This window comes from Diadema antillarum, unplaced genomic scaffold (assembly GCF_040938485.1).
Source record: "Diadema antillarum isolate AM-2024a unplaced genomic scaffold, OU_Dant_1.0 seq00001687_RagTag, whole genome shotgun sequence".
NCBI lineage: Eukaryota > Metazoa > Echinodermata > Echinoidea > Diadematoida > Diadematidae > Diadema > Diadema antillarum.
Genome location: NW_027272382.1, coordinates 82157 through 204224, shown reverse-complemented (window position 1 = coordinate 204224; position 122068 = coordinate 82157). Strand labels below are relative to the sequence as shown.

Here is a 122068-nt window from a genome sequence, read left to right as displayed (position 1 = left end):
AAAATAGGAGATGTAACCATTATAATATGAAATTTTGTATCAATAAATCGATGGAAGTGCAGTGCCCTGTTGTCATATTTCTCATTGGGTACACCTCGGTTATTTTTGAAGGCATGACTCGTATGCTTATTTGTTTCATATTTGTTGTCTCAAATTGTTCGACACAAGAATTAGATGAGATCAATTTAATCTGACAATGTTACTTCTCTATACATCTACCTATAGTTTCCCTATATGATATATAATTAAACTCTATTACGCTCTTTTGCTAGTTGTTCAAAGCATTGACTTTGCTCCTTTTTTTACAGCAAAACGCTGTCTGATGATTTTTTTTTTTCATTTTTCCATATCATTAGGACCTATAGGGCTCTGATGGTTCTATCGTAACAAAGCTTATGTTGCCACCCTTCTTGCAATCTTGATCTTGTGATGTTCGTTCTTTCTCTTCCTAGAGTTAAATAGGAAGAGTAGCTGGGTGAAATGGACCATCTGATTTTGGCTTGTTGTTCCTCTGTATAATGATAACATTGCTTCGGGAGGATTTTCTCTGTTAACAAGGATAGAATTAAGCTTAAACTACAGGGACCCTCATTATTTGTTGTTCATGCTACAAGTACTTCATTTTTCTTGACAATGGTAACCAATAATGAATTTTAAAACAGAGTTCCCTTTAACCCGTATAGGTTGGGTAAAATTATATGGACATAGAGGAACAACCATTGTCATAAGATGTATTTAACTGATTCTCTGAATAGATTACCTGTCGGCAATTTGCTCAATTTTCTGTGGGGTCATGATTATGTTCGGGTGAGTATGAAAGAGAGAGCAGGACGAGTTTGGTAAAGCAAAAAACAAAACAAAACAAAACAAGACTTAAATCCCCTTTACTTATGATATGTTTAACGACCTACGGAAACTACCGCGGGGTTATCCCACGAGACCAACACCCACGAGTCATACGGTCCAAGAGACCGACATCAATAATAGGTTCATGAGTCATACAGCCCACGAGTTATACGGCTCAGGAGTCATAAAGCACACGAGTTCGACACTACGCACAAAAGGCTCATTAGACCGACACTAAGCAAACACGGCCCACGAGACCGACACAAAGCAATAAAGGCTAACAGGATCGACACTAAGCAAAGAAAGCCAACGAGACCGACAGTAGGCAAAGAAGGCCCACGAGACCGACAGGATAAACAGCGCCATCTACATGTCAATTGCCTGTACAGGGTGTTCCATAAACGGAAAAATAACATACTGGCGGGTGCAATTTCGTCACGCTATCAAGTGAAAGATGGTAATCATCTACATATGAGCGACATCAAATTAGAAAAATAGAATTGTATTCTTCATCCCCCCTTCAAAAAAAAAAGACGAAAAAAAAAAAAACAAGCACAAATGAATTGGTAAAAGAGGACAAGAACGATGTATGGATTAATTTTAGAGCTTTGATAATGCAATCGTGCTATCTTTGATATGCTTTCTTGGTTTTTAGCTAGAAGATAGACAGGATGTACTTTTTAACGCTTCTCTTTCTCGATTCACTAGTTACTTAGGCTATATAAAATATCCTACCCTCCTGCTTAGACGTTTTGGAGTAAGATCTATTTGTAATTTTCTCTGTAACTTTAATGCAATTCAAACGATTAAAACGTTTTGCATCGCAGGGATTCACCTCGATTTGTGGCTTTTATTATTCTCCTCCAAACAGTACATTTTTTCGTGAAATACAATAGCCGTTCTCATGGATGAATCTTGTTTTTTGTTCCGAATCCATAATGCTACCTTAATAGGCGATTACGTTATTTCTTTTAATTAATACTAAATCAACACTCTCGCAGGTTTACTATGGAAAGATGTGTTGCACACATTTATTGAATTTGTTCATTTTTTCACAAACACACACTCACGCAAACACAAATAAAGATCCTGATCATTTCAGGGGATGGGGGCAACTAGTGGGGTTACAGCCTGGCAACTCTTCTTTTCCATCTCTCATATCTTCTTATGCCATTATCAGGACACCCTATACAATTTATTGGTCTATAGGTGGCGCTGTTGATCCTGTCGGTCTCGTGGCCTTTGTTGGTTAGTTTTAGTGTCGGTCTCATGAGCCTTATGTGCGTATAAGTGTCGGTCTCGTGAGCCGTATAACTCCTGGGCTTATTTTACTTGATGTCGAACTCGTGGGTTTTATTTTACTCAGTGTCGAACTCGTGGGCTGTATAACTGGTGGGCTGTATGACTACAAGTGCTGTATAGGCCTAACTTGTGGGCTGTATGACTCGTGGGTGTCGGTCTCTTGACGTGCCCTCAACTACCGCAACCCAGGTCGGGCGTGACCCCTATGCCAAACAGATGCGAATTCATTATTACTCAACAAATTCTTAACCTTGTTTACACAATCACTCAATACAGCTATAAAAAGAACGATTTCTCCTTCACAAAAATAAGTCTTTTAGGTGTAGAGGTCATGGAATTACATCAGATACTAGAACTCTTCATTTTGTGTTTCCCACTGCAGGACCGCAATAACTTTCTCAGCAGCAAATCTAGAGATGAACATCTCTAAGACTTGCTCTCACACTTTCTTTTTATACGCAGAGACTCCAACTCTCCCGTTTTCGACGAGAGATCTCCCGCCGAAAAGCCATTTTTTGCAAAATCTCTCGTTCTCCCACTTTAGATGTAATTTCTCCCTCCCTGGCTCTTTGTCTCCCGTTGGAAAGGATTTCTTGCCTATTTCTATCGTATGTTGAGAAATAAGCCTCAGATAGCACCAGAGAGCAGCTACAACCTTATAGGAACTTCGCACACATCAAGTTTGAGTCCCCCGTTTGCTAGGGGTTTCAGGCGGGAGAATCTATAGATCAGAAGGTGCTTTGAGCTAGAGTCTCTGTATACGAATTGAGCATTTTGTGTAATTCAGGCAGAATGGAGGCGGTTCACGAACATAAAGGGCCGAAATTATTTCTTTGTATGATTCTTTTTGTATCATATCATATTACAATACTATGACAGTAATATGGGAAAATGTAATCACTACACGCTGCTGCAACACGTCGGGTCGGCCGGCAATAATCTCGAAGAACTACCAGCAAATAAAGTCAGATCAGCGCCACCTGGCGTTAGCCACATGCAAATTATGGAAGATGCAGGGTATACGGATCATTGCCCCTAAAATTCTTGATAAAATTCTGGACGCTTGATAGTTATGAGATGCTTTGAAACGTGGCGGTGGTGGTAACAATGATTATGGCAATAAAGTATCGGGGGGTAGAGATGTAATATCAATCATGACTTGGAATAAATGCAGAGAAAGAACAAGCAGCTGTTATTAATGAGTTTAAGGTCAGGTTAAAAAGTCATAAAGTCATCTTTTGAACAATGCATTTTGTTTGAATTATGTATGATGTGATTGTTACTTTGTTGTGCGCAGTAGAGTATCTAATCACAGTACCTGCTCGATATAAATGCCCACTATTATTATTAGTATTACTACTACTATGTTGGCAGCTTATATGCATACATAGGAAACCGTCCATCACTCTTTAGAAATTGAACTATAAGTTAAATGACGTGGCAAGGTCTCCTCAGGTGTTGGCTCTCATGAGAACATAAACATAAAACCACGTAGGCCTACACACATATCCAACCTTCGCAAGTAAATACACAGACACATATCAATTCCTTTGGCTAAACAGTGAATATTCGTATCCTTCTGTTCACCGCATAATATGGCGAATGCTTTAAAACCTACCTGCCACAACAAAGCACTCTGCGTAGCGGTTTGAGCAGACAGGCGGAAAATTATAAGCCACCGAACTTTTACGTTTACGTTTTATAAAGATGTTTCGGTTCAAAGCAATGTGAATTGGTCTCCCATATTAATAATTTTAAAAGCAGCGTGGTTCTTTGTCTACATTTCAAAAAAGATATATATATATATATATATATATATATATATATATATATATATATATATATATATATATATATATACTGGGACTTCATACACCAGTAATACCTGTCTTTAAATCTTACTGACTCTCTACGTCATCATGCTAGGATAATAATATGCAGTTCTTTTTTTTTGTATATTTCTCCCTTCGGTTAAAGTATCCTCCAAATGTTTTATCATTGTAATAATTTATTGTTGTCATCATCATCATCGTCATCATCATTATTATAGGGGAGAACCCTTCACAGGTGAGGGGTTTCTTCCCTCATACCTTGCATGTATGTCATGATTTCTATCTACACAACTTCATGTAATGCATGATTTTATACTCTAAATACATCTAGTGCATTCAATGGTTCTAATGCTGATTTGTTTATCCTCTTACCTGAGTTGCAGAAATTTATAACATGAAAGAAAAATACATAATATAGAATCTGGCCTCACAGTAACATACATAATTACTTGCTCTGCACAACAAATGTCAAGATTCACTGAAACGAACACAACAAGGCACACACAACAGCAAATAACGTATTTCGTTTTTGAATTTCAACATTTATTATCAGAATCTTCATAGAGTAGATTACACGCATCGCTCTCCCCTCAAAATATCTAGATATCTCTCTATGATATAGCAGCTTGCTGATGACATAATAGGATCAATGAAGATAATGTAAACACACAGAGGCTGCCAGTAGGTGAGAGTACTTTGTCAAGAATCTGTCAAGAATAGATTGGAAAAAGGTTTGAATATGCAGGATAACAATTAAGCCTATGAGAAATATAAACAGAAATACAGACAAAAATAAAACACTGCCCTCTAGAGTCAATGTCTTCTACAATAAGCTGTATAGTTCCAAGTGCTTAGATAGCATATTGCCTACAGGATCCACTATATCATGTATAACCTCTATAGGAAATTTAAATATTTCATATATTGTGAGCTAATCATGCTTCAACAACCCAGATAAATCTGAACTTGAATGATCAGGACAAAATCATTTCATTTTAACAGTCTCCAACTACAGATGATTTAACCCTATTCTATCTGGGGGGGGGGGGGGGGTCAAATTGACCCCCCCCCCCCTCGACGTTTCGCGCCACGATTTTGCAACGCGCAAAGCTTTTGCCGCGTCGTTTCACGACTTTTTTCATTGAAGTCTCCCTCATATTTTGAGACCAAATTTGCGACGTCCGGGTACACCGTTTTGAAGTTACATAATGTTAAGCATATGCATGTCAACCAAAAAACAGCTCAAATTCATGATATCGTGTGCAAATCCAATGCAAATTGTGTTTTTTGGTTAAATTGATATAAATTAGATTATTTCAACTCTTAACCGTTGAAATTAATCAATTCTAGTGTAGATAAGCCTGAAAGAAGGCCTGCAACAAATTTTGGCAAAAACAATAGAAAACAAAAGGTTGAAAAAACAATAAAATACATAAGAAATTAACAAAACAATAAAAAAACAAAAGAAATTAATTTCAGTTGAGCTATTTTTTTACACGAAAATTGTTTGATGTGTCTTGAGGAATTCTGACACAAAAATTTAGCAATCCTCTAGTCTTTTTAATGGAGTTATAGGTGAAAATATGATTTCATGCACAAATTTGCATAATCAATTTATTAAAAATAGAAAGGCAATATTTTTCTATTGTATGACGAAGTAATCTTGTAGTTGACATCCAGCTCTATCTTCAGGCAAAATTTTGCTGTGATCGCGCGATCGGCGGCCGAGATCTGAAGGGGGGTTCAAATTGACCCCCCCTCAGTAAAAACTTGGTCTCAAATAGCCCAGTTAGAATAGGGTTAAGTGGAAGCGGGTGGAGTCAGTACAATTAAAAAACCTCACTAGAAAGCACATTCATCCCAACAAAACTGCTGATTTTATGCTTTGGTTGCACCATGACCTGATGTACCTCAGAATGTCAACATAATACTTTTTGTCCATGGGGGCATGTAACTAGATTCTCCGTATTAAGTATGCCTCTGTTCCAACTAATGGTAGGGCCTATATCACAAAATGTCACACAGTAATATCTGCACTGAATCTATGAGCCATTTTATCCAAACATATGGGTTGATATACACAGTTCTGTGATATGGAAATGGTATTTCCCTATAGACAAACCCTGTTGTAACGGAAACGAATAGGACATTTCGTTACTTTCAACAAGGTTTCATTACAACAAGTACATTCTCACAGTCCCGACTATGTTGTTATTATAATGGGGCTCGTCTGCATATACAAAATGGGTGACTTCATGATATGATAGTGAATTGCTTCTTTCCGCTTGATCTTACATACTGATAGCTTGAATATTATATGACCGGCATTGGGTACTAAGGCATTCTTCACATTTTGACAAATACATGCACCATCCAGGCATAGCTTGCCATAAAAAAACAGAATACTGTATGCCATGCGAACCTACAGCACCCATAACAGGCAATACATGTATAGTGTTGGGTAAACCTTGACATGTAGGAAGAGTAAAGACTTTTAAATGGAATCATGAGCCACATGGAGTCAAACTATATTGAGGATAACAGCAACATAAGTAAGGACAACATCATGAAAACATATCATGGAATGCTAAAATGGTCGACTAGCTTCAGGCAGCCTGTTGCGTACCAGAAAAAAAGTGTAGTACCTTAACCGAATTTTTCTCCTTTTCTGTCCAAGTAACTTTGACTACACTGCTGTCAGCTCTCTCCTATACACCTCCTTGTATACAAGATGTGTGTTTACACAGGACATAGTGTTGGTTATCAATCAATATGATGCAATGGAGAAAAAAAAAGAGAAGAGTCAAAATGGAGATGAAGAGATATCAATATTGATAGTATATCTGTTAAACTGTTGAAGTATATACACCTGTGTATGTACAGCTGAAAGAAAAGCAATATAAAATGTTCTCAAGCATTATTTTGCTTTCGTAGATCATAACAGAGATATTTTGCCATGAATAATCCCATATCAAATACGAATTGCAACTTTTTCTTTGCAGTTTTCATTGCGGCCCATCAATATCCAAGCACAGTCAGATTACACACACAATCACCAGTTGTAGAAGACTTCACATAATTACCCTGTGTCATATTGTGTGTAGTGATTCTAGAAAGAATTTTGATCCAACTAAAGGACGTGTGATCAAACTAACTGACATATGGACAGATATAGGTATAAGCTTTGGTATGTACTTTTACAGCAGCATGTATCGGTTATGGATGTGTATGTGAGCATAGAGGGGGAGAGGTGGAGTGGTGGACATGTGTGTGTCTGTTTTTTGGTTTGTTTGTTTTGTGTGTGTGTGTGTGTGTGTGTGTGTTTGTGTGTGTATGTACAAAAGACAGCACTATGCAACTAGCATACTAACACTACACACTCGTATTTGTAAAAATCACCTACCTTTTTATTATGAGAGTGCAAAATGGCTTACCAACATTTCGTACTACATGCAAATTCTGTAGTGACATCCCTTCCATTCAATGGCATTGCCACATGCCTGGAGAAACATACACGTGTATTATGTTTCTGTAATGAGTGTAGTCGGTGATGGGATTTATCGCACATCATCATGCCTGAATTGTTTTGATATACGTATTAGAAAATCTATTTATCTTATCACAAAACAAAATCTGCAACAGTGAAAATTTTCAAAGAAATCTGCCTGCTAACCCAGTGGTAGATGCCTGGTTGTATTAAAACAGAATTGTCATGGAGTTGACGGCTTCTGTGTATGTCTGCTTTGTGTTTGTTTCATTGATGGTGCTCGTGCTGCAGCTTCTAGGAAAGAGAATAAAAGAACCATACTGTAAACGTCAATATTTTCGTGTGACCAAGTTTTCACGTAGAGTGGATCAAAAAACATATTTGAGGTTCTTGAATTTGCGGTGCGCAATTGTCAACCCATTACAAATGTGCAGAGAAAATTATTGAGATATTTTTCACGTCTTAGAATTCGCGCTAGCAAGTAGTAGTACGAAATACAAGGAAATTAATGTACCGGCAAAATGTCTGCGTTTACAATACATAGCTTCTATCACTACCTTCACAAAGTGATGTATTATATCTCAAGTTAACACACATGAAGTATCGACATGGAGAAATATGTCAATACAGAAATTGAATAAAGACAAATATGAGAGCTCTCAAGAAGACTGACCTATACATGTTTAGAATTTGGAATAAATACATATTGGCATCATTGGTAAAAAAAGGACAACAAAAGTATTTACAATTATGTCTTGACTAGAGATTACTGTTACTCATAGCGGCATTCAATAGATGCAGCTGAACACACACAAACATACTTTGGATGACAACTAACGGTACCTAGAAACTTACAAATTTCCAGTCAAAGCCGAAAAGAATTCCAGTTTCCTTACAGTATCAATTCTCACATACAGAGAATTAACATTCCAACACTCCATCCACATCGTACACGAGGGAGATGTGAAATGTACTGTATAATTATGCCATATATTTCGCGAGGCTAAATTTTTTGCGAATTGGGAATTTCCAAAGATTTTGAGAGAGGATAAATTCACAATCATGGAGTCTTGTACTGAATGGAGAAATGTACAACCGTACGTCACATTCACATCGGAATCAGAGCAATATTTTTGCGTGTCTTTAATTTCGCGAATAACACCTGACTTGTGAAATACATGAAAATAAAACCTCGCGAAATATTTTGCATATACAGTAATCCTTTTTCAAACCTGTACGGTCAATCCATTGACAAAGAATTTGGTAGGCAATCTTAATCTGTTATGATGACAATAGATCGCATACAAGGATGTAATTACACGAAAAGTAAATGGCTTTGTGCCATCTAGAAAAGAAAAAGAAATATATAGAAATAAAAGTGATTACTACCATTCTGGCTTACACATTGCAGGCTGCTGTATTTACATAGAGCACTGGTTTATTCCTCCGACAAACACATTAAAGGCTGAATGTGTACAAATTGACCCTAAAATTCACAGACATTTTTCTGCCCTGAAATCAAAGAGATCTTGTTCCTCAAGTACTGCACACTACTGAACAAAGCTATAATATTTTCTTCTTCCTCACTCTTTTTCTTTACTGTGATTATATTGCACCCATGAAAGAAGCAGATTCAAAATATTTTATGTACATCTAAAAACACTCCTTAACAATATCACAACTTTCAATGACATACACTTTGTATTATCAATAATTAGTATCTTCAAAATGGTTTACAATGAAACCTTCGGTGCATCTTGCGCTTCACCAAAAAGGACGGACCATTCACTGATATTAATATTTATCTTCCTCAAGCCTAAGCCCAAGCCCTACACCTACCCCCTCCACCTATCTCATCATAATAACTGTAGATTCCCGTATTGAAGATGACATACCTGCATGGACAGATTTAAAAACACTAATCAGTAGTAGTGTAAAATGAAGCCACAAAAGTGTACTGTTATTTTCTTTCTACCTGTACTTCTGTAATTTATCATCAGACTTTCAGAAAGGACCTCTGAATATGTATCATTTCTTTCTTTCACTACTGTTGGTCACAAAGATAATTGGCAATGTCTGTAAGATACACCACCGCTAATTCATCACCATACATACTGCGTTTCGTTCGGATCGGATCAATCTGCATCGTCTATCACATACATTTTCTCTAAATCGTTAAAATAGTGTGTTCTGTTCAGTTTGATGTTCAGCGATATTTTTTTTTATGTGTGTTTTCTGTTGAGTTCGATGTTCAGTATTTTTTTTTTGTCTTTTTTGACACATTTTTGGGATATACATTAATTCATGGCAGCTGTACTACATCAAAGGCACGCAAAATTATGGGAGCGTAAAATCGCACTCCAGTTTGGCACAAAATAACAGCGAGCAAATGAGTGAAAGGAAACCACGGTGCAAAAGTATGTTGGAACACAATCGAGGGCTTGGGAATGAGTTATGCCGGAAAAAAAAAATAAATGGAATAGCAGGCAAAGGGGTTTGCGCTATTAAATGGCACATGTACACAGAACTTATTGAGGATTACATACACATGGTTTAACAGCAGACCTTTCATCCTCATTTACGTCACCATACAAAACTTCCAACTAACTATGGGTACAAGATGGAATTCATATAGGTCAATATGGAAAAGGATATCATACCAATGCTAAACTTGATTGTGGACTTGGGACAAGACATGGGGTGCCACAGTCAATAGAGGAGTTTATAACAAATTTTGAAGACTTTGGCGACAGGAAAAAGGAACTCTTGTCAAGAGGTGTAGGCACCACTTATCTCTCAAGTCCCAACACCAACATTATTGTGACTCTGTGCTGAATCTTTTTTAGTTCAGTTTTAACCACCCACTGATGGCATATCATACTGCAAGCGATTTTGAGTTACAGACACATTCCACATCAACAAGAAGCTTCTTACAAGGACAATACAGTCATGGTGGAATGTTTAAAACTATCAACAAAATTTCACATCTCTTAGTTAAAATTCGTCTGCCAAAACTAACACTCCTGTATTCCTGCACCTTACAACACCTTCTGACAAGTATGAAGGGGGAGTTCAACATTCCCCTGCAATACGTGGTCACTTCTCAATGATCACACACTCATCAAACATTTCTCATGGCACTCTCAATCAACAACACCTCAAGCAGAACTTTGCAGTCAGGAAAATGTTGGTAACTTTGCACAAATGTCTGCACATCACAAAACTCTCTTAGTGGAAATTTCCCTTCACGCAATCTTTGTTCCCACCCTTGTTCATTATTTGTTTTGTTTAACCTGTTGTACGAGATTCAAATTCAATCATTTTTGGAAGAAAGTCATATTCCCTTGTCTTGAATTGGGTTATTCATGGTTAGATTTTCTTCAAAATTGGCAGGTATCATTTTGTAGAAAATCTGACCTCAACTCTAAACCAGACATGATTTAACTTTAACTAGAGTGAAAAATCTATACTCCGAGCACTAACAAAGCTTGTAAAGATTCCTTAATTTGCCTCCCACCCAATCCATTTGCATGAAGGGGTATTGTGCGCCTAAAGCCTAAAGATGGGCATCCCTTTGTAGGGATCGATACTGTATCACCCTGGTGACAATACCTGCTGAGTTTGGTGAACCTTTGACCATGCCTTGTTCAAGAAGAAAATGAATATGTGAAAACTGGGCTCAAAGGCCCCACATCGGGAATGATGCCAAATTCTACAAACATACAATTTATCATTTTATTATAATTCTTCTATGACTGTAACTATAACAACTGCCAAGTTTGGTACAAATGTGGCAATGGAATATTTCAAGGATATGGAAATGTCAAATTTGGGTCCTACTTTGGTTGATACATTGGACTTGGAGCATACGTATGAGGAGAAATAACAAAAAAGTCCTTCTACTCAATCACAGGATAACATGTGGTAAGAGGGAGGCAGCAAGGGGATCAGGGGGGTGTTTCATCAACGTTTGTCAGCACTGACCAATTTCAGCAAAATCCTTGGTTTTGATTGGCTGAGATCCTCTGGTCACTGACTGTTACTATGGTGATTCAAGTTGTCAGCGCTGACAAACGCTGATGAAACACCCCCCAGGTGTCAAGCTGCATTTATAGTGGGGCAGATATGTGAAAAAAAATGCTCACATCCAGCGGAAAGTATGAAATTTTGCATATAGGGGTATTTTGAGGCGCTGATTTCAAAAATTGCCGGATCCAAGAGATCTGATCACGGGGTCGGCCGCCATTTTGAATTCCAAAATGGCCGCCGTCAAAGATCCCTATCTTCAGTTCTGAATGACATTAGCCATTGGAATTTGATATATAAAAGCATGAAGACATGATGACTTCAATAACAGACTTATTTGATATGTCTGACAAGCTGCACGGCAGCCAATTTGAATTTAATACACATTTGCCATGTTGGAGTGTTGAAAATCTCTATCTCGGGTTTGTAAATTAGGTTACCTGATTGAGCGCGCGTTTGTAACTGATTGAGTGCGCGCTGATGTATTTACATTGTGACGTCAGTGAAAGGTGCATTATGCTTCCTTTTTGCTGCACTTTTTGACATGCCCGTGAATGTTAGTCGTGATGTTTGTCTTCGTAGCCACATTGGAATTCAAAATAGCAGGCATTGCGTTTGTCAGACACATCACATCAGTTAATAGTTTAACTCAGTATGTTAAAATACTTGTTTACACCTAGTTTCAGGGTCACTCACCACTTAGAAATCGAGATAGAGATTTTGAATATTTCGTCGAGGCGGCCATATTGGAATTCAAAATGGCGGCCATTCGATGTTGGTCAGACACTCCGAATCAATCTGTCATCAAATTCAATGTGTCAAAACGCTCATGTGTACCAAATTTTGGTGCCACAGGTCATTCAGAACTGAAGATAGGGATCTTTGAATTTGTTTTGTGATGGCGGCCATATTGGAATTCAAAATGGCGGCCGACCCCGTGGTCAAATCTCTTGGATCCGGCAATATTTGAAATCAGCGCCCCAAAATACCCCTATATGCAAAATTTCATACTTTCCGCCGGATGTGAGCATTTCGACCACTTTTTGTTACATATCTGCCCTACTATTAGATCTTCTTGCCATGATGAGGAGGTTGCCGTAGAAACCACCGCAACTAAGGTAAAGCAGCCACATCGAGACTCGACAAACCCACTGATATCGATAGCAGAGCGCAGTATCCCACGGTGATGACGCAGTGCCCAACATGGCCTCTTCCACACACTTTGGTATTCAATAAAGAGCTGGCTGTCTGCATTAACAGCAAGAGTGACTGACATCCTATCGACGTGGACTCAGAAATTAAAGTTCAGGAGCTCCCGCCACCATCATGTCACAGCAGCAAATCACTTTAGCAAAATCCATGTCGTCCTGGTGACCAATTATCTGGCAATATATCAATATTTACACAGCACATCGTTTTCTCCACTTGGCAATCCTTGGAGACTTCTGTCCAATCAATAATTAGTTCTCCATTAAAATTCGTATCAGATTTCTTTTCATCTTTATCAAAACATTACACTATGTTTGCACTTTGTCCACGATCGTTTCCGCACCCCTCTCGTGAAAGAGGAGGGGGGCAGGGATTATACGATGGTGCCGGGCCACGAGACGACGGTCAGCTGGGCTCGGTCCTGAATGTTCTTTAGTAGCCCTACGGCCAACTTGTGGGAGGAGTCCACCACAGACTGACCGTTGACTGACTCAATGATGTCTCCGCACCTGTTTTTGAAGAGAGAAATGTGTCAGTGTGTCAGTCAGGAAATAAGTTTATTGAAATCAATCATGTGTCAAAGCGCTGGCTGCGTTAACATGGTGACAACAAGTGGGATGTTTCAGTCATATCTTTTACAGGGGATTAATCTGCAAAACATTGAAAGTGGTGGAGAGTTTTCCACACACCCAATTATGACAGGGAGCATCTTACAGCTGTACTTGGTTCACTTCAGCTACAGAGAGAACATGACGCACAGAAGCCAAAGTATTTCTGCAATTTTTTGCTGCGAAATTTTTAACTTTCAGCTAGTAATAATTGTTTCTCTGTCATCATAACCTGCATGGATAAAAGACACAGAAATATAGATGCATTACAGCTTTGAAAAAAAAAATATTGAAAGAAGCATCACAAAGAAAGAACACTCCTTGACACAGGACGTTAATGCAAGCCCCATTTTATTATTTTTTATTTTTGGATATGCAGCAAACTGGTTTTACAACGCATACATTCTATTTTAACAAACACTCTAGTCTGGAAGCAGAAACTATCCAATCTTCATTTTATCGCATCAGTACTTACTTCAGCACTTCTTCCTCTATATCTCAAAAGTAACTCAAGGTATTATCATGAAACTTGCATATTTATGCATGTTCTACCTAACAGTGATTCTCTTTGGAACTGTGAGGTCAAAGGTCAAAGGCCAGGTTAAGATAATACTATTAATTTTTACCATTTGATACTAAAATTGTACTTTTTCTCAATACCTTGAAAATTACTCAATGCATAAACTTATAAAAGGGTCAAAAGTCAAGTAAAAATCATCAGTTCCCCCAAATACCTGCACTCTGACGTTTTAAGCATTCATCCATTTGAACCTAGTTCTAGGAAAGTGAACATTCAGCCCATTTGTGGCAAACCTGTCATTTTAATATTTTGCCAATTGTGTGAAACTTTCATCACACATTGTCAAGACATTGTACTATAAACCTATTAGGAGAACCATGCATTATGGCGGAGGCATTCACGAGTCGCCGTAGCGACATTTATAGTTCTTTTGTGCCATACATTTGTTTACTTTGCTAATCCTACCTCGCTTCATATAAAGAGTTATAAACTGATTCACCAGCTACCGTTAAACCAAATTTCCATCTTGTTATAAAGCAAAAAGTCCCAGAAATCACATTTGTATGGTCTCTTGCTCTATCCCAATTCAAGGGAAGAAGTCATAATTTCTGCAAGTATTAAAGCTCCATGATTTTATTAATTACCACAATGCTGCCCTCTATGACGGTTTCCGTTCTGAGAGAACTGAAGAGGAGCTGCGAAACAGAGAACATCTATGCCCACTTCCCGGTAGAGGTGCGCTTCACCCGAAGCGATGACATCATGATTAGTCCAGCCAATGGCAGGGACACGTGCTTCATCAACATCATTCAATTCACGTGAGTCACATTTTTTTCCTCTCGCTCTCTCTCTCTCCTCATTACCTCCATTCTGTGATGGCCCTTATTCCTACAAACTTGTCTTTTATGTAGGCCTGGGTTTTCCAATAAGTAAATTATTTTTAGCAAAAAAGTTCTTATTATGTGTATGTTCGTATTATTTCTTTTGTGATTGTATCGGGAAATATTTGTTGGAAATGATGTGAATTATTATGTGCTCTGTGTAATCCAACAATTACTTATGTGAACCTAGAGTGAAGTCTGAGGGTTGAAAACTGCCTGTCCTTGCAAGCCTTGGACAAGTTGTAGAGTTCTAAGGCAACATCCATTCCTCCATCAATTTCAGTTTGATTTATGATCATGATTTTTGAATTATGATCAATCTTTGATGTGACTGAAATGTCATGAAGGTCTAATATCTTTTTTTTTTTTTTAATAAATATTTGTCTGACTTTGTCTGATGTTATGTCGTACTATTGCTTGTGTGATATAATGTTGTACCAAGTGATGCACTCATATAATTCCATGTCTTTTCGTATAATTACATACAATATTTTTCTCACTTGTCCCCTGTGCTTTTTCTGTGCAGACCATACGGGAAGAAAACATCCAATCCAAAATACTGGGCCCTGTATGAGGACATTGTCCACAAAGCTGGAGGGCGCCCTCACTGGGCCAAGGTGAGCACACCATCAGCTGCTTGCATTGTACAAGCCTTGGCACATTGAAATTCATACAGAAATACACATTGTAATTTCTTAAATGTCCAATCTGACTTCAGTGCCTTCTTGCATAATCATCTTTGGTATTTTGAAGTGGGAATATACAGCCCAAAGATAAGAAGACTGATTTAAAACTTTATAACAACTAAAATGGCAGAAATTCACAAAGTCTATTAAATTTACAATACCAGGTAGTCTGTGATGTATAAACAGCATGTAATTCCAGTTGCTGACAATACCTGAAACAAGTTGGGGATGCCACTACACATCCCATAATGAATGCCTGAAGACCTGGGGATGTGTAACTTATGGTTCTTTTTAATCTTGTGAAATAGATTTGAATCATGAATTTCCTTAACACTTTGATACGCTTTTGTCCATTGGCATGCATGCTAGGGCACTCTCTTTTTAATTGGAACAGAAAGCTGTAAACTACAGTGGTTGACTGTAAATACAGCTGTACGTTATAGTTAATTATCATATCCCATCCTTTGAGATATCTTTAGGGCCTCCTTGTTCGACTGATGCCCACTGCTACATGTACATTTAGCTGGGCTAAAAACCTTGCTATTGAAATCTACAACTGGCCAGGTCACGTTTAAATGGTTCACTCAATGCCCAAAACATATTGTAACGTAGGAAGTTACACGTGTATGCCAAGTGCCAGTGTATACTAGTATCCCATCGAGGGAAAGCTGATTGATCTATAACACACATTTTCCATAGACACCTGCTGGGGTATACACAGGACTAGTCTTTAACAGGTTAAAGGATTACCTCATTCTTGTGATATAGCCCCACCCCTCATAAATGTACTATTGTAATTATGTATGCTTTCCAGTCACAGTGTTTGAACAAAAATGTATTACCATGGTTACCACCATACAGGAGCATCCGTTGGGTCCCAAGGAGCTGAGTGAGCTGTATCCTCGCTGGGGTGAGTTCTGTGATACTCGAAAGCAGCTGGATCCCCATGGAATGTTTCTCAATGAGTACCTGGAGAGAATATTTGGCCTCTGACTCTAGAGGGAGCACTACTCAGATTGCTACTGTAATGTACAGAGAGTAAGGAACTTTGGAGGAGAGTTGTAGACTTTTTGAAATCTGTGCTGAACATGAAATAATATAGTGAAACATTATGTAATAATCATGTTATTGTGTGAGTACATATAGTACTGTTTATGTGTTGCTGAGTTGCCTGCTAGGTAGGGACATGCTCTGCACATTAGCTGTACTGTGGTAGAACCCTTACAGTGAAGCTTTGAATAAATGTCTGTGTGTTTGAGTGTGTGTGTGCGTTTTGTAACATTTTACTCCTGAACCTTTGGATGGGATGTACAAGGTGCATCACTAGTATAGTCTAGTGGGATTTGGGGAAAATATGACTGTTAGAGGCATTTTTTAGTAAAAGTTGGGAACCGGTCTACTTTGTATAATTCAAGTACGCTGAATCCAAAAATTTCGGTTCCCAAGCATAATTTTGAGTCTAAGAGCATCTAATTTGCATAAACAAAATGGCCGCCAATTCATTGCTTTTTAAGGTGTTTTGATGATCTAATTTTCATAAAATCTCCCTAGACATGCAGAAATAGTAATAATTTCAGAAATTAAGGTGCAAAGACAATACCTAGGTCATCAATTGTTCATAACTTTCACTTACATATGCAAATTAAGAAGTGAAATATGCAAATTAGGAGTTGTCGCTGATACAGCAATGCACTACCGCATGTATATGCACATGTATAGTACCTACGTGTTCACTTCTGTTTTTAATCATTTCAACAAGTTATCGGGCAAACAAAAAGTACTTGGTGTCGCCAGAGTCGAATCAAAATTAATCAATTCAAAACAATTCAATCAATTCAAAAGAATTGAATTACACTTATGCAAATATCTATGTAAATTGGTATACAAGAGGATACATAACTGGCAGGATTCTAGATTCCACAACGCATTGTTGCAATATATGGATCTGAATCATAATTCTGATGATAGTTATCATTGTATCAAGACCGGTTCACGATTCCTAGTGTGATAAAGAGATACAAGAACCAATTTTAAGTATTGAAATAAAACATGAATCTCATTTGCATAACAAATTATGTAAATATTTTTCCATTTTCTCAAGATATTTTCCCCTAAAACAAAGTTTTGCTATTAAAATGTACCTTGGCGTAGTGAAAAATAGATATGCTATCGGTCAAACAAAGTGTGCATGGTGTCATCTGAGTCCGAGGAAAATCAAGTACTGGAATCAACCAATTCAGAATAAAAAAGTGAGTAACAATATTTGTAATAACGTATGGAAATTGGTATGCAAGAGGCTATACTACGACAGGCTTCGAGATTCTACAACACATTGCCGCGATATATGAATCCGAATCATATAGATATAATATCAAGACATAAGTTGATGATTCTTTTGTGATAAAGAGATACAAGAAAAAAAAAACAGCTATTAGAAATACCCTCATAATCTCATTTTTATAATAAGTTATACAAATAGTTGGCCATTTCTATGGATACATTCCATAAAACAAAGTCTTGCTATTAAAATGTACCTTGGCGTACTGAAATACAGCTAAGTTATCGGGCAAACAAGTTGCACATTATGATGTCGTCAGAGTCCGAAGTAAATCAAGTACTGGAATCAATCAATAAAGAAGAACTGAATGACACTAAAAGGAAATATGTTTGCAAATTGATATTCAAGAGGCCGTAAACCAGGCAGGTTTCGTGATTCTACAACGCACTGCCGCAATGTATGAATATGTTTCATAACAGTTATAACATGATGACCTGTTAATGATTCCTGGTGTGGTTAAGGTAGAGATGCAAAGATTAACTGCAACTACTAAACAACACACATCTATGATCTCATTGGCATAATAAATTATGCAAATATTCACCCATTTTCAATGCATATTTAACACCAAAACAAGGTCTTGCCATCAAAGTTACCGGGAAATCACATCACTATATATTACTCTATGGATTAGTGCAAGGTTACTTTATCCTTCCCTGCACTTTGTCGTTTTCATTGGATAGATTGGTTTATAATTATTTTCAATCTGTTGAATTTAAAATCAAGTGGCAACTTTCATAAATCTCGTCTGCGAACATAATTTATGTTTTTTTTTAATCTATCTCTTCACCCACTCTGCAGGCTCAAGCAAATAAATAAAAAAAAAAATTGTAAGAAAAGTCCTTGTATCTCGGACAGTGCCGGAAACAGAAACGAAGGATGAATTCTAGTCATCAACACCTTTATATTTTGGTTGAAAAGAAACATAATCTGAGTCGAAAAGTCTATTTCTCAATCGAGCTAAATTAATCTACATTCATGCAAGGTTTGCATCATCACATTGTTGCTAACATGCACACACTGCTGTACATCGTAGGCCTGATTATTTGTGACATTTGCATAGAAATGTTCTGCATTGCTTTCGCATGCACATTAAATCATCTCAAGGCAACTTTGCAGGATTGGAGCTACACATATCAGTTGTACAGGCTGTAGACCAGATCAAAGCATTCCCACCCATTGTCTACTGGTGAAGAAAGATCAGGTCTGGCACAGTGAGCAGGATTTTCTTCTTTCTTTGTCTTTTTTTAATACAGGAGTATTGTCGTTGAACTGCTTCCGCGAGCGTTCAGTATACTTTTGTCGGTAAACTGCCGGAACATATTTTGTGCCAAACGAGCTTGTGTGATGCATCTTTTGAATCGAATATAAGTTTATTCTTATGAAGACGACTGATAACAACCATGTTCTTGGAACCCTTTAGTTTTCTTCTCGTACAAGCAGCATCCTTGATGATTGTGAGTCATTGATCACTTGCTTTAATAAGAGTGCTACTGTCAGTATCAGTCTGGCAGAAAAAGCACAACTCCAGTATCTACAGAAGAAGGCCTCTTGAAGGTAGCTATCGGATCAATGTTATCTCTCAAGGGAACAAAAGTAACTTCATGTTCGCAATATAGTGGAAAACTCAGGTCCTCCATTAAAAGATCCATATCCTAATTCTTGGGCAGAAATTCAAGTGACAACATGGATATTCAAAAACTATACTTGATAAAGCAAATAATGAGAGGCAAAATGGCGGCCATTTACGTCTGATATGAAGAGGAATCTTCTGTATGTAACAGGGTTTCTAATGAGTATTCATCATTCCTTAGTTTTTACAATCCACTGGCCCTTAAAGCTAGAGGCCTGTTTGCTAAAAATGTCATTTCTATGATCTGAATCACACCTGGTGAGATATATCATAAGTCAGACAGACGAGTGAGCGTGGCGTCGTCCAGTTAAGAATAAATTGAAATGCATCATACCTGGTGGTTATCAGAGTTCGAACTGTCTTGGAAGTTGACTAAGTTACATACTTATAACAGATGTAGAAGGATCAAATATAGGTAAATGCGTGCCACACGTCTTTTATTTCCATTTCTTCTCCCTCACTGCTATTCTAACATCGTTATTTATGTTTATCATGATAAGGCGCGGTCAGAGTGGCAAAAGATCGCTAAGTTTGAGATCGCGAAGTCTTCACAATCTTTTGTTGTCCGGTCACACTGGCAAGAGATAGAGAAGTTTGGCGGGGACTGCATTATAAAATGAAATATCCCTAGCTGATGTAGAGGGAAGTTTCGCGGAAAGTTTCCAGTCACACGCACTTGAAAAACTTCAAGATCTTAAAGATTGCGACATTAAACTTTTCGATAATTTGCCAAATTGGCCGCACCTTTTGAGATCTTGGAGATCGCGATCTTAAACTTCTTGATCTTTTGCCAGTGTGTGATCGCGGCTATTCTACAAGCTTAACTTTCCAATGGATCCTTCTCCAGTCTTGAATATAAACATATGTGTTATATATATATTTATTCATCTGACAGACTAACAACATAACTTTGCTTATTCATTGGGGCATCAGTAACGTTTGTTGTGACATTAAAGGTATTTTTCGTCGACTTCCAAGAAAAAAATGCTTCAAGAGAAAATAGAATAAAACCACCTATCCTATTTTAACCTATAGACGAATGTTTGCTATACATAATCATATGTAATCATTTATATATATATATATATATATATATATATATATATATATATATATGTATATATATATATATATATATATATATATGATTACCATGCTCTCGTTAACTGGGAAATAGAGTTTCCGTGCTGATGCTACAGATTTGCACATTGGAACAATACAATAATGGATGGTGCATATGAACAAAATGTCATTGATCGATAACATTCCCCCCCCCCATAAAAAGTTGAGTCATGATCAGCGTAGAGAGAGTTTTCATCGATTCGTTTTGCGATTATCGATGGACTAAAAATATTTTTCATGGAATTAACAATATTATGCCAACATTGCAGCTATTTTGTAAGTATTATGCAAAATAGAATGTTAAAGTTCATTCGCTTGAAAAAGACCCGTTTTTTTAGTTTTGTTTTGTTGTTGTTTTTGTTTTTGTTTTGTTCTATTTTTCCCCCGAGCGCAATCATTGTTGGTTAAGAATCGGGTTCCCTAACGTGAATTCTTTAAAAAAAATCCAAAGGGACCTTTTTAGAGGATTTGAAAAAATGAAATTTTACCAGGGTATATAAGTTATTGAATGAACTGCATGCACATAAAACTCATGAAGCCTACATATAATTTGCATACCAATTACAATATTTGCATTTATTTTGATACCACTGAGAAGGGATTCCGGTTTTTATCTAACCCTCAAAACCTTAAAGTCTATATTATATCTTGTGTTTTTAACTTCCCCTTAAGAAAAAAAAATATAAAAAATCTCCCAGTGTTAATATATATTTATCTGCATATTTCAGTACTAATTTGCATAATTATGAAAGAAATATACTATTTACCGCCTGAGAAACGTTTATCCCTCAAGTTGCTAATTCCATTCTATGTACATAGATTTCAAATCACTTTTTTCCAGGTCGTTAAAAAAAAGATAATATTCTAGAAAATGCGTGTCTGAAACTCACAATTTCTCTGCCTAGGCAGCCATTTAGTTTATGCAAATTAGATGGTCAAGATCGGTGAATTTGCTTTGGAAACCAGAGTTTTCCTAAACCTCAAAACCTTTAAGTCTACATATTTAGTGTTCAAATTGCCTCTCAAGAAAAAAATTGTAGCAATTACTCTTCCAGTGTTAATATATATTTATCTCCATATTTCAGTACTAATGTGCATAATCATGAATAGAATATACTATTTACCATCTGAGAAACGTTTATCCCTCAAATTGCTACTTATATTTTATGCAAAAAATATTTCATAACACTTTTTTTCCAGCTCGTTTGCAAAGAATTTCTAGAAAATGTGTGTCTGAAACTGATAATTTCTGTGGCTTGGCAGCCATTTTGTTTATGCAAATTAGTTGGTCAAGATTGGTGAATTTCGCTTTGGAACCGGAGTTTTCCCAACCCTCAAGACCTTAAAGTCTACATATTTAGTATTTAATTTGCCTCTCAAGAAAAAAAATGTCAAAATTACTTTTCTAGTGTTAATGTATATATATATCTATCTGCATATTTCAGTCCTAATTTGCATAATTATGAATAAGATATACTATTTACCACTTGAGAAACGTTTATCCCTTAAATTGGTAATTCTATTCTCTGTACAAACATTTCAAATCACTTTTTTCCAGCTCGTTTGCAAAGAATTTCTAGAAAATGCGTGTCTCAAACTGATAATTTCTGTGGCTTGGCAGCCATTTTGTTTATGCAAATTAGATGGTCAAGATCGGTGAATTTTGCTTGGGAACCGGATTTTTCGGATTCAGCATACTCAAATTAGGTAAAAGAGACCGGTTCCCAACTTTTACTCAAAAATGCCTCTAACACCATTTTAGAGAGCCCTTTTTCAGAAATCCCACTAGACTAGTATGCGTCTAAGCTATAGTTGTGTTTTTATTCTGAAGTCTTTCTTTTGTGCACATCTTGAAAAAGAGATTATAGAGCTCATTCCTTAGTTTCCCTGAAGGTCCAGTATGACAGATAAGTGGCTTTATTGTATGCTAAATGTGACCGTACATCACAAAACCAACAAAAAGTCGCATCCCTTGATTTTACATGAGGACCCAAGGTGAAATGGGTCAACCAGATCAAGTTTTTCATATTTTCTGAAGAACTATCTTTTTCTTCAGCTTGGGATCATAAAATGAATGGGGGAAGTGTGTTTTCAGCAGTTTTTTTCGACAACCGAAGTGTTTATCTGGACTAAACTTGACACATCCCCGCCTTGAAAAGATATTTAAAGAATGCTGAACTTTTTTTTTCATTGTCATGATAATGTAAACTTTCATATGTGTATCTGTATTCTCAATATGTGTGTTTGTGTGTGTGTCTGTGTATATTGTAGTGTGGTCATTAACTGTCTTGTTATTGTCTGCTCTGATATTTGAATATCAAATTGTGATGTTGAGGTATTTAATATTCCCTGCTGAAAGTATGAGGCTTAAAAAGGTACAATGGTGGATATTTTGCTGAGAAGTACAGTACTATGTGGAGCTGGGTAATTCCTGATTATCTTTTGCTTCTTGCATGTTGTAACCTGTAAATATTGGGGCTGAATAGTGTGTACAAACACCACTTTACTCAGCATTGCATAATCATGTCAAATAATGAGCTGAGTAGGTGGAGAATGAAATGTCCGAATTTGGTTCATATCCTTTCGTGTATTTTATTTCTCTGTACAGGCAAATATTAAATATTGACTATAAGATTGATGTATATTTCTTGATCACATCAAGATCAGCTTATGCGAACATTACTTTATTTTATCAGCTCTTCATTAGTTTTGTTTTGTTTTTTTAATTCCTGTATTAAATGCATGTTTAAGTGCCCACTTTGGTTCTGAGGATGGATTTGATTATGGCAAAATAGTATGAGACAGACAAACTCTGTCTTTTAAGAACACTGGTGGATAGATTATTGCCTTGCTGTACAAACAATACATGTATAAAGGTATTACCTGCCATTCATACGACTCCAAAAGTAAGGGATTTCTCCTTGTTAATATGCCTGTGAGCCACACAGTTGTACTGTTTTATGTGGGAAGACATAATATTTCTGTTGCTGTCTTTTGCATATCATATATGTTCTGAAATAAAAAAAATACTATCCTAGCATTATTTTATATCTATACACAGTAGCTGTTGTAAACAAGGAATATCCGCATCTCTGGATTTTGTGTGCTTATCACATTGAATTATAAGAAGTGCATAGGTTGTCTAGTGTAGATCTTTTTTTTTCTTTGCTGGTATAACCATTCACATTTAAAGGGACTGTACACTACTGGTTGAGGTAGGGATTCATGTTTTGAACATTCCAAAGTGACATAATGAAAAGCCTCTTATGAAATATGAAAGAGCATGTAATTCTAAGAAGGATTCAACGTTTATTTGATGAAAATTGGTTTTCAAATGGCTGAGATATCCAAAAAAGTGCTAATAATAAAAGGCGACATGCCCCAACTTTATTAGTATCTCTTTGTTTCACCTTGTTTTTGGATATCTTAGCCATTTCAAAAACCGATTTTCATCGAATAAACTTTTGATACCCCTTAGAACTGCATGCTCTTTGACATCTCATAGAGTGGTTTCTGAATATCTCACAAAACGTTAAAAGCTAAATCTTCACCTTGACCAGAACTGTACACACCCTTTAACTATCTGCTGCAGAATGGAAAACATCTATGGACAGAGAGGATTGCCGACCATAATGTTACCGCGTGCATCACAAAACCAACAAAAAGTCGCACCTCTGGATTTTACTTGAGGACTAAAATACGTGAAACGGATCAACGAAATCAATATCGACTTTTTCGTATTTTCTGAAAGAGCTATTCCTCTTCTACGTTGTTTCTGCGATAAGTTTGGGATCATAAAATAAATGGTAGAGTGTGCTTTCTGCAGTTTTCAGTCTGCACCTTTTTTTTTAGATATTAGGTATGTCTTAGGGGCAACATTACATTTTTTCAAAATCCCTTACACATTCTTCCCCACTCTGATAAATTTTGAAATGATGAAGCTACTGCTTAGAAAGTTGATATTAGCCATAGAAAAAATGTGCTAATAAAGTATTGTGACGGTTTTTGAAATAAGAATAATGCTGCATACGATTATGTTGTACGTGTACCACTATTCACCTATATTCGCCACGTGTATTCACGAACCCTGTTTGACCCCTTCGATGTGATTGTTAAATGCTGACACCATCATGTTTCGAACTGCTATGCTGACACCATCATGTTTCGAACTGTTACAGTTTCATCTAATAATGCATCCCTGATCTGATTCTCCATCCATAGAACTAGTTCGGCCCGATACCAAATAGCTGGTCCAGTTGCATACTCACTAGATCGGTCCGCCTTGATTCTAAAATTGCCCTCCTTTGACCAAGCTTGAATGTAGACCAGACCGACTTGATCTCAGAAAGATATAGGTCATGACCCAGTTATACATCCACGCGCCTCTGCCCTTTTTTGAGAAATTGGATGACCCAGTTACACATTGTTCGCATGGTAACTGGATCGCCCAGCTTTATGGCACGCGACATCCCAGATCGTATATAAACGTCTGTTTTGGTAATTACAAAGGGAGAAGAGAAGAGAAGAGAGGAGAAAAGAATTCCCTTTACGCCCTGCTTTTACGAGACTGGACTAGGAGTTAGTAGTTCGAGACCGCATGATGTGTTAGCCCTTTTAATGTCTCGCTGTTACATGTGTGATGTTGTTTTGACGCTCGTCTTTTCAGTACGTGATGTCTTCTTTTAATAAAATACGAATAAAGTGAACTCGATACTTCTCTTGTAATTAATTGAACTCTACTCTACGACAAATTGTATGGGATATATGCGTGTGCGTGAAAACATAATTTGAACTCTCGCCATCCATGACATGCATCCACAACTCTCACCACGAACGCACCCAGAAAATACGTCTCAATGGTGTCAGGAGTGGGATTAGCGATCTTTAACACGTGCCTCAATTGTGCTATTTGCTGGATTGAATGACGAGCAATAATATAGCTATTAATTGAATGGACTGCTCCACCTCTAGATTGATTTAGCGAATATTTGTTGACATTGATTTCCGCGAACTCATACCATTTCTGAAGAAGCAGATTGCGACCATAACAATCTGAATTTCGATTTCATTTATTTCTTCTACGGAGAACTATTTGGTCGATTAATCTACAATGTCTACCAGACCTAAGAAGAAAGCAGAGCTCCAGCGTGAGCTCAGACATTTGCAAGACGAATTGGATGCCGCAAGACGGGAGCTGCACGAACTAAAAGACACTATTCGCCATGACTGCGATGACGAGGAGGTGGTGGTCGCACCACAACACGACTACGCAGGAAAGATGGACGTACAGCTGCCACAACAAGATTCATTCGACGGATCGAGGCCGTGGAGCAGTTTTGTGGCCTCGTTTACTAATTTAGCTGCCGCCTGTGGTTGGGATGACCACGAAAAACGATTTAGACTGTTGGCGTGTCTGCGAGGCGACGCAGCAGACTACGCCTACCAGCAGCTACCCGACGACGTTGTCAATGACTATGGGAGGTTGACAAACTCATTGGCAGACCGATTTGCGGCGAGAAGGACCCCGGCAACGTTCATCGCGCAGCTCGAGTCGCGACGGTTGGCACCACGGGAGTCGCTCGTCGATTTCGCAGCCGACATAAAGAAACTGACCACGTTTGGATACCCAACCGCCGACGTCGCGACAATAGAGAGCATCGCGACCAGGCACTTCTTACGCGGCCTGGGGGATAACCAAATGACTTTGACAATTGGTATGCAGGAGCCGCAAACGCTACAAGAGGCACGAGACATTACCGAGAGGTACCTCAGCCTCAGGGAGGAAACGGCCAGGAGGCCTATTCGTTCGATCTCCACTTCGAATTCGGCATCAGATGTGGTCACCGAAGATCGCTTTCTTTCGTTTGAAAAGCGGGTGATGGAAACGATTGAGAGGAGGTTGAATGCACTCACGGAAAAGGGAGGCTCAGGCCGTGATCGCAATGGTGGCCAAAGGAGCAATCGGGATCGTAGTAGCGGTGGACGTTGCTATGAATGTAACAAAGAGGGACACTTCGCGAGGCAATGCCCGATTAGATACCAGCGGTTTCAAAGACAGGCGCAACAATCGCGGTCGGAATATCAACAGTGGCTGCCTCCTAATAGGCCTACCTCATTTCAACAGTGGCAGCAACCCCAGCAACAACAATCTTGGCAACAGCACTGGCAACCACCTCAACAACAACAACAGTGGCACCCACAGCCGCCACCACTACCTCAGCCGTCAGAACAACGGGACATGCCACCATCGAACGCTCAGGATCAACCGACATTGAATCGTGCTTCTCAATCGGGAAACTAAGCGGGGCCGAAACCGTCGACCAGGGACCGGCCCTCCCGTATCCACCAATTGAAATTATTAGGATAAGCGAACGCTCAGGAGTGTCTGCTAGCATTAATTCAATTTTAAATGGTGCAAATACACGATTACTGGTCGATTCAGGAGCCGCCGCCACTGTAATTTCCCCAAAATTACTTGCTGCCATGCCTGAAGAAACTCGCCCGAAGTTGCGACAATTGACAGAAAATGTACAACTCCAGGCAGCAGACAGCGGACTGCTCACTGTGTATGGGGAAGTTGACATTGATATTAGTTTAGAATCTGATGTTTTTCCATGGTATGCATATGTCGCCGATATCCCTGACGATGGATTGATAGGCTTTGATTTTCTCCATCACTATGACTGTGTTCTCGAAGCTCGGCGAGGACTTCGCATTGGCCAACGACTGTATGAAACTGCTGTAAATAGAGAATTTAACATGTGTACTGTGTATGTTAAGTCTGATACCATAATACCTGCGAACTGCGAATACATCGTTTGTGGAACTGCGGAAAACTTCGAGTTTGATTGTGACAACTCGTTTGGAGTGATTGAGCCTATTCAAGTTGATGCGCTGCCACTCCATGTTGCCCATTCCGTGGTCGATGTCGCCCGTATGCGCGCTGGTAGTGGTATTCCAGTAAGAGTTGCGAATATAAACGATGATGATGTACAACTTTTCGCCGGAACGAGGATAGCATTCATTCAGCCCGTCGTTTCTATTGTGGATGTCGCTGAAGACTTTGAAAACAGTGAATCATTACCCACGACTTCGACCCCGATCCGCAGTTTAAGGTCTGGTGACCAAACGAACTTTGACAGCTGGTCGGATGAGCTCAAGGATCTGTACACTCGTAGTTGTAAAGGACTTGACATCGGCGGGCGTCAACGACTTGCTGCACTGTTGGACAAACATAGGAAATCATTTGCGATGTCGGCCGACGATCACGGTCGCACTTCGATCGTTCGACATGCAATAGATACTGGTGATGCAGCACCCATCAAACAACGACCGCGACGACCACCACGGGCCTTCGAAGGGGAGGAAGAGCAGATTATCGCGGACCAGTTGAAATCAGGAGTTATTCGTGAGTCATCGAGCCCGTGGTCGAGTCCACTGGTGTATGTGAAAAAGAAAGACGGGACTACGAGGCAGTGCGTAGATTACCGGAAACTAAACGAAGTCACAAAGAAAGACGCATACCCGTTACCTCGAATGGAAGACTGTTTAGATTGTCTTGGTGGTTCTCATGTTTTCTCGACACTCGATCTCCAGTCTGGTTTTTGGCAGATCGAGATCGAGGAAGAGGATCGCCAGAAAACAGCATTCAGCACCCGAAACGGACACTACGAATATGTGACAATGCCATTTGGCTTGTGTAACGCGCCAAGTACATTTGAACGAGCAATGGAATTACTCATGAAAGGCCTCCAGTGGAAGACGCTGATATTGTATCTCGATGACATCATTGTCATGGCCCCATCCTTCGACGACCACCTGATTCGACTAGATGAGGTTTTGTCGCGATTATCTGCAGCAGGCCTTAAACTGAAGCCCAGCAAGTGCAGTTTATTTCGCCAAGAGGTTGCTTACCTGGGACATATAGTGAGCAAAAATGGAATCAGACCCGACCCTGACAAAATTCGTCGAATCAAAAGCTGGGCGACGCCGACGTCGATCACGGACGTCAGGTCGTTTCTCGGACTGTGCTCCTATTATCGGCGATTTATTCGCGGATTTTCATCAATAGCGGCCCCTTTGAACAAATTGCTTGAGAAATCGAACAGATTTGAATGGGACGACGATTGTGATCGGGCCTTCAACGATCTCAAGACGACACTCGTCAGTGATAGCGTGATGGCCTACCCCCGGGATAGCGGATTATTCATTCTGGACACAGATGCTTCCGCGACCGGCATTGGTGCTGTTTTGTCCCAAATGCAGTGGGATGAAACGAGCCAAAAGGAAGTCGAGCGGCCTATTGCCTACGCTAGTCGAACTCTTACCCGATCCCAACGACGATATTGTACTACACGGAGAGAATTGCTTGCAGTGGTTTCATTTGTTCGTCATTTTCGCCACTATCTGCTCGGACGCAAATTTCTTATTCGAACAGACCACTCATCATTGCGGTGGATAATGTCGTTTAGAGAGCCCACAGATCAGATGGCGCGCTGGTTAGAGATCCTGTCACAGTTCGACTTCGACATCGAACACCGAGCGGGCAAGAAACACGGAAATGCGGACTCATTATCTCGTATGCCGTGTGACCCTGATTCATGCGACTGTTACGACGGGTCTACTATCTTGTCAGATTTGCCATGTGGAGGCTGCACAACATGTCATCGACGACATCGAGAATGGTCCGACTTCTTTAGTGTTGATGACGTCATCCCGTTGTCATCAAAGAGTGTGAAGACCATTCACACGAATAAACCCGGAAGGGATAATGTAAATCGAACCTACTCTGCCAAAGTTAACTGTTGTGCCGACATGATCTTTTATGCCGGCTCCGTCATCGTTTTTCTTCTTGGACTGTTATCATATAATTTGAATAACTTGCGCATTGGATTGTGTAGTGCTATTGTGTGCCTAATTTTGAGCCTCGCATTTGTGATTAGGGGAACGAGTGATGCATTTTCGTTTTTGAGCAGGGGACATTGGCCTACCCCGGGATTTCTGAGTTTACGTGTGAAGAAATGTGCATCGATATCGCGAGTGAAGGCACGAATAAAGCGCAAGAACGCTGTCGACATCGCAAAGAATGACTCTCTGTCCTGCGTCTCCGAAACAGGCGCCGTCGCTGGAGATTTCTCCGGGCCGCAGGGACAATTTCTATGCAATATCGAACGCAATGAAATGATAACCAAGCAGAAGAACGATCCCGACATCGGAATTATCTACGAGTGGCTGGTCGAGTCAGCAGACAGACCTGATCGAAGCCGGGTTCACGACAAAAGTCCAGCAGTGCGTAATTTGTGGTTACTGTGGAAACAACTACAGATAATTGATGGAGTGCTGTACAAGAGGAATTATACAAACAACAGGCTGACAACGAGTTTACAGCTCGTCGTCCCGGCGAGTCTTCGTGATGAAGTCATGAAGGCCAACCATTCCTCAAAAATGTCTGGCCACTTGGGAATTAAGAAAACTTTGAGCAAAACATCACGAGGTTTCTATTGGTTTAACATGAAGCAGTCAGTGAGATTATATTTGGCTAACTGCGTATCGTGTGGAGCGAGGAAGAAGCCGACGACCAAACCACGAGCTCCACTCGGAGAATACACGCCTGGGTCGCCGATGGATCGCGTCGCAATGGACATATTAGGCCCATTCCCGACCAGTGCGAAAGGGAACCGATACGTACTCGTCATTGGTGATATGTTTACCAAGTGGACAGAGGCCTACGCCATCGCGGACCAGACAGCCCCGACAATCGCGAACGTGATCGTACATGAGTTTATAGCTAGATTTGGAACGCCCTTAGAGATCCACACGGACCAAGGGAGAAACTTCGAATCCGACCTCATGCACGAGCTTTGCCGACTTCTCGAGATTACCAAAACACGCACTAGCCCTTACAGACCTAATTCGAACGGGATGATCGAACGGTTTAACAAGACGCTTGTCGACATGATTACGGCGTTCGTCGACAAGAAACAGACGAATTGGGACGAAAATCTATCCCTCCTTACGTCAGCGTATCGCAGCACCGAGCACGAATCAACCCGATTTTCTCCGAATTTTCTTATGCTCGGTCGCGAGGTCCGAACGCCAATCGAGGTCGCCATGGGGATAGGACAGCCAGATGACGGCAACGGTGGTCATCTCCCTAACGAACACGCAGCTCGATTAGTCTCCGCGATGACCGACGCATCGAAATTGGCTAGGGACCACCTCGGTAAAGCACGGGAACGACAGAAAAACGACTATGATGCCAGGATTTCTATCAATAACTTCAAAGTTGGTGATTTTGTTTATTATGTGGATTCTACACGAAAGAAAGGACTGTCGCCTAAACTTAATCCACATAAATTTGTTGGTCCATGTGTCGTTGTCCGAATTCATAACGACGTTAACTTCGAAATTCGGACAAGTGCCAAATGTAAGGGGAAAACGTTGCATCATGACAGACTTAAACCATACATTAATAACGACATACCACAGTGGGCCATGAATTTGTCGCAAAGAGTGAAAATTTTGGATCCGAACATGCGACAGACTGGAACTCAGACTAATGTGAAGGACATAATGACCCCAAGAAGATCAACTCGAACCCGCTGCCCCCCTGACCGTTTTGGTCACTCTTGGTAATGCCACAGCCGGAATAAGACTGAAAATCGTTCGCTCTCGCTCTCTCTTTCTCAACGCAATCAGCTACTGTTTTGTATTTTAACCAGCCCATTCATTTCTGGAATCTTTTATCCCGTCACCGTTTTTGGCACGAATGTGTTGAAGCTTTCTTTTTTTTTAGCCATAATGGATGTGAGCGAATTCATCTCTAAACTAGTCTCCTCCGAGATGCCGCCGACACCACTAGCTCCATCGAGACCGGCTGCGACGCCCTCATCGAACTTAAGAACACCAGCGGCGACCTCCACAACGGCTTTCTCGCCGATTTCGGAAGCAGGCGATGATGCCACCGGGTACGATTTTAATCCGGACCCCCTTCCTGACCCACCCCCACCGGTTTCAGCTTTTGTACCCACCGCCCCCAATAGACATGTCTCCCAACGGTCCCAGCCAAATCTAAGCCATGTCATGGAAGCCATCGCCGAAATGGAAAGTAAAATAACGCGGCGAATAGAGAAAGTGGCAGCCGATGTCGACGATCTCCGTCGGAACTTCGAGGTCCTAGGCGCCACCGTCCATCGGTGCTCGCTCGAGTCAAGGCTCTGCGCTGAAAAGCTAAACAGCAACCTTCGGTCCGGATTTAGCCACGTCTCCGGTTTGGTGGTAAACGAGAAGCGAGCCATCAAAAGAGCAGCCTCTACGCTTCAGTGTCTTCTTGACCCACCCCCCGAAAAGGCTATGATGACATCCATGACGACAGCGGTCCCGACGACAACTCCCCCTTCGACGACGGTTCCAGTCACGGCAACCGCCGGGACGCCATTGCTTGACGAAATGGAGTAATTCAAATCATCGGACTCATGTGCGATTTTTTTTTCTTTTAATATCCACGAGGAAACTCTAAAGGGAAAATATAGTTATAACCATCGTTTCTTTGTTCTCCTGTGATGTTCGAAGTTGGATTATACTTCATTCGAGAACTGACTCGTGATCATGATCCCAATTGGTTCGGAACGTTGAATTTGTTTCGAGTAAGAAACATCACTTTTGGACAATGAACTCATGCATGTTGACCAAAAGGGACAAATAATGACTTTGTGCATTTTATCATGTTTACCTGAAACGTGGAATGTTTATGCACTCATTTTGGAGATTAACATGTTTGTTTTAATGATTATACGTTGTTCGCCCACATATTGCAGATGTTATTTTCTATTGTATGCATTATGTCTTTATGTTGATTTGCATGTAGTAACGGTTATTTGCTCAAGATTTTATCAGTGCCTATAATATTTTGCTGCAAGTGACAGATCTACATACTTTTTCTTGTCATTTTTTTCCGAAAATCGAAAGAAGAAACGATTCAATTGGCTTTCTCGTATGCATTTTCAGCAAAACTGTGCTATGCTGCATCTGCCGAAATCTTGCGGAAAGGGAAAATCCAAAATCATCCAATTAAGTGGGGATGGAAATGGTATTTTCGTCCATCCATGTTTGCGCACGTTATCTTGAATATTTCTTCCCCCCCCCCCTACTCTCTCCAATCTTCTGCCCCTTTGCTGTTCTCTCTTCTCTCCTTCCCACTATAATCTATAATCCTACTATATTTCATATACCGATGCGGGGTTTTACAAATTGTTGCTTTTGTTTAAAAATTTGTTTGTTATCATCGCTATTGATTGTCGAATTATGATAAGTGATTAATTTTACATTATGAACGAAACTAATCATTTTCTTTTACCTATATATTCTGCCTTCTGTGTTTTCATGTTTTTGTTGCTGTTACTAATGTCAGTCTGTTAGTCAAGATTTTAATGTGACAAAAAAATGGTAATCGCTAAAAACAAAACAGGCAAATTGCAGGTTGGTTCAAATCGTTAATGGTTTGTTTTGCTCGTGTTTGTTATGTCTTCGAGCACATATTTCTATTCTTGTTTGTTAACTACAAAATGAATATAGTTTGATATGTGTCGTCATGTGTACTTTCGAATTTGTATTTTGTCCGTTATACATATTTGATTTTGCGTTGAAACTTTCATTTTTGTTCACTTCTAGAGGCGAAATTCATATGTGTCCTTACTACGTTGTCTTGACCACGTATTTTTTTTTTTTTTTTTGTCTTTCAGACACCCATGATTTATCGCCCCACGCCATTACACAGGTGGCCCGGGTTGGGTGAAGTATAGGCAACGTTATGATATTTGCGAGAGGCTGAGCCTTGAATCGCGCTCCCAACATTTGAGATAGGCTAAAACGCAGAGTCCGACATTCCTTAAAATGTATCGCATGTGCCCGATTTTACTTCGGTCAGTTTCCTCCGCTTTCTTCTAAAAAAAAAGAAAAGAAAAAAAAAAAGAAGTTGACCAAGGACACAATGTTCTGCCCCTGCAGTGATACAAGTTTGCTGACTGGCATGTTCTCGTTTTTTTTCATGTATGCCACGTTGTCCCCACCTTGCGGAGGGCAGTGGTGTCTTTGTATTTTATGACTCTATACCGTGTTATGACTTTCTCATTTTTATTTTTATTTGAGCATAACGATTGTTTCTTATAATCTTTGTTGTAAATTTTGTACATACAGTTACACTTGTTCGTTTTTTTACGTTGTAGTATATCGATGCATTTCGTGTATATCAAAATGTTGTTATCCGCCTATTTTTCAGTTTCAACTTAATTCTTTCGTTATGTATTCACCGCGGTTTTTTTTATCTAAATTTTCTCAAATACCATTTTTTTTTTTTATTCAAATCTCGCTCTGATTTAGGATTTCTGATTCAATTGGCGACAAAAACAAACAATTATACAAAAAAATAAGTGCATCAGAATTTTACATTGCAATTCAGACGTGTTCATCTAAATTGACAATGATATGTTAATATTACTTACTTTTCAGCATAAAACCTACATCTACCGAAAAAAAATTATCTTCCAAAGTCTTTTTTGATATTCGAACCTTTCATCTTAATCCATGATCGGGGACGATCATTTTTTTTAGAGGGAAGCATTGTGACGGTTTTTGAAATAAGAATAATGCTGCATACGATTATGTTGTACGTGTACCACTATTCACCTATATTCGCCACGTGTATTCACGAACCCTGTTTGACCCCTTCGATGTGATTGTTAAATGCTGACACCATCATGTTTCGAACTGCTATGCTGACACCATCATGTTTCGAACTGTTACAGTTTCATCTAATAATGCATCCCTGATCTGATTCTCCATCCATAGAACTAGTTCGGCCCGATACCAAATAGCTGGTCCAGTTGCATACTCACTAGATCGGTCCGCCTTGATTCTAAAATTGCCCTCCTTTGACCAAGCTTGAATGTAGACCAGACCGACTTGATCTCAGAAAGATATAGGTCATGACCCAGTTACACATTGTTCGCATGGTAACTGGATCGCCCAGCTTTATGGCACGCGACATCCCAGATCGTATATAAACGTCTGTTTTGGTAATTACAAAGGGAGAAGAGAAGAGAAGAGAGGAGAAAAGAATTCCCTTTACGCCCTGCTTTTACGAGACTGGACTAGGAGTTAGTAGTTCGAGACCGCATGATGTGTTAGCCCTTTTAATGTCTCGCTGTTACATGTGTGATGTTGTTTTGACGCTCGTCTTTTCAGTACGTGATGTCTTCTTTTAATAAAATACGAATAAAGTGAACTCGATACTTCTCTTGTAATTAATTGAACTCTACTCTACGACAAATTGTATGGGATATATGCGTGTGCGTGAAAACATAATTTGAACTCTCGCCATCCATGACATGCATCCACAACTCTCACCACGAACGCACCCAGAAAATACGTCGCAGTATGAGAAATTTCAGCTTAATGTGATAATCACTTCATTATTATTGCAGCAGAGATTTACATCTTTTTTTTTCTTTCTTTTTTATTTGGGGGGGGGATGGTCGCATTCATTGCACAGCTATATGGTAAGGTTAAGCGCTTGAATAGACCCTATACTTTTGAGCCTCTTTTCTCATTAAACTCTTTTCAAGATCATATGTTGTCTTTCCAATGTTTGGGTATATTGACATAATTATAAAGCTTAGAGTGTGGTCTCTCAAAATCTGCCCTTAAAACCCATGTCTGGTGACATTCTGTTGGACTTGTGATGCAGGGTCACATCTTTGTATCCTGTACACTGTACGTCCCTAAAAACATCTGTCAGCAAGCCTTTTGGAACCTCCGTGAAGTTAATTTGTGAATCCTATCCGCTTTGTAATAGATGCACAGTGACTTGCTGGCAGTGCAATCATGTCTGTGATTGATTGTTGTGTGTAAAATCTTCAAATCATTGACATAATTTATGGGAAATGATTTAAATACGATGTCTTCTGTTTGTAAATATGATAAAGTTAGCTTACTAACTCTGGCTCTACTGACTGATATTATGTGCATACATTTGAAAAAAAAAATCATGAGATGAAAATCAAAACTTTGTAATTAAAGAAAATTAAGGAAACAATACTTTCTTGCACTTTGTTGTTGTTTTTTGCTGTATTTCACCTTACCTTCATATGCCAAAATATTCTCTATTGCTCGCACTGTGTTATGTCTATGATGTGTGACATCATCAATGAGAAATATAATTAACACTTGATAGTACAAGATCATTTACATGCAAATGTTAATTATATTTCTCATTGGTGATGTCATACAATTTTCATCATTGTGTTAATGAAGGTACTGAACCGATGAACAAAGTAGCACAAGCAAAACAAAAGCAAACTTTCAAAGAAAACCACTCTGTGTCACGATCATGTAATGTTGTAATCACTCTGTTAAAAGGAAAACAAACCAACATCAACAACAAATTATTTATCCATTTGGTTTGCAAGATACTCTACACACGTAGCACTATTTAACTTTTCTATGCAGTGGCGGATCCAGAGGGGGGCGCATCCGGCGCACGCACCCCCCCCCTTTATTTTTCGTAAAAAACAAAAGAAATAAAAAGAAAAACAATGAAATGAAACCCGGAAGTGGCACCAGAAATATTAGTCACGCCCCCCCCCCCCTTTACAGAATTCTTGGATCCGCCCCTGCTATGTGTCTAGAATATCATCAATCAAGACTGCTATGCCTCATGTACATCAAGGACATCAGGAAAAAGAATATAAACCTTCGTTACTCACTATCGACCAATTACGTTCGATGAGAATAGAACAACGCAGGCAGCTCAAAGATAAGTTCTGTAATGCATTATGTAATTATACAAATTATGAAAGGAACAGAAAAAGCGACTATTGGTGTGCATCCACCCTATACACAAATCACATAATTTCATTATAATGCAACAGATATTTCCAACCAGTACCGCCTTTATGAAAATAAAATCGGTACAACTGTAGTTCTGTAATAATAACACGGCGATACGTCATATCGAAGTACATTGTAATTCCAACTTTAATAGATAAAACGCAATGTTTTCTCAAATTTCGACACTGTAAATATATAGCAAAATGCATTGTTTGATGGCAGCTCGTCGACTCGATCATGCAATTTTTTTTTTCCAGCAATTTGCATGTATTTGAAGGGAACTCATCGACTCGATTTTGCAAGTCATTTTCGAGTTAATCACACTCATCATACTACTAGACTGTTAACTACTCGTACATGTATTACATTGTGAAGGATTGTAGGCTTACGCTACCGATCGAATGGAAGACCAGGCATTCTTATCAGCTACACTGAAATGGCGTTTTATAGTAAACACGACTTGTCATCATAACACTCTTGCTTTCCACTTCAGTTATCTAGGTGTACGTATTACTCTGAATTCTACATCTATTTTGCTTACTTTAGGTTGAAATGATTATTAATAACACTTGAGGTGACATCATGTGATATTTGCAGTTTATAATCGTTTCACCCAAGGAAACAAACATTTGTAGCTCAACCTTAGCGTTACTCGGCTACAAAACATGATGAGATTATTTTGATTAAAATAATGCGAAAACTTTCTCTGCATCTTCTTTACTTGAACCATTATGTTTTGATGACACAAATATTTTCTCCATATCTCACCCCATGCTATATACTTCCAACTTTCATGTAGAACTCAAACCTGTCGTTTGAGTACAATGGTTGACTAAGTCCTATCAATACACTGAACGAACAAAGTAAAAAAAAAAAAAGATGAACAAAGGAGTCGGAATTTGAAAAGAGAAAATTACATGGATCCTCGATTAACATCTCATACAATACATCGAAAAGAGCGCAATATTCTTTTTTTTTTTCATTTAGTATGTTTAACATTGCAATATCAATAGTGTTTCAAGTTGCTACTAATACAGACATTCTCTGTATACAAAGCGCCACAACCATGTAATGATATCAAGTTGTCAATGTATGGTTTACCCACTATTTCTTTATACCAGAAAAAAAGTGTCACCTGGCAGTAATTGTCGTTTACTAGTATGTCTGACAGTATTTTCATACACGTACTGTCAACCAAGATATTTCTGCAGTGTCAAGACGACTTAATACTGCCACTGAGAAACTGAAAATGGGCGAATGATGCCGACCCCTTGTTGCTCGCCCTGGCCAAACACATTATGTGCCATACCCCTGAATTAAACTGGGGAATTATTTAAATTATTCGAATTAAATTCTATGAAAACAGAATGTAAGGAATGCTAGATTTTCCTGATTTCCTTCCTGATCCATAGGACGGCGTATAGTCAGCTAAACCAGAAGAGAAAAAAAAAATCGATGCTTTGATTACATTTTACACACATAGAAAGGGGGACCAGGGTGGTTGTGGTTTGTTGTCTATCTACTTGGACTATATACTTATTCATGGTATATCAAACACTCAACCGAAGGGGAATGAACTTTGTTTCTTAAACTTCAATCCCCAAGAAAGAGCCGCTGCATGCACTCACCTTGTACTTGCAATACAGCCTATTATAAGAAAATTTATTTGGCACGAGGAGCTACATAGTTCATCAGAGACGTAGCAGGCATAATAGACTAACGACAGAAATATTGAATTTGCTTTGACAAAAAAAAAATGAAATAAAAACTGTGTATAGCCAATCGAAGAAGTCTGGATATATAAATCTGCATATACCACAGTACTCAAGAGTGTCATTCTTCACGATAATATTTCATGGCAAAAAAAAAAAAAAAAAAATGAATGTGCACCGTTACTTCATTACATCATGTATTTCTTATACATGTACCATTTGTGCCCATTGCAAGCAGTGACAACTCTGAGTGGCCAGTGATGTCTCAGATTTCTGTACGCATTGTTTTATTATGTTGTACCTTCTTAACACATAACACCGGGTACAGTTTAGAAATTAACTATACGAGCGCATTGAGAAGGAAAATTTGGATTTACCTGTGGATTATCTCAGACAATTTTAATACTGTACACGATACATGTAGAGGTCTGGAGAGAAAATTAGTCCCTCACACACATTATCTCACATCATCTTATCTCATCCATGCAGTATCATGTTATGTTTAATGTATATTGTGCTGGAGTTTTGCAGGGTACAACTGTACAAATTAAGAATTTGTTCGCAAAAACCGATAAGTCCATATTTGCCAAATGGAGATATTTGCGATTAAAGGTCAAGAAAATGAGAATAATAAGAAAATGTTTGCTTCTTTTGACCATGACTTCAAAACTGTACCTTCATAAGTAGTGACCAATATATCATTTAAAAGGCATTATTTTGTACTTTGTGACAGAGTCCGTACTTCAAAATCTTCAAAAATGGATTTATTTTTTTTATTTATTTTTTTTTGCGAACAAACTCTTCAATATTTCGTTTGGTCACATTTCTACATTGAAAGACCGATATTTAATCATGGAATAGTTAAAGGCTTAGTGTCTGTAGGAAAAAAAAATAGACAAACAAAAAGACAAGTGGGGAAACACATAGATGCACATCGGTATACATGAAGCCCAAAGGCACGAAAAGTATCGAGTTGTGTCTCTCCACATGGTATATACAACTCGTGTGCATGTGTGCATTTATGATTCCTGCATTTTTTTTTTCATCAGCATCTAGGGATATACCTCCACCAAGTAACTACAACAGTCCAACTCGTTACAGGGCTCTCTGAGGATCACTCCTGCTATGCCGTCCATTGCGTGGTTTCTCTAATTGAATATCTTTCTTCTCTGACTCGTGTATTCCTTTGACTTCATTAATATCCATCACTATTATATGTTTCTAATCAAAGTCTCCCTTCAAGTGCATTCCCACTCTCACCCGTGTTCTCGTCGGGTTATTTCCATATCACACCCCCTCCTCCCCTTTATTTCCTCGCCCACTCGTTCTTGTTTTATCAACATTATGTATCTCTGAGGACTTTAGGCATTTCTTTATGACGTCAAGCCTGGGTTTAAGTTGGCCGCTGATGACTTCGGTTTTCTCGTTTGTCCCTTCATCTCTTCGTGATACATGCCTGCCTACCCTTTTTGGTCTTAATGAACAATAAGCCAGTTCGCGGTTAGCGCATTATGGGCACATGCGTACAAATTGCGTTACTTTTTTCTCAGTTTATTAGGCACTCCACTAGTTTCAAGCGACAGAAGGCATAAGCTTGCCCAATGTAACAATTTATGGAATCCATCTGTCATGTTAAAGCAAAGGATGAACTTGAATAGACCAGGTGACTAGATGATCCTTCCATTGGCATTTTGGAAAGCATTCAATTCATTAGTTTGCATTGAATGTATTAGCAATCTCTTTGTATTAATATTGTCAGATACCGCTTTTGCTGTCAGGTGGATGTGCTGGCAAGCACCACTAATAGGGATCACTTGAATAATCATGACATCACAGATGCTTATCTCAGTGAATTTAAAAACCAACATGCTCTGCTGGTACAGATGACCATTTTCTGCTCATGCTCAAAGTGGAACCCCGAAGTGGCAATTATTATTTCTGCGAACGCATTCCCAGCTCGGTTCACTTCAGGACCGTCCAGAGCTGGTGAACTTTCTTGCCCAAATCCTCGGCCTTTTCCTTATCTTCTCCCACATTTCGGATCTCTGCTGTCACTGCGGATTTAAGAGAGTGACAACATATTGTACAATGTGATAAAATAGAAAGGGGAAAATGCATGAAACAAGTAAAAAAAAAAAATCAACCAACATTACTCGCACGCAGTGAAAGACGTAGAATGTCACCTCCAAATTAGCCCTAAAGGCCGTGTCACACCAGCCTTGCGTGCGACTTGCAAAGAACAATTTTGACTACCCGGAGGTCCCCGTAGATATCCGCACATGACAGTACCTAGCATGTATCTCAAAAGTAGTCGCCCGGAGGTGCGCACGCATATTTTTTTACCCGCAACCGTGTTTAGGCACTGTCACACCTTTCCGGGCAAGCTACTCGGGCTTGTTACGTGTGGGGATTTTCTAGCATACCGGACATTCCTGAGGGCGGAAAAGGATTTGTGCGAGTCAGCGCATGTGTCTTACTTGCTGGACGCGTTATACTTGCGAGTATACTGTGTGACCTTTGTACCAGTCGCGTGGGGGCTGACAACTTAGTGAAGGAATTCCTCTAATGGAATGGCTGAAATCTCACAGAATTTCATTATCTTGGCTGCATACGGGACTGCGAAGTACCTGCGTGGGAATTGCCTGGGAAGTACTGCCGCTAAGGGTCTCCTACTGGCGTTCTGCGTGGACCTCTACGGGCATTCACGCGACTCACCCGGAAAAAGTTTTGGTCATGCTCAAAACTTGGCTGCGGTTAACTCGGACTTGCGTGAGCACCTCCGGGCAACTACGCGCTAGATACTGTCAGGTGCGGACCAACTGCGGAGAGCTCCTTGGAGTAAATTTGTTTCCCCGCAAGTCAAGCCGCAGAAGTTCCCCCGTACGGTATGACAAGGCGTGAATGAAAATTGCAAACATTCTTGTTCGCCCGCTGAAAATCTTCTACGTGCTGGAAACTACCTCCTCGCCACAAGCCCGCGTTATGGTGTGACACGGCCTTAACGGTGACACGGATACGCATGTCGGTATGCTCTATTAAAACATTTGTACTTCCTATTACCTAAAGTGACAAAGTGTAAATTTGGACATTTCAAACGCGTATCGCACACTTCCTATAACCGTGTAATTTAACAATAATTGTAATACGTTAGACAGCATTATTAATTATGATTATAGCATTTGGTACCACAGACAGCTAAACAACAGACAGACATCACGCGCACAGTTACTCACCCAAAAACGCACAAATTTGTCATATTCATTTTTCTATTTAAATGAACAGTTGATCAAATTGACTTGCTTTGTAAACAGACCCACTATGCATATGAAAAGCAGGGTGTAAAATGAAAACAAGATATCATTAAAAGAATAGAAGCTATACCTTGTACCTGCGCCGTGCGTCCTCATTCATTCATTCATTCATTCATTCATTCATTTATTTTTCATTTCCAACAAAAACAAATAAATATATTACAAAAATTGAATACAGTGCATAAATTTCATCATACAAAGTAAAGGATAAATTTACAGAAAACTTGTAGGTATAGGAAAATGTTGGAAATGGGGAGGAATGCTAAAAAGCTGAGCTTGTAGGCTGCATTCCCCCCACACGTAATACAAGAAATTATATGATCGATAGACTGATAAGCATTGAAAATGGATGAAACAAAGAAACTAAGACAAAAAGACCTATAACCTAACTTATCCGAAACAAAAACCCTGAACAAATCCCTACACTACACTAAAGTCGCTGTCATGCCGGAAAAGAGAGGAGAGAAACAAAATAGTATGTGTGTGTGTGTGTGTGTGTGAGTGTGTGTGTGTGTGTGTGTATGAGAGAGAGGGGGGGGGGAGAAAGCAGCTTAATGCGTGGTGTGAAGATAAGAGACAAAAAAAAATAGAAGGACACGAGAGGTAGTGGATGGATGGAGCCGCTTAGCTGTAATTCCAATAGAATATAAGGTTGGATTTTACACTTCTTTGCAACCAATAAAGAATCAACAATTCTTATAACTGTTCAAAATATTTTTCTTCAGATTACTCTTAAAGGAACTTAAACTTGGAGATGTCCTCAAACTGTTAGAAAGGTTGTTCCAATATTTAGGTCCAGCAAATGTAAATATAGAATGTGTAAACATTGTTCTAGTTAAAGGCAGATGGAATTCATCTGAGTGACGAGTTGGATATTTATGGAACGAGCGGTTTCTCGCAAACATGCTTGTGAAGACAGACGGCAACAAATTATTAGAAAGTTTATACATAAATTGGCCAAGACAATAATAATAAATATCAGTTATCTTTAAAATTTTGTTTTCAGAAAATAAAACATCGGTGTGGGCTCTCCAAGAAACATGACAAATTATTCGAAGAGCTTTTTTCTGGAGACGGGACAGTCTGTCGAGATATGATGGATGTGTGTTCCCCCAAGCTATGATGCCATAATTCAAATAAGGTAAAATCAAAGCTGAATATAACATTAAAAGGGTGGGAATAGAAAAATAATATTTAACTCTATTAATAACACCAATATTTCGAGATATTGTGTGACAAATACTATCAATATGTGACTTCCATGAAAGTTTATTGTCAATAACCAAACCTAAAAACTTCATTGATGCAACTTCATCTATAACTATATCATCTATTTTTTATATTATTAGGAAGATTATTTAAAGTATTACTAAATAATATACATTTAGTTTTAAGAAGATTTATAGACAACTTATTTGACCTTATCCAACATAACAATCTCTTTAATTCAGAATTTAACAAATCCACCAAAATATGAGGATCTGAATGAGAAAGAAAAACATTAGAGTCATCAGCAAAAAGTACAAAAGATAAAATATTAGAAACATTTATTATATCATTTATATACAAAATGAATAAAAGAGGTCCCAGTAAACTACCCTGAGGTACACCACAGGTGACAGATTGGTTGCAGGAGTTTTGACCAGATAGAAAAACATACTGTTTACGATCAGAGAGGTAACTCCTGAACCACTCCAAGGCCTTGCCACGTATACCATAGTGACATAATTTATGAAGTAATATTTTATGATCAATGGTATCGAAGGCCTTGGAGAGGTCCAGGAAGACACCCACTGTGTGATGAGCCCTATCTACTGCTTTGGCTACTTTTTCAATAAAGGAGAGGATTGCTTGAGAAGTGCTATGTCCTTTGCGGAAACCAAATTGTGAATCAGAAATGATATCATAAAAATCAAGAAATTTAAGGAGTCTAGAATAAACAACTTTTTCTAACAGTTTTGAAAACGATGACAACAATGAAATTGGTCTATAATTACTAATATCTTCCTTATTACCTTTCTTATAAATTGGGATTACTTTAGCAATTTTCATTCGTAGCGGAACAACACCACTGCTTAATGACAAATTAAAAATGTAAGTTAAAGGTTCAACAATATTCTCAGCTATATTTTTCAAAATAACGTTATCAATACAATCAGGTCCCGAGCTTCTTTTACTTTCCAAACTCATAATGATATCTTTTACTTCATAACTAATAATCGGATCAAAAAAGAATGAATTTGAGTTGGGTAATTTAAGAAATTCATAGAAATTGTTTTGACAAGCAGGAGTTTTATTAGCAAGATCATGTCCAATCTGCGAAAAGTAAAGGTTAAATGCATCTGCAATCATCACAGGGTCTGTTATTTCCTTGTCACCAGAAACAACTCTTGTAACACAAAACTTATCATTTTCTTTATTTATAGCACTGTTTATTATTTTCCAAGTTTTACTCATGTCATGCTTACAAAAGGATATCTGATCCGCGTAATACTTCTTTTTTTCATAACGCAATATTCTTGTAAGAGTGTTTTTATACATAATATATTTACGATGAGATTGTTCAGTACGTTTAATTTTGTCTGCATAATACAAACTGTTTTTCCGGTTTATAGATCGTAGAAGAGATTTTGTTATCCATGGTGATCTAGGATACTTTTTGTAATCACGTTTAACTTCTACCAAAGGAACATATTTCTCTAAATGAGAATTCAAAATATTCATAAAAACATCAAATGATAAATCCGTATCATGAGTGCTATATACTTCTCTCCAAGTTTCTTCATTCAGACTATTCTTCAAATTCTGTAAGTTATCCGGTGTGACTTTTCTAAATACTTCTCTAGTGGGACTAATTGGTTTCGTGGTGACTGGGATGGATGTGAAAATTGGAAAGTGGTCCGATATATCTGCTAAAATGATATTCGATTTAGGAGTAGGCGTAATATTACAAAATATATTATCAATAAGTGAAGCTGTATTATCTGTCACTCGGGTGGGTTTAGTAATAAGTGGTAAAAAAGAAGCTGAAAACATACTATCAAGTAAATTCTGAGAGGCATTTACTGTGTGGCATTTCAATATATCTATATTGAAATCGCCCATAACAAAGCATTTTTTATTAACAAAAATTGGGTTATGGATGAGATCCTGTAAGGCTTCTAGAAATAATGCACTGCTGGAGTTTGGAGGTCTATATATCAATGTAATCAAAATATTCCTAGACTTTGGGATATTTATTTCAACAACCAAAGATTCTAAAATTTCATTCATGGAGTTAAGTTCGGTGTGTACAAAATAATCAAAATGTTGTTTAATATATAATGCAACCCCTCCTCCTACCTTGTTAGTTCTATTATTCGTAATAAAATCATAACCAGGAAATGCAAAAGAATTAGGGGAATATTTAGTAAGCCACGTCTCAGTGAGCCCAATAACAGAAAATGAATTCTGGGTAGGATTTTCTAGTAAAGATTGTAAATGTTCGAAGTTGCTATTTAAACTTCGGACATTCAGATGCATCAATGAAAAACTATCATTCGATATCTCTAAAGACTGAAATTGATTAATCGTTAGATAATCAGAACCTTGATGTAATATATTTTCCTCATTCACATTCAAATTATCGAAGATAGAATTAATGGTATCTGCTGCACGGTATTCATATCTAAATGGGTTATTTTCACTTTGTTGATCCTTTTGATTGATTCCAAAAAGGTTAATCAAATCTTCATTCCCTAGAGAATGAAAAGCAAAACTATCTATCTGCGCCATCATTAACAACCAAAATTAAGTATTAGATATGGAGCGTAAGCTCCTAATTGGAGAATAGCAAACTTTACATAAGCCGAGCGGGACCCAACCATGGATTGGAAATAGATTAACAGCTGATTGTGAACACGAGAGATAGCATGACAAGCGACAACATAAACAAGTAAACATAAACAACAAAACATAAACAAAACAACAAAAGCACACATATTGCTCAGAACATAACTAAACCTGATAGACATCAAGCAAGGCGGAGCTCCCGGCGTGCTTGAAAACACACGAGTAAAAAAAAAAAAAAACAAAAAAAAACACTCATGAATGGTATAGATCTATGGCTTACGTATAAGATAGACCAACAACGCCATAGTAATCGCAGACAACTGCGGTTAAACCAGCTAATAATCAACATCAGTTTAGATCTCAGTTTTATGTATTATAAGAGACAATATTACCAAAAAAAAAATGGAATGCCGTGTGGAGAGAGCAGTGGATAATAACAATGAACAGGACATTGAAAGATGCTAAACTGTCACTGAATACATTCAAAATGTAGAGTATAGCGTCATACTCAACGGACCCTGCACACATTTTCCAATACACATTAATTAAACCCATATATTACAACACTTTTGGTACTTCATGATAATAATATCACAAAAAAAATAATTCATGTCGGGTTACTTTTTTTTTTACAGTGATACACAGAAAAAGAAATAAGATGGTTAATACACTTTTCCTCTTCCTCTTGCTATCGTCCTTCTTGACACAAATTAGAGAGTATCAATTTTGACATATCGGTGCATGACATTTCTATGATTATACAAAAGAGGGGGAAATTGATACTGCAGAAATAAATGCAAAAGGAAAAAAAAAGATTGTATTGACCTATTGGAAATAAATGAATGATTCGGCAACCATGGCAACGTCGATTGTTAGTGATGCTGCAAATGACGGGTATGTGAACGGATAAAAGTGAAAAATGGCTTAATACATCAAATAGCATCGTTCTATAATGTTGCCATAGTGTCATGACCAGTGCAGCGGTCTTATAAAATTGCATACCATAATTATCAAAAGTAAATATGCAGCGAGGTAAATTTGATAAATCAGATTGAAGACCAGCTGCTGAAATACATTATTAACCAGGATTAGGTCACAGTGTCCATCGGTTTAACAGTTTGACTTGGTATTCAATTACATAAGAGAGGAACAAAGTGACGACAAGAAAAAAAAAAGAAGAAGAAAGAAAATAGCGAATTACAAAAAGGTCCCATATCATTCCTGGAAAAGCTAACAAAAAACCAGGATCAAATTTCTACTCGTATAGTTACTCTAGCAACAATTAAGTTGCTTTGGGTCATACACCGCAGCCGTTCATCATGATAAGCAGATGACTCCGACAAGAACACAACAATAAGAAAAAACAAGCCCAGGTTCATCATTCAACCACGTTGCGGTTGACCCTCAGCCGCCAAGTTCATTCACAGAGAAAAAGACAAAAATCGGGTTACACAAAACTTGTTTGTGCACATAATTGGTATATGGTTATCTGGTACAAAGCATAACTTAGATATCGCGTGTACTGTGTGAGGGTAGAGAGGAACAAAAGGACCAAGGAATAAACATCTGAATTTGGGTTCACGTGACGCCTCAGCGTACATCTTCCATACATTTATGGTACACTTTCCACAAACCCTTGTCATTTACAACACTGTATCATTTGTACTCCCGAAACAAATAATACAAACTCTTTTCTTATTTGGGGAAAACAAGAGCATTCAACTGGCGGCTTATCATTAAGGAACTTGTAGTTACTCCAGCGGCAAATAATCAGCTTTCAGTAAGTTGCTTTAAGTAAAACGCCGCAGCCCCATCATGATAAGCTGATGACGCCACCAAAAAAATAACATAATATAACAAACAGGGTTCATCATTCGTACATGCTGCGGTTGATCCTCAGCCCCCAAGTTCATTTACAGGAGGAAAAAAAAAAAACGAAAATCGGGTTACATAATACTTGTTTGTGCACATCATTAACGAACTCATAGTTATTCCAGCGAGAAATAATCAGCTGTCAGTAAGTTACTTTGAGTAGAACACCGCAGCTCCATCATGATAAGCTGATGACGCCACCGCAAACAGAACAATAACATAAAAAACAGGCAATGACGGGTTTCATCATTCGTACATGCTGCGGTTGATCCTCAGCCGCCAAGTTCATTTACAGAGAAAAAAAACGAAAATCGGGTTACATAATACTTGTTTGTGCACATATTCGGGATGGTTGCCTGGTAACAGGCATAACTCAGATACCGCGTGCACTGTGTGACAGTAGAGAGGAACAAAAAAGAGTAAGGAGTACAAACATCTGAAACCGAGTTCATGTGACGCCTCAGTGTACGTCTTCCATTCATTTACGAAACCATTTCCACAAATCTTTATCATTTACAACACTGTATAATTTGTGCTCCCAAAACAAATAATGCAAACTCTTTTCTTATTTGGGGAAAACAAGAAAATTCAACCGACGGCTTATCATTAACGAACTCATAGTTACTCCAGCGACAAGTGATCAGCTTTCAGTAAGTTGCTTTGAGTAAAACGCCGCGGCCCCATTATGATGATAAGCTGATGACGCCACCAAAAACATAATAATATAAGAAACGGGGGTTCATCATTCGTACATGCTGCGGTTGACCCTCAGCCGCAAAGTTCTTTTACAGAGAAAAAAAAAAGAAGGAAAATCGGGTTACATAATACTTGTTTGTGCACATATTCGGGATGGTTGCCTGGTAACAGGCATAACTCAGATACCGCGTGCACTGTGTGACAGTAGAGAGGAACAAAAAGGAGCAAGGAATAAACATCTGAAATCGAGTTCATGTGACGCCTCGGCGTACATCTTCCATACATTTATGATACACTTTCCACAAACCCTTGTCATTTACAACACTGTATAAGTTGTACTAAAAAAATTGAATAAATAAACCAATGGCTTATTATTTGTAGCGCGCTTTCTTATACCTTATTCTGCTTTGCCCTTGACACATGCCAAAATGTGTCCAATTTCATTAGTACACCAAGCTCATTTACAGAAAAAGGGAGACCAAAAGAGGTTTCATAGTACTTGTTTGTGCACATAAATGAAATCATTACCAGGTATCAGGCATAACTTTAGAAGTGCCGCATAATGTGAATGTATTAAACTTTTAAAGGAGGAACAAAATGACCGTTGAATAAAAAATCTTGGGCTGAATTAGTGTAACGTCTCAGCGTATATCCTCCATACATTTAGTATACACTTTCAGCAGACCTTGGCTTTATCATTTGCAACACATTGTAATCTGGGTGTACTCCCGAAGCGAATAATGTAAAGTAAATCCATATATGGGGAAATACAAAATAATTACCAGCAACTTATTATTATACTTATTATATAGAGACTCATTTTTACTGTTACGCCCCTGACACATACCAAAATTTCAGGACTATATTAAGACCCCACAAAAAAGGAAAAGTTAATACATCGGTATACAAGCCGGTGTTTTGTTTTTGTTTTGGAAATATTTCACAATGACACCGTTATTGATACTACAGATTGCTGAATATTGAAAAAGAAAGTGCATGTAGAGCATGTACTTGATAGCATTAAAATGCTAGTAGAACCTGTGGAACCTGTACTTGATAACATTAAAATGCTAATAAATTTAATATCTTTAGATCGACATTGACGGTCACAAGATAGGTTATGTTAATGAAGATAAAATAAAGTGGATTAAATATATTCAGACATGTTATATAAACCTATGTAACTTAAATTGTGGGGAATCTAATATTGACCAAGATTATAACATCATATCATTCACTCTGGTGACCGCTTTTGGACAAACAAGAACAAATAGAAAAGGAGTAGGAACTGCACTGTTCCGTCTGGAACGATTGATTTCAGCAACACAAACGATCTCTGTTAATGAATAGGGGCTTTTATAGTATAATTAAAACAAAATCAAAATCAATGAAGCTTCAATCCGATAGCTTACTTGCAAAGAGATCATTGGGGCGTTTCCTGCCATGCAGTCCAAGCCGACGGCGGCCCGTTGGGACTAGTGACGGCTCTGGTCTGCAGAATGACCCTCGTACCATTGACTATTATCCTAGTTGCTATGTTGGCGCGCTCCTTCCTTAGGTTGTAGGCAATGGTAGCAAGCCTGCCACGTTCCCGCTTCATGGCTGGTGGTAAGTCGGTACGAATAGTGATGCCGGGGTTTGTTGTCGCTGTTGTGGAGGGTGGCTGACGCGGGCGTTGTTGAGAAGCGCGTAGAATCCTATCGCGATCCAGCATACGGCCAAAACGGACGATAATGGGGTCGGACTGTACATCGATGGTCACTGACCAATCAAAGTGCTGACTGCTACTCCATTGATGGTAATCATCTCTTGCTGTTAAAAGCACAAGACAAAAGTCATTAGCTTGAAAAATAATAAAAAATGAAGTATGAAAAGATGACTGTTAATAACAGAACCAACAAAACGTCGCACGACCTTATTTTACGGGAGGACTCAAAATGAATGACATATCTCAACCTAGTCAATCTTTAAGTTTCATGCGAACTATATTGTCTAAAGAGTATTGTCTTCTTCACTTTTTTTTTTCATTTTGTGATCATAAAACGAATAGGAAGTTGTGTTACTAGCGATTTTTTTCTCGAACACTCTTGTTTTTCGTTTCAGGAATACAAGCTGTTGTGTGATAAGGCATGTCCTGTAGAGGCCTTTTTTATTATTTGTTAAGTACTCTTCACTTATATAGTCGAATAACTTTGGGAAGGATAATGGAATTACTTAGAAAGTTTGCATTGGTCATGGAAAGAATGGATTAACGACGCCTGCTATTAACAGCCTTCAGCATAATTTGATAATCCCTTCATTGTTATTACTTTAGACTTCACATTTCTTGTCCGACTTGCTGTACAAACACTGCTTGATAAGTTTAAGAATTTTATAGATCCTACAATATCAACATGTTTCAGAATGTGGGCTTTCTTTCCAACATTATATTTTGGGAGAGTACAGTCATTATTATATTTGAGTCACACATTACTTAAATATTAAGATTTCTTCGGTCAGAATGTGCAAACTACATGTCCATGGCTGGCGAACTTTTGTAGATTTTTTTTTATGAAAGAACGCGTATCACGTGCATACACATACACTCACACACACACACACACACACACACACACAATCACACCCAGAAACAAGTAAAAAATAAACAAATGCATGCCTTGAAATTTCAATTCGCATTTTATATACATAATTGTGTAAGGCCACATTCACTGAACGAAGTGCAATACTTAGATACTTGTTCTTTTCCATGATACATCACCTTGTGGTGGTATTTTGTCGTTTCGATACAAAATTGCGGTACGTAATTCCACATGAAACCATCATATTTCAGCAATGGGAATTACTATTGTCGTGAGAGAGCCACAACTCATAAACGTAGAAGATGCCGCCTCGTTCATTTCTCACCAAAAACAATAATACTACCGGTCCCCATGGAAGACCATCTATTGCAGAAAGTATATGGACCAGCCAGGAGGAAAAGTGCAACAAACAACAAACAAACACAAATAATTATAAAATATAACCATTCAGACCATCTGAGCAGTCATCAGAGACTATTGCCCTCGTAAATGAATAATAGAATTAAGAACTTGTGTTACTTAATATGATATGACCCTCGGGAACCTAATTAAAGTTTCACTCATTTCTATTTGTCGTTTTTTTCAATCAAAATGCAATATATCTATTTTACCTTACTGCTCGTGGTTTGTGAAGCAACTGTTTGGAGGAATTCTCTGGGCAGGGTACGGTATTTGAGATCGGCACGTGCAAGTTGGGGCATTTGGCACAGAAATTTGGCAAAGTTTTCTGCTGCAGCTGGCTTTGAAGTCGAGTCAGTGAAAGTTGATAAAGACAGTTCGCGAATCTGCATAATAAAAAATAAGAAAAACTAAAACTAATTGAATGACCACTTGAAGGTAAGGGTAACACAAAATACAGTGTACACCTTCTATATAGCTTGTTCTAATGCAGTAGGTAGTCGATACTTTCAACGTGGCAGTATTCGTATAAACCGTGAAGTTCACACAAATTTAACAGAACAAATAAAATGTCACCAGATATTTGATCTAATGTCTGCAACAAGAGGCCATGTATACTTAGCATCGAATAATCAAAATCAAGCATGATGGTTACTTTAAAGCTTTCTACTAAAAACATAAAATATTCGTTTGTTTTGAATTTTATTTCTGCATTTTCTTTCTCAAAACACACCAACAAATCAAAACTAATGGTTAAGAAAATTGATAAAGGGCCACCATCCCGTTAGTCAGATATGAACTATGCATGATCAATGGTGGAATACCTGACACGTTTGCGCCATATCAGCTGCTGTTGAGAAGAAATCATCAAACAAGTAGGAGCATTCCAAGCTGAACGCCCAGAGACGAGGCATACTGCACACCCATTCAGCCAAATGTTTTCCCGCAGAGGACTGCTGGTAAGTAAATTTTTGTTTCCAGTCGCCTATGATCAATGTCAAATCTTGTATCTGTGGAATACATATCAAAGAATCAAGCAAAAATTATCCGTGTAGACAGAAATTGCTGAAAAGTATACAATAATACCAATGCCAATGAAGGCTATTTAAATTGCCAACCCTGTGAACACCCTTTGAAACAATTACACAAATTTATAAACGCAGGAACATGATAAAACGTTTCCAACAGAAGAAGAAGAAAACGAAGAAGAAGAAAAAGAAGAAGAAAAAGAAAAAGAGGAAGAAGGAGAAGAAGAAAACAAAATAAAAAAATTCGCAATTCAACTGTGAGCCTTATACTTTTTTCTTCCATTACTGTCATGTTGCTCTCCTTGAATGCACAGTGCCCTGAATATAGAATACAGTCAAAAGTGAAATGTGAAAAATCAGTGGACCGTGCATGGTGTCAATATATTCTGGTGTCGTTAAACGTCGCTTTATTAGTCAGCGTTTAGCATATAAACGATGGTAAAGTTCACCGTTTTGATTTCTTTTTTAATATCTGAACACCTTAAGAATCTCGAGACCATATATCACTTTTAACATTTTCATAGCTTCACTCGTGCCAATGGATCTTCCACAGATGTTGTGCAGGAAAAATGACACACAACGACCTTGTCATTGACATTTTTTTTTTAAAGATGTGAAAGGATAATCATATTGTTGGGATAGTGTTTAATTTGATAAATGATTCAGAAACACTCCTTCTGACCATGTATTCCTCATATCAATTTCGTGCATAGTCGAAAGTGACGCACCTGACATGATGACGATAAGTCGGCTGCACATTTGAAGAAACTGTCGGGAAAGTAGGGGCATGTTAGATAGAAGTGCGAAAGATTTGGCATAGTGCAGACCCATCGGGTGAGGTTTTCCATCGTGGGCTGTTGTGCATCGTCAGCCAAGCTGACCAATGACACATTCAGCTCTTGAATCTAAAGCCAAAAGAGTCAACAAAAACAGACGTACAAATAGAGAAATAAAACATCAAACTGAAAAATAAAACAAAAAATGATTATCATGTAAGTGAATCATGTACCCACTAACAACTGAATGTTATGATTCTGCCATCATCATCCCATGTTTTCTCGCTCATTTTTCATCACTCCCATGCCAGCATGCATTCATTAACATACGTATACGTTTAACCCCTACCTCTTGCTAACGATTTGTCATAAACATCGCTGTCCACTTTCAAAGTGGAACTAACCACATGATCTCACCTTCTCATTCTAGCACAATCAAAACTGTGCATTATAATGTATCAGAGCGATTTATAAATGAAGACAATTATACTTTCAATTACTATAATATATCAAAGCGTCCCTGCACCTCTCAGTAATATCGCCTATCTAAGCTTTGGCTCCCACCGACACACCAAAACATTACAATTACATTACGCCACAACATTACAAATACACTACACCAAATATGTTACAACAAGAATATTCTTCCAAAATGCATGCTTATTTGAAACAATGTAGTCGCATACATTTCACTCTGTATAATTATATCAAACGTGTTGAAGTACAAATTGTATTATCATAACGACTTACGCAACATTTCGAAGCCTTTTCGCCAACGATCCTGTAAAATTCCGAGTGTAATCGTGTGCCAAGTATTGTCGCTTTGCGCAGTTCACTGCTGGTACACATGCCCTCCGCCAAGTAACGTGAAATAGTTTTTTTCCATAATGCCCGTCATCAATATGTAACGATTTCTAACGGGAACGAACAGTGAGTGATAATATTCGATAAAAGTAATAAAACGCTGGGTTATGTTGGAATGCGTAAACGTACACAATAAAGACGAAAAAAAAAGCAGCCAGATTGTAACAAGCATGACTACATCAGCATTGACGTTATGTGTCCTAATGAAGATACTATGCACAGAACTTGCAGTATGGCACTCTGCTTCCATGCTGCTATTTCCAGTAATATCATAATCATATCGTTTGCTAGAAGTAGCAGCTTGGCAACTGTCGTTGTTCACAGGTAAGTCTTATTCTACTCAGGCGTCGAATACAATTGAATTGCTATCCCAATCACGATCTTACTAGATTCTTGAAAGTATTTGACACTATAATAACAACAAAATCTTCTCTTCTACAAGCAAAGATATGAATCGAACGGAATGAGAGATTCTAATGGTTTTTCCATTTCCGCACTGATTTATCAAACACTCATAAAGCACACACGAAATCTACCAGAATTTTAAAGGCATTCTACATATTTTCTATTTACCGAATGATGTCCAACTTCAAATAATCACTCACCACTTGGTTACAGTGCAAAATGAACACAACGCCCGACTTTGTATGATCTGACATACTTCTTGATAACTCGTATGCTTTCCACCGTTCTCCTACTACTTTGCTGGCCTCCTCAGTATGACATTCGAACGCAACGTCAAGGCAGAAATTCTGGTCATCTTTCTTTATCAAACCATCGATGATATCAAACCCAACTTCTTTCCGGAAAGCTGAAGCGAAGTAGAGTAAATACCGGAACTCTTCATATCGAGAGAGAAGTTTGTCTTTTACCTTGTGGTATTCAGCGTGATCGCTGGCGAATAAAAACTCAATATGTACACCAGCAATATAATTTTGGAACAATTTATGGGGAAAAGAAACAGTTGAGACAACAACAGATTGAATATTGGCATCGCGCCGACGCTTTCTGTTGATGATATCTTTCTCATTTGTCAGAACTCCAACTTTGCAGCATGTTTCCAAGGCATCCTGGTAATTTTTGAATTGTTCCTGAGAAAATGAAAACTTCCTTTCTAATAAACCAAGAAGTGCTATCTCACCTATGGCTTGAATTGCTCTCCCAGCTTCTTGTATATCCTCAACAACCTTCTGATTCTGAATATCGTCACAGAATTTCGAAGCATAGTCTTCTTTCAAAAAACATATCATTTCTCCAAAACTCTCAGAAAAAGTTTGCATTTTTTCCAGTTCTTTTCGTCTTTCTTCACTGAATTCGTTCCACATGAGGCAAAGCATTGCACAGTAGATGGGAAAAGGGACCATGTACGACCGGATGACATCACTTTCCTCCATAAAACTGATCAAACTTTTTCTTCGAGCGTCGTTCTCTCTGATCAGAAAATATCTCGAGATATAATTTAACAGGTTCTGCTGGCTAAATCCTGCGATTGTGATACAATTGTAAGCCTTGGAAAGGCTCTTGACCATAGTGAGTTCATGACTTCTCCATTGTCTCGTGGTAACTATTACCCTGCACGTCTTATATTGCTCTAAACCAAGAATGCGAATGACTTCACTTCTGCTGCTTTTTTCTATTTTCTCGTTAAACTCATCAAAACCATCGAGCACAAGAAGAATTTTACTTAGATTTGCTGCAATGTATTTATCTAGCTGTTGTGCTGTTGCTTCATTTGAGTCAGAGAGATATCTCTCCACAATGGCACCAATAGTTTTGTCGACAGTAACATCTCGGAGAGGAATTACGATCACCATATCCAGATCCTGGAGAATCCTTCCGTGGCACCAGTCCCAGGCTATTTTTGAACAAAGCGATGTTTTACCGACACCTGCCTCACCCTGGATCAAGATGCGCTCAGAAAGGATTCCGCTTTTATCATTAGTCAAAAGATCTTCGTACGTTTTTGGTGTTTCACGCATGTCACCGCTTTCTTTTAGACTCAAATTTGTGTAAATCTCATCCAAGTTAACACGTTCCATGAGGTTGAGTGGATTCACTGTGACCTTGCGTCGTGTCCTACGATAAAAGGCCTTCAGATCCTGTTTGCATTGCAGTACTTCTTCCACTGTGAGGGGCAAGGGGCTAGGCGATAATCCTGGAGGAAAACGGATAAAGACAAAGAACAAAATGTATATAATACTTAGATATACGTTCAACTGTTATTGCATTAAAACTTTCACAAAGTTATGTTCGCATGTTCGCAGAACAAAACACAAAAAAGTGACACATACAGCTATGAAGCAATTTGGTGCCTTCCATAAAGCTCTTTGGAGAAAGTGCGAAAGCGGCAGAGAGAAAGAGGGAGAGAAGAACAGAGGGAGACATGCGGATTTGCTAATGGCAAATTCAGAGAGCGTGACGGCCAGACCCAAACGCACTGCTATCTGCAGCGTGTTGACAAAATGTGTTTGATCGGAAAATGACAAACCACAGCATTATCACATAAAACATTGCAAATTATTCCGTGGTCTGCAGTATATATATACTTTCAATGTAGTTTTTTTTTTTCTTAATTTGCGTTTGAAGAATTATAAGGACGAGCAGCTAGTTATTTCGGGTGAATTTGAATGTATTTTCAATCTCCACTGTAGTTTTTGACTTTGATAAATTTGATGAATAATCGATTTGCTGATACGTGTAGGGGAATCGAAAATTGTCCTTTTAAGGCACCATGTCACAAATCTATGGACGGGAAACAAATACCCGCGACAACGAGAGAGTTTACTGGATGTGCTATATTCGGTTATTTTGAAGTGAAAGGAAACAGAAATGAAGTAAAGACACCTGCTACAGTAAAAATTGAATTATTCTCTGCTTGCAATGCATATGTAATACATATGAGAAAGTGGAACAAGTAAATTTATAGAGTTTAGTACTCTTTTACAAACGCAAGGTGCATGACTTGAAAATTCGCTCAAAATGTGAAATTGTGAAAAAAGTCAATTTTAGTGGTTGTTAACTACAAGAGTTTCAACAGAAGTTAGGCATATCCATGATAGCATGATTTGTTGTTTAAACACCTGGATCTTTGCTTTTCATAATTCTGTTGATGTATAAAAAGTATACACACATTCGTGGACATAGAGGACAATTATTTTACTCAAATGTCACGAGAACATTTTTATACATTGGCGAAATGTTCGTGATTTGTGTTCATCGTTTTACGTTATTGTTCTAAAGTTTTTATTCACTTGTCATGCATTTTGATTGGACAAGGTTGATATAACATGCAAAAAAAGGACTCTAATAAAGAAAATATGCCTTTATTTCATGTAGTTATATAAGTAACCTTGACATCTCTGTAGTGTTTTTCTAAACCCTGTTAATCCCTGTTAATCCCTGTTAATCTTCAAGGTTAAAGTTGCAGTTCCGATGATTAGCCTATTTTTTTTTCATCCTCCATTATCATGGCTATGCAAAGGAAATACTCTATACAAACTAAGAAAGGTGAAAAGTAGAGGTAAAAGTAATAAGATCTCTTTGCAAAATATCATTAAACAAACTTGCTTGTGACTCGAGGGATGCAATATGAAGGTTTTTGATAAAGTGCAGATGTGAATTCTTGAACTTTCTAAAGTTCTAGAATATGTTCCTACTTGAATATAGCATGGAAACCAATTTTGCTGGCTAGGATTTATTTTTGGCTACCTGAAAGCCAATTTTGAAATCCATATATCTGTTTTCATTACGGTTCAACTCCCCAACACGTGACACAAGTCTCCTGATGGCTAAACTTTGATACCAGTCTTAAGTATATATAAGGGGATGATTATTTGGTTACAGATTCAGGGTTGATTAATTCGAAATTGAAATAAGGTTCGTTACTCTGAATATTCTTCAATCCACAAAGCAATTAAGGTTGTACTGTAGCGGGTTAGCTTAATAGAAAGCACTGTATCTCCATTTTCGAAATACTTAACATACGGAATTTCACGTTCGAATAACGATTCTTAGGAAATTTGAAACGTTTTTTTTTTTTTTTTTTCACTTTGAAACCTTCGGAATAAGCAACCTAAGTTAATTGGAGTGACGAACACCATCCCATTGTTTGGAAAGGAGGTGATTATTACAATCGCTATAGCTCATGGGGGATATGATCGGTCTTCTTTGAATGAGGAAAGGGGTTTATTCAGTTCTTTGATGTGATGACTATCTTCATCTGAGATAATGGCTGCATAGCCCACATTCAGCTCAACTAGCTGATCTTCAAGGCGGACCAATTGGTTGAATCACTTCATCCGATATTGGATGTTGCTCTTTTTGATGAATGAATGAAGGAAGCGGGATCTTTTTAAGATTTATACAAACATTTAAAACTCTCTCACACATGACACCTCCATTTTACATTTCTCCAAGGGGCAGATTTTCTTTTCACCTCTCACTAGAGCACACATAACGTTGTTCAGATACAACTGGGGATCGAATCCTAGTCCTTTCGATCTTTATACACTTTCGCTACCGACTGAGCCAAATTGCCTCACTGTGCCTAATTTGAAGATGGTTTAGTAATATATTCGCCGCATAAATTACAGCTCAATACCTTTTCGTGTGTAGTTCGTAGAGTGTTTTCGTCGAAATACTCCAATAAGGATATACAAGAGAGCCAGGGCAACAGGCGCACCGATAGCTAGACCAATGAGGAGACCCAATGTGCCATAGTTTCCTGAAATTTGAAATAGAAGTTTTGTTTTTTATCATTATTATTATAGTTCTTTATTATTTTTTTTTCAATATAGTCACAGAAACATCGGTATTTTCACAACGTTGTGCTTAGTAGTAGCTCTTAAGAAGTAAGCATATTACTGAATACATAGTTTTATACAACCATGATATACATCATTTAGACGTTGCAAGAAGTCGTGAGGTGGTAAGATACGCATTGTTCTGTTTATCTGTACTATAGGTAAATTAAATAGCATGCATGTGTTTGTAATTAAAAAAAAGGACCATAAATGTGACTAGTTGGCCGAGGTGTTAGTCATTATTGATTTGTTAATTCATCTACATTCTATGATATACATATTCAGCAATACAAATCGATACTTTTTGATCCGATAATTATGATTCTGAAACAGGAAAATGACAACGTTTTACGAAACCTGGTGAAGGTAGAACAGTGATTCCTATGGTAGCCGTTCCATTCAGCGAGTCACCGGTAGCTACGCACATGAAGGATTGCTCTGTCTCATGACTTGTTGAAACATTGATTGTCTCGAGCCTCTCGTATGTGTCGTCAGATAGTGTTGTTTGCTGCGAAACAACGGAATTTAGTCTCTTTCCAGACTCCTCTGTCCACAGCATCGAAATATTAGGTTTGAATCCACTCACGACACACGTGAGGTCAATAATAGGAGTGTTGGATGATGTTTGGTATGTGCATCGGCTTTGATTTGCCAGGCTCTCATCACTGCATTCCTCGATTTCATGTCTTGATGCCATCGCTAAAAAATGAATGAATTAATGAATTAATAGTATAATAATGAATGAATAGATTAATAAACAATTACACAGATGCATACACAAATAAATTAATGTATGGCTGACTAAGTACATTAATTATTCAAAAATAAAGAAATAAAACAGAAATAATGTTTTCCGTGGAATAAACGACTTTCAACTAAAATCTGAGTAAACTCTGCCTAATTCTCAATTCGTTTATGGTTGCTTTGAGTTAAAGTTTTAAAGGAATTATTATTACATTAAGCATTTATTTTAAAGGTGGTTCATTATGAAAGGGGGCTTACATATTTCTCTTCTCATTAATGCACCAAGTTCAATGGCTGGCGGACATATTTTGTTGTAAGAGACATCCACAGGATATAGATAGAGTGCCTTGATATGTGATATTCTGGATGTATATCTGTTGAATTTTTTTCAGACACTTTAATTCAGATGATTAGCTCCAAATTATGGTCAGTTCATACGTAATGTCACATGTCATACTTCGTCTAATCACCCTCTTTATCAGCTCTACTCGACAGTCTTTGAAATCTTTTTCATTTGTACTCACCCCCTCCCCATGATCACAAAGGCACATACTCAAACACACCCACACACACGCACACGTTATATTTACATGCGGATAGATAGATAGATGGATTGATAGATATTTCAAAACATTTCGGTGGAAGTATTCCATACACTAGAAAATGAACTTCAAAAACTCCAGGCGTATCCTTTCCCTTTCACTAAATAATCTACATAAAATTTAACAGGCCTTCCTAGATGGATTTGATGAAGAACTACATCAAAGTGTGTCTTTGCCTTCGTAAGATTGTTTTTTCACAGAAATCAAACGTGAGTGAATATATACACATAAAAAATTATAAGGAATATTGAGTTGGTAGATATAGGTTACAAATAAATAGAAGAAAATGTGGAACTGAATACGAATCTTACATTGACCGTTATCAATTGATGAGTTTACTTAGGTGTTTTTATCACATATTAGTTTACTTATTGTCAGGTTGCCAAGTCAGCAATTATACCTGTGGAGTGCCAAGTTACACAAGACCTGGTGTTAGAATAACTGTATACGAGATTCACTCACTTCAATCACAGTTTCCTTTTTTTTTTTTCAAACATGTCAAGATGACAAAATATTACTCACAGTTAACTGTCAGAAAAGTAGAGTTCTCAAAAATCTGAAGATTGCTCAGAGCCACCTGACAAAAGTACAGACCCTCATCTGCCACCTCCAAGTCGGTAATGACGAGACTGAAGTTCTTGTCGATGTCGAAACGATCCTCAAAGCTCTCAAAGATCCCATCAGAGAAGCCAGCCTTAGTCTCCTGCTGACCCGAGATGGTTCCCTTGACCCAGTACATAGCGTACGCCTCCTCCCGAATCACACACGGTAGTTGGATGTTTTCTCCTTTCCATCCCAAAACGTCGGGGGCAGTGTCTACCACTGCGGTCAGACGAAATAATTCCAAGAAAGTAAATGTCGTGCATATAAAAACAAAACTTGATGATAAATAAAATCATTGCGGCTACCATGATACGAAAGAGATGTTTTTAGCAGAGAGAAATCCCTTAATACATCCATAGATGCATGGATGTAGCAGTTTATTTCGCATGCATCGTTAAACAACAGCAGTAGCAACAATTCAACAACAACAACAACAACCTTTTTGTTGTTAACACTCCTTAACAGCTGTTAAAATGGTTCTTTACTTTTCCACATTTGATGACTTTTCATTCTAACTGTCTGATATCATACAATGATGGCCAATGCCTTGTAACCACTTTTTCAAATTTTAAAATAAAGGTGTGTGTAATTCTTCCTGTGCAATGACAGTTAACCATATAATCATACATCACAATATATATACATGTACAGTATAAACATCGAGTTCGCCGAAAAAACTCTCTAAAACACTTTAACGTTTCGCTTTTTCTCCAATACCGCTATGGATTTTGGCTTTTAGCTGAAATAACCAATTTTGTTTTGATTACTGTTTTTTGAAGAATTGCTCCAAATGTGCAATTTGCATGGAATTCCAATAGAAATTCAGCTAGACATGCCTCAGGCACACAATCGTTCTCTTTATATTCCTTTAAACGCAAATTAAAAGAGTCTTTATTGAGTGCATATCTTGCAGAAACTGAATAATTGTAATGTCTTATGTAATATTGTGGTATGTTATTGTCCGATCAAACATTCTTGTCAACACGCTGCAGATTCCATTTTGGGTCTTGCTGTCAGGCTCTCCGAATTCATCATTATCAATTCCACATTTTACTTCGCTTCCCTCTCCTCCTCTTTCCCTCTTTCTCTCTCTAGCTTTCTATACAGAGCTTGACGGCGGACACCAAATGGCTTGATAGCTGTACATGTTACTTCTTGTGTCTTACTGATCATATCCTGGCCATAACTTTAATGCAACAACAGTTTATAGTGTACATATGTATATACCAAAGAAGGCTTTATGATTATGCAAATCATGTTGTCCTCCTGAAACCAATGATATCTCGGTCACAGTAATAGTTCACATTTTAGTTTTTTTTTCTTATTTGGCACCCTTACATCATCTGGTCTTATCTACTATCCGTTCTCCGTTTCTTTTTTCACAAACACTGATTACTCGGGGCTTACAGCCAAACAAGCTTGCTTTCATGTAGGTCCCGCCATACTTTTCTTTGATCAACCCCATCTCGATTTCGAATTTGACCAGTTATTACATATAATTACTGTGTTATCACCATGTATATTGTTGTGTTTTACACATTGTTTACAAGGTGAAAGAACTTGTTTGATTTCTGTTATAATGTCCACAAATGAGAAGTATGGAAATAGAATGAATTGAAAAAAAAAATGAATTGAAGTTATTGCGTAAAAAAGAATAGATATCCCTTCTGTCAGAGATCAGGCAAAGACGCAACATGTTGCATTAAACAAAATAGGATATGCAAATTAAGATCGAACATACAATGTATAATATGTATGATAGTTTGTAATATTAAAAGCAAATGCTAATGACTAACGGATATTTATTACTATGCTCAAGCCATTTTCCTTCACTCTCATGTGTGACCCTGCATCACAAGACCAAGACAAAGTCGCCGTACGTGAATCTTTAGTTAAGGGCAGATCCAGAGAGAAGAGAATTTAATCTTTAAAATGACACATAATTCAATATCATTGGACCTTATTGACTTGTCCAAAATAATGGGATAAAGTACACATTTTCTAAAAGTGTTAACTGAGAAATGAGACTTTGAAGTTTAGGATCTATACCTGTACTCAATCTCAAACACCAGTTCTGTAGGCAATGGATAAGACAGTCAATCATGATGTAAAACTTTGTACTCTCCACAAGGAATGAATCATCAGATTAAGCAATTTGCCACATTCATGAAGGACCTTAAATTCATGACTGACATTAACGTTGAATTCAGAAGCATTATACTTTTTTCTAGTTATATCTGAGTTGAAAGCGGGCAATAAGTGTGTAACTATTTTTACGACATGAAAAGAATCCTCTCTGAGACACACATGTGCTAAAAGATACTGCTCTTTAAGAAGAAAAAAAAAACTAAACTCTTCTATAAAAAAAACACAAATTCCCACTGAAATTATAAACTCACATTTCATAATTACAGAGAAGAAAAAAAAAACATCCTGAAATTGACTAGGGCGGCCCTCGAGAAAAATCAGGTTGTGCCACGTATTTTTTGTTTAGTGATGCACGACCACCTGCAAATAGAGGCACGCATATTAATATCATAAACTAGTTATCTTTGAAAACAAACGTATTTCCAATATTATATAATAATAATATTATACTTTTTTTTTTGAGGACTGAAAATCAATATTAGCTCGTATCCAATCTCGTAAATTTTGTAACTCCGCATTTACTGTGTGCACAAGAATATTTGGATATTCATGTGAATAAAACACATTTGAGTCATCGGCGAAAAGTATGAATGATGACACTTGGGAGGAAGCACATAAATCATTAATATAAACAATAAACAACAACGGCCCCAATATACTACCTTGTGGCACGCCACACATTAGTTCTCTCATATCAGAGTTATAATTGTTTATTGAAACATATTGTTTACGATCAGTTAGATAACTCCTGAACCACTCCAAGGCCTTCCCCACGTATACCATAGTGGGACAACTTATAAAGCAAAATATTATGATTAATAGTGTCGAAGGCCTTGGAGAAGTCCAGGAAGATACCGATCAAATGAGAGTGATTATCTAAAGCATGTGCTACTTTATCAATAAAATTCAAAAATGCATGAGAGGTGCTATGCTTTTCTCGAAAACCAAACTGGGAGTTTGTTAGAACACAATGCGTCTTCAAAAAATTCATTGTTCTTTTATATATAATTTTCTCTAAGATTTTTGATATACAAGATAATACAGAAATAGGTCTATAATTACTAATATCCAAGTTGTCACCATTCTTAAATATAGGAATAACTTTTGCTATTTTCATTTGTTCCGGAAACTGACCGTTTGACATTGACAAATTGAAAATATACACCAAAGGATCCACAATAGAACATATTGCTCCTTTTAAAACCATATTGCTTATATCATCATAACCTGCACTTTTTTTATTTTTCAAACCAGAAACAATATCAATAACCTCATACCTAGTGGTAGGAGTAAAAAATATAGAATGTGTATTATACTGATTCAAAAAATCAGGAAAATTTTTTTCAGTATTGGGAATTTCTTGAGCAACATCTTCTCCAATAGTTGTAAAATATTTATTGAAAATATTTACAATATATTGAGAATTATCAATAATCTTGTCATCAAATCGAATTTTTGATATACCGGAGATTTTGGTAGATGTATTGATAGCTTGTTTTAATACATTCCACGTACTTTTTATATCATATCTATATCTCTGCAATTGCTTATGATAATATTTTTTCTTTTCTATACGTAATATTTTTGTGAGGGTATTTTTATATGAAGTGTATTTCAAATGTGCTTGCTCAGTTCTTTGGACGAAACTGCAACAAAGTTCATGCTGTATTCACCAACGATTTATTTCGTCACAAGAAATAAACCGTTGGTGAATACAGCATGAACTTTGTTGCAGTTTTGTTACTTATCTTTTTATCTTGCCCACACGTGGACTACCTTATCAAGTCCGAGAATTTTTTTTTTCATGCTTAGAGCTTACTAGCCTATTTTCAATGAAGTGTAAAAATGGGGAAATATTTTTAACCTACTTTAACTTACTTTTTTTTTTGGGGGGGGGGGGTTCAGCTGGGCGGTCAAATTGGACAATCGAGTTTATTTGGTAATAACAAGGTAATAACAACTACGAAAATCATTCAGGTAAAGAATATTACTGAAATGATATGTGATGCTTAATGAGTACTTAAATATATACACTCAGCAAAAAACAAAACAAAAGAAAGACAGAAATTTAACACTTTTTCGAGTTCATGATTTATTGCTTTTTCTCTCATTTCACTTGAATCTTGAAGTGACAGAAAATTCTTCATTTTCCTCCATCATCTTTAGCTTTCATTGTTATTTTGGGCTTCAAAGATATTACATTTTGACATAATGAGACCACAGGTATATCTTTGCAATTGAACTCATGCTTTTTAGCGTGATGAATTTGTCTTTTGTTCTAATATGTTGTATCATTAGAAAGCATTTGCGTATGAATAACAACTTGTTCATGTTTATATAATACATTAACATTTAGCCAAAAATTCTATGTTTTTTTTTTTTCTGAGTGTACTTCCACCTACTTTTGTGATTTTTCAGCTGGGCTGTCACATAGGACAACCTAATTTGTTTGCAAATAAAATACGAAAACAACATAAAGGAAAATATACTATTGTAAATAATAGGAACCAGGAAAGTCACTCAGATGAAAAATAATTTCTGAAAAGATCAAATCAAAACAAACTTACTAGGAAGTTAGGGGGCTGATTTCACTTCTTTCTGGTTGCTTTTGACACAGTCTCTACTACCTTCTTCTTTGCCTTCTGGGACCGGAAATTCCTTAGATTTACCTATTCTTCATCACTAGACGAAAGGTGTGCCAGTGATGGGGATATTTGCATGGGGGCCTCGCCTCCCTTCTTGCTCATTTTGCGTTTCATTGGCATGACGCTCGCGGAAAGTGTCGACATTTTCGTGTCTGGATCACAAAATTTCCGCATCGGTTCCGGACACTTGCATATATAGATCCGCATCGGCTCCGCGCTGTCCTAAAACATTCCTGGTGTCTTCCGCTTTCATTCGGGAAGCTTCCCAAAACCGCGGGATTCTTTCCGGAGCGCATGCGGAAGGAGCGGAAGGGTTCCGGACAAGCGGGACATCCTCAGGACATCGTCAGGACAAGTCGCCGAAGGTGTCAGGAATTTCATTTCCGCGTCCAAATTTTGGTCTCGATCAAAATTTGGACGCGGAAATTGTTCTCTCTCCCGAAGGTGCGGAAACGCCCGGACATGTTTAGGACAGTGAGCGGACACGTTCAGAACGTGCGGACAGGTTCCCGAAGGAGTGCGGAATACCAAATTTGCATTCCGGGGTTTGTCCGCGTCTTGTCCGCGCCCTAGTGGACGCCTGGTCTCAGGAACAACCTTTGCTGAAGGTGTTATGTAATCATAGGCCTAACATGTGACAAAAATTTAACTTCAAATATGCCCTGAATGCATGACAATAGCAAGAAATAACTTGTCACAGTATTAAGTTTGCCTCAAACGAACATAAACAAACATACAAAGAAACCAAACCAAACTCTGTATTCGAAACGTTTCCTTTCCTTTGTTTGTTTGACACTTGTGGATTTTGCATATTGATTAAAGGTATGTTGATAGCCAATTTCTCACGTATGTTTTTAAATCTTTAAACTCTAACGTCTTTTCAATCAAATCTTCTGCAAAAAAAAAAATCATTTTGGGGCCACTGTTGATCTATTATTCTCTCAGATAATAAATTAGATTCAGTGCAATCCAAATAAAACAGTTTTGTTAAAGTAGAAATTCAAAGAGCACGAAACACAAATTTGATTAGAAAATATTGAATTTGAACATCTGTCCAAGGTGTACACAAAATAGCCTAAAGAACAATCCCAACTATTTTTCATTAATTATTGAAATCGGGCGAAAAAAGTGAACCTGAAATACCCCGATGAACGGTCTGCCGATACCCCTTCCCGATGACGTCATACTCTGGATTCGTACTCTGAAAGTACACGATTGCTCCATAGACAACTGCCGTGAATTGTTTTCAGTGTTGTGTTTAGGAGCCTAGCAAGTCCAATTATTCAGTTTATTAGCAGTTTTCTTGCATGTCTCCTTGTAGTTCACAATTCTTCCTTACATTTCAACATCATAAAGTATGAAATTTGTGAATGCTAGCGGCGCATAAAAGAGATTTCTTTCAGACGTTTTTTGTCCTCATTTCGGTTCCGTGTCTTCAAAAAGTAGATCTGGGGGGCGTTTCATCAACGAGTTCGTCGGAGTTTTCACCGACAAATTTGCTATCAGCCAATCAGACGCAAGGATTTACACTGACAACTGTTAAAAGCTAATGAAATCCTTGGTCTGATTGGCTGATAGCAAATTTGTCGGTGAAAACTCCGACGAACTCGTTGATGAAACGCCCCCCAGGTCACAGCAAGCTAGCTGGACGGGACGATACGTCTCGATCTCAGCTGGTCTGCTAATAAGCTGTTCATGCACTGTGCTGGTGTGTGTCCGCACTGCGTTGTGTGTGTTTGCGTGTGTGTGAATATATTAGTGTTCGTGCTGTGATTTGTTCCTCGGTCTAATTCGAGCTGTGCATTGGCATAAACACTTGTGTGTATGGGAACATGTTTACTACGTACTTGGAACATGTGCGCTAGCTCCATGCCCCCCTCCCCCCACCCCCTCGACGTGTTCACCCCGTAAGACCAGGCGTCCACTAGGGCGCGGACAAGACGCGGACAAGCCCCGGAATGCAAATTTGGTATTCCGCACTCCTTCGGGAACCTGTCCGCACGTTCCTGAACGTGTCCGCTCACTGTCCTAAACATGTCCGGGCGTTTCCGCACCTTCGGGAGAGAGAAAAATTTCCGCGTCCAAATTTTGATCGAGACCAAAATTTGGACGCGGAAATGAACTTCCTGACACCTTCCGCGACTTGTCCTGACGATGTCCTGAGGATGTCCCGCTTGTCCGGAACCCTTCCGCTCCTTCCGCACACGCTCCGGAAAGAATCCCGCGGTGTGGGGAAGCTTCCCGAATGAAAGCGGAAGACACCAGGAATGTTTTAGGACAGCGCGGAGCCGATGCGGATCTATATATGCAAGTGTCCGGAACCTATGCGGAAATTTTGTGATCGAGACACGAAAATGTCGACACTTTCCGCGACCGTCATGCCAATGAAACGCAAAATGAGCAAGAAGGGAGGCGAGGCCCCCATGCAAATATCTCCATCACAGGCACACTTTTCGTTTGGTGATGAAGAACAGGTATATCTAAAGAATTTCCGGTCCCAGAAGGCAAAGAAGAAGGTAGTAGAGACTGTGCCAAAAGCAACCAGAAAGAAGTGAAATCAGCCCCCTAATTTCCTAGTAAGTTTTTTTTGATTTGATCTTTTCAGAAATTATTTTTCATCTGAGTGACTTTCCTGGTTCCTATTACTTACTATAGTACATTTTCCTTTATGTGGTTTTCGTATTTTATTTGCAAACGAACTATGTTGTCCCATGTGACAGCCCAGCTGAAAATCACAAAAGTAGGTGGAAGTGCACTCAGAAAAAGAAAGCATAGAATTTTTGGCTAAATGTTAATGTATTTTATAAACATGAACAAGTTGTTATTCATACGTAAATGCTTTCTAATGATACAACATATTAGAACAAAAGACAAATTCATCACACTAAAAAGCATGAATTCAATTGCAAAGATATACCTGTGGTCTCATTACAATGTAATATTTTTGAAGCCCAAAATAACAATGAAAGCTAAAGATGATGGAGGAAAATGAAGAATTTTCTGTCACTTCAAAATTCAAGTGAAATGAGAGAAAAAGCAATAAATCATGAACTCGAAAAAGTGTTAAATTTCTGTCTTTCTTTTGTTTCTGCTGAGTGTATATATTTAAGTGCACATTAAGCATCACAAATCATTTCAGAAATATTCTTTACCTGAATGATTTTCGTAGTTGTTATTACCTAATAATTTTCTTCTCTTTTTGTTTTAGTTGCAAATAAACTCGATTGTCCAATTTGACAGCCCAGCTAAACCCCCCCCCCCAAAAAAAAAGTAAATTAAAGTAGGTTAAAAATATTTCCCCATTTTTACACTTCACTGACAATAGGCTAGTAAGCTCTAAGCATGAAAAAAAAATTCTCGGACTTAAAAATGTTCAAAAGTGATCGAAATAAGAGAGGGTTAGAGATGCACAAGGGTAAAAATCAGAGAAAGAAACACAAATTTAATGATTAGGATCATTTTGGCATGCTCTATACAGAAGTATCAGACAAAACATGTATATACTTCACGATGGATAAAGCACAGGTCTAAAAAAAAAAGCGAATAAAGAATATATATATATAAGTAACAAAACTGCAACAAAGTTCATGCTGTATTCACCAACGGTTTATTTCTTGTGAAGAAATAAACCGTTGGTGAATACAGCATGAACTTTGTTGCAGTTTTGTTACTTATCTTTTTATTTTGCCCAAACGTGGACTACCTCATCAACATGATTACATATACATATATATATATATATATATATATATATATATATATGATATACATAAATATATATGGTTCAAAAAGTTTGCGAATATTATCCATGTGACTGTAGGCAAAGAAAAAAATGTTCTCCCAGATGAGACAAATCAAAAAAAAAAAAAATGAGTCGTCAGCCGACATGCAGACAATCCTATTCTTCGACTATCGGTGGTCACATTCTATTATCAAATAATATTGACCAATCATATTAATATAATATCAGCCGCTACTGCGGAAGCACAACAAGGAGCATCAATGACGGCTAGCAGTCAAATGAGGAAAAGTCAAAGTCAGCGCCAAATTTATATCTTTCCATTTTCCTGGTATTGTCCGCAGTTTGTCCGCATGCCTAAATTGTGTTGTCCGGAAGGCATCCTGATTGTCCGCGTTCATTCCTGGTGTAATCCTAGATGTTTCCGCGCTGCCCGGCTACGATTAGCATATTCCGAGGTATTTCGCGCTCTTCCGGAGTGATTCCTAGGAATGTCCGCAGTCAGTCCGCGGACAGTCCGCGGACAGTCCGCGGACTGTCCGCGGACTGTCCGCGGACTGACTGCGGACATTCCTAGGAATCACTCCGGAAGAGCGCGAAATACTTTGGAATATGCTAATCGTAGCCGGGCAGCGCGGAAACATCTAGGATTACACCAGGAATGAACGCGGACAATCAGGATGCCTTCCGGACAACAAAAGTTAGGCATGCGGACAAACTGCGGACAATACCAGGAAAATGGAAAGGTATAAATTTGGCGCTGACTTTAACTTTTCCTCATTTGACTGCTAGCCGTCATTGATGCTCCTTGTTTTGCTTCCGCAGTAGCGGCTGATATTATATTAATATGATTGGTCAATATCATTTGATAAATGTAACCACCAAAAGTCGAAGAATAGGATTGTCTGCATGTCGGCTGATGACTCATTTTTTTTTTATTTTTTATTTGTCTCATCTGGGAGAACAACTTTTTCTCTGCCTACAGTCACATGGATGATATTCGCAAACTTTTTGAACCATATATATATATATATATATATATATATATATATAATATACATAAAAATGTAAATGTATATACATATATATATGTATATATAATCATGTTGATAAGGTAGTCCACGTGTGGGCAAGATAAAAAGATAAGTAACAAAACTGCAACAAAGTTCATGCTGTATTCACCAACGATTTATTTCTTCACAAGAAATAAACCCATGGTGAATACAGCATGAACTTTGTTGCAGTTTTGTTACTTATATTACTAACTGTTACTTATGTTACTATATATATATATATATATATATATATATATATATATATATAAATGCATATGTATATATATACATTCTTTATTCCCTTTTTTAGACATGTGCTTTATCCATCGTGAAGTATATACATGTTTTGTCTGATACTTCTGTAGAGCATGCCAAAATGATCCTAATCATTAAATTTGTTTTTCGTTCTCTGATTTTTACCCTTGTACATCTCTAACCCTCTCTTATTTTGATCACTTTTGAACAGTTTCAAGTCCGAATATTTTTTTTTTTTCATGCTTAGAGCTTACTAGCCTATTGCCAATGAAGTGTAAAAATGGGGAAATAATTGTAACCTACTTTAATTTACTTTTTTTTTTGGGGGGGGGGGGGTTCAGCTGGGCTGTCAAATTGGACCATCGAGTTTGTTTGCAACTAAAACAAAAAGAAGAAAAAAATATTAGGTAATAACAACTACGAAAATCATTCAGGTAAAGAATATTTCTGAAATGATTTGTGATGCTTAATGTGTACTTAAATATATACACTCAGCAAAAAACAAAGTAAAAGAAAGACAGAAATTTAACACTTTTTCGAGTTCATGATTTACTGCTTTTTCTCTCATTTCACTTGAGTTTTGAAATGACAGAAAATTCTTCATTTTCCTCTATCATCTTTACCATTGTTTACCTTTCATTGTTATTTTGGGCTTCAAAGATATTACATTGTAATGAGACCACAGGTATATCTTTGCAATTGAATTCATGCTTTGTAGTGTGATGAATTTGTCTTTTGTTCTAATATGTTGTATCATTAGAAAGCATTTACGTATGAATAACAACTTGTTCATGTTTATATAATACATTAACATTTAGCCAAAAGATTCTATGCTTTTTTTCTGAGTGTATTTCCACCTACTTTTGTGATTTTTCAGCTGGGCTGTCACATGGGACAACCTAGTTTGTTTGCAAATAAAATACGAAAACAACATAACGGAAAATGTACTATAGTAAGTAATAGGAACCAGGAAAGTCACTCAGATGAAAAATAATTTCTGAAAAGATCAAATCAAAACAAACTTACTAGGAAGTTACTGGGCTGATTTCACTTCTTTCTGGTTGCTTTTGGCACAGTCTCTACTACCTTCTTCTTTGCCTTCTGGGACCGGAAATTCCTTAGATTTACCTGTTCTTCATCACTAGACGAAAGGTGTGCCTGTGATGGGGATATTTGCATGGGGGCCTCGCCTCCCTTCTTGCTTATTTTGCGTTTCATTGGCATGACGCTCGCGGAAAGTGTCGACATTTTCGTGTCTCGATCACAAAATTTCCGCATCGGTTCCGGACACTTGCATATATAGATCCGCATCGGCTCCGCGCTGTCCTAAAGCATTCCTGGTGTCTTCCGCTTTCATTCGGGAAGCTTCCCCACACCGCGGGATTCTTTCCGGAGCGTGTGCGGAAGGAGCGGAAGGGTTCCGGACAAGCGGGACATCCTCAGGACATCGTCAGGACAAGTCGCCGAAGGTGTCAGGAAGTTCATTTCCGCGTCCAAATTTTGGTCTCGATCAAAATTTGGAAGCGGAAATTTTTCTCTCTCCCGAAGGTGCGGAAACGCCCGGACATGTTTAGGACACTGAGCGGACACGTTCAGGAACGTGCGGACAGGTTCCCGAAGGAGTGCGGAATACCAAATTTGCATTCCGGGGCTTGTCCGCGTCTTGTCCGCGCCCTAGTGGACGCCTGGTCTTAAGGAAAGGGGCCAGGCATCTTGTGCATGGAGGCCGTTTTGTGTGTGGAGCTACAGTTCATCACCATGCACCGTTCCCCAACAGGTCTGCGCTACTTTTTTCCACCTCTTTCCTCCAAACCGCCGCCGTCATCCATCGTACACACTGATCGTCAAGACAATCGAACGTTATAACCAGTACTAGGATCTAGTACATGGGACGCTTTATAGGCCGAATCAATAACGCTGTACGAAGCTCGAAGTAACGATATACGATAGAGAGAATCTATGGCTATGTCGTGATACAATATCGGGCGAAAACGTAAACAAACACATGTGGTTACTTTTCGTACATTTCAAAGCACGGTAAGTGTATGTAACGAGTAGTTCACGTCTATATTCCTACGCCAATGAAAGTACTTCCATGATCCCCTTGACTAATCACGTAACAGGCCAGGCATGCAGGCAGTGTGCGGCGAGCGGCTAGCAACGGAACGCGGGTGGGAGCAGTAGAGCCGCTTCACCGCGGAGTAATACAAGTACATATTGCATGCGAACGATCATGAGCTATGAGTCCGGGCTGCACTGGTTGTATCTCGATCCTCGTTTTAAAATCTTTCCTATTTTGATATTTTGCCATTTTTCGTAAGTCTGCCTGTTATTGTCAACATTACCATGTCTTAGATTATCAGTCCTGTCACGGACATCCTCACGATTTCCAATTAAATGCTTTATATGACCAGCGAAACTTGAACGTGTTAACATTACAAACGTAAGACATGAGATACGTTTACCTAAGTAGCTTGAAATTCCTGAATATCGCCGAAAATATTTGTAAGAATTATAAAACATTGACAGAAAAATGTTTCTTCATTATTAGTTAACCATGAAAGTAATATTTCATTCAATTCGACCTTTACATGAGGAAATACAATGCAAAAGAATCGGGTTTAGTGTACCACCGTTAACATTGTACACTAATTCACCGCGCAGAGTCCGCAAATCCAGTGCGTGACGTCGGGCGAAACGGGCATCTTTCCTGACGAATTGGCTCTTATCAGGCTCCAGAAAACCGCAGTTTTTCATGAGCGTTTACTTCGTTCTAGTAACGCGAAAGTGAGGTAACACAATTCCAATGTGTTCTACGTCTCCCGAGCTTTCTAATGATGTCTAAATTGCAGAATTTAATGATCTCTTTGAATGTCTACTTTAAATGTTCAGATACTACATCACGGTAAGCAACGTCTAATAGCAAAATATATGAAATATAAACCAGGGGAGGTGATTTTCAGTCAAAAATGGCAAAACATCTCAAATACAGTGCAATCCCGTTATGACGAACACGGTTTTAGAAAAATATATATAAAAAATCCGGATAAAACCATGTAAAAATTCAGGCCGCTGGCAAATTATTCAATCTATGTATTGTTTGATTGTTTGTGTATGATTTGTTCGGTTATAACGAAATTTCCATGTATCAAAAGAAAGAACACGGCCGCTCCCGAGGACTTCGTCATAACGGTAGTCTGCTGTACATCTTAGCGCACGGTTAGTCCTACTAATTGTTTGCAAGATAGAATGACCAATAAAAGTTCGGAAATTGCAATTTTGCAATCTTATCTATGTGCTTCTACTCCTACATTAAAAAATACCGACAAGAGATATAAATATTTGTCATTAAAGGCAGTATGATATTAAATTCTTTTTCTATCATTTTGAGAAAATATTTAGTGATCAACGACTTAAATCCATTCTTTTATAATTGTTCACCATTATCTTCAGATCATAAGTATTATTATCATAATCATCATCATTATCATCTTAATCATCTTTATCGGGGATCATCTTTGTCAAGTCAAGCGTTCCTGTTTCTTCTGGCCTTTGAACGCTGAGTTCCTAATATGTGAGAACACTGCTTGTGCTCTTCACGACCGTAATATGTTGCTAACGCGTTTATTCTTTCACTCCCGTCGTAGAAATATGTGATATGAAAGGAAACAACAGAAGGAATCTGGCCTCATGCAAACATTCACAATGTTTTTGTCCTGCAAAACAAATGACATAATAAAAAAAAGCATGGACACTGAACACACAAGGCACACAAGACACTATAAAAAGTTTGGTTGATAACGTATATCGTTTTTTAATTTCACCATTCATTTTCGGAATGTTCGTAGAGTAGATTACAAGCGTCGCAGCACTATCCTCAAAATGGCTGCATATCTCTCTACAATAGAGCAGCTGGCTGATGACGCATTAAATGATTGTTACGATGCAATCACACCCAGGCTGACAATGGGGATTTTGTCACAATCTGAGAAGAATATACTTGGAAATGACTTTGCATTTGTAGGAAAAAAGAAAATAAGAGAAATACATACGACACGAAACACTGCTCTCACTAGTCAAAACCTTCTGCAACTTTAATGACAGAACACTGTACTGTTCTTAGTGTATGAGTTAATCCAGGAATGTCATATACCTTCTTGGAGAATAAAGCATTTCAGATTTTGGTTAAGCGATGTTGATTAATTTTCCCCTTATAACTTTTGGACGCATATGTATTTGAAGGGACAAGAATTAGCTGATTCCTTTTTAACAGTTGCCAGTCATCGCACTTGGTATCAGGTGGAGTCAGCAAAGTTACACACACGTAGTATATGATACATATTTCATTAACAATATGCTAATGTTTTGATAAAATTGATCTACCGATGTTATGATAACGTGTGCCGAGTTAATCCTGATTTGAATCTTTCTCCCTTTCTTTTTACATATAAAAATTCGATATTTTCTTGAGCGGGTTTTCAACTCGCGATTTACTTCTCCGGTTTTGATGTAGTGAACAGAAAAAAGAAAGATAACAAGAAAGCATAACAGTGAGCAAGACAAACATTTCAATAAACTAAATAACACACAGAAAAAAGGAGAAGCTCAGTAGGTCTATATGGCTATCATGCGTTTTCCGTATGAGAGGTATCCACTGCATCCACATTTAATGACAGAACGTTGCAGCTTCCTCGTTGCCTCCATACAAGAAACTTAACAAAATAAGAAACAAAAATGCTTCGTCATGTTTACATTTATACAAAAATTTTGGTGATATTGTGTTTGGGTCTTTCGCTTCAATCAAACTTTTTCAGTGTGACGGGTTTGAATTCAACAACGCGAAGATGGGAATAAGCACAAGTTCAATTATTTATTAAACTTACCTTCTGCATAAGTTCCACAGAAGACTTCAACGGTCAATGTTAGTAGCATAACGAGGTGGTGTATTCTTTCCATCATAGATAATCAAAACAGAGGAAGTGTATGATTATAAAACAGAGCCAATATACGTCTGGATTGTAATGTTCGACAAGTCTCTCAAATGATCATAAATATCACAGTTCTCAAGATGGGACGTAAGTCCAGCACATGGATGTATAAACCGACCCTTTTGAGTCTAACATAGTTCTTCTGTACGAAAAGTGTTTAGAAGTAAATGAGCTTTTCCAGTCTGCGACTAAAATGGCGGGCTGCACCCCGTGGCTGAATGGCTGAATAATTGTTTGGTCCCTTCACGTCGCACGTTCTGTGGCAACGTAGTATTGAGCATTGACATTGTTATTTCACGGGAGACTTCAGCCAATACATAGCGCTCTGAAATGTGTATAATGGCGGGGGGGGGGGGGGGGAGGAGGAGGAAAAAAATCATTCAGCGTTCCGGAAGACGATATCAGTAACATATTCAAGGACGTGTGTTATGGAACGTCCCAGTAAGCGTTGACTGCACATCTATTATGCCATGCAATGTAGCGTGGTGAGTGTACGGGAGTTTGGTCATAAGGTGTATGGGACCAAAGTTTTACCTTCTTTGCAGTGCTTATTGTGCCTTCATTTCAGATATAACAGAGCATGATAATGGGATGCGTATTTTATTTATTTCTAATCACTTGGACTCTCAGTTTAAATTTTAGGATCGTGTGAATCAGCAGTTGCAGTATTTTCTTTTCAGTCCACTCTGAAATGATCTGAAATATCTTTAATATACACCAAATCCTGGATTCCCATTCAGTTTTGAAACAAACCTAAGCAATCAGAATGAAATAAAGGTGGTAAATGGTGCAGCAGGATATATCCCCTACTACATGTTGATCACATGCACACCTGTATAATCAACCCTTTCAAGACAAAGAGGATAATGTGTATGTGTGTGTGTGTGTGTGTGTGTGTGTGTGTGTGTGTGTGTGTGTGTGTGTGTGTGTGTGTGAAAGAGTACTGTACGACGCCTTCTGTCGTTGTGTACAAAGTCCACATGCAGTTTCACTATGATGTACTCAGAGGGGATACTTCCTTCTTCCTATGTACAGTGTACTTGTAATGTATTGTAAGTCATGCGAATGTGTGAGCTTTTATGGAACATCGATTCACTGCACTATGAACATATCCAGAACTTCTTGAACAATACTTCAAGCCAGAAATCTCATTTGGCTTTAAAATTATAATTAACCAATCTTGAAAAAAAAAAGACAACGATTTTAGGTGAGAGATGCTTCAATTTGTCACCCTCTACAAATTGAATGTGATAAGTTCGCAGCTTATCTGTAGATTAACAAACATGTCGGAAAGAGGAACCAGTGGGAGTCGAACCTGTTATCTACTGTTTGTTTGTTTGTTGTTGTTTTTTTTTTTACCAGGCTGCCCCTAGTTGCCGGCAGGGACTGTATGAACATAGAACAAAATCTTATACCTAACCTCCGAAATTCCGACCTTGTTATGTTGAGTAGTCAAAGGCAGAAAACGCATACAGTGCTGTACGAAGAAAGATATTATTCAGAGGGTTGAAGGCTGTTCGTATTAAGACTAGACATTACAATGTCGGAATTTCGGATCTTGGGTATTTGTAACAAGTCCATGCTCATGTTCATGCATGGTGGAAGTCTCCATTACTATCGTGTCACTCGACGCCATAAAATGTCCGCGAGTAGTGATGAGTTCTTCTATTAAATTCACATGAATTAAAGTAGGGCTTGTGTAGGGAGCACGGTAATAATGCTAGTGGTCCAGTTAAAGTCAATGATCGCTTTATACCCAAATCAAAGGAGCTTGAGAAGGTCACTCCACTCCCTGGTGCAGAGCGGGTAAGACACTCTTACATTCAGAGAAAACAGTCATTTCAATGAAGAAAAAAAAAAAGATGACGGCATAAAAAGTACGAAAATGCAGCTCTTAGGAAGTATATGAAAACTATTCCTTTCAAACAAGATGACCACCATCTTGTCCAGTTATGTTTAACAAACAAACGCCGAGTGATAGCAAGCGTGGGTCACCATCAAATGCCGTCTATACTCCTCGCACTGTTCAAAACAGACTCCAAGATGTTGGGCTGAAGTCCCGTAAGGAGAGGAAGAAGGTCCTTTGAGTTCAATGAAAAAAAAAAAACAAGGAGAAACCTAAAACCCTCAATGTCATACTCCTCCGTGTTTAAACATTGAACCATTCAACTTTCCAATCTTTGTGGCTCTTGTCAAACTCTAATGACTTACTTGTATGTGTCTCTCCCTTGCTGATAAATGGTTCCTCCACCACCTTAGAGATATCAAGGTTTGCAAACCATGGAGAGACTCGGCTGTGTTTTGAAATAAAAATCTGCAAGCTCTGAAAGAACTGCACGGGAAGGGAATATTACCCATTGTTCTCCAATCAAGATGATGTGCAGTAGATAAGTCTGTGATATTTCCCGAAAAAAATTCTATAAAAAAAGATGTGGACATAAAAACAATCTTGTTATTCTGCATGGGTTATTACTTTGTGCCACTTGGTGTATTTCTTGGTGTTCTGTGTGGCAGTGTGTTTGCGGAGGTGTATGTATAGTGTGTATCGTTTTTTTTATTGGATTTTATTTTGCTCGTTTGTTTTGGAAAGTAGGTCATGACTGTTGCGTATACAGGCATTGAGGGAGAGTTGGGTACTGAATTTTTGTAATGATAATGGGCCTAGTTCGAAGAACTCATGAAGTCATTAGGATAAACATGACGCACATTGTTACTGTAAACTTGATTGTGCTTACAATCCGCAACATAGATCAAGTTTGATTGTATTAGCAGGTTACTTTGAATTGAAATGATAGTTTGTAGTGATAGTGCACTCATGCCTGTGATTGAGCGATTTTGTTCAAAATATTCAACCTAGATCAACCTAGATCAAGTTTGGAGCACACATGAAAACGTTTGGCACGTTACGCCAAGTGCCAGGGCATATTAAGGTGACTTTATGAATCCCTAACCCCCACCCCCCACTCCCTAAAAAAAGAAAAAAACAACAACAAACAAACAAACAAAGTAGAGATTGTAATTTGTCAACACTGAAAAATTAAGGTGATCCGATTTTTTTTTTAATCAATGATTCGAGTCCTGAACGCAATAGGCATGACCATACAGGTTTCATCTGTGTTTATAGAGACGTTGGCCGTGCGATGTCTGGATTCTCATTTAGAAAAGGGAGTCATATCTGCCATCTTTGGTACCAAATTCCGTATACACTATAACGAAGATACAGAAAGAAGTACGTATGACCTTTGACCCGCATTTACACTCCCAAGATGGCATCTGAGCAAAAAGTGGTGAGTTTGTGAAATGGTTCTTGCGACATCGTCTATACTTGTGCAAAATATGGGAAAGATAGGGCAGGTATTCAACAAGATACAGGATGAAACATTTATGACCTTTGACCCTAATTTACATACCCAAGATGGTGTCCGATCAAGTAGTTGTTATTTTATTAAAAATGTACGTGACATGAACAAAACATGTGCAAAATATGGGGGTGATAGGGGCTGTTTTTCTTGAGTTATTGCAAAGAAAGTTGCAGAAAGAAAGAAATATCTCAATACATCGAAGATAAGCTTTAACTTCAACCAAGTTTTTTTTTTCTTTTAACGTGATCCCGACATCGTATGACAAAACGAAGGGCACACTCACGATAGCACAAAGTCTCAGCTACAACATATTAGAATCTGGGAGAAATCAACCGAAGGGTAAGTGAGCTAGTGCTCGATAAAGATAATCATGTCAATTTTCACATCTAAAAAAATTCCCTCCCATAGAGATAACACGTCATAACGAAGATACAGACAGAAGTACGTATAACCTTTGACCCCACTTTGCACAGACAAGATGGCATCTGAGCAAAATTTCAAGTTCAAGTTCAGGTTTATTCAAAGTTTCCACAATACAAAAATTACATAAGAACAATAATATGTATTAAGGAATACATTGCTGGATATATGCGATTAAAACAATTTGCAGAATATGAAAATATAAATTGACAATGCATGTAGATGCGTTATAGATGTAAAGTGGAGGGGTCTTAGAAAAGCAAGCTTGTATAATAAGACCCCTGAAAAGGCAAGTTAAGACATGTAATATAACAACTCACTAATATATATACAAACATGTTAAAGCGATAGAACAATTCTAGTGGAATCCCTCAAGAAGCGCAGCAAGCACACCCCAGAGACCAAAAAAATTGACACCAAATTTATCCCCCCCCCCCTCGAGTCAATTTTAAATTTATTTTATCGGCTAGTGATTTATGACCACAAGAGGGAGCAGCAATTTATTTATTTTTTTTAATTTCATTTTTTTTACTTTGTGGTATGGTCTCAGAACCCTCATTTCTCCACAGGTATGGACCCTTTCAAAAGGAGAGTTTCTAATTTTTACCATGAACCAGAATTATACAGTGGCTTCAACATACATGGACGGATTCTAAGTGCATACACACACACACACACACACACACATACACACTACCTATGGAATTTTAAAGCAAAACATAATTGGCATTAAGACTATGTTTCTCAAATGGAAAGCGATGAGATGAAGTCATGTATCTAGAATTTATAAGGAGCAGCATCAATGAGACTGAGAATATCGATGAAGCAAATACTTCCGAGTCAACACTTTAAATCTGGAAAAAGTGGTACTATCTTTAACATCTGAGGGTAACATGTTTCAGTCTTTTATGCAAGATACATAAAAAAGTAGTTAGTTTGTGAAATGATTCTTGTAACATGGTCTTTGCGTGTGCAAAATATGGGAAAGATAGGACATGTATTCACCAAGATACAGGATGAAACATTTATAACCTTTGACACTAATTTACATACCCAAGATGGTGTTCGATCAAGTAGTTGTTATTTTATGAAATAATGTACGTGACATGAACTAAACATGTGCAAAATATGGGGGTGATAGGGGCTGTTTTTCTTGAGTTATTGCAAAGAAAGTTGCAGAAAGAAAGAAATATTTCAATACATCGAAGATAAGCTTTGATTTCAACCAAGTTTTTTAACGTGATCCCGACATCGTATGACAAAACGAAGGGCCAATTACGATAGCACAAAGTCTCAGCTACAACATATTAGAATCTGGGAGAAATTAACCGAAGGGTAAGTGAGCTAGTGCTCGATAAAGATATTCATGTCAATTTTCACACCTAAAAAAATTTACTCCCAAAGAGATAACACGTCATAACGAAGATACAGTATGAAGGTGATAAAGATGACCTTTGACCAAATTTGCACAGACAAAATGGCATCTGAGCAAAAAGTAGTTAGTTTGTTAAATGATTCTTGACACATGGTCTTTGCGTGTGCAAAATATGGGAATGATAGGACATGTATTCACCAAGATACAGGATGAAACATTTATGACCTTTGACCCTAATTTACATACCCAAGATGGTGTTTGATCAAGTAGTTGTTATTTTATGATAAAAAATGTACGTGACATGAACTAAACATGTGCAAAATATGGGGGTGATAGGAACTGTTTTTCTTGAGTTATTGCAAAGAAAGTTGCAGAAAGAAAGAAATATCTCAATACATCGAAGCTAAGCTTTAATTTTAGCCAAGTTTTTCGACGTGATTTCGACACCGTATGAAAAAAACGGAAAGCACATTATCGATAGCGCAAAGTCTCAGCTACAACATATACAAATCTAGGAGAAATTCACCGAAGGGTAAGTGAGCTAGTGCTCGATAAAGACAATCATGTCAATTTTCACACCTAGAAACATTCCCTCCCATAGAGATAACACGTCATAACGAAGATACAGTATGAAGTTGATACAGGCACACAGGAATACCACAGGAATACCACAGAAATATCACAGACATACCGCATGAAGTATCACATTCTGTACCTCAGCACTCCCACTTGATAGGTAATACTGTAGGAGTATAGGACAGGTTAAGTACTGCTTAAATCAATTGTCATAATTCGCAGCATAACTCACCTATTAATGAGATTCTGAAAAATGCATTTTGTTTTGTTTTGTTTTTGTTTTTTTTTTGCTTTTTTTTAAATATTCCAGTTGGTACTACTGTGTGGTACTGCTGTGTGGTATTGTCCTGTAATAGTCATGTGGTATAGCATGTCACGAAAAAAAAAACCCACAATAATATCCTGTGACATTTTTCTGTAATTAAAGTGTACGAGAAAGCACTTGTAAACACAGTTTGTATCCATACTACTGAATATTCTCGGCACACTACCATAATAAATTATTATGTACAAGTAACAGGCAATGAAGTGACATTTGTACATGATTTTGTGGTTTCGGAAGATGATAGTGATGCCTTTGCTCTCATTAAGTATGTAGAGCATGATGGCCCATTTGTAAAGAATAGAGACAGGGAGAGCCATGCTGATGCTGTACACATCAGAGTAGTGAAACGTGTGACCAATAGATTGTATGCAATACCTCCTGGTGAAATCTTAGGAAAGCATGTGATTTATGAGAGAAACAGGGAAGTTATAACATGTCACTTTTTGTTCTCTTTCCACAACTACAGTTACTCCTAGTGTTATATCATTTCTAGTGTTTGATGTTATGCATCCGTAAACAGTATTAACACAACACTAAGTGCATGATTTATTCATCTGAAGGTTGGATAAATGATATGTGTAGGTCATATTCTCACATTAAATGAATCTGTTGTTCCATGCCAGTATTTGAAATTTGAAAGGTTTCAACTGAAATTAGGAAAATGAATAAGTATATAACATTTGCAACTACCGTGTACTTAAAGGGTGTTGTATATTGTCCAGCTTTAAGTTATTGGTTTATTACTTTATTGGATAATCAGACCAGTTAAGTGGCTTTACAAACTTGATAAAAATCTCTGGGGAGTACACGTAGTGATGAGGTATATTCTTTTAATTTGATACATACATGTACATCTATTAATATACTACAATATTTGAATCCTTTCACCAAACTGGTAAAATGCTTCCTCCCCCCCCCCCCCAACAAAACCAGAAATAGCCTGGTTTTACAAGGATCCGATTAAAATGCCATGTGGGACTACGAGATCTGAAATCCCCTACTGACAATACTAAAGCAAAGTTAAATACACCACAATGCGGTAAACATGAGTTATTGTGTGTCAAAGTACTAGATGTTTAAAAAAATAGTTTGAGCTTTTGATCGTGAATAACTGAAAACCCATGAAAATATAACTTTCCACAAATTTACACATTAGGTAGCTAATACAGGCATACAGTTTTGTTGTATGCTGTTCCCTGCAATATTTTTGAAAGAGTACACAACAAAATTGTGCCTTATTCAGCGGCTACCTTCTGTGTAAATTTGAGGAAATTTAATTTTCATTATTTTTTAGTTATTCAAAATAAAATACATCTAGTATGTGGATATTATAGTGTTAAATCAATGATATGAAATCCCACTGTGTAACAACATTATGGACACAGGAGTACACATAAATAAACCACATTGTGTGTTCAGTATGCCAAGTATGTGGAGATGATGCAGGTGAATAATCTGAAACCCACAAAGTGACAACACCGAGCACAGGGTTTACACATAGTTCAATATATACCACACTGTGGTAAGCACAAGTAACAGTGTCCGGTATGCCAAGTCTGTGTGGATTATGTGGTAAATGAATGATCTGAAATCCACATCACATGCGCACAAATTTCAAATCCATCAACGGATAAGATGTTTGTGTGCGCATGCGCTGGCCGTAGTAGTCAGTGTAGCTCTCCCAAGGTCCTCTCGACCGAGTCACATTCAGTCATCAATTCGAAAAGAAAGGGACTATTGGCAGAACCAAACGTTATTCGAAGCCTGTTTTCAATACTTCAAATTAATTGGTAAGTCTTCAAATCGAAGAAATTTTTGGATTTTAAGTTGACATTTACCCGCGATTTTAATTCTGTCATGATCCTGAATGCTACAATGCGAAGCCCCATTAGGCTATGCGTATGGGGCTGCTGGTCGCAGTTAGCTATGCGTACAATGGGCTGCACGCTGCTGGTCGCAGTCAGTGTTTTCGTACAATATTTATCGACGCCGTACGGCGACGGCTCTGGTACGAAACCATTATTGCATGATTACTAAGACATGAGAGCACTTTGGGGCGAGTAATTCTCACAGACAACGTACTTTAACGTGAAACACAAACCAAGACAAGGAAATTCAGGGGAACTTTTGAGGTACCAAAACTTTTTATTATTTTTAATTTTAGCCAAGTTTTTCGACGTAATTTCCACGTGGTATGAAAAAAAACGGAGGGCACATCATCGATAGTGCAAAGTCTCAGCTACAACATATGAAAATCTAGGAGAAATTCACCGAAGGGTAAGTAAGCTAGTGCTCGATAAAGACAATCATGTCAATTTTCACACCTAGAAAATTCCCTCCCATAGAGATAACACGTCATAACGAAGATACAGAAAGAAGTACATAATTATGACCTTTGACCCCACTTTGCACACCCAAGGTGGCAGCTGAGCATAAAATCGTTATTTTGCGAAATGATTCTTATAAGATGGTCTTTGCATGTGCAAAATGTGGAAAAGATAGGACATGTATTCACCGAGATACAGGATGAAACATTTATGACCTTTGACCCTAATTTACATACCCAAGATGGTGTCTGATCAAGTAGTTGTTATTTATGAAATAGTGTACGTGACATGAACTAAACATGTGCAAAATATGGGGGTGATAGGGGCTTTTTTTTTTTTTAGTTATTGCAAAGAAAGTTGCAGAAAGAAAGATATATGTCAATACATCGAAGATGAGCTTGAATTTCAACCACGTTTTTTGACGTGATTGCGATATCGTATGAAAAAACAAAGGCATATTGGCGATAGCTCAAAGTCTCAGCTACAACATATTAAAATTTGGGAGAAATTCACTGAAGGGTAAGTGAGCTAGTGCTCGATAAAGATAGTCATGTCAATTTTCATTTCCAGAAAAACTGCACTCCCATAGAGATAACACGTAAACTGGTCAAATTTGACAAGATTACATTCAATCCATTTTTACGAGGTGATACTTCATCCAATCAAAATTTTGTTATACATTACTGAAAGAACATTTAATACGCTACAACATACTGAATTTGGAGGGAAATCGGCAATAGATAAGTGAGATACGCTCGAGTGAACTTCAAATTTGATGACGCGTCGTTTTGAAAATTCACTTTTTTTAACTTTATTAAGAAATTTGATATCTTTTATCATCGATTTTTGCCAACATTGCCAACCCATGAAATGACATGTACAACTCATCGGCTTTCAGAATATGTAAAGAAAATGGGGGGTCACCGTTCATCCTGACGAGTAAAATAGGATTCAAGATTGGCAGTTTTTGGGCATAATTGCATTGTATATCGCCATTGACGCGCGCGCGGAATTTCAACTTTGACGGGTCCGTATGACGTCATATTGAGTCGGATTGACTTGAAACTTGGTAAAAATATTCCTTGACATTTCAGGCATGTGATCCGTGTGAAAAAAAAAAACCGGGAAATTTCTATTGCCTATGAGCTGTGCGAGCGTATATGCGCGCGCGCGTACGCGTCCGTCGATTTTTTTTTTTGAAATACTCCAATTGACCTGAAACGTGTGTAAAACAATTTTGAGCTCGATTGGAGCATGTTAAGATTTCACCGCGCTCGTTTACCAGGAACGTGATCAAATTTTACGAGATATATCGATAAAGCTTGACTTGAACTACAGTATATGATATGTAAATTTCATTGAAAAATTCTATTCCATTAATGAGATACGAATGTAAACGTGATTTCAGATAATGACGTCATAGTGACGCCACGGTTGACTGATCATAATCATTCATTAAATATTCTGTCGTCCTTATGACGTGATACACATATGGCATAAGTTTAATAGTGATAGGTGAATGACTTTTTGAGTTAACCGCTGCACAACATTTGAGGAGAAAGAAAGAAGAAAGATTCAGTACAGATACAATAGGTGATCCGAGAGGATACTCGGATCACCTAATGAAATGTGTATGTGTGTGCATCCAAGTCACATTTGTGAAAACATATATTTATTATCTCCGCAAAGGGAGGAGGTTATATTTTCGTTACCGTTGGTTTGTTCGTTCGTTCGTTCGTCTGTGCGCAAAATAACTCAAAAAGAAGACAACGGATTGGGATGAAACTTGCAGAAAAGGTTGAGAATGACACGAGTAACAAACGATTAACTTTTGGTAGCGATCCAAGAATTTTGGGGGAATTTATGAAGGATTTTTGATATTTTGGCAGGAGGGTCAGTGAACTTGGGAGTTCAGGCTGCGCGTAGATGTTTGCATGCGCGCACTAGTGTGTGCTCTAGTTTCTGCTGGGGTGAGGCGCGCTGTGCAGCTGAGGGTTTATGACGTAACAAAGGCTTCTATATTGGGAAATCGGCGACTTTCAGCACAGTATGGGGGGAAATATCTCTATAGCCATGTCTACACCTGTCCAAAAACTTGTAGTTAAACTAACTACGAGCGTAAAAATTCCTTCCCCTAACCACGACAAAACTTCGATGCCGTTCACACCAACATGCAGTTAGCAAAACCTCGAGGTAAAGCTAACTACGATAGAAAATAAAGGCCGCCTAGTTCGCACATAGGGTTGCGCGCTATTGTTGAAAAAAAATTGAGCGTCATGGTTAACAAAACTCCGTTCACACTTGTGGGGGGGGGGCATTCCCAAAACCGCAACGAAACTACAACAAAACCCTAAGATATCTTATGGTGTTGTCGTGGTGTCTTCGCCTTAAGGTTTTGTCGTGGTTTTCAAAACTACATGCGTCTACATCTACGCTAACTTGGAGTTTAGTGCCTCGTAGTTTACAAAACCTCGTAATTTTGAAAACCGTAAGGTAAAGGGATTTAAGTGTGAACCTCACTAATGGAAGAACAAGATCAGTGGTGAAAATGATTTGCATGCTTGGCGGAGGTCTGCGCTCTCAGAGTGCTTTTCTAGTTTCCATTGTTCCCACTGAATGTGCATGAACAGCCGCTCGTACCCAAGGAGTTGAGCACGCCGTTTAGTTATCTGCATCCGCACTGGAGCGAGATCCACGACATACGAAAGTACTAAACTTAAGTAGTGGACCCTAACGGGACCTTCCTCAACGATTACTGGAGTATATACGAAGAGGATAGTCACTGACTATTTGAAATCTTTGTTGAACTTGAAATAACATGGCATATATCATCATCATCCTTTCTCTGTGATAAATTAAAATTATACATAATGCAGTTGTTCTTAAAATCAAGGATTATTGGTCTCCGCGTACTGTCTGTTTGTTTGTCTCTCATCTTTGTCGTGCTTATATTCCCCTACATTCGTGCAAACTTAATCGACGGTAAAACTAGACATGAATCTATTTATAAGAAATCATAGCATGCTGCAACTTCTCTATTCTCGATTTCACTGAAAAAAAGGATTTTTTTTTTCTTGATAATGCTATCGATCATCTGCATTTTCATCTGATATACGTATAATTATGCCTAGCGGAACTGATTTTACAGCAGGGCTTACATTTTGTGAGTGTTATTTGCAAAATTCCGATGCTTTAAAAAAAAGAAAAAGAAGAACAATTTGCGCTTCCACTGTAGCCGAACCTAAACATTGACAACTAACTTAGCTGTCTTCGCCATATCATGCGAATATGTGAAATATTTTATGTATGATATCCTCTTCTATCTAGTGTCGGTAGGCCTGTCAAACTGAACTGTGATAGTATAAGCAGGTTGTTTAATTGGAATGAGAGTTATAAGTGATAGTGCACTGATGCCTGTGATTGAGCCATTTTATTCAAAATATTCAAATTATGGAAATCATTTGGGAATAAACTTCAGTGCATGTTTAATGCATGTAAAGATTACAAAAGAAAACTTTAACAACAATGGTGCCCTGCTTTGGCAAAAGGAAGCAAGTGACTTTTTTTATGGATATGACTTTTCATTGATTGGCATATTTGAGGAATGCTCAATTTTAACTGTAAAATTAAAAAGTTACAATTTTGGCCCATTTAGAGATATTCGGGTAGCAAAAGGGAGCGAATGCACAGAACTGCATAAAAAACGGCAAAAGGAAGCAAGTTACAACCTCATGATATGATTGTCACTTGCTTCCCTTTGCAATATTTTTCATGTTTGTTACAAATCTAAAATACTTCGGCAAAAGGAAGCAATTTACATTAGTAATAATGAGTGTCTATGAAAATGTCAAAATTCTTCGAATTGTCATTAATGCATCACAATTAAAATATGACTTGCACCAATACCGACATTATTTATTATGAAAATTTCCATGTTAGAGGACCAACCCAACAGACATATGTTCTTCATTTGTGGCCTTTGTTCTCGATTTCACTTGCTTTCTTTTGCCAAAGTAGGCAAAATAAATGTATCACCACTGTATACGATAATTCCAGAACAAACCACTGGATGAAAAAAAAAAAAAACTTTGCAATAAAAGAAACGATATGATACTAATTCCTTCTACCCGTTTTATTACACTGTATGTTTCTTATAACTACTTTACCCTTATCTCCAAAAGTTGTCTCCATCTTCCAACAGTGTCACTTCTGATATGACATTAACAATGAGAAGTGCAATTAATATGTGTGTGATACTGTGTAAGCCGCACAAACCAACATTCCCCTAACCACACAGACATGTGACCACATCACTCATTGTTTAAAGATTATCTCTATCACATACATTTACTAGTGGAGCTGCTGTATAAGTTTTGTGTGTTTTTTTTTTTTAGTTTATGTATTGAGGCCCGGTATCCAAATGGAGCTCTGTAGGTAATGACCGTCTCTTTTATAAATTTCTTCCTTTCAGAGTTGCGGTAATTGTCTACAATACCGCTTACTTCAGATGTGTGTAATCATAAACTTCAGCATTGTTCACAGAGGTCACTGACGATATGGGTGTGATAGTTATAAACTCTTCTTTATTTGAAGAAATCTTTATTGCGTATGAAAAGAGAGGTTGAGGAAAAATAATTCAAATACATTAACTTCAAATGAATAAGAGCAGTAGTGGTAAATGCATGACATACCTCATAATTTTGAACATTTTGAGACACACTGTGTAAAGTGTAATAGCTGCAACCGACATTCCGCAATACGTTTAATTACATTGCGTGTTCCTATCATTACCAATTAGTACATGATTTCGCATTTTAACTCACATTCTCCATAACAACGAATAAGTATACTGCGGGACCTAAATTTGGTATTTGGGGCGATCATCAAGTTCAGGTTTACCGTGTTCACATGTATAGCTCTCACTGATATCCGGCTGATCGAATGAGAATGTGCAATACATTCATGCCATGATTTAAAATACATCTACGTTGTTGTTTAATTTAGAAGGAAACAGCCAAATAAAATCAATTAACCGTTGCCTTCAATATCAAATTTTCAAACCACAGAAAACCCAAGAAAGACAGCAACGCGGATTCCACTCGTCAGGAATTAGATGCTAGGCTACAGATTCAATCCAGCTGCATATACTAACAAAAAATAAATATTTTCGCAGTCGCATTACAGTGTTTTTTAATTCAAATCAATTCAATAGTGTATTTATTTCCATCATTAAAACGAAAAGAAAAAGTTGACATAAGCCAAAGTGATACATTTTTTTCATTTTTCTTACACTCGTCTAATAAAGGATTTTTTTTTTCAAATACAATTTAAAGTATATGCACGAATGATATCATAAAAAGAAACAATTGACTTTGCCATGGCAACAAAAATAGTAAATAATCACAATGATGGAAAACAGTGTTCCACTAAGAAAGCCAAGCTTGTAAGACGTGGAACACTGGGACAAAACAACAACATCACCAATTTGCTATACCAATAAAACATATTCATTTTAAATTCTTCTATATACTATTGTATATTTACTCATTGATATATTATGCTGATTCTATAAACAATACTTACTAGAATGTTAGAATGCAAACATATAAACTTTATAACATATCACATTTGTGGCACAGACACTATGGGGCCAGGTATGCCAGGAAAATTGAAAGGAAAGAAAGATATGCAATCGGCCACAAAAAAAATACATAACGACAACAATAAAAAAATAACAACACAAAACAAAGAAATAACAGAACTTGAGGAAATGCACTCAGACAGATACTGGACAACGAAGAACGAGGAAAGAGGGGCAGGGAAGAATAGAGAAGGAAATGGATAGGGAAAAGGAGAGGGATTGAAAAGGTCTGTGGACACAACACAAAATCTTAAGGACAAGTGAAATATAACGAGTTTTTTCATTAAACAAAATTAACTGGTATATTTAGAAAGTAAGTTTATACTTAAATGTAATCAACTTCACAGATTCTTTTAAATCATTATCCAAGCTATTCCAAAATCTAGGTCCGGCGTAAACAAATGTATTTTGAGTGTGTACAGTTCTAAGGGAAGATGAAATTATTTAGATTGTCTCGTGGGATTATTATGTACGAGGCTGTTACGGTGAAATAAAGAATAGAATATTTTGGGTAAATGGTTGTAGTCATGATTAAACATGAATTCACCAAGTTTAAACAAATACAACTCTTTCATTTTCAAAATTGTTTGTTCAAGGAACAGCTTGTCAGTATGTGCTCGGATATGAAGGTTAAAAACAATTCTGAGCGCCATCTTTTGCAGAAGAAAAAGTTTATCTAACAATGTCGAATATGTATTCCCCCAAACAAGGATTCCATAATTCAAGTACGGCAATACCAAACTTGAATAAAGCGTAATCAAAGCCGAAGAAGGAAAATAATATTTCAAGTTATTCATTATGCCTATGTTACGTGCAATAACATTACAAATATTGTTTATATGACACTTCCATGATAACTTATTATCGACACAAACACCTAAGAATTTAATAGACGAAACCTCTTTTAAGGGAGTAGTGTCAAATATAACATTACCTGGTAATCTATCTAAGGAATTACTGAAAACATACACTTAGTCTTCTCAATATTCAGTGACAATTTATTAGCATATATCCATTGTGAAACATTTTTCAATTCATAATTCACTGTACTAATTAAAGTATTAGGGTCAGGGTAGGAATAAAAAAAAACATTGGAATCATCCGCAAATAATATGAAAGAGAGCTTATCTGAAGATCTATAAAAATCATAAATGTAAACTATAAATAACAGTGGGCCCAACAAACTTCCTTGAGGAACGCCACAATCGATTTTCTTCATAGAGGAATCAAAACTGTTCACATGTACATATTGAAATCTGTCAGATAAATAGCTCGTGAACCATTGCAAGGCTTTTCCGCGAATACCATGATGAGATAACTAATCGTATGAGATAATTAATCGTATCAAAGGCTTTGGAGAAATCCAGGAAGATGCCTATTGTCTGTGAAAATGATTCGAGTGCATGTGTAATCTTTTCCACAAAGGTAAGTAAAGCGTGGGTGGTGTTATGATTTTCTCTGAATCCAAATTGAAAATTCGTAAATATATTACTCATATCAAAAAAAATTTACAGTTCGGATATATACTATTTTTTCCAAAATTTTAGAAATTGAAGTTAGTAACGATATTGGTCTGTAATTATTGACATCATTCTTCTCCCCTTTCTTATGTATAGGTATAACTTTGGCAGTCTTCATCTGATTTGGTACAAGCCCAGTAATAAGTGATAAATTAATGATATATACTAAAGGATCTATTATTTGAAGAATTATATTTTTCAACAAATAATTATCGATTCCATCACAACCTGGGCTTTTCCCTTCTTTCAAATTATAAATGATGTCAATAACTTCTTCATTATACGTAGGGTCCAAAAATATAGTTTTAGGATTAGGTATGTCTAAAAAATCATAAAACACTTTATTAGATGAAGGGATACATTGTGATAAATTTTTCCCAATCGATGCAAAAAAATCATTAAAAATTTCGGCCATGCCAGCAGGTACATTGCTTGAGGCATTACCCCATCGTACTTTTGAAATATTACATACATCATTATATGTATTCATAACATCTTTTATTGTTTACAAGTATTCTCGATATCATTTTTGTATTTCGTTATATGATTAACATAGAATGTTCTCTTTCCTAAACGCAATAGATTAGTAAGCGTGTTTTTATAAATCACATATTTTTGTCTATTTTCATCCGTAGGGTTACTCCTGTATTTATAAAACAAATTATTTTTTCTATTAATCGATCTTAAAAGTGATTGGGTTATCCACGGGAGTCTTGGAGTTCTTTTGTAACTACTTTTCCCTGTACAAAACGGAATATGTTCATCAATTTTAGAAGTGATAGTTTTCATAAAATAATCATAACACAAATCAAGATCGGTATTATTGTATGTAAAAGACCAATCAATATCTTTTAAACTATTTTGCAAATTAATAAGATTATTGTTCGTAACCTTACAACGTCTCTGATACTTATTTTGCCTAGGAGATATTAATTGATTAATTGGCACTTGTGTAAATATAGGATAATGATCAGATATGTCAGATAAAACAATACCAGACTCGGGAGTTGGGAGGATATTACAAAAAAAAAAAATATTATCAATGAAAGTGGCAGATCGGTCAGTAACACGGGTCGGCTTAGAAATTAACGGTAATAAAGAAACAGACATTAAGGTTTCTACAAATTCTTGCGAAATATGTTGGGAGCTGCATATCATAAGATCAATAATAAAATCACCCATTAAATATACATGTTTATGTGTAAAAATAGAGTTCTGCATTAAATTTTGTATATACAACTAAAAATCATTCGGATTCGATCCAGGGGGTCTGTAAACAACTCCAATCAATATGTTTTTCCCATTGGCGTTTACCAATTCAACAAAAAGCGATTCAAATACATCAGTCATGACATTCAGTTCTTCGTGGATAGAATATTCAAATTTGTTGGGGATGTATAAACCCACACCACCACCCATTCTTTCTTTTCTATTTCTGTACACGAAATCAAAGCCGGACATAGAATATAAATGACTTATATTGGGAGTCAACCATGCTTCGGTCAGACCTATAACGGAACAGTTTTTACCAGAATTTTCTAAGAATAATCGCAATTTATCAAAATTTCTACTTATGCTTCGTATATTCAAATGAGCTAACAGAAAGTTATCATCATCACTATTCATAACATGTTGCTTATACTGGTTTACAGTCATATAAACACATGATGAACTTTGCACAGGATCTTTGGGATCAAAATTATATTCAAATTCAATTGTGCCGAAGCATTAAGTTTATTCGATATATATGCTTCATTTAAGGTGGAAGTTTTATTTTCCTGCGCGGACGTAAAAGAGCGCCCAACTGTATCATAAAATTCACCTTCGTTTACAGAGTTGAAAACAAATGTTGGACTAGCCATAAGTATAAAGAAGATCACACCAGAATCGACAAGAGTTCCACTTTAAATAGACCTAGACCTGGAGATTGTAGTTATGTGGGAATGTACAGACCTGGAAGAAGAGAAAGAGAAACGCATACACACAAACATGAAACACATACAAGAAACACACACATGAAACACAGACATGAGACACACACAAGACACGGGAAACAACAAGGACGCAGACAAGACATAGCCGATGATATGAAGTTGGGCACACACGGCCGTGGCCTGCGTCTGCTCTGCCAAGACAAAACGAGGCATAAGCAATAATATCAGCATGGATTTAACAACAGACTGCATTTGAGCGAGTGAGCTCCCTTTATATTCAAAGATATTAATTTCATATGAGATATTTTCACGTGCATAATTCAAACAATCAATATATATTTTTGAGGTTATTTGGGGGTCAGGAGGGGAGAGAGACGAAGGGAGACATGAATAGAACTGTAATGATTACTGTATTCACCTACACTGTAGTTTCTATATTTACAGTAAGTGGCTATTTGCCATAGTAAAACAATCAGTGTAATATCTTCAGAAGTCATGATAGACAACTACATTGTATAGACATCAATTCTAGATATTTGTTTGCTGGGAATGTTATAAAGGAAAAAAAACGGAAAAGAAATCAGAGAAGAACAAAGAAAAACAAACAACAAATACAGGACATATCATAAGAGAGTTTAAATAATAAGCGTATAACAGGTTAATACTACCAGCTTTCCCGAATATCACCTCATCGTAAGCTTTCTTCAACCCATTCCCTACCATTACAACACATCAAACAAGGTTGTACTCAGATTGAAGAGAATGAAACTAAATATCTGCTTAACATAATTGTAAATTATTCAATGTATACATAAAGAGTTTGTTTACAAAAACCGATAAGTCCATATTAGCCAAATGGAGATATTTGCGATTAAAGGTCAAGAAAAATTCAAGAGAATAATAAGAAAATGGTTGCCTTTTTTACCATACCTTAAAACGTATACCTTCATATGTAGTGACCAATATATCATTTAAAAGGTATTATTTGTGACTCTGCACCTCAAAACAAACAAAAGGTCGCCAGACATGAATTTTTAGTTAAGACCATATTCTGAAAGACCAGACTTTAAGCTTTAAAATGATGTATAACTCAAATCAAATGGACTCTCCTAACCTATCTAAGTATTGGAAAGAAAGCACATTTTGTACTTTATGACAGAGATCGTACTTCAAGATCTTCAAAAATGGACTTATCGGTTTTTGCAAACAAAGCCTTTATATGTGTATTCAATTTTTTCTATTCATTTCAAATTTACAGACAGATTGAGAATGTATTTAGATCATTAAAAAAAATGGTATTAACTTTTTTGCTCGATCCTTGATCATCATAAGCAGCGTCCGCAGGAATGGCGTTAATGATAAAACAAAATGTGATGTATTAACTTCGCATTGAATAACTTGATAAGAAAGAGAAAAGGACATTATATCACTGCATATTCACACTTCACTTTACATAACACAACCAAATACGGCATATTCGATCATACCTTTTTGACTATTCATTGATATTTCTATGATGGTATATCATATCGAAGTATTTTATGGTAAGGAATCACTCATACCTTCAAATATAGTATATGTAAACAACTTAATATATCTACAAATAACGTGGTAAATGTATTATTATTGCGAAGGTAAAGAGTATCTACACTTGACCATTTTCTAGTTACTTGCATGATGAACAATAATCCCCTGACGTCTCAAACGTGTTACCCGACGAACTATACTGCTGTTTCTTCTTCGCTTCCTTCAAGTCACATGAGACCACATCACCGCATGATTAATATTTGTTTTTCTTTCATAAATATGTACTATTAAAGATACATGAAGAGGTCGGTTTCAAAAGGTACTACATCCATAAAGAACTTGAAGTTCTGAGAAAGACGTTATTTTTTGATGATCATATTTAGCAAGCTGAGACTGGAATGATATTTCCCCTATTATACTGCTAGATGATGCAACAGTAAAACCACTCTCTAAGGAAACTCAGGTCCATTCATTTATTTTCAATGAATTAATTATTTTCATATTTTTGTGGATGTAGTACCTTTTGAAACCGAAATTTCACATACCAGAGATATATTCAGTGTGATGTTATGACATGTTTAGTGGATTCATTTTTTTACAGCAGTGGTGTTGATGGGGATGGGATACGAGGTCAAGGCGGCCTATAGGTAATTGACAATGCCCTTCCCTATTTAGCAGCAAGAATAACAAATCAATGTGCACAGCTTATGCCTCACTTCTCCCTTGCTGACAAGTATTTTGAATGAATGATTGTCATTGGTAAAGCATTCATTTCTTCTATGTATTAATTTCTTGGTTATTTTACTCTGTCAATTCTCCCTTCACGTGTCTCAAGAATACTGTATTCATTGTCCTTTTTCTTCATTTTTTTAACGGAACTCCGTAGGGAAAAGGTGAAAAAGCACCATCTGAATGTGCTATATTCTTTATATGAATTTTCATTCTGGTATGTCCCTTATCAAGTGAGATAAATCTGATAATCTAAAAGCTGATGAAATACAGACCGTCGATGAGTGATATGACCACCTGTACTAAACGCACATTTGGTATTACCTTTGTGACATTGTATAATAAAGTAAAATGTGTCATTTACAATAATGAATATGAATCTAGTGTTCAAAAGCTTCATGCCACTACGTACTTTCCGCCCCTGGTACTTATTATGCACGTATGGAATGCCACAGCATACCTGCAGCCAAGGTAAAGCACGTTTGGTATAGATGTCAGAATCTCATGCCATTATACATACATTTAACAAAGTAACTTTGCTTTCAGACTAGTTGTCACACACTTTTAGGTGTGAAGCCATTTATATAAAGCATAGTCCACACTTACAAAGTGTTTATACTTGATTTTGGGTCAATGCTGCTCTGTAATTGGTCAATTTCTCGCTGATGTCATTGGAGTGGATGTAGTACTTTTTGAAACCCAACTAAAAAGGATGTAGTACCTTTTCAACCCGATATGATTTTTTAAATGTAAAATTTTAAACTCTTGCTGGTTGAAAATTCAGCTTTTCGTTAGTATAGATGTAATGAGGTCCCAAAAATGAGTACATCAAGACCAAAAAGTGTATTTTGATGGAAAATGGATGAAGTACCTTTTGCAACTGAGCTCTTCATATAAGCGCGTTTTTTTTTTCTCTCGCAGTTTTCTTTTTTTTTAATATAACCCCAACCCCCAAGTGAAGCTCTATATACGGTATATTCAATTTTTCTTCCTTTTACTGTGATAGTCTACAATACAGTTTACTTCAAATGTGCCTTATTTTTAATTCAGCAGGGTTGACAGAGGTCACTGATGTTATGGATGTGATAGTTGTATAGTGAACTTTACTTGCAGAATAGATTTATATCAGTTACTTTGTCTTAAAAGGGCGATGTAAATAGACTACTTGAAGTGACTTAGAATAGTATAAACGGAGATTAGTACACCAATCTGTTAATATATCTTTGATACGCGCTAACTCTGATAACTGCAACCAACATTCCGCAATACGTAGTTTTAGTTCATAAATCATGTAAACGTTCATCCGTCATTTTAACTCATATCGTGTTTAACATGAAATAAGCAACTATTGTCGAGATGAAAATATATTTCAGTGCAAAGATGGTATTTAGAGCTTTCATCTGTGACTTACCATTGTTTATATAAGTAGCTACCACTTATACCAGGTTGAGCGAATGAGAAAGAGCATAGTATGTACAATCATGTCATAAATTGTAATACGTCTATGTCGTTGAGTAATAGAGGAGGATAATGCAAACAAAACAAAAATTAATAAACCATATCCTTCAACAGCAGTATTTCACACAGTATCAAAACCAGTACAGTAAAACCACGCTGATTTCAGGAGTCCGTATTTGAGAGCTACAGTTTATAGAAATTACTGCACAAGTCGTACTAACAAGGAAGTTTTTCCGTGTTGTAGCATTTTACGATAAGATGAATAGCGATTTCATGATTAGATGGACGAATTGAACAACTGAAAAAAGAAAAAGACACCTCACACCCGTGCATATTCACATTTTATATTAGATGCCACAACGAAATACTGTCTTTGTGAAAATACCGTTTTGACTGTTCATTGATGTCACTAGTACGTTACATAGTATCAACAGAAACCATAGTAAGAAAATATTCTTTCCTTCGAATATCATAAGTATTCACCGTGGTAAATATAATCTTGCGAATATAAAACTACGATATACTCGATTAACTGTCAATGAACGATCCCATTACTATCAAGAATAGGCAAGTGCAACTTCGGGAAGAGCAGACATAATCAGACACATTTTGAACAAATTGACAGGCACTCTTTGTTGTCACCACAAATTTGAATTTTATGTATCTACAAAACTCTTTTTACAACAATATTGAATAAATTCTTAGATGAAATATGAAATGTGTATTAGCGTTGAGTGTTGTCATAACGATGACACTCCTTGTGTGTGTGTGTATGTGTGTGTGTGTGTGTGTGTGTGTGTGTGCGTGTGTGTTTGTCAAAAAGGTTCATTGCAACCACTTGTTTCTCTGATGTCACGGTTACTCCATTGGAACATTATCAATCTGGATCTGCGAAGCTGGGACATGGAAACGGCTGCATCGCGCATGTCCGGAGTAATACTTTCTGTCATAGCCAGGTCATTGCAGGTGGAACAAATGGATTTGCACATTATGATAATGCTCACTATACGTATGTAAGCTCTTTGAAGGATGATAGTGAAGAAATGTTTTCTGCATCGTCTCAAGGAAAGCTTCTGTATTGTTTCTGTATACAAATAAGTTCCTTTCGATTTCATATCCATGCCCTATTACATATGTAGGTGTGAAGTATTGTGCGAGTATATTAATGTCATGGTTTTCTACATGACCAACAAGGGCTACTATAACCACTGCAAAACGTGAAAAGGGAACAAAGGCAACACATTTTTTTTTCAATGAAATACTTACATGTAGGCTACCTGCAGCGTCATAGGTACAATGCATTCCGTCAAATGCTGAGTTCGAATATCTAAACAATTACTTATTATTTCATTTTCATTTCATTTCATTTATTATCTACTCTAAAAAACATATTGTAGTAACGTATCATGTTTATAAATTTATGTACAACGAAATAAAGAGCGAGCCGATATTTTCCGTTAACCTAAAGACAATGCATTTCATGGCTGATAGTATTTTCATAAACACTTAACAAAAAAAAGCTTGTATTTCACATAAAATTTCGACTAAATAGTAATATCTTATATACCTTGTTAATGGTGATTTTGTTGGCTTTTAACCTAGTAGATCAATAAAAAGGGAAACTTTACGCATGAGTGAATATATATCTTCTTTTCTTCCGAAGTACAACAGTAAAAGTTGTAAAAATGAACAAGTTGGTCTTCATGCCTGAGTGCTCATCCATATAAAAATGAGAACGAAAGAAAATATAACACAATTAGAAACACGAATTAATCTGCAAAGATAAACCTATGATCTTTATGTCTATGGAGCACGTTAGATAATAAGAGACTAAAACATGCGGAAAATGAAGCATTTTTTTGTCAAAACAAAATTGAAATTACACCAGGGAAGAAGCAATATCACGAAGAATGATAGAAATGATTGAATTTTTGTCAATTTAAGAACACTGAAATTAGTATTTGCTTCTTGAATTTGACTCATGATTTCTTAAATTCCTAATTCAAAAGAATGAAAAAAAAGCAAATCTGTCCATTTCCTATCATCTTTGCGGCTTACACCCTATGTCAATTGAAGTTCGAGTTATCAAAAAAAAAAACTAATTTTCCCTCTTTAGTTTCCCACTTTGTTTTTCTCAAGGGACATGAAGGAATGATTCAGAGAACGAAACTTGGTTTTTGCTATTTCATCGATGTCTCTCATTACGTTTAATTGGCCTTCTGTTATTGTTGCAATCTTGAAGGGTGTTTTCAAATGAATGACAAAATGTCAATTTCATTTTTGTGCCTTATAGAAAAAAAAACACGAATGTGTTCACTCGTGCATAAAGTTATCATTTTTATTGACCTTATTTGATAGCCATTTGAATTAATGATACATTGATTTGTATTCAGATATACTATGAGAGCTACGAACTTGAAAAAAATGTTTACTTTGTTTTCGGCTGAATGTACAATCATACTATGAACTAATCTACCTGCTCATTATGTTGTAATATTTCTGTGGAACTAAATTTCTGATAACATTATAATATTATAAGATATGTGTACTTTCTGTACACTTACCGGTTCACAATATGCAATACACACTTTTGATGAGTCGCTGTTGCTATTTCACCCAATTATATATATATATATATATATATATATATATATATATATATATATTATGACCGTACATCACAAAACGAACAAAAAGCTGCACACAATGATTTTGCGTGAGGACTGAAAATAAGTGAACTGGGTCAACCTGGGCGATCTTGACTTTTTCATATTTTCCGAAAGAGCAAATCTTCTTTTACATTATGCTAAAATTTGGGGTCATAAAATGGGCGGGAAAGTTTGTTTTTTAGCAGTTTATGTCGAACATTTTTGATAGAATAGTGTGATTAGTTGTGTCTTTAGAGTCCCTTTTTCATTTCTGAAAAACAATAAATCAGCCAGATAAATATGAGGTGTATGTATGTGTGTGTGTGTGTGTGTGTATGTGTGTGCAAAGGTGGTAATACAACTGTAATTGGAACTAAAGCTGGAATCAATATTTCAGGCCAGCCCTGCCAGCGTCTTTTCACTCTTGTGAATGTCCTAAGCAGTCAGCCGCCTTCTCACTCTCTCTTCAACTGTTTTTCATGTCCATTGTCTTCACCCTAATTGGTTCTGCTTCATTAGTTTCTCCTATTAGAATGCTGTGACTCTGCGCTATGGTTTAGTCCGAGGTATTTTTCTCCTAATGCCGTGACTTCCTTTTTTTTCTGTCTTTCTTTCTGGTGTATGCAATTTTGCAGTTGTTGATAATTTTGCAGTTGTTGATACTCCGGAGAAAGCCTCTCCTCTTATGTCTTCATATCTCCACTTGTTTCAGGTTCTGGCGGAGCTAATCAAACCTTCCTGCCATGAACCGTGGTCGGCTCCGTGTCTTCCCTCTCATTAAACGTTGCTGCAACCACTGCTTGTCTGTTTGGGGCAATGAAAACAATGAAAGAGATATTTCATTTATAAACATAAGCTAGAAATGTCGATATGCGACTGGTATGCTTCCGTCGTAATGCATGGTTCTCTCAATATGTGGATAGTACATCTTCACAAGAGTCACAAGTGTGTTGATTGTACACATTCCTTGAACTAGGTTTGATTCAAGATTGTCATTTAGCAAAAACGATTCTATGAAGACAGTTTTTGGTAAATAGATCCGTAGAGATAAGAAACGGATTTACATGAGCAAAAGGTCAAGCCTGATACAGATTCTATCTGGTAGCACCCTTTTTCCGCTCCAATGCAGTAGCACACTTGAACCAACAACCGAGATTGTCGTGAAGACGTGCTTCACTTTAGCGGGGGTTGTAGGCTGCCAGTTAATGCTAGACCGTTCCTGCTGGCTTTCACAGCTGGAGGGAGGTCTGTTACGGCACATTTTGGTAAATTACCAAAATGAGGAGGACATTGACGGCACATTTTGGTAACTTTCTGCTCCTCCACAATTAGTCCAGTCGAAATATAAAAAAAGGGGGTCAACCCAAAACAAATTGCAACAGAAACCATTCCACTTGCATTTATCCTGGCAGAGCTATCAAAACAACATATTAAAAGTTCCCTAAAATTCGAGTGGTGGATCAATGTCTAATTTGCATAAATTCAAAATGGCCGCCATAAAACCTATTTATGCTTATATCTTGGGATATAGAACCCATAGAAAGTCAGGTTTTTGTGTCTGAACCTATGTTTTTTAGGTCAAGGAGTACAATTATGACATCAGTAAAAACTTAAAAGTATTTCTTTGTACATAATTTGCATAAATGTGCGTATAAATGCATTCAGAATGGCCACCATAATGGCCTTTTAATATCTTCGTACATAAAACCTGTAGAAAGTATATTTTGACATCTATGTTTATGTTTTTAATGTCAATAAACACAATCATGATGTCAGTTGTAACTCAAAAAGCATTCCTACATACATAATTTGCATATATATGCACATAATTAGATGCAAAATGGCTGCCATATGGCTTGTGCATGCCCGATTATTTCATCTGTAAGTGGGTCTCTTTGTGTCTCTTATCCTCACTGCCAGGAGTCATTGCTGTGCCAATACCTACATTCAGGAGTAAGTCAATGGAAATCTGCATAAATATGCATATAATTATTGCACTTTTTCCCCGAATCTCCCGAATTTCTGTACATCAAGAATTGCCTGATTTGTCTTTGAGCGAGAGATATACTGTAACGTATGTATGCATAAATGTATGCACAAAATAGTTTATTTTCTTTTTGAATTGTATCACGGAAAAAGTTTAATATTTGAATTCATCATTTATTTGCTTTAATTGTCAGACTAAATTTATACTGTGCTCATTTTGTTTATTCAATTGACTTTGCACTTCATTTATGTATGAAAAAGACATTCAGAAATAAAATCAGAATCAGATTATATAATTATTCAAATCACTAATATGAATACACTTCCTTTTATCATACATATACATACAATTATGGGCAAAGAAGATTAACATTTAACAACCTTAAAGGGACACAGTCCTCACGAAATTTAAAAAAATATGTTGTTGTTGGTACCTCCAATGAACTACTTTCACCAAAAACAAACTTTCAAGTCACCAAATAAGCTCGTACATTTTTGTTGAAAAAGTGTGACTCTGCATGGCGAATATGCTAATGAGCAAGTCTTGGCGGAGAGTCAGACGTCATCGATGCACAACTCTTCCCAGCCGTGTTCTGCTCGTTATCCGTACGCTCCCTAGTTTACCCGGATGCATGAAGACGTCGGTGGCTACTCAGACTCGTATTTGACATTGTTTAACTACGTTGTGTGTGTGTGTGTGTGTGTGTGTGTGTGTGTGTGTGTGTGTGTGTTTGTGTGTGTATATATTGTGTATTATATTCGCACGTGTGGACGGTACAACTAGATGATAGATCTACGGTAGATACGCGTACGCACCCCGTACGCGGTTTGCCCTTCGCACTTTTCCAGTCTCAAGCGCAGCTGCAGCCCTGTCACCGCTCATGCATGTTCTATAGTACGTACAGAGTGTACATATTTGTAGGTAGAAACGATTCTACACGGGCCTGCTAGTACACTATAGGGGCGACCGCATTCAGCGTCGTCTGGTCAGGCTATCTTACATCAGTAGTTTTGCTTGAATCGTGCAGAAAATTTCCCAGGAAAATCCTTTTTTCCGTCCCAGACCCACAAAAGTATCGTGAAAGGTGAGCTGTATGGCTGGGAAATATCGGTACAACGATGCCGAACATAAGAAACTTAGGGCCTACAAAATCTCGAAATCGTGTTGTGACCTACCTGTGCGTGGACAATTTGTGAAGCGATGTTTTTACGTGGACCGGCAGGCTGTGGCCCTCGGTTATATCGGAGAAAACTCCTGAAACCAGATGCAATCCCGACCATTTGCTCACATGAGTTATAAAACAGAAACACCTCGAGCATCGACTTCTAAGAGAACCGAGGGAAAAAAGCGTAGAGAGGTAAGGAAAGTGGCTAGCTATGTTTAATTTACCGTGGGCCTGCAGCCGGGGTTGGACTGCAGTACAGTGCCACTGAGCTAGCTGCTGCCAGTGCCGACTGGACATGCACGGCAAAGTAGAGCGAAATCATATCCCTACGACCCCCTGTGTTTACCCTTCCCGGCTCACGTCATATTTTTTTTTTCGAGGAAAGGCGATTATCTGACTACTTACAGAAATGTTGAGATACAAACAATATTTTCTTTGAAGAATTCGACTCTCTCATGCACAGGTTATCTTCGGTTTGAATGCTAAAATCGACTGGACGGAGACGAGTGTACTGTGTATGTATACATTGGTATGGTAAGGATTTGCGCGCGAGAGTGGTTTCTACGCTAAGAAGTATGCAACACGGACGGAAGCTAGAAAAGGACCGTGCCTATTTGATGTCAAGTTCATGGTATATTTGGTTTAAAAATACATATAAATTTATGTTAACAATATTAATTTTTCGTGAATTATATATATCTAAGCTTGAAATATTTTGTTTGAAATTGTAAAACCACAAACTTTCACATTATATGATAAAATTGCAACTAATCATTTGAACACTTAAATTGGTTTTTAGAGGCACGGCTGTCAACTTGGTGAGTAGGGCATGCACTACGTAGCATCTTTTTGCCGGCTCTTACACGATCGCTTGCAGGAATTATTTGTCAAAAATCGCGTACGGAGACAATTTTTGATGTCCAAGCGTATAAATTGGTGAAAGTTTATATTTTTTACTCTTCTTAATTATCAGTACAGTGAAAATCTCAGGACTGCTTCCCTTTAATGATTATTTTATGTGCCATTATAATTTCATGAATTTTCAAGTACTGTACCACCCATAACTTCCTAAAATAAAGCCTCTGAGCATTAATCACTTTGAACAGTATCAAACAGAACCAAATGTAACTTCACTTTATCTCCAAATTAGCTTCCAAGTGTCCTCAATAGGTACACAAAAACTGAAATCTTTGCATTGTTTAAAACATCGCAAATTTGCATACAATATGAGAATTTTCCTTAATGTTTAATGCAGAATGCATCGTGCAGTATTTCTTTTTTTGAAGAGGGAGAGTATATCAATAATTCATTATGATAATGTTATTCTATGAGTTGATAAACAACAGTTACATGAGTTTGGTGTGGAAATTGTTCTTGTCATATATTGGTGCTTTGTCACTCAATGACTTTCTGAACAAGAAACCCATGGGTTCAGAGCTCCCCAGTATCTCAAGTTCACCTTCCATGCAGTCTTGCAGACTGTTACCTAGGGAGAACACACCAAAGTTGGAAGCCTTTGGAGACCTCCAGGGCGCAGGGAGACATGGCATCCATATGTTTTTATTCTATGACACTGGTGAAAACACTTGCCAAAGTTGTATGAAAATGTGATCATGCGTGGTTCCAAAAGAAGGTCAAAAATTAAAACTGATCCTCAATTATTCCTGGCTGCGGCCTAAATGGGACACCCCTGAATCTGCTATGAAACACTTGAAAGTCCCCTGAGCAGTTTGCCCCCCCCCCCCCCTCGCTCTGAAAAAAAAAAAAAAATTGAAGACGATCCTAATTTGGTTCGGATCCGAAGGGGATCATCCCTGTATCTGTTCTCCTGTTTTAAACATTTGGGGTTTTCCCACGAGTCAAAAAGGTCGGCATTGGAAAAAAGGTCTTTGGTCTTTTTTGCTTTGATAATTCTGTGTCAAACTTAAGAGCCTTGTTTGCGTTGTGTCTCACTCGTGGGCTCTTTTTTATTGCCTAATGGGTCACGGGCCTTATTTGCTTTGTGTCAAGCTCATGGGCCGTATGACTCTTGGGTGTTGAATTGTGACATGTGAAAAAAAAAAATCTTGAAAGAGAGAGAGAGACAGCCATCTAGAGCGGGATAACTACACACTCTGGAGAAAGACCGGGAAATTTTGAGAAAACAGTCTGAAAGCGGCCCATCAACCACTGAAAGAAATAGCGGTAGAGTATCTACTTCTATAAAAACAGAAGTGCCTTGACTAAATACATTAGTGAATGGACTCGTAAGTTTGTTTATGACAGATTCAGGGGTGATCCCCTTTGGGCCTGTACTAAATAAGGGACCAATTTTCACACTTTCATCTTCACGAAAAGTGTGGTCATTTTTTTTTTTACTACCGAACTTTGCAGGTGATAGAATATCATATCATTTAGTCACATGAGTACCATGAACCACATGTTGACTCCAAGATGCCCCAAATCCCCCAAATTAGGAAATCTTTGAAAGCATTTTTTCCCTCTAGAATCAGAAATGGGTGAAAGGAAAAAGGCCATGATGACAGGGACCCTTTACTGTAGAAGGTACTTTCAAATGTTTCTGGCAGATCCAGGAGTGCCCCGGTTTGGTTGCTGCCATGCATAATTCAATTGGGACTAGTTGTAATTTTTGATCTTTTTGGAAACGGATGATCACATTTTCTACAGACGTGGCAGGTCTTGCAAAAAAGGAAAGAAAGAAAGAATTTTGTAGTTACAAATATGCATTAAACAATTCAAAGATTTCAATTTTTCTGTACCTATTGGGCACACTTAGAAGCTAAATTAAAGTTAAAGTTAAATGAAATCCGGTTCTGTTCAATACTGTTTACATTGATTATTGTCCAGAGGCTTTATTTGAGGAAATCTTGGGTGGTAGAGTAGGCCTAAAACTACTTGTAAATTCATGGAAATTCATGCATTTATATGCAAATTTATGCAAATTATGTACAAAGAAAAACTTTTAAGTTATTACTGATGTCACAATTGTACTCCTTGACCTAAAAAACATAGGTTTAGACACAAAAACTGACTTTCTATTGGTTCTATGTCCTAAGATAAAAAGCATAAATAGGTTTTATGGCGGCCATTTTGAATTTAAGCAAATTAGGCATTGATCCACCACTCGAATTTTTGGGAACTTTTAATATGTTGTTTTGATAACTCTTCCACGTTAAATGCAAGTGGAATGGTCTCTGTTGCAATTAGTTTCGGGTCATTCCATATTTTGACTGGACTAAATTATCACAAAAACAAATTGTAATTGCATTTGGTTTTTGTCCCCACCGAAGGAGTTCGGCAGCGTAAAGGCCGTGTCACGCCTTTCCGGAGAAGCTACACGGGATTGTTGCGAGTAAGCTTCTTTTGTTTTTTCCCCAGCACGCAGGAAAATTATCTCGCCCGTAGTTGCCTGGAGCTGCGCGCGCAAGTCCGATTTACCCGCAGCTAAGTTTAGAGCAGCACCTCGCAGGTAACTCCCACGCAGGTACTTCGCAATCCCCGTATGCGGTCAGTATGCAGTCAATATAATGACATTCTGTCATTTCTGATGGACTTCTGTCATTCCTTCAGATGAATTTCTGAGTTCTCAGCCCCCGCGCGCCTAGCACGAAGGTCACGCAGAATACCCACAAGAAAAACACAAGAAGCACGCATCCAGCAATTTAGACACATGCACAACTCGTGCAAGATACTGTTACGTGCTGGGCCCTGTTGCATAAAACCCTTACCGCTGGACTTACCGCTCCTTCATATACAGCGGTAAGTGTTCAGATTAGCGGTAAATTTTATAATCCTTGATGCTGATTGGCTGTGATGCCTAATTTTGACGGTAGTTACCATTGAAATTCAATGGTAAGTTTTATGCAACGGGCCCAAGGTCATCTTTTTTTTCGCAAGTCGCACTTATTAAGCTACGCGGGATTTTTCAGCACGCAGGAAAATTTTCTGCGGGAGGACAAGAATGTTTACGAGTTTCGTACTTGTGTCTTATTTGCTAGACACGTGCTACTTACCCTCTACTTGCGTTTTATTCTGTTTGACCTGGGTGAGAATGTTAAAACCGATCCGTTTTCTGTTACGAGCGACTTTCGGGTACAAGGAAGTACCTGCTTTAGAGTTGTCTGCAAGGTGCTGCCGGTAAAGGTCTCCTACTGGTGTTCTGCGTGTATCCCCGCAACTCACTCGGAATATATTTTGAACATGCGCAAGGCCTTGTCATACCGTGTCTCGGGAAGTTTGACTTGCGGGGAAGCAAATTTGCTACCCGCAGCTCTCCGCAGTTGGTCCGCACCTGACAGTACCTGGCGCGTATCTTGCCTGCATGTGCCCGGAGGTGCGCACGCAAGACCCATTTACCCGCAGCTAAGTTTACAGAACAGCCAAAAAATCTTTCCGGGTGAGTCGTGGGAATTTACCGCAGAGGTACACGCACAAAGAACGCCAGTACATAGGAGGCCCTTAGCGGCAGCACCTCCCAGGCAACTCCCACTCATGTCTTTCTCAGTCACCGTATACGGTCAAATTAATGACATTACGAGTTAGGCGGCGGCCGACAAACCGAGAGAACTATTGGTGTACGTCCGTCTCCATCTATATGCGACTTTTTTCCCCTGGTTTTTTAATACTGGGTAAATTGATGAGATAAAAAAAAAGTAAGGGGTGTTACTGACAATCGCTTAGCCAACATTGGCGAAATAAGGCAAATGATATAAGTGAAGACAACCTAATTAGATTAAAAACAGTAAGATAAATAGAAATAAAGTTCATACCTGTGTCGTTCCTTCTTTCATCTCACTGAGCAAGTATTTTAATTGCTCTGTATTGACGACAATTCTCCCAATCTGTAGGATTTCCAAAATTATAAGAAACAGAATATCTCAAATAATTAACGACCTTTTTATTGATATCCAACTAATTTGAATTTCATTTTACTCGAAGATAAATTCTGCATTGCTGCACGGCAGGATTGTATTTTATGTGATCTTGTCGAGAATTGATACCTTTTGTTTAGCTACCACAGACTTAGATTTGCGAAATGGAAACATTAAGTGACAATTTACGGTATAAATGATTTTTGAATGTAAATGCCAAATTTATTTGTGTTTTTTTTTAACAAAGTATGCTGGCATTAAAATGGAGATTATCAGCAAACTATGTTTCTTAATTTCTAAACCCTAATTCAGAAAAGACTTGGAATATTATGCATAAAAATAGCATACAAGGCCAGTCGATGTAAACAAATGCCTTGTCCTCTTTTTAACAAATATTATAACGTGAAGCATTATATACTTTACAGCTTGGGATCAGTAGAGCCATTGTCGTGAAGAAGATTTTAGGCAGGTTGTGGCAGATGATAAAGGCATACTCAAGATGAGGCATAAGTCTTAGAAACTCTGCAAACTTTGCTGCTGTTTCTACCCTTGATTTCCAACCTAAGTAAATCACCATTTTAAGGTTACGGATCTGAAAAAGAATAAGACAAAATACACTCTTCGAACTATGCTTGTTTTCTTCTGCTCTCCCCTACAATGTATTTCGTAACGTTGTAAGTTATGAATCCATCAGAAAAGAACACATCACATTTTAGTGTACAGAATACTTATCATTTGTCAGAGGCACAATACATGAAACCGTGTTTGGTATCGAAATTGTAAGGACGCAGTACAGTATAACCTATTTCGATGATATGGGTTAATAGCTTTGTAAAAGAATGCAAGGCATTTTTTTTTCCTTTTACGATTTGCGTGGTATTTATTCATATATCGCATGTCCTAGCTTGGCAGCCAAATGTGCAAAATAAGTGAACTTACAAAAAAAATCCTCAAAGATAAATATTTAGTGAATTCAGATATATAGTCCTACCTGGATTCCTTTTAACCCTATCACGCCCAAGCTATTTCGACCCTTCCCAGGTCAGCGGGGCACATTGTGCCCCCACCCCAATGTAACTTTTTTATTAATCATTTGATGCTTTACTTTTGGCACACTGGCTATTTGGCACACGAGTATGGAGGGCGCTATTTGCATTAATATGAAGAATACATAGGAAATATGCTAAAAATACGATTTTCTATATAATTGTTTATTCCCAGTATAATCACTTATATGCCTTATTATAGACCAATCATTTCATATTTACCACAAATACGCAATTAGAATCTTAGTATCAATTGTCATGGTTGAAATTTCTCTAGATAACATGATATTCTAATGAGTTTACAGGCATAACTTGGGTGAAAAAAAAATCAAAATGATACAAAATAGAAGGGCAATCTTTGGAAAATACAATTGTTTTCAATTATATGTATTGTTATATGACTTTGTTACCTAAAATCAAAGGAAAAAATAAGAAAAATATTTCAGGAGCATAGTTATTTCACATTTTCTTCTTCTGCAAATGTCAGGCAAAAAACACCATTTTCATGCACTGCAATATTGTTATAGTCAAATTGGAACAGAAAAAAAAAGCAACCAGCAATATCAAACATAGCAATACGATTTTTTGAAAGAGTCATCAAATTTGGTTAAAGGTGTTTTAAGACAGAAGTAGTGACCAATGAATATCTGGTATGGGGCACTACCCCCTGTGGCTTTATACGGTTAAATGTGCATCCTTTACGCTTTAATATAGGCATTGTAGAGCAATGCTACGTCTACCTACTCCCGTACACTTCTTGAAAACTAAAGTGTCTGATATACAGTTTGAAAAAGTTTTGAAAACATTGTACGCACAGAACAATAAGCATTTATTTCGGCTGAGATGCAAGTTTGTACGGGATTGTATAGCCGGTTGCAATAGTTTGGGCACTTCAAAGGGGTTGCCTTTTAATGTGAATCCTTTTTCCTATACAATTATTGTAGAACAAAGTCTTCCCTATCAACCCCTTTTCTGGTTTTTTTTTTTTATACATCTAAAGGGCCCATCCTATACGCTCGTACCAAATTTATAAACGCATTCTAACGCTTACTTTGTAAAGCAACGATATTTGCGTTGGTCAGTGTTAGTATCAAATTGCATGTTTTCACATTTGACAGGATGGTGGGGTAAAATTTGGCACCTCCCTCAGGGTTATCTTTAAATGTACACAGTATTCTTCAGTATTCTCTTCTGTCATTTCCATGTCATTTTATGTAAATATCGGTGCTTTTTCTACATTGCCGGAACTTTAAAAGACACGTTGGTATAACGCGTGTTTTGCATATTATACAGTATAGGGTGGGGCCGTAAGCGTACGTTGACATTGAATGTCAATCCTTTTGACTAACGTAGATACTGTAGATGAACCTCTCCTCTATAATTTCCTTTACGTTTCATAGAAACAAATGTGACCCGCTACAACAAAAAGGTCCTAAAGTCGCGCACGGTCAAAGCCGTGAAAATCGAGTTTGAAGTCAGAGCATTAAAATTGGTCAAAACTTACGATTTTTTTTTTATTTTGATATATCATTGGAGTCTAACATGTCTTCTTTCATCTGTCGAAAGTTTGAAGCAAAATGATGAAAGGAAAGATAAAAAAAATAGCATTTTTCTGAGCCATGTTTTTTGGCATTTCAACGAAGCAGAAACTGGTTCGAAAATTTGGATTGAGCGCCACAGATAGGTTCCGCCCCTAACAACGACCAGAGTGATCTCATTGGTCAGTTTGGTGCTTGCTGCTAACCGAAGCGTGAAGCTCGCACACTGCCCAGTCGACTGGTGCGTGCGGGCGGGGTGCGCTTAGCTCAGCCGCTTCTTACATCCTGGTCACTGATTGGTTGGTGAGGAGACCGCCGACGCTGATGTGCTTGAATGAACTCTTCGGGGGTTGCTAGGGCTTACCTTCTATTGTGTAGAGGTGAAAACTGACTTGCGTGTCCCTTGATCGCGATTGCGTCGAAAGGAAGACTTTTAGGGCGCTTTTCTCAGAACAGTGATTTTCAAGACATCTTGACATGCTCTCTTTTAAACATCGATATCTCCGCAGCCGATTATTTGTATAAAATGCGTTACATATAAATTTAAAGCAGAAAGATTAGGGGATTATATCATGCAATTTTCAAATAATCGACCTCGCCCGACTTTAGGATCATTTTGTTGTAGCGGGTCACAAATGTGTCTCAGCCAAACGGCCGGAACGACTTTGAAGGCATGTATGTTGCGACACGGATTGTCGCCCCTACACGGATTGTCGCCCCTGGCTCGGGGGCAACAATCCGTGACGGAGTTGGCGGCACGGATTGTCGCCCCGTCACGGATTGTCGTCTGGCGACAATCCGTGACGAGGGCTGGCGGCACGGATTGTCGCTCGCCCTCGAAGCACATTTTGCTGGGTAATATCGTTCTGGACATAGTCATTGAAATACTAACACATAACTTACATGGCTACATCCATGCAAACATGCCATGTAAAAAGTCATGGTGAGGTTTCAAGGAAGTGTGAATGTGTGCGCGCACATGATAATTTAGTGTCCGTTTGTGTGTGCGTGTGTGTGTGTGTGTGTGTGTATGATGGAAGAATGTGTTTATTATGTCAGCTTTCTGCGTATGTGTTTTTTAGCTGCGCGTGGGTAGGGATACCTAGTAAGCTGTTGCTGGCATAAACGTTGATATAGATTTTATCAGCAGCTTTGACTTTGATGAGTTTGTTTGGAGGATTTGTTTATGAATTCGGAGTAGTGCTTGCGTGCGGGCGGATGCTGCTTTTCTGCATGCGGTCCATCATGTCTTATTTATCAACATTGGGAAGTCGTTTCATCAGGAAGGAATATGGTATCGGTTCGGGTGTGTGTGTGTGTGTGTGTGTATGTGGGGAGAGGGTTACATTTCGTTATTGCAAAAGTTCGTTATTCTGAAGGCTCTTTAGTCCGGGGTTCTTTATTCGAAGGTTCGTTATTCCGAATTTCATTTTTGGATCAACGATCCTCTAGGTACAGGGAATTGTACAAGGGCCGGATGCTGTAGACGATTACGTCCTTCGACATTTTCTGTTTTCCACTCGCATGGGAACACAGAGACGCGTGGGAAGCCACACAACTCGTGTTGCCAAGCTGCAGCGCATTTACCTGAAGGAATGCTACAGCACACTCGGAGCGGTGGAGAGGCAGAACCGCAAAGTCAAGTTACGAAATTTCTCCCACAAATCGTCTGTTGAGAATGAGAAGGGCGTTAAGTGGTCTTGAACACTATGGGTTTTGTGGCAACTTAACGCCCTTATCATTCTCAACAGACGAAATGGTCATTTTAGGTGGCACCCATATACGCATGACATCGCTTGACCATTGGTGCTGAACATTTTTTCCTTGTACTATTTGAATGTATATTTTTCGAAACTCGGAAGGCAATTTTTGGGTTGGGGACGAGGTGACAGCATTTTTTTCACTTTTCTGTCCGGGAAGGTGTGGGACAGCGATAAACTATATAAACTGAGAACGAATTTAGTATTTCCCTATAGTCTTACCCACTTTACGATCCATGGATATTACATTTTTTTTAATTGTATTTGGGTGTGGGAGGGATGTCCGAATGTCCTGATGTGTTTTTTTTTTCTGGAAATGTAATAGGCATTGCTTTATTATAACAATCTCCTTTACATAACCCAGAAAGTCATGAATATCGCTGCACAATGACAGCGTAACTACAGTCTGTCTATTCCATGACTGTAAGTAATATTATCTTACTCTGTTTAACTTATCGATCTAGATTGTATTCTATTTGTGGTACAGTTATGTTATGTAGTCTTTACATTAATGATGTTTATCCATATTTGAGTTGCACAAATAAAATTCAAACTTCAAGTTCAAAATTTCATATATCTTATATTACTGTAAAGCAAATTAAAGAAATGCGAAAATTTTTCACAACTTGTACGTAAATTCAATTTCAGTTTTCCCCAGTGTACAATGGAAGACAGTCTAATATGTGATAAATTTGCTGTCATAATACACTGACTTAGCAGGGATCGTCATAGTGTACATAATTATTTATAACAATCTGTAACTATCAAGAAATATCCGCAACTCTCCGTAAATAGTCGCAACTCTCCGCAAGTGTTCCGAACTATTCGGAAGTTTATGCAAGTTGAAAAAACAAAATTACGTGCCAATTCGTAAGAACATCCGCAAGTGGACGCAAGCATTCGCATTCGGTCGTATCTCTCCGTATCGCCCGCATATTTTTTCCGTATGTTTTGTAAAAATGCTCTGATGACAGCAACGGATCCGCGGGTGTCCGCAGAAAAAAAAAAGGACTTATTTGGACGTAACACCGGACGCAGAGCATTATGTGACTGGGGCCTTACGTAGACACATGAACGCTCACACACAACACACAAACGTAGGGCCTACGTAGCCCACGAACACCAAACCCCTCAGATACTCATGCAGGCACAAAACTGCGCCCACAAACACGCACCATCACATACCCTTTGATGTACACATACGCCACTATATACCACATACACACGTACGCATACAGGCACACGGATACACACAGAAAAACAAACCACTACCACTATACAACCACCACACATGCACAGTTTCTACATATGTGACCCTGCACCTCAAAACAAACAAAAAGTCGCCAGACATAAATTTTTAGCTAAGACCATATTCTAAAAGAACAGACTTTAAGCTTTAAAATGATGTATAACTCAAATCAAATGGACTTTCCTAACCTATCTGAATATTGGAAAGAAAGCACAAACTCAGGAAAAGTGTGAACTGAGAAAAGAGGCTCTGAAGTACAGTGTCTATTCAAGCGCTTAATCTTTACCAAACCATGCTGGCTGTGCGATGAATGGGACAAAAAACAGGAAGTAAACCACCAGAGTAACAACAATGAAGGGATTTATCAGATTACACTGAAATTAAGCTTGCCTCATTAACATATTCTGTCCGTAATCAATGCCAACTTTCAAAGCAGTAGCACTATTTTTTCAAAAGTTATTAGAGTTAAAAGTGAAGAGTGTTGACAAGGTTTTTCAGAAATGAAAAAGGGATTCTAAAGACACACCCAATCACACTATTCTACCAAAAATGTTCGTGATAAACTGCTAAAAAACACACTTTACTGCCCGTTTTATGATACCAAATTTTAGCATAATGTAAAAGAAGACTCGCTCTTTCAGAAAATATGAAAAAGTCAAGTTCGGCTAGGTTGACCATTTCACTTATTTTCAGTCCTCACGCAAAATCAGTGTGTGCGACTTTATGTTCGTTTTGAGGTGCACGGTCACATATTGTATTATTATGCTCCAAACACACACACACACACACACACACACACACACACACACACACACACACAAACACACAACTATACGGAAACTCATACACAAGTCACTTATTGTACGCACTTATAAATCATACTGGTGCTGTTCGTTATTCCGAAGGTTCGTTATTCCGAAGGGTCGTTATTCCGAAGGGTCGTTATTCCGAAGGGTCGTTCAATATTCTGAAGGGTCATTAATCCGAAACACGCAATTCCCTATACCTAGAGGTTCGTTAATCCGAAAATTTGTTTCGTTATTCCGAAGGTTCGTTATTCCGAAGATTGGTTAATCCGAAAATGAAATTCGCAGCAATGAACCTTCGGAATAACGAGCTGTAACCAAATCATACACAGCACATACCATGCAGCTCACAACAAATACACACACACACACACACACACACACATACGCATAACTTACCAGTCATACCCATCCCACCAAAGCTTAACATCGGAACAACCACCCCGAGCCCGGGGCGACAATCCTTGACGGGGCGACAATCCGTGTCGCAACATTTTTTTTTTGCCATCATGGATTGTCGCCATCGAGGTCAGAAATTAGGAACTGTACAAGCGTCACGGATTGTCGCCAGACGACAATCCGTGTCGCAACACATGTACCCAAGCAACATATACAATATGTTCCAATTTGTATCTGCGTTATATAATTATTGCATGATTTATACATCTATATATATATATATATATATATATATATATATATATATATGTATATATATATATATATATATATGTATATATATATATATATACATATATATATATATATATATATATATATATATATATATATGATATACACATATAAACACTCAGCCAAAAAAGTATTTTACCAAATTTCATAATTCAAACGGAAATGGATGGGTATTCTATTACTCATAACATGAATGCCATATCATTGCCACCAGATATCATTATTGGTGTGAAGAAAAAAAGCATTTTATGTAAAAATGCATGGGAAAAAAGTTGCACTTAAGGTTATATCATGCATGTTGTGTACATTTCCTGTGCGTGATAGCAAATGACCTTTTTTAATTGTTATGTAATTCTCATGAATTTCTTCAGGTACAATGTGCTTCCCTGTTAAATATATTTACATCATTAAGAAACTTGAGATTTGTATTAATGAAGTCAAAAAGTGGATGAGCTCTCATTCATTGAAGTTGAATCAGGAAAAGTATTGGCTCCAAAGTTCTACTTGACAAGGTCAGTCTTGTTTCTTTATTGAAAAGGCCTATTGTTTAGAAAGTATGCGTAACATCTGTTTAATACTTACTTTTTTGGCTCGAATTAGTGTGTGTATATGTGACCGTGCACCTCAAAACGAACATAAAGTCGTACACACTGATTTTGCGTGAGGACTGAAAATAAGTGAAATGGGTCGACCTAGCCGAACTTGACTTTTTCATCTTTTCTGAAAGAGCGGGTCTTCTTTTACATTATGCTAAAAATTGGTATCATAAAACGGGCAGTAAAGTGTGTTTTTTAGCAGTTTATCTCGTACATTTTTGGTAGAATAGAGTGATTAGGTGTGTCTTTAGAATCCCTTTTTCATTTCTGAAAAACCTTGTCCACACTCTTCACTTTCAACTCTAATAACTTTTGAAAGAATAGTGCTACTGGTTTGAAAGTTGGCATTAATTATGAACAGAATGTGTTAATGAGGCATGCTTAATTTCAGTTTAATCTGATAATCCCTTCATTGTTGTTACTCTGGTGGTTTACTTCCTGTTTTTTTGTCCCATTCATTGCACAGCCAGCACGGTTTGGTAAAGATTAAGCGCTTGAATAGACACTGTACTTCAGAGCCTCTTTTCTCAATTCACACTTTTCCTGAGTTTGTGTTTTCTTTCCAATATTTAGATAGGTTAGGAGAGTCCATTTGATTTGAACTGTACATCATTTTAAAGCTTAAAGTCTGCTCTTTGAGAATATGGTCTTAACTAAAAATTCATGTCTGGCGACTTTTTGTTTGTTTTGAGGTGCAGGGTCACATATACACTCAGCAAAAAAAAAGTAAGTTCCCCCCTAACATTTTTGGCTGTATCTCAAAAAGTATTTTACGGATTTTCATAATTCAAACGGGAATGGATAGGGAATTTCATTACTCATAATATGAATGGTATATCATTGCCACCAGATATTATTATTGGTGTAAAAAACGCATTTTATGTCAAAAAGCATGGGGAAAAAAGTTGCACTTCAGGCTATATGAAGCATATTGTATACATTTCCTATGTAAGTTAGCAAATGACCTTTTTGAATTGTGCGATTCTCAGGAATTTCTTCACTGAGGTACAATGTGCTTCCCTATCAAACAGATGTTATGCATACTTTTTAAACAATAGCCTTTTCAGTATGAAAATGTTGGTAGAAGCCATGTGATTTGTAATTGCCATTTGGGTTGATCACATTTAATGTGCCTATGGCCTATGGCATGCGCTCAAGTTGTAGATCAGTTTGTTGAGGGAAATGGCATTGAACGTATGGAGTGGCCTGCAAGATAGCCTGACTGTAATCCAGAAGAGAATCTTTGGGATGTCATTAAGCGCAAAGCGAGCAAGAAGGTGAAAGATGACACTTCACTGCAAGAATTTAAGCGCATCTTGCAGAGAGCATGGGCCAACATTGAGCAGTGCCAAGTAAACTTTAGTTAACAGTACGAGGAAGAGATGCCGGCTGGTCATTGAAGCGGGTGGTGGACATATCAACTATCAAATACTTCACTGTATGCTCATGAAAAGAAAGAGATAGAGAAATATGCAATCACCCATGCTTAAATGTTCAGAATCATGAGTGATTGTTTGATTATTTGTGTAAAAGTCATTGCAAATCACGAAAGTGCAACTTTTTTTCCCATGCATTTTGACAAAAAATGCATTTTTTTCACACCAATAATGACATCTTGTGGCAATGATTTGCCACTTATGTTATGAGTAATAAGATTCCTTATCCATTTCCGTTTGAATTATGAATATCGGTAAAACACTTTTTGAGATACATCCAAAAATGCTAGGGGGGAACTTACTTTTTTTTTTGCTGAGTGTATATATACATATGTATATATATATATATATATCATATACTACGTATTTCAAAAAAAAAAAAACATTTCCCACTTTTGATTCTTGATAATTCAAAAACTATATATCAGATAGCACTGTCATTGATATGAGTGATAGATGAATAGTGTACAATTTGGTTGAAGGTGGTTTAACCCTATAAAGCCCAAGGGGGGGGGGGGGCACATTGTGCCCCCCTACCAGATTTTCGTTTGCCACTCCTTCATCCTTAATCCGATTTCAACCAAATTTGGTGACTTTTCCTAAAATCTTATTGCGAACATTTTGATATATAATTTAGCTATATGTGATGTTGCTGGTTGTCATGGCAACCATAAACTGACAACCATGTCAGTCACATTTTGCATCTTTTTTCTGTTCCCATTTCATTTAACGCATTACAGTGTATGAAATGGGTGTTTCTTGGCTGAAATTTGTTGAAGAAGCAAAATTTGAAGTAATCATGGTCCTGGAAAGTTTTCTTATTATTTCCTTAGTTTTTATGTGACAAAGGCATAAAACAATAGATATAATAGAGATAATTGAAAACAATAATATTTTCTACAGATTGCCCTTATATTTTGAGTTATTTTGATTCCTTCACCCAAGTTATGCCTCTAATATCATTAGTTTATCATATTTTCAATTTGCAATCTCAAAATTCCACTATTATGCAAATATGAAATGTCATAACTGTACGTGTACCCATCCCAAACATTTCATCTCAGGTTTCATAATGTATCACTGTGTTGATATGAATAGCGCCCCATGTGGTGACCTTGAGAAATTTCAAACATAGCAAATAATAAAATTCCACTTGCTTATCATTTGTGGCAAATATGAAAATGATTGGTCTGTAATAAGACATATATAATGGGGATAAAGAAATTATACCAAAAAATCACGTTTTTAGCATATTTCCTATGTATTTCTTTATATTTTTGTAAATAGCGCCCATCATGGGTGACCTTGTGAAAATTCAAATGTACGTTCATGTAGAGTATGAGTTACTCTACCCACGTGCCAAATATGACGATGATACATCAAATAATAAAAAAAGTTATATGGGGGGGGGGCACAATGTGCCCCCCCCCCCCCCCCTTGGGCCTGCGAGGGGTCAAAATAGCTTGGGCTTAATAGGGTTAAATATGAAAGCATGAATTTAGTTTCATGAAATCCATGATTAATTTCACATTTAGGTTCCAGACTTTGGTCTATTTTCAACCCTCTGTACAAAATATCACTTTGCACAGGGGTCAATGGGTGTGTATGGGAGTGTGTGGTTAACACCCTGACAATGGTCCTGAACAATGGCCAGGGTTTGAATGCTTTATTATTCATTCATGAGAAATTCCACTGTCACAGTTAGTCTTTATTCAGCCTCTGGTAGTATCTGTGTACAGTCAAACGCCTGTCGATACTGTCGTTGAGTCGCGTCAGTGCTCTCCCTACTTCTGAAAAACAGAATTACAATGAATACCTTCTGTTCTATCGTAAACGTGGTGACAGGAAGTAAAGAAAATCAATTAGAGTATATATACACTTGTGTATATGGAGCCTTAAATAAATCTACTCTGAAACAAATCGCCCCAATGATAAATGCTGCTGAACTCTTTACCAAAAATGATCTCTTTTTTATCGAAAAAGCGAAAAATGAGGAACTTTTGATCATTTATGCTTATTTATATCCCAAATTTAGTGATATGTGAAGCAAAATTTGAAAATGATTGCCATCTGGAATGAAATGTGGTGTTTGCAAGCACTTTACCGAGCACGAATTCAGACTAGCAGTGCCCAGGGCAATCCACATGAATTCTTGATTAAGCATTCATGTGACAGGGAGCGCCAGACTGACGCCTAGTCAACAGGTGGTTCAGGCATGTCCATTGTTCAGGGCCATTGTCAGCACACACTCACATACACATCATTGGTTCCTGTGCGAAGTTTAATTTTTGTATAGAGGGTTAAAATTTGACCAAAATCTGAAACCTTACTTCAAAATCAATCTTAGATTTAATGAAACTGATTTATGCTTTCACGTGCAAATCACCTCCAACCAAATTGTACACTATCCAGCTTTTACTCGTATCAATGACAGTTTTATCGAATGAATAATTTTTGAAATATTTATGATCAAAAGTGGAAAAATGTTTTTTGAAACACTTAGTATATATATATATATATATATATGTATATATGGGTGAAAACGTTGAACGATGTGCAATTGGCCATTTTCGGGCTTTTCGATATTCAAACCCTTGTAAAATTGTCACCTGGTGGTGTTTTTCATGGTTTCAGGTATCATTTGGTAGGGGAGGGTTGTACCTTTCAGAAAATATATACTTTGTAGTGTTCTTACTGCATTTTCTTGAAAAAAATAATGCCTTGAAGCTGAAAAGATTGACAAAAATGCATATTTTGGGAAAAAATCCCAGAATCACACGTCTTAATTTTTGTTCTAATGCAATTCTACAGCTTTGTTTTTCCTTGTGAGTAAGCCCACACACTTCAACTATTTAATCAAGTACTTCTGCCATGAACGTGTGTATTATTTATCTTATCAGGAAACGTTGAATTCACTTATGTCTGAAAAAGAACGTCTCTGAATGAATTATCTTTTCCTTGACGCCAAAAATTCAGGATGACTATGAAAACATGTAAGGCCATATCTATTTAGCGTCTTATCCATACTACCATTCCATCAAAATTTGTGAGTGAGCTGTGTGAAATAATCGTGTGGTGGCTCATTAAAGAAAATTATACTGAATAAACATCAGAGATGTTCAGTTGTTTAATGGTGTCATTAATGAAAGTGGATTATGCTTGAGATAAAAAGTGGTTATTAGTATGTCAGTGTGAGCCAGGCGACTATGATGATTGGCAACTTTAGTAGCATACTGTCCACAAAAATGAGTTCTGGTTGAAAACCCGAATTGGCGAATGTCTCTGATCAAAACGAATGTCCCTGATTGAAAGTCTCTGAAGGGATATTCCCTCATCTGACACTTTCGCACTGCATGATACTTTATTTGCGTGCTTATTTTACGCACTGACGAGCCATCCTGGAATCGAGTCAGCACAGTTCAACGACAGATATGCCCACAAATCTTGAAAATGTGAGTAATAACAAAAACTTTCCTGGTGTTTGTGCCGATTTATTAGAATTATTATTCCGTAGATTTGCCAATCAGTATCATTTGTGAAATTATGTATTTTAATCTTTGGATTAGAGGTAAATTAAAAAAGGATAGACAGTAAATATGTAAGAATCTGCACGAAAATCAAAGACCGCACGTCTCTGAGCAAAATGAAAAACGTCTCTGAAAATTACTGTGTCATGAAATAAAGACATCCACTATACAAATTATGAGAACATTAAAATAAATTTATGTCTGGATGGGCTCAGTTAGTATAATAGGAACAGGTAGAACCAAGTTAACACGGGCGTGTTGTAATATTAAGAAAAATGAAGCTTCCTAAAAGATGTTGAAAATATGTAAAAGAGTTTCAAATTTAAGATTTTCTGTTGATTGAGCAAGTGTAAGCACATTGCCAGGACAGAAAATATGTTTTATGACTAGTAATAGGTCAATAGTCTATGATTATAATAGTCACTTTAGTTTACGTATTTTTTGTGAGAGAGGCAGAAATGTAAGAAAAACAGGTTTAGGTCAGAGACATTCTCTGAACAAATAGGATCTGCTCTCAAACCAATATCAATGACCCACCATGGCGAATTGGTGCCTATGTTTGTAGCACATTGGCTCCTCAATCCAAATATAATGCCAATATCTTGTAAAAATCAAACCCATTAAGTACTGATAAGCAAAGATGTTTACGTCAGAGACGTTACATTGAACGTTTTACACATTTTCAACTACTACAATAAGGAGTAGATCTTTCATTATTCCACAGTATATGGCCCTCGTATACATACATCGTTCTAGGTAATTTACGCAATCTAAAAACAATGTTGATTTTATAATTTTGATCAGAGACGTTCATTTGTGCGTACATTGTTCTTCCAGTGCATGATAAATCTATTTTAATATCATTTTAACTCTATCTTTTTTTCTCTTACAGCATGATGGGAAGACCGGATGGATTTTAAATGCTCCGAATATTAGAATTTCGTCCTGCTCAGGATCTTTAGGCTCAGTCATGTTCATGGAGCCTACAAGTTCCAGACAACGGCCGTGGTACTGGCAAGACCGGACGGACATCTTGGAGGAGCCATCTGCTTACAAAATAATGACTATCCCAACCCCTGTTTCAGGTAGCAAGCGACGCAGTCGGTACCATGCACTGATTGAGGACATGGAATACCAAGTGGAGGGGAAATACAATGCAATGTTATAATGCGGACTCTGTTTTTGATGCACTTCACTACGTTTGCTTTTGAGGCTGTAAAATCTGAGGCTTACACGCTGAGAAATAAATGTTCAAATTTGCACCTAATTTGTAACAATAGCAGCACACCTGCGGTGCATACTTGCACCCTTAATTAACTGCCTTTTTGAAGTTTTGCTAATTTCTGCAAACAAGTTCTCGTACAGTTGATAAGAATATGCAAATGAGTGAGCTAACCATGTCATAACCTCACAATTTTCCATTGATCGTGTACAGAAAATAACGAAAATTCAATTTTTCTGTCTTTGAAATCTGAAACATGATGCTATTCCTGGTTGATTACCTTCAGAATAGTAATCAGTTAGATATACCCGGATTAAAGCCTCGGGCATAATTATGTTTGAATGAAAAACTGAACATTTCAAAAGTTTATGTGCAAACATTATGGCAAGTTGTGAGGGAGTGACAAGCTCATTTTGCCATTAGCATATTCATAATGACCGTTCAAAAACTGTTTCCTGAAAAATTAGCGAAACTTCAAAACGTCATAACTTCATTATTTTTTTCTTGAGTCCGTAAGATTTTATTTTTTCTTATCAGCGGCTAGCTCATATTTGGGTTGAATTTCCCCTGTAATGACTCCTTTTCTCTTAGAAGTAAGGTGAGATGTTCTAGTGGTATTATTTTTTAGGTTTGTAAGCCAAATACATGAGAAAAGGAAAAATACTAACATCTATGATGAAACAAGAAAATGTCTAATAAGAATGTCCCTTTACTTAGTTTCCTCTACAACACTATACTTATGTATCGCCTTTGAGTAGAGAGGATTGATAATCCCCTACCGATGTGACAGGTAAAATGTGGTATTGTAATGTTATCATTGTCAACCTCTTGAAAGAGGTTTTCAGTTCATTTTTGGTCAAACGTTTGCTGTACCACACCGTTGATATTCTTTGAGTTTGGCGTTTACAATTCATATCTGCCATAGTATACAAAAAGCACAGCGGAATTTGATGCTTCTAGGATGAGTATAGGTTAATTACAGCTTTCTGAGACGACATCATAACAGTGGCCCAGGTACGGTCCCTAATAAAAATCCGAACTGGCCTGACATACACATACAATCATATTTGAGGTATAGTGGTCAAATTAAAAGAGTATTAGTAAATTCGTGTTAACCTTTGTTATAGATTTGGACTACATTTGAAATAAAACATATACAATATTGATAGCATGTGGGCACACCTTCGCATACACCGGAAGGTGAAATACAAAGTAGTGGTCATCATAAACAAAAACATTTCTTGACATATGCCTCGGTAAATGATTTCTCAATGAATGTGGAATGTTGAGTTACGAGCATCTTTTA

At 37.5% G+C, this 122068-nt stretch overlaps 2 protein-coding genes across 2 annotated transcripts; both read right to left on the bottom strand.

Moving 5' to 3' along the window:
* Window positions 1–36504: 36504 nt before the first annotated feature.
* Window positions 36505–52694, bottom strand: LOC139711688 (uncharacterized). The gene is made up of 6 exons (XM_071623548.1): window positions 52532–52694; window positions 51600–51785; window positions 50988–51161; window positions 49548–49609; window positions 41476–41489; window positions 36505–40141 (listed from the first exon to the last, which is right to left on the bottom strand). Exons 1-4 carry the CDS (start codon window positions 52649–52651, stop codon window positions 49556–49558), a joined length of 534 nt encoding a protein of 177 aa, XP_071479649.1. The 5' UTR covers window positions 52652–52694; the 3' UTR covers window positions 36505–40141; window positions 41476–41489; window positions 49548–49555.
* A 667-nt stretch (window positions 52695–53361) lies between these two features.
* Window positions 53362–100127, bottom strand: LOC139711689 (NLR family CARD domain-containing protein 4-like). Its single transcript, XM_071623549.1, has 4 exons — window positions 100004–100127; window positions 60114–60413; window positions 58603–58944; window positions 53362–55598 (listed from the first exon to the last, which is right to left on the bottom strand). Exons 1-4 carry the CDS (start codon window positions 100125–100127, stop codon window positions 54013–54015), a joined length of 2352 nt encoding a protein of 783 aa, XP_071479650.1. The 3' UTR covers window positions 53362–54012.
* Window positions 100128–122068: the final 21941 nt, after the last annotated feature.

What these genes read in the sequence shown, in the direction of transcription:
- LOC139711688 (XM_071623548.1), bottom strand. Translation starts at nt 52,651, where the DNA reads ATGGAAAACCTCACCCGATGGGTCTGCACTATGCCAAATCTTTCGCAC. An exon ending in ACTTATCGTCATCATGTCAG is followed by an intron (nt 51,786 to 52,531) that starts GTGCGTCACTTT and finishes TGTATTCCACAG; the next exon opens with ATACAAGATTTGACATTGAT. An exon ending in CACAAACCACGAGCAGTAAG is followed by an intron (nt 49,610 to 50,987) that starts GTAAAATAGATA and finishes TGCTTTTAACAG; the next exon opens with CAAGAGATGATTACCATCAA.
- LOC139711689 (XM_071623549.1), bottom strand. Translation starts at nt 100,127, where the DNA reads ATGTGCCGTAACAGACCTCCCTCCAGCTGTGAAAGCCAGCAGGAACGG. An exon ending in AATCTCGGTTGTTGGTTCAA is followed by an intron (nt 60,414 to 100,003) that starts GTGTGCTACTGC and finishes GTCTGACCGCAG; the next exon opens with TGGTAGACACTGCCCCCGAC. An exon ending in CACTGTTCTACCTTCACCAG is followed by an intron (nt 55,599 to 58,602) that starts GTTTCGTAAAAC and finishes GTTTTCCTCCAG; the next exon opens with GATTATCGCCTAGCCCCTTG.